Source organism: Nomascus leucogenys, chromosome 9 (assembly GCF_006542625.1).
Source record: "Nomascus leucogenys isolate Asia chromosome 9, Asia_NLE_v1, whole genome shotgun sequence".
Lineage (NCBI taxonomy): Eukaryota > Metazoa > Chordata > Mammalia > Primates > Hylobatidae > Nomascus > Nomascus leucogenys.
This window is the reverse complement of record NC_044389.1, coordinates 35359778-35502188: the sequence shown is the minus strand read 5'-3', so window position 1 is coordinate 35502188 and position 142411 is coordinate 35359778. Positions and strand designations below refer to the sequence as shown.

The 142411-nt window shown below is 49.6% G+C and overlaps 2 protein-coding genes and 1 long non-coding RNA gene across 4 annotated transcripts; 2 read left to right on the top strand and 1 right to left on the bottom strand.

Moving 5' to 3' along the window:
• The first annotated feature begins 41530 nt into the window (after window positions 1-41530).
• Window positions 41531-126546, top strand: LRP8 (LDL receptor related protein 8). 2 transcript variants are annotated; one of them, XM_030818838.1, is made up of 19 exons: window positions 41531-41800; window positions 42596-42715; window positions 79912-80034; window positions 88287-88415; window positions 91914-92309; window positions 93231-93353; window positions 97613-97732; window positions 97806-97931; window positions 102308-102482; window positions 104552-104779; window positions 106378-106496; window positions 106734-106873; window positions 108335-108476; window positions 110417-110569; window positions 111421-111645; window positions 113699-113767; window positions 118028-118200; window positions 119367-119543; window positions 121866-126546. In XM_030818838.1, the coding sequence occupies exons 1-19, from the start codon at window positions 41686-41688 to the stop codon at window positions 121902-121904; spliced, it is 2892 nt and encodes a 963-aa protein (XP_030674698.1). In that variant the 5' UTR covers window positions 41531-41685; the 3' UTR covers window positions 121905-126546. The 2 variants fall into 2 exon arrangements, with proteins under 2 accessions (XP_030674698.1, XP_030674699.1); XM_030818839.1 differs by lacking the exon at window positions 119367-119543 and having other exon boundaries at window positions 121866-123372.
• On the bottom strand, window positions 126125-130280 carry LOC105738786. Its single transcript, XR_001114638.2, has 3 exons — window positions 129544-130280; window positions 126962-127060; window positions 126125-126470 (listed from the first exon to the last, which is right to left on the bottom strand). It is a non-coding gene; the product is annotated as an uncharacterized LOC105738786 (long non-coding RNA).
• On the top strand, window positions 130280-142206 carry MAGOH (mago homolog, exon junction complex subunit). The gene is made up of 5 exons (XM_003264407.1): window positions 130280-130529; window positions 133264-133322; window positions 135232-135342; window positions 140139-140221; window positions 141946-142206. Exons 1-5 carry the CDS (start codon window positions 130442-130444, stop codon window positions 142043-142045), a joined length of 441 nt encoding a protein of 146 aa, XP_003264455.1. The 5' UTR covers window positions 130280-130441; the 3' UTR covers window positions 142046-142206.
• Window positions 142207-142411: the final 205 nt, after the last annotated feature.

The following is a 142411-nucleotide window of genomic DNA, read 5'->3' as shown; positions in this document are numbered from 1 at the left end:
GAAAACTTCTGCTGGGGGCCCTGCCACAGCCCCCCAAGTCAGGAGAATAGAGCCCCTGCTTCAAAGAGGAAGAGAAGAGGAGAAATACAGCCCCCAAAAAACAACCCAAATCAGTATCCCAAATTCTGTTCCTGCCCCTCTGTAATCATCGGTAGTGGCAGCACTCTTGGAGGATACCAAGACTTATTCTATCTTTTACTAAAGTGGGTGACAGGGTGGCCTGGTGGCTATGAGGGCCAAGGCAGGGCCTAGGGGCTGAGGTCAGGAGTCATGGTGGGAGGGGCCTTCTCAGTGGGGAACAGGCACCTGAGCCTTGGGTTTCTTTCTAAAAGTCCCAAGGTAAGTGGGTGGCCAGCTGGTGGGCTGTGTTTTGGGTGTCCTTGAGACATTTATGTTTGGGAACTAGTGTGGGGCAAACGGCTTAAGCCAGGCAGGTTGAAGACCTGGCTGCCGTGTGTAGGCTCTGTGACCTTGGCTGAATGTCCTGGTCTCTCCTGGGCTCAATTGATCCTCCTGCCCCAGCCTCCCGAGTAGCTAGGACTACAGGCAAGCACCACCACACCCAGCTAATTTTTTTTTATTGTTTTTAGAGACGGGGTCTTGCTACGTTGCCCAGGCTGGCCTCAAACTCCTGGCCTCAAGAGATCCTCTTGTCTTGGTTTCCCAGAGTACTGGGATTACAAGTGTGAGCCACCGCACCCAGCTGTGGCTTTACTGTAAACCACCTGCATGCAGTGAAGCCTAAGCTCTCCTCCTGTGGCCTTAGAGCTGTCCAGTCTGACCTGGTGCCAGACCCTCTAGCGCTCAGCACACAGGAGGTGCTCATGAACCCCAGAGGACCTTAAGTTAGAGAGCTGGTGTGGTGGACGCTGTGGTAGCCTAGGAAATGAAGAGGCCAGGGGTGAGGCCCAGCCACAGTTGTGGGCCCTTTCTGGGCCTCAGTTGCCTTACTGCCAGTGGGGACCATAGTTGCTGCCCTCGCCACACGCAGAACACAGGTGAAATAATAATGGCTAATCCTCATGACGTGCTTCCCAGGGGCTCTGTTGTCCTGAGAGTCACCTGTGTATTACCTCATTTAGTCCACGCACCAGCCCTGCAGGGTAGACACTGTTACTCCACTTAACAGACGAAGACGCACGGAGGATTAGATAACTTGCCCAGAGACACAGCGGATTGTGGTGAAGGCTGGCTTCAGAGTCACTGCTCGGGCCCTTCACACTGCAGGTGGCAGGCTCAGGAAGGTGTATTTGTGCTCCAGCTTCTTGGGTTGTCAGAACTGGTCCTGGTCACCTCCTAGACACTGGCAGGACTTGCCAGGGCCACAGAGCCTGATGGTGCCTGGGCTTCCTGGACTGGGGAGCTCTGCTTAGCCCCGTCAGAGTGGATCTGAGCAGCCTGAACCCCAGGGCTCAGGCTGTGGGTCGGACTGTGGGAGGAGGAAGAGAGGGGTTCTGCCGCCAGCAGACTGGGCAGCAGGATAGACTGTCAGCAGGCAGCAGCAGCCTTGGCGTCATTCCTAGTCGAGGGCAGAGCTGCGTCCCTAGAGCCGCCTCCCGCCCCTGCCAGGACCCCACAGTTTCTCCTAGGGGTGAAGAGTGGCTGCGGCCCTGGGAGGAATGGCTGAGGCCGATGCCCCATGGTGAGCCTAGGCACCCGGGCCCAGCTGGCTCCCAGCCCATCCATTGCCGGGATGGAAAGGGCAGGCAGGTGGAAGGGCAAAAGAAGGAAGCAACATGCCCACAAAGCCTCTGCTGGGCTAATCCTCTTCTAGCCCCCACACGGTCCGCTGCGTGGAATGGTTAGGACAGCCTATTTAACAGAAGGGCAACTGAGGACTGGGAGTGTGGAGGAAACAGCCAATTAAAAGCAAAGGAACAGCTGGGCAGGGAGTGTTTGCAGCCCTGGAGGCAGACACAAAGTTGCACCTGGGCTAAAGGCTGAGAGACAGCATTTACTGAGCACCTTTTTTGTGCCTGGCAATGTGCTCTGTTAGCTGCATTTTACAGACAAGCAATCTAAGGTTCAGAAAAGAGGAAGTGGCCAGCGCTGGGCCATGCAGCTGGCTGAGTGAGAGCTCCTAACTTGTACTTTCTCCCCTCCTGGAAGCTTTGGTTTGTTGGGGGAAGCAGATTCATATCAGACCCAAGGCAACTCAGCCATGATTGAGATAGACATCGAGTCTTTTGGGAGACAGAAGGGAGGGAGAGTGCCAATCAAAAGGGTTTCGTGAAGAAGGTCGCATCTGACTGCGACAGCTAGGCCTCTGTGTACCACTTTAAAAGGTAAGACAAGGGGAAAGAGGGCATGGGGAAAAAGGATGTGGGGACAGAGGGCGTGGGGACAGAGGGCATGGGGGCAGGCAGGTGAGGGCCGTGCTTGGAGAATTGTGAGGGGGTCCTGGGAGGCTGGATCACTGGTTGTGGGGAAGGGAGGGAGGCCAGGAGACCCCTGATGGGGTCCCCTGGGGAGAGAGCCCTGGGGCTTGGAGCATGGGGATGGGAAGTGACTGGGAGGATGCTGCACAGGGCATGGGGTGTGGGGAAGTGAGCACCAGGGAGCTGGGTGTGGAGCCAGGCACCTGCCGGGCTTCTGGGTTCCCCCAGCAGCTCTCAGGGACTCAGGCTCTGCATCAGGCCCACCTCAGTTTAAATCCTGGCTCTGCCATTACTAGCTGGGTGGCCTTGGGAAGTTGCTTGTCATCTCTGAGGCTGGCTTTTCCCCTCTGTAAGGGGAAGATAACCATAGAACTCCCTCCAGGGGTGGCTGTGGATGGCAACTGTGAGTGCCCAGGGCATTTCACTTAACCCTTCTGACCTAGGAGTTAGGAGCTATCATTGCCCTCATTTCTTGAAGGGCTGACCAGTGACTGATCATGGCTAGGATGTAAAGGTGCAGACATTTTGACCTCCCATGGGACAATTTAGATGGGCCACATGGGCTCCAGGGATGGCTGAAACTCAGTTGGACCTGCGTCACTGTTCACCTTCTCTCTACCAAATCCTGCTTTTGCCCTATCTCTTCCCCAGGTGTTGACTTTTCTAGTAAATATCCTCCATGTCAAAGTCTATCTCAAGATCTGTTCCAGGACAGCCCCGCCTGCAACAGGGCCCATTTATGTTCCAGCCAGCACGGCCATCCTGAGTCTGGGAGGGTGCCCACAGACTGCTTTTGTGAGCAGCATGCCTTCAGTGGCCAGTCCCCAAGCCCTCCAACTCCATGTGGAGCAAGGACCAACCACCCCATGGAGAAGAGGAACCCGCCTGCAAGGTGAGCCAAAAAGGGACCTTTGGAACCAGCCACACTGAACTCTGTAAGGGGCTGGATGGCTGGCCCCAAAAGGATAGGTCCATGTCCTAAGCCCCAGAACCCATAAATATTGCCTTATTTAGAAAGAAATTCTTTGTAGATGTCATTAGGGATTTTGAGATGAAGAGATCATCCTGTATTATGCAAGTGGGCCCTCAATCCAATGGCAAGTGTCCTTACAAGAGTAAGGCAGGTCTGGGTGCGGTGTCTCGCACCTGTCATCCCAGCACTTTGGGAGGCCAAGGCAGGAGAATAGCTCGAGGCCAGGAGTTCAAGACCGGCCTGGGCAACATAGTGAGACCCTCCATCTCTACAAAGCAAAACAAAACAAAACAAAAAAAACAAAGAACTAGCCAGACGTGGTGGCACATGCCTATAGTCCTAGCTACTCAGGAGGCTGAAGTGGGAGGATGGCTTGAGTCTGGGAGGCAGAGGTTGCAGTGAGCAGTGTTGCGCCACTGCACTGCAGCCTGGACAACAGAGCAAGACCCTGTTTCAAAAAAAAAAAAAAAGTGGGGGGAGTGAGGCTGAAGGAGAGATACACACCTAGAGAAGAAGGCAATGTAAAGATGCAAAAATGGGGCCAGGTGCAGTGGCTCACGTCTGTAATCCCAGCACTTTGGGAGGCCAAGGTGGGCGGATCACGAGGTCAAGAGATCGAGACCATCCTGGTCAACATGGTGAAACTCTCTCTCTACTAAAAATACAAAAATTAGCTGGGTGTGGTGGCAGGCGCCTGTAGTCCCAGCTACTCGGGAGGCTGAAGCAGGAGAATCTGTTGAACCCAGGAGGCAAAGGTTGCAGTGAGCCAAGATTGCACCACTGCACTCCAGCCTGGGCAACAGAGTGAGACTCCGTCTCAAAAAAAAAAAAAAAAAAAGAAGTAAAAATGGGAGTGACGTGGTTACAGCCAAGGAAGCCGAAGAGGCAAGAGGAGGGCCTCCCTCAGAGCCTCCAGAGGCAGCACGGCCCTGCCAATGCCTTGTTTCTGCTTCAGGCCTCCAACGCTGGGAGAATAGAGTTCCGCCACTTTTGAAGCCACTCTGTGAGAATTCCATACAGCAGTCACAGGAAACTAAGACAGCTCCCACACCCAGTTTCCACTTCACAACCTTGAGAAGCTGGGGAAGCAGTTCTGGAGGTGCCAGGGACTGGGCACAGAGCCAGCCTGGGCTGGGGTCAGAGGCGAGGAGAGCTATCTAGAGGAAGCCTTTATCTTGGAGTTTGATCTTGAGTAGGAAGTGTTCACGGGGCAGATGGCGGTGTTGGGGCGGTGTGTGCCTAATTTTCAACAGCCCAGAGAACTGAATATTGTGGGGCTTTCTAGAAATTTTGACTTGCAGATATGGCAGGAATAGGAGGTACCTAGAAGGGAGAGAAGGGAGACACGACTCAACAGGAGGCCAGGGCTCGGTCGCAGAGGCCACGGCGTGCCTGTGGGAGGCTTGCTCTAGATGTGAGATTTTTCTTCTAACTTTATATTTTAGAACAGATTTAAAGTTTCAGAAATGAATTCCAAGTTTGTATAGAGTTTGTGTATACTGTTTCCCCTAATATTAGCATCTTACCTGAGTGTGGGTATATTTGTTATAATTATTGAACCTATGTCAGCCCGTTATCATGAACTGAAGTCCATAGATGATTCACATTTCCTTTGTTTTTCCGAACGTCCTTTTCTGGGCCGGGACCCCATCTAGGACCCCACGTTGCATTCAGTCGGCGTGTCTCCCTAGGCTCCTCTTGGTTGTGACAGTTTCTCAGACTTTCCTTGTCTTTGATGACCTTGACAGTTTTGAGGAGACTGTCCTTCAATTTGGATTTGTCCTGTGCTTTTCTCACAATTAGACTGCGGTTATGGGTTTTGGGGAAGAAGACCACAGAAGCAAAGGGTGATTTTTACGCCATCATAACAAAGGTGTGCGGCCGGGCAAGGTGTCTCATGCCTGTAATCCCAGCACTTTGGGAGGCCGGGGTGGGTGGATCACAAGGTCAGGAGATTGAGACCATCCTGGCTAACACGGTGAAACCCCGTCTCTATTAAAAATACAAAACATTAGCCAGGCGTGGTGGCAGGCGCCTGTAGTCCCAGCTACTCGGGAGGCTGAGGCAGGAGAATGGCGTGAACCTGGGAGGTGGAGCTTGCAGTGAGCTGAGATCACGCCACTGCACTCCAGCCTGGGCGACAGAGCGAGACTCCACCTCAAAAAAAAAAAAAAAACAAAAAGGTGTGCACTGTCACCATGACTTACCTCTGTTACCGTTGAGTTCAGTCACCTGGCTGAGGTAGTGTTGTCAGGCTTCTCCACTGTAACCCTCAAGTTACCCTTTTCCCTCCCTTTCCACGCTGCACTCTTTGGAAGAAGGTCATTTTGCACAGCCCACACTTAAGGGTGGAAGGTTATGCTACAACTCTTTTTTTTTTTTTTTGAGACGGAGTCTCACTCTGTCACCAGGCTGGAGTGCAGTGGCGCAATCTTGGCTCACTGCAAGCTCTGCCTCCTGGGTTCAAGCGATTATCCTGTCTCAGCCTCCCGAGTAGCTGGGACTATAGGTGCCTCCCACCACGCCCAGCTAATTTTTGTATTTTTAGTAGAGATGGGGTTTCACTATGTTGGCCAGGATGGTCTCGATCTCTTGACCTCGTGATCTGCCCACCTTGGCCTCCCAAAGTGCTGGGATTACAGGTGTGAGCCACTGCACCCAGCCACTATCCTCCAACTCCTTGAGGTGTGACGGGCTTTAAGCAGGAAATTTGCATGGTAAGATTATCTTCTTAAAACCCAGTGTTGACAAAGATGTGGGGAAATAGACACCCTTATATTCTGTTGGTGCAAGTGTAGATTGGAGCAGTGTTTTAGGGGGACAATTTGACACATCCTTCAAATGTTACATGTATATACCCTTTGACCCAGCAAGTCAATCCTGCAGAAATGTCCACCCACAAGCAGAGCAATACCTGGACAGAATTCCAGTGGTGGCACTGTTGGTAGCCAACTAAACTGTGAAAAGAACTGAATGGTCATTTATAGGGCAATGGATGGGAAAACTGGGAGATCTGTATCATGAAATACTAAGCAGCCATCAAAGAGGAGTTAAATCTACGAGTGTGGACATGTGAAGTTCTCCAAGATAGGTTACAAGTGCAAAAGTCATCGCAGGCGTATTATATGTGTGATCCGAATCCATTGCATGAATAAAAAGAGCTGCACATTGGTATGTCCACATATGGATGGAAGGTGCATGGCGGGACCCACAAGGAACCAGAACCTAGTGGCTCTGTGGAGAGGGACCCTGGGAGTAAGGGTGGAGACTGGGGAGGAGGGCATTTCTGCTTCTCATTTTATACCTCTCTGTAGTGTTTGACATTTTGCACAATAAGCAAGTATTGCTTTCATGATAAAATGTCTTTAATATTAAAAATATTTCTTTGAAGTTTTGCATTTGAAGAAACCTTCCGTGGCTGCTTGTGAAGGGTGAGGTGGGGGATCCAGGGTGGAGTGGAGAGACCCATTAGGAGCATCCAGGGTGTTTATATGGCACCTGGGACACAGCAGAAGGTGAGTTGGGGAGTTACTTAGGAAGCAGAATTGAGAGGACTGGGTATTTCTTGGTGGGGATGGGGTGGGGGCAGAGGGTGTTTCCCACAGGGCCCTGGCAGGAAGCAGACGGTGCACTCCAGATGGGGAATGGAGAAGAGTAACCAAGGTACTGATGACTAAATCCAGGACACGTTAAGGGAAACTAACAAGGGATGGTGCAGCACCTAGGCTGTCCACATGTGGGAGATGTCACCACCCCCAGGCAGAGGGAGGGCAAGCCCGCCGGAACCAGACAGGGTGGCTGTGGGAAAAGGTGCTTGACAGGAGGGACCGGCCTACCCATGGCCTGGTAGACACCCCAACCTCACTCCTGCCTCCCCATCTCCTGTTGGAGATGGTACCTCCCGTTGGCCAAACCCAACTGGAAACCACAGAACTTGCCCATGCAAGGCAGCCTCCTGGGTGACAGCCAGGTAGGGAACAGTAGAGGGGACTCAGCACCCAGAGGGGGGGGTCTAGGTTGATATCCAGATTCCTGGCTTGGGTGCCTGAGGGATGGAGGGTCCCTTGGAGATGGGGACAGAGGAGAAGCAGGTTTGTGGGAGGATGAGAGTACCACTGGGGTCTATTTCAGGTGGAGTAGGCTACCTGCTTCACAAACAGCCCTGCAATCTGTTGGTGGTGGTGGGGTTGAGATATTGGGCTGGAGCTTAGATCCCAAATGGCCTAGTTTCCCATGCCAGACCCTTTACCTACAGTGACCCTTTGAGTTCACCCACCCCACTCAGGCACACAGGCTTCTATCTGAGTGTAAAATGGGCCCTAGATGGCTTTTGTTGGGGGCACACATCAGTTGTGCTGGGCCTCCCCCAGTTCTTCAGAGTTGTCAGGGTCACTGCTCTGGGACCCATGGACTTGTGTGTGTGTGGTCTGGCCCTGTAAGGCAGCCTAGGGACACAGGCTCTCAGGCTGGGTGAAGGAGAGTGGAGGGGGTGTCTTACCAAAGCTTACAGAGACTAGCCTCGGGACTGGAGGGCCTTGGGCCACAGCGTTGTACCCAGGCAGGAGCAGATCTTGAAAGAGCTTGATTTTCTATGAAAGGGTCAGCTGTGAGGGAGGCAGTGGGAGGGGGCACAGTCCCACCACCCTGTAGGGGACTGGAGTTCCTCCAGGATGGCCACCAGCTCCTCAGAGGAATGAAGACCCCAGAACAATGTGAATAGGGTGTTTGCAGGGAGAACAAGGAACCCACTGGCACCGTCAGCACATTCCACAGGATTCTATAATCAGATTAGCTCCCAGGAGGGCCCAGGAGGGACGGGACAATGGGGTGGAGCAGAAAAGGGGCCAGGAACCGCCTCTGTGCTGAATTTGCCTACTCTTCCCTTCCCTACCCTATTCTAATGCTTTTAAATCTCTCCATCTGATGGCCCCTCACTGATCCTAAGGGGAAGCAGCCTGTGTGAGGACAGGGACTTGTCTAGGGTCATACGCACTTGTCAAGGACTCACTCCTGACCTCGAACTCTGCCCTTTCTTTGTGGGAGGCTATTTTCCCAGCCCCTTTTGGTGACAGGCTCACCCCCACTCCCTACAAGGCTGGTACATAATTTATGAGATCCAGTGTAAAACGAAAATGTAGCACTCCTTGTTAAAAAATTATTAAACATTTCAGGATGATGCCTGCAGAGCATTAAACCCTTCTGAATGCAGAGTCTTGTGCAGTTGCACAGATCGCAGGCCCTGGCAGCCAGCCCCACCCTCAGTGCCGCTTAGTGCTGGCCTCCTCCTTCCTCCACCCCATGGCCCCAGTCACCCCCTAGAACCCAGCACCCCACCTGCCCTGGAAGAATAGCCCTCCTAGGCTTCAGGTTAGGCCAGGGGCTCCTGGGTGTCCTACAGACCCTGGGTGTCCCTAGATGGCACTGGGAGGCATCATCTCTAGCAGTCTGTGGGCTTCCTGAGGGACTCCCCCAGAGTCTGCAGCACCTGGCACAGGCCTGTGGGTATTTTATGAGTGACAGAGTGCATGTCTTCTGGCTAGGACATTTAGGACAGCTTGGAAGCCCCTCCCACTCTGACTCCCTGCGCACATCTTCCCCCAGACTCAGCACTTCCTTCTGGGTTCACCCAGGTCGAATCAGGACCCACAGCCAGGCCTTCCCATTTTCTGGTTCCTCACACCAGGATGGGATGGCCCCTCCCTTTATTGGAAAAAAAGTGAGGGCTAAGGCAGATTAAGGCGATAAGGGGATTTCTCAGAGAGCGGCTGTAAAGCTCTGTGGCAGGGTGAGAATTAATAGATTAATATCCGGGGCCAGGCTCTGGGCTCTGGGCTCTGGGCCCACATCTTTGCTGATAAGTGTTGGTTCCTGTTCAAGAAGTACAACTCCTTCCAGACAGAAGGAGTTGTACTTCTGGACCAGATAATTGACATTATTCCCATTGTACGGATGAGAAACTATAGCTCAGAGAGGTCAAACTGCTTGAAGACGGCTGATGTGCAATGTAAACCTAGTTCTGGCCCAAAGTGCCTCCCAGGTCCTTGGGCTGAGTCAGGTCCTGCCCCTACCCTCATGGCCCTCACTGTCTAGTCACTGAGATACACACGGAGTGAGACACACAGGGAACTCCGTGGAGGGAGAGGTCTTTGTGGGTAGAGCAGTGAGGGGAGACTTCCTGGAGGAGGTGGAGGAGAGAAGAGCATGAGCTGTCTTTCAAGGTCAAAGGTTATTCTCTTCAGGGTACCTATTGCAGGTGTGCAGAACAGCCTGAGCAAAGGGGTAGAGGAGGGCTGGACGTGGAGAGTCTGGGATCTCCATACAGGACCTAGGAGTCCAGAGGTCCTGACAGGGGTCCCTGGGTGGACAGCAACCAGGCTGAAGCCCTTGGCCTTTGTCCTCTGGGCCAGGGAGCTCTGGATGGGGGCAGGCTGGACACTCTGGGGCAGCTGTGAGCAGGAAGGGGCTCTATTCTGGGCTGCAAGGAGCAGAGAGGAGCTCAGCTGCAGGAAGGCCACAGGGTCAAACTTGGGTGGTCCAGAAGTGGCAGAAGGAGATAATCAAGGACCTGTCTCACAGAATTTGTCTTGCTGACTAACTCCTGGCCCAGCTTTGTCCAAGGATCTGCAGAAATCTCAGTTCCAGCAGGCAGCCTCCCACTGCACAGGGTGACAGCAGGCCCAGAAGCCCAAGGGTCTGCCATCTCTTGTTCGGGTGCTTACACTACCCAGGTCCCAGGACAGAGTTACAAGAGAGGAAGACAGTGATGATCAAGCTCCCAGAAACACTCATTTGGCAGATGGAAACACTGAGGCTGGCAATAGGAAATGACTTACCCCAGCCTATACCCCAGCTAATAGAGGGAGTGGCAGGCTGAGTACATTGATCTAGGATGAATCTTTTTGTTCTTTTTGGAAAGAGGAACAAACGTCGGTGAGCACGCACATGTCGGGGCCATTGGGGCAGGCATTATGGTTTGTCTTGAGTGTGTAATATGACATCAAGCTCAGAGATACTAAGTTCCCTGTCCAAGGACACACAGCTGAAAAGTGGGCAGGTGACTTCTTTACCAAGTCTCAGTTTTCTCATCTGTGCAAGGTGGGATCAGGCTGGGAGAGGCTCACAAGGAGCAAAAAAAGGGCTTGAGAACCTCTCCACACTTGTCCATGAGACTGGCTCCTGGCAACCAGGGTTAGATCTAGAGGCTTGAATGTATAGCAAAAATAATTCATAGACAGTATTGTGAACTTCTATCAGGAGGAATTAAATGTCTGGTTGTCCTCATTTTGTATTATTAGCTGTTATTTAAGAACATTGACTAGATCCATTTTCTCATTATTTCACTAGGGCTTGCAAAATGAAGATATTCTGATATTTCTTTATCATTTGTTACCTAGAATATCTCTATCAAGGGAAATTTCTCTTTATTAACCATTAGTTTACCACGAGGCATAGTCACTGCAGGTGTCACAGTCTAAGCAAGTATGTGATGGGATTAAATTTGTCTTTTCTGAAAGAAAATCTCAAAGGACCAAATAGTGTAATGTAAACAAAGAAAATTGTTAAGCAGACTATTGTTTACAAAGTTGTTTACCTCGTGGTAAACTAATAGTTGATAAAGAGAAATTTCCCTTGATAGAGATATTCTAGGTAACAAATGATAAAGGAATATAGAATGTCTTCATTTTGAAAGTCCCCAAAACCACTGTACTTTAAAGATTCAAAAGTAAATTCTTCAAAGCCTTTTAGAAATAGATATCTCCAATGCTACATAAGTGGTTCCAGAGCATAGAAGAGCTTCCAGTTATGTTTCATGAATGCCATTTAACATTGATAGCAAAATGCAAGAAAGCACAGAATAGAACACAATATGTCAGCTCACATTAATATTGAGGTTGCAACTATCCTAAGTAAAAAAATAGTTTTAGGAATACACTTTAAAATACAGACACACATTAAGGAAATAGCTTACTGTTGTAACAAACCTTTGGAGTTTATACCAGAAATGCAAGGACGGTTCAATTTTAGAAAATCAACTAATTTAGGTTAATATCAATAATGTAATATTAATATAAATGCCATGTAAATAGAGTACATCAAAAGAGGGGAAAATCATGTTATTTTCCCTATAGATATGAAAAAGGCATTTGATAAAATTCAACATCCATTCCTGATTTTTAAAAACTTCTTGATAAAATAGAAATAGGTGGATATTTCCTTAATGAGACAATATCAAAGCAAATGCCATCAATTTGCATAATGATGAACAATTTGAAGGATTCCCAACAAATTCGTGAGCAGGACAAGGATGTCCCCTTTCACCAGCCTTAGTTAACATTACTTTGGAGATATTAGCCACTATAATTTCACAAAAAATAGAGGTATAAGTATTGGGAAGAAATAAGAGACAAAAGTGCTGTGTTATTTGCATATGATATGATTATACACTTGAAAAACCTTAAAAAACTATTACAAATAAGATGATTTGGTGTAATATGGGTAAAAATTAAAATATAAAACTTAATAGCTTTCTTATATGACAATGAGTTAGAAAAGATAAAGAAAGATTCCATCTACAAAAGTAGCAAAAATTATAAAATATCTTGCAACACATTCAATAAGAAACATGCAAGATCTATATAAAAAAATTTTAATGCTACTGGACACCTAAAACACAATAAGAATAAATAGAAAGAGGTGTCCTATTTTGGAAAGGAGATAATATTTTAACAAAATCAATTCCCTAAATTAATGTATACATTTAGAATGATTCCAACAAAAATGAAAATAGTGTTCTTCCTCAATATATAATGGCTAGAATATGGTAGATATTTAGTTTTAGCTTATGTGAAGTTCAAAATAGATATTCTTGATTGGCAGGTTTTTCTCTCTCTATTTCTTTCTCTCTCTCCCTTTCTCTCTTTACTTCCCCTCTCCTATTCAGATTTCTTTAATCTTGTGTCTCTCTTATTTTCAACACATGGTTTCCAAGGTGACTGTGCTCATCTGCCTCTAGCTGGTAAAGGAACATGAATGACCAAACATTGAAGGTTTTTAAGGCCAGTCCTAGAAGTGACACACATCACTTCCACTCATATTCCATTGGCTAGAATTCAGTCAATCATATGACCACATTTAATTACAAGAAAGGCTAGGATATGTAGTCTATCTGGTTGCTTAAGCAATAGAGGAATTGATTTGAAGCACTTTTTGTCATGGGAAAATTGACAGATTCTAAAGGTCACATGAAAAACATTCAAGGATAGCTGGGGAATATTATAAATAATTTTATGCAAATTTTGACAACTTAGATGAAATGGACAATTCCTTAAAAATGCAACTCTAGCAAAACTCACAAAAGAAGAAATAGAGAATGCAAATAGCCCCATATCTATTAAAGAAACAAAATTTACAATAAAAACCCTTCCCACAAAGAAAACTGCAGGTCCAGATGGTCTTTGCTGGTGAATTCTATTAAACCTTTAAGGAAGGAAGAAATAATACTAATTCTACACAAACTATTTCAGAAAATAGAGCTTTTAAAAATCAGCAATAAATGTCAATTTTTGTCATCTATAGAGAAAATAATATGAACACTTCCTAACTCATTTTAGGAGACCAGTATAATCCTGATATTAAAACCCAGTAAAGATATTACAAGAAAAGGAAGTGCAGACAAATATTCCTCATGAATAGAGATGTGAAAACTTGTAACAAAATATTAGTAAATTGAATCCTGCAATATATTAAAGGAATAATACATCATAACCAAGTGAGATTTGCTCCAGAAGTGCAAGATTAGTTTAACATTCAGAAATGAATATAATTCACCATATTAACAAAATAAAGGAGAAAATTCACGTGATTATTTCTATAGGTGCAGAAAAATCATTTGGCAAAATTCTAAATCTATTCATTATAAAAAAACTGTCAGCAAACTAGAAGTAGATGGTAAATTACTCGAACTGATAAAGGCCATCTATAGCTAACATCATGCTTAATGGTGAAACATTTAATCTCTTTTTCCTAAGTTCAGCAATGAGGCAAGAATGTTTACTCTCACCACGTGTATTTGACATTGAGTTGGAAGTTTTAGTGCATTAAAGTAAGAAAAATAAAAGGGGCCAAGCATGGTGGCTCACACCTGTAATCTCAGTACTTTGAGAGGCCAAAGCAGGAGGATGACTTGAGGCCAGGAGTTCAAGACCAGCCTAGGCAACATAGTGAGACCTTGTTTCTACACACACACACACACACACACACACACTAGCCTGGCTAATGATAATTAGCTACTCGGATGGCTGAGGGGGGAGGATCACTTGAGCCAAGGAGGTTGAGGTTACAGTGAGCCATGATCATGCCATGGCACTGTAGCCTGGGTGACAGAGGGTGGCAGACCGAGACCCTGCCTCAAAAAAACCGAAATAAAAAACACAAATATTGGAAAGGAATGAGTTAAAATGTGGAATTTGCAGATGATATATTGTTCCATCAGAAAACTGGAATTTATGAAGAATTCCTAGAACTAGTAAATAAATTTAGCAAGTTTGCAGGATATGAGGTGAGTTTATAAAAATCAATTTTATTTCTATATACTAGAAAAAACAATTGAAATGAAATTTTAAAATATCATTTACATTGTCATCAGAAAATATCAAATACTAGAAACAGCAAATAAAATATATGTAAACATGTGTCTAAAAATATGGCTAAGAGAAGACTTCATATGGTTAAGATGTCCATTCTCCCCAAAATGACCTATAGATTCAATACAATCCCTATTACAGGTAAGAGTAGGCCCTTTTAAAGAAGTAGACAAGCTGATTTGAAAATTTACATGAGAATTTAAACACCCAGAATAGCTAAAACAATCTTGAAAATGAAGAACAAGTTTCAAGAACACTGCCTGACTTAACGACTTAACTATAAAGCTACAGTAATCAAGACAATGTGATATCAATGTAAGTATATGCAAATAGAACAAAGGAACAGAACGTAAAATTCAGAAATAGATCTCATGTATATGGTTGAGTTTCAACCAAGGGACCAAAACAATTCATCGGGGAAGGAACTTCTTTTTGAACAAATGGTGTTGGAACAACTGTATATCGATATGGGAAAATGTTAAAGTCCTTATCTCACTCCAAACACAAACATTTATTTATATGGATCATAGACATAAATGAAAAAGCCATAATCATAAAGTTTCTAGGAAAAAAATAGAATGTTTTTGGGACGCTGAGGTAAGCAAAGATTTCTTAGAGGTCAGGACATAAAATAACCATAAAAGAAAACAATTTATAAATTTTGAAATTAGACACTTCTGCCATCAAAAGACATCATTGAAAACATGACTTTGGGATGCTAAAGCGGTATTATCGCTTGAGCCCGGGAGTTCAAGACCAACCTAAGCAACATAGTGAGACCCCCATCTCTACAAAAAAAAAAAAAAAATAGCAGGATGTGGTGGCATGTGTCGGTGGTCTCAGCTACTCTGGAGGCTGAGGTAGGAAGATTGCTTAAGTCCAGGAGGTCAAAGCTGCAGTGAACCATGATCACACCACTGCACTCCAGCCTGGGTGACCCTATCTCAAAAAAAAAAAGAAAAAAGAGTGTGTGTGTGTGTGTGTGTGTGTGTGAGAGAGAGGTGAGAGAGAGAGAGAGAGAATGAACAGGTGAGTTACAGATTGGTAGAAAATATTCACAAAACATAAATATGTGTATGTCTATGTGTGTGTGTGAGACAAAGGACTATTATCCAGGATATATCAAGTACTCCTACAACTCAATAATTAAAAAGATAACCTAATTTTTAAGTTAGGCCAAAGATTTTAATGGACACTTCACAAAAGTTATGCAAATGGCCAATAAGCAAATGAAGAAATGCTCAACACCATTAGTCATCATGTAAATACAAATTAAACCACAATAAGATACAACCACCCAACCACCAGAATAGTTAAAATTGAAAAGATTGACAACCCTACAAATATAGCAAAGGTTGTGGATCAGTTGGAATTCTTATACACTGTTGGCAGGAATAGAAAATGGTACAACCATTTTTTTTAAGTCTGATAGCTTCTTACGTGACATTACTTTGGAGATATTAGCCACTATGATTTCACAAAAAAATAGAGGTATAAGTATTGGGAAGAAATAAAGAGACAAAAGTGCTGTGTTAACACCTACCCTCCACCAAGAGAAATGAAAAAATAGCAGTTCCACCAAGAGAAATGAAAAAATACTTCCACAAAAAGATTTGTATAAGAATGTTCATAACAGCTTTATTCATAGTTGTCCAAAATTGGAAACAGTCCAGGTATCTATTGGTAGGAAACTGGCTAAAGAGACTGTGGATTATGCATGTAATGAAACGTTGTAGAGCAATCAAAAGGAGCAAACTGTTGCTTCACAGAACAACCTGGATGAAATTTTAGAACAAGCAAAACAAATCTGTGATGAAAAACCTCAGTTGTTGCCTCTGGGATGGTGGGAGTGGAGACTGACCAGGAAGGAGCATGAGGGAATCTTCTGGAATGATGAAAATGTTCTATGTTTTATTTTAAATAGTTACACGTGTATACAACTGCCAAAACTTACCAAACCAAACACTTGAAAATCTATGCATTTTTTATATCTAAAATAGACCACAATAAAAACTAAAAGAATAGCTAGGAAAATGACACAAGAAATAAAGAATCCAGAATTAGACACAAACACATATGAGAATGTAGTTTTTCTAATGAGTGGGTAAAAATGGATTATTTAATAATGATATTTAGGTAACTGGAAAAAAGTAGGTTGAGACCGCATATCACTTCTTACACCAACATTAATTTTGAATGTATCAAAGATTGAAAGATAAATGAAACCATGAAAGTACTGAAGCAAACATGTTTCATTCTTTTGTTGTTCTTTGTCTGGAAAGGCGAAGGCCTTTCTCAAAATAATTCAAACCCAGAAGTTGTAAAAAAAAAAAAAAAAAAAAAGATAAATATGATCACACTAAAATTAACTACATCTGATTGGGGGGAAAATACCATAAATAAAATGGAAAGAAAATGAATAAACTATTATATAAAGAGAGACCACTCTTTTTTTAAAGATTAATAACCCAAGAAAAAAATGGGCACAGGGCATGGACAGATGGCTCACAGAAAGTATATGCAAATGGCTTCCAAATACATGAAAAGATGTCCCCCTAAATTACCATAAGAGAAGATGCCAACACAAATGACATGAAGTTACGATTTTCCCCAGCTAGATAACTCGGATAAAAATTTTTGATAATATCTTATGTTGGTAAGAGTGGAGGGCAGTAAGCTCTCTCCTGCCTTGTTAATGGGAATATAAATTAATAACTCTTGGGAGGACATTCTGGCGATATCTATCAAATACAAAATTGCACTCACCCTGTGACCCAGGCATTCAGCTTCCAGGAATTAATTCAACAGATACACTTCCACATGTCCAGAAAAATGAATGACAGAGATATCCATGGCATCCCTGTTCACAGTGGCAAATAATAGCCATCAGGAGGACACTGGTTAAATAAATGACTGTGTCTTGATATAATGGAATTCCTTGAGATTGCTTGAAGTACACCAGAGCAGCTGAATGTGATCCCTCAGAACACAGACTCTGGAGCTAGGATGCCTGGCTCCTAACCCCAGCTCTGCCATTTTCTGACTGTGTGACCTACAGCCAGTTTCCTCACCTAATCTCTCTGTGCCTCAGTGTTTGCTATCTCTGAAATGGGACTGGTAAGAATGATAATGATGATAGTAATAATAACAGCAGCAACAACAATAATAATAATGTCACTTACCTCAATACTGTGCTGAAAATTAAATAAGCAAATATACACAAAGCATTTAGATCAGCGGTATATGGTAAGGACCGTATGTGTAGGCTACAATTGTTACTGATCTAAAACAATTTCCAAAATATATTAAGTACAAAAAAACAAGATATGGTTTCAGTGATATAAAATTGGAGGCTTCAGGATAGTTCTACATACTTATGCTTGTATAGGCATGAAATATCTCTAGAAGGGTACATTTTAGAACAAGCAAAACAAATCTGTGATGAAAAGTCTCAGTTGTTGCCTCTGGGATGATGGGAGTGGAGACTGACCAGGAAGGAGCATGAGGGAATCTTCTGGAATGATGGAAATGTTCTGTTTTATTTTGAATAGTTACACATGTATACAATTGTCAAAACTAAAAACTACAAATTGCATCTGAGGAGTAACCAGCAGTGGGAGACACAGTTCTTACCGAGTAACTTTTATACTTTTACGTATTTTTTTTTACAAAGTATGTATGTTATCTGTTCCAAAATTTTAGTATTAAAAAAGACATATTTTGAAAAGAAAGTCCCTTGTGTTCTGATTATGGTGGTTACATACGTTTGTACATGAGCTAGAATTCATAGGATTGTATATCAAAAGAAAAAAATTTTACTACACAATTTTTTTAAAATTAAAAAAGAGAAAGTCCCTTTGGCCTCAATACATAATACAGCACAAGCCTGGGGGATGGGACACCAGCAAGGAAGTGACTGCATTTTGTGGAGGAAGAAAGTCTTGGAGCAGGGGAAGGAACCACAGCAACAGGAACAGAGAGAAGAGGGTCCGGAGCTGTGTGGGGAGGTGCCTGGGCTTGGTGCTTCTGTGAAACACACACTGTCTGCCAGGCACTGTCCCTGTGCTCTCTTCTCATCACAACTCCAAGAATGGCAGCTGCGGCCATTCCTAGTCTCTGTGAAGTTCAAATGACTGGCCCAGTGTGTAAGCAGCAGGACCTCTGAACCAGGCCTGTCTGACTCTAAAACCTGTGCTCTTTTTAGCACAGGAGGTTCCTTTTCCCCCAGTAAATTAGATCCGGAGGAGTCTGGGAAGACTTCACAGAGGAGGTGACATTTGAACTGGAGCCTGGCTGAGTTTATCTAGGACTTCCATCCTGCGCAATCCTAAGAAGTGCCATTCACAGTGTGTTCTCTGGGACTGGGTCTCCCTGCAGTTGTGCAGTGCACAACCTGCACAGTCATGGGCAGCAACTCCGAGTTCTTCACACAGAGATGGAGGTGTATGAGGAAGATTTTGCTGTATAACAAATCACTTTGCAAATGCAGTAGTTGCTTTAAAACAATTGGCATTTACAGGCCAGCAGGGCAGTTCTTGTGATCTCAGCAGGATTTATTCCTCTACCTGAGTCAGCAGGTGGGTCAGCTTAGGGTGATCAACCATCCTGGTTTTCCTAGGACTGTCCCAGTGATAGCCCTGAAAGACCCATGTCCCAGGAGAAACCTTAATCCTGGGCAAACTGAGACAATTCGGTGACCCTGGTTGACTAGGGGCTCTCAGGTCTGGGTGGGCCTGGGCTGCGGTGGCTGAGGCCTCCCTCCATGGGGTCTCTCATTCTCCAGCAGCCAAGCCCAGTCATTCTCTTGGCAGCAGTGATGGGCCAGGACAGTGAAAAGAAGCATGTAGGGCGTCTTTCTTACAGCTGAGGCTGAGAACTGGCCTGTCATCACTGCTGCCACATTCCGTTGGTCAAAGCAAATCATGAGGCCAGCCCAGATGGAGGGGTAGGAAATTGGCACACCCTGCCACCCGCTTGATGGGAGGAACTGTAAAGTCACACTGCAAGGGTCACAGATATGGGAGGAGGGTGGAGACCTGGGGCCAAGTGTGTAATCAACCTGTCACAGACAGGACATCCTGACTCAGGTGCAACAATAAACACAGTGACATCAACACAACTGCCCAGTGGAACCATAAATGCTTATTGTGTTAAACCAACAGGTGCAACCAGGAGGCAGTTTATTACACAACAAAATCCAACTGACGCACCTTCCCTAACTCATCTGATATATTTGGGGAGTGGCAGGAAGTTCAGTGTGGCTGGAGCATGGTGGGGCTGTTGGAAGGTGAGAAGAGACAGAGAGAGAAAGAAGAATGGCTGGGGACAGGTGTTTTCTCCTAGACTAGCGGGATGAGAATAGGAGAAGGACCATTATTCCTTTATACAGTTGGGAAAGACTGAAGCCCAGAGAGGGCAGTCATGCACTCAAGACCACACAGCCAGTCAGCACAGTCAGGGATTGGAGCCAGGACTTTCCCTGCTGGGCCAAGGGAGGACATGGGAGGAAGGAGGGGATTGGAAGTACTGTTGTAATTTCTTTACTCGAGGCCAAGAGGCCATCAGCTATTTGTAAAGAAATGGGGGTGGGGGCTACTGTTAGAGATGGGCGGGTATTGAAATCACTGGAACTCCCCAGGGCACTTGCACTCCTGCAAGCATGTGTTTATTTATTTCTTCAGTTTGAATGATTTTTTTCCTTCAAAAATTCCCTGGGGCTCCCTCTGTATTATTAGGTAGCAAATGGATCTGCAGGTGTTTAATGAGGTTGGAAAATAAAGGATCCAGAAGCCTTGAACAGGGTTCTCTTGCCTCCTGTGGAGGCCCCTCAGGCCAGGAACCAGGCCAGGTCTAGGGGAAGGGCCTCCCCGGCAATGTTCTGACCAAACCAGCCCCTGGCAGTCCCACTGACCGGCCACTAGCTTGTAGCAACTTTGGACTAGTCCCTTCCCTCCTGAGACCTTGGGCTCCTCCTCTGTACCTTGATGGGGTGACAAGGTGAGACTCAGTGTGTGTGGTAGGATTACAGACACCAAGGAGCATCCTGGCATTGCAGGCCAGAGGCCTGGTTTGAGCAAACTGGTGGTGACTGGACCAACAGGGACCTGTGCGGGGGACATTGCTGCCCCCAAAGTGGCTTAGAGGAAGTTGGTAGAGTGCGGCACCCCACCAGTGACTGTGAGGAGACAGGAGGGGCTCTGTCCTCCCTTGGAAAGGGCAGATGGTATTCTGTTTGACCAGCAAGCCTACTGTGTGTCCAGGGCTTACACATACCCTACATTGACCCATGGCGGCTTCTCTACACTCCTAGGGGGAGCCATCGGCTGCCCCAGTGGACAGATGAGGAAACCAAGGCTTGGGAGGAGAAGCAGCGCATCCTGTGGCACACAGTAGGTGTGACACAAGGCAGCTGACTCTGGCTTCCAGGCTCTTCCCACAGATCCGCCGAGCTTCTGCCCTCCCAGCCCCACCTGCCAGGACTGAGTCCTCTCTGCCGGCCCTGCAGCTGCGTTCTCTGCCTCTGCTCCGTGGACTGGCGCCTCACACGAGCTCCCTGGCCTCTGGCTTCTGGTGGGTTCACTCAGCAGGAAGGAGCAGCAGGAGCTCTGGGGGTGGGAAGGAGAGAGAGGCTGGCGGGTTCACTCCCTGGTGCCGTCCCTGCTGAGCCAGTTGTGTTCCTGTACGGAAGGCCACTGGCCCTCTTCCACTGCGTCGGCCCTCACGGGGCTCCAGGACTGCTGCCTGCTTTGCCCTGTGGGTCCAGGGGTAGTAACTGCTCCCCACTGTTGCTGTCTTGGGGAATTTAATCATCCCTTCACCTGTCATTAAACTCACTTCTGTCACACCTATGAGAGGGACCCTGGGAGACACCCTGCCCCCACTCCCAAAATGCTCTGGGCTTTGTCACCCACACTTCCTCCTCTCCCCTTTCCAGCTTCCCCAGGCCCTCTCCTGTGAACAGTCCATCAGGGCTGGGAGGAAAGCAGGCTGAAACCAGTTCCCAGCAAAGCAGCATTCGCCAGCATTTACTTCATACCTCCCTTTAATCAACTCACTTTTCTCTAAAAGCTTTTAAAAAAAATGAACCTGGGAATTTTTTTAAGTAACGATTTAGTTTAGGACAGTTTTAGATATACAGAAATATTGTGAAGGTAGTTCAGAGATCAACTCACTTCTTAAACTTTATTTTAAAAGGAAATGTTTCATTATTTCTGCAAATGGAAAACCAGTATGACTTGCCTCAAGTAGACTTTAATCTTAAAAATGAACAGTGAAAACAGTATAATGTTATTAAATTTAAAAATTAAAATAAAGAATTAACAGCCCTATACAAGCTGTAATAAATCTGACTGATTACAAAAATGCAGTCTGTGCAGAGTTGGCTGGGGTGTGTGTGTGTGTGTGTGTGTGTGTGTGTGTGTGTGTGTGTGTGTGTCTAGGAATAAGAGGAGGCAATTCAACCCCTTCACAGTGCTGGGCCATCCTCAGGTGCCACATGGCTATTCTCCACAGCCCATGTTAATGACCCTGCTGAGAGCTCTCCAAAGAATGGGCCAACCATGGCGCAGCCCACATTTATGGAGCACCCGCCTTGTGTGGGCTCCATTCCAACGACTTACATATATTCCCATCACAGCCTCCCAACTACCTGATGGGGTAGTATGTACATCATTATCTCTCTACTTTTTAGGTGAAGAAATGGAGTTAGGTTAAGTAACTGGTTCAAGGCCACAGCCAGGAGCCACATCAAGGTAGCTGGACCCCAAAGCCTGCACTTTTACCCGCTGTGTTCTGCTACCAAGAGCTGGAAAAGGGGGAACTGTCTTTAAATAGGAGTTCAACAGGGGTATCTCCTCAGTTTTATCTCCCCCAACGAACTTTGTACCCTGAAATTTCTCAGTGACACAGAAAAGTTGAAAATGTGCTCCTCCTTCACCTTCTGCCATGATTGTGAGGCCTCCCCAGCCATGTGGAACTGTGAGCCCATTAAACTTTCCTTTATAGGCCGGGCACAGTGGCTCATGCCTGTAATCTCAGCACTTTGGGAGGCTAAGGCGGGCGGATCACTTGAGGTCAGGAGTTCAAGACCACCCTGGCAATATGGCAAAACCTTCTCTACTAAAAATACAAAAAAAAAAAAAAAAAAAATTAGCCAGGCATGGTGGCACATGCCTGTAATCCCAGCTACTTGGGAGGCTGAGGCAGGAGAATCGCTTGAACGCAGGAGGCAGAGGTTGAGTGAGCTGAGATTGCACCACTGCACTCCAGCCTGGGCAACAGAGTGAGACTCCGTCTCAAAACAAAAACAAAAACAAACAACAGCAACAAAAAAACTCCTTTCTTTTATAAATTACCCAGTCTCCAGTATGTCCTTATAGCAGAGTGAGAACAGACTAATACACTCTCCCTCCCCCAGTTTGCTTCTGCCTTCACCCATCCCCACTGATGGGGAGCAGGCAACACCCTCTTCCTGGCTGGGAGGCCTGGCTGACAAAATCCCGAGCTGGACCAGATAGTGGCAAGTGCCAGCTGGGATGCAGCAGTCCCAGGGTCTCTGCCACAGACTCACCATGTCACCTTGGGCCTCGCCTTCCATACCTGCAAAATGGGGGCAATGAACTTGCTCTGGGCCCAGGGATAAGGAACGATTCTTGGTCAGGTTGGCACACTCCAGGGCCTTCCACAAATAGCAGCTGAACCACCCCATCCCCCGGGGCCTCGGGCACAAATCAGCAGCAGAGAAACACCTTGGGGCCCAGCTGGCCTAAGCACAGGCCGAATCAAGGAGGAGCCAGGCCAGGGCCCCTGCAGCCGCCTAATTCCGAGCTCTCAGCATGATGCACGGGACAAATTAAATCCATAAATGAAAGAAGAGTGGCCTGTGGCATCTTGGCCACAACTGCACTTCTTGGCAAACGTTGGCAGGGGATGGTAGGAGAGCCCCTAAGAAGGCCCAGCCCAGTGTCCTCTGTGTCTACCTGCCTGCCCCACAGGCCGCACAGAGTCTGGTCACCAGGAGTTCACTTGGCCTTGTTCCTGCCTCATGTGTGTTCTCCCTGACCAGCTCCAGACACAGCCACCTGCTGCCTCAGCCCCAGTAGTTCCTGATGCAGGAGAATGGGGCCTGGTGGGAGCCAAAGGGCTTCTGGTAATGAGGGGCTTGGGTCAATAGTCTGGGTTCAAGGCCCAGTCTTGGGGTGAGGGCTGTCCCCTACCCACTCTGCATGCTACCCAATAGATCAGGAGTGAATTAACTCCCAGCCTCCACTGGGAATCTCTCCTCAGGACCCTCATACCCTGCATAGTAACCACTCCCTTCTCATCCTCCAAGGCCATCACTGGACACCTCCTCCAGGAAGCCCTGCTGGAACGACCCAGATTCAGCCACTTGACTCCCAGGTGCATAGGCTTCTCCCAAAATGGGAAAGTCCTGGGCTGGGCCCAGCCCACCAAGATCTTCCCTGGCAGCCTTGTTTAAAATGCCAGCATTCTCCTTGCCTCAGCAGCCCTAGTCCCCATTCCCTGCTTTAGTTTTTGAGCATAGTCCTTATTGCCATCTATCATGATTTTAATGATTTCTTTATTTTCTGGCTCCCCCCTAGAATGTAAGTTCTCTGAGGGGAGGGTCTTTGTCCTTTCTGCTTGCTTTTGGATCTCTGTGTGTAGAGCAGCGCCCATGTACATGGCCTCAAATATTAGACAAAGGACAAATAAAAGGTAGGGTGCACAGCATATGCAAAGGCTCAGAGGTGTGATCGGGCTTGGTAAAGAAGAAGGTGTGACAGATGGTGGGCATCCCAGAGCAAGGTCCTCAAGAGGTGAGGTGAGGGGAGGAGAGCAAGGCCCAAACACAGAAGGATCTGGAATGCCAGGCCAGGGTTACAGGGTGATGAGGGCCATGGGAGGGTGTTAAACATTCATTCCATGAACAGGACACAGCCTGCACAGTAGCTCGCTTCTCTTTTTTGCTTGTTTGTTTGAGTCAGCATCTCACTCTCTTGCCCAGGCTTGAGTGCAGTGGTGCAGTTATAGCTCACTGCAGCCTGGATCTCCCAGACTCAACCTTCAGAGTAGCTAAGACTACGGGCGTGCATCACCATGTCTGGCTAATTTTTTATTTTTAGTAGAGATGAGGTGTCGCTATGTTGCCCAGGCTGGTCTCAAAGTCCAAGCAGTTCTCCCACCTCGGCCTCCCAAAGTGCTGGGATTACATGCGTGAGCCTCTGTGCCTGGCCATTTGTTTGTTTTTATCAAATTGGTTGCAAACATTTAAAAGGTAAAAGATCAGGATATTTTACACAAAAATCTATATCTATTTTCTTGAAAGCTTTTCTTGAAAAATCAGAAGAGCTGGTCTCACCGGGTTCCCATCCCTGCTAGACAACCACCCACTGGAGTGGGTCTCACTCCCCAGCCCCTGAAGGCCAGTGGGCTTTCTGCCCCTGAGCAAAGCTAGAAGCCCCTAGCCTCTTGTCAGGGTCTCCAGAGCACCTGGCTGGCCTAGGCCTGGTCCTTAGATGAATGCTGGATTGATGAATGAATGAGTGGAGAACTGATGAATGCAGCAAAAATGAGAGTAATAATGCCTGCTACCTGTGCCCCACTTTCCCAGAGAAGCATGGAGGTCCTGGTGTTTTGTAAACTTGAAAGTGCTGGAGCTGAGTGTGGTGGCTCACACCTGTAGCCCCAGCTACTCAAGAAGCTGAAGCAAGGGGATTGCTTGAGCCCAGAGTTTGAATCCAGCCTGAACAACATAGTGAGACCTCATCTCTAAAACAAAACAAAACAAAAACCAACTTGGAAGTCCTGGGAATAATAATAACAAGAAAATAAACACATACGTAGCATTTACCAGGTGCCCAGCCCCGTTCATAGCAATTTTCTTCCATTATCTAATTTGTCCCTCCCTAGGGTGCAGGACCTCATCCCCTCCTGGGAGCAGTATGCCACTTACAGGGCTGGTGGGAGGATTAACTTAATTAATGCAGGTAAAGTGCCTAGAAAAGAGCCTGGCACCCAGCAGGTGCCCAGCAAGTGCTAGTCATTGATACACAAGTCAGGCACTTCCACCCAGCAGTGAGCTTGTGTGGTGCCCAGATGAGGCCACCGAAGCTGGGGAAGGTTGGGAGACTCACCCAAGTTCACAGGATGATTGGTAGGGAACAGATGGTGAAATATGTGGCACTGGGGGCCCCCACCAGGGAGCCTGTTCTGGTGAGGGGCTGGGTGAAGGGGCAGATCTCTGGTAGAGCAGAAGCCTCTGGTCACGGGACCATAATTCTGGTCCTGGTTGGGGGTTTGGGCTTCCTCCACTGCCTTCCAGTCCTGCAGTCTGAACCCAGCACCCTCCCTCCTCGCTGACCCATCCAGCAGGCCCTCTCAGTGTAGCAACTTGCCTTACAGATGGGGACACCAAGACCCAGAGGAGAGGCAGCCTGGCAGGGGAGAGGCACCTGGGCCTCTGGTCAGACCCTCCACGTTCCAGTCCCTGCCCTGCTCCTTGCTGGCCCTGAGACCCTGGCCAAGCCGCTTAACCACGCTGGTTCTGGGTCCTCACCTTTTATGACCCATCAGAAGTGTGTACCCTGCCCCAGGCACCTGGCTCAGAGCCTTGTATGTATCATTCCATTCATTCCTGACAGCAACCTCATTCCATGCATGGGGACTCTGAAGCACAGAGAGGGGAAGCAGCTTCCCCAGGTTCACACAGCTAGGGGTGGATTCAGAGTCAGGATTCAGACCGAGGCCTGGGTGAGTCCAAAGCCTGTGTTCTTGAAGTGAAGGAAATAATGTGGGCCTCATATAGTGGTTGTGAGAATGTAGGGAAATAATAATACAATAGTAGCTAATGTTTCCATCACTTTTGGTTATTGGACCAGGTGCTATTATAAGCATTTTTAACGTATTACTAGTTTAATCTACACATCGATACTATTGACAGGCATCAATGCTATTATCATCCCCCGATTATAGATCAGGAAACTGAGGCACAGAGAAACTGAAAGCACAAGTTAGGTGATTTGCCCAAGGTCACAGACAAGCATGTGGTAGAGTCAGGGTTTAAATCCAAGCCTTTGGTTCCCAAGTCCTTGTTTTTTTAACCCAATACTCATGAGCGCAGAGCACCGGCCTGATGGGGCATGCTGGGCCCGAAATCCACATGAGCTCTTCTCCTACCTCCAGCATTACGATGTCAGCAGCAGAGCTGGCAATGAGGATGCAGGACACAGGGATTCCTGTCCCAGACAGCTCTCCATCCCCCTCACTCCAGCCCCACCATAGGATCTGGTTGGGTCTGGTTGGGGGCACAGGCCATCACCCCTGGGAAAGAGAAGTATCAGCCCAAGAACGATGTGGGAGCTATGCCATCCATCTCCCTAGAAACCTGGGGCAGGGCTGGTCCAGCTAATGCTGCCTGTTCTCCATCCTCACCAGGGCTGTCCCTTTCTCTCAGTTTCCAGAGCCTAGACCTGGGATCCCACAGCAGGCCCCAAGGAAGCCATGACCATACTGAACATACTCTTTGCCTTCTCCTGTCCTATATCCCGCCATTCCAGGTCTTCTTAAGTGAGGGGACATCTCCAGCCCTGCTTCAATACATGCTTTCCAACTTCTTACCTGTTCTCCTGCAGTTCCCTCCGCCTGAAAGCTCTCTCACTCTCCTCCAGAAAGACTTCCATCTCCCTGCAGGTAGGGTTCGTCCACCCTTTCTTGGAAACTCCATGGCCCCACAGCATCACACACCACTGTGATCATCTTGTTTGTCTCAACTTCTAGACTAGGCACCTAGTAATTTTACACAAACCCCTCCAAATGCACAGCAATACACTCAGAAGCACGCAATCACACAGATGTATAGCAAAGCTCTCTTCATCTAGGATACACCCAGAAACCCCAAGGGCCAGTTACACAAAGGCACAGGCACATACACATGACCCTCTAACGAGGACACCCGGGTACATGCTAATGGTGACACAAGCAACAAGTTGACATCCGGGAGCTTACACACACACACACACACACACACACACACATGCTCATAGCATACTTCCAAGCACATACAGACTCAGCTACCCATATAAGACCACATGAAGAAATAGCCCTCTCCACACATGGATATGCACACACATGTACAGTCATGCAGAAACACGCAACACCCCACAGTGGGCTCACACACAGAGGTGCCATCTGGTGTCTGTGCTAGAGTCAGTCCCAGGGTGGGCTGGGCGGGCTGTGGCCTGAGGCTGGGAAGGCATCTCCTCTGAGACAGGTTGGGGGTCCCAGGGGCAGGGCCTGGGAAACCAGGCCACCACCCCCTGCTGGAGCTCACTAATGGAGGGGAAGAGAAATGATGTGTCTATTGGGCTCCTGGGGAGTATGGGGTGAGGGGTGGGGAGAGGGTGGTCCTGAGTGGGAGGGGCCTCTTGGGCTGATTCCTGGCTCCAGTTTTCTTCTTGCCATTTGGGCTTCAGACCATCCCAGAATGAATGAATGAATGAATGAATGACAGGGCCCAGGAAGGTCCCGTCCCCAGGCCCGGCTGCAGGCCATTGCTCCAGGCACTCTTGACAGCCTTGCCCCTTATATAGTGAAAGGCAGCATTTACCAGCATTTGCCGAGCACAGGGCAAGACCCAGGGAGAATTTGCACCCCAGGTGCCTCACAGGTTCACCCTAGTCCCAGCCTGGCAATGCTGACACACAGACCACAGTGTGCCTCACTTCAGGGATGTCATCTCCCATGATGCTCTCCACACCTCTGACACCTAGGGATCATTCTGCCCATTTTCAAGAGGCTCAGGGAGGTGAAGGGAATTGCCTGAAGTGAACCAGCCCTCCCGAGGTGTCTCCTGGTCCCTGGGCCCCCAGGCTGGGGCTGAATGTCCCTCAGTCCTCACCCACTACCCAGGAAAGTGGCAAGAGCAGGGACAGCCCAGGGTAGGGGAGACAGCAGGATAGATGTTGCTGGACACAGCCCAGTGAGGAGCCATAAACTGTAAGGGCCGGAGATGGTGCGTCAGGGACTACACATTCCACTCACCGCAGCCACCCGAGCAAGGGCAGGGAAGAGACCTCAGGGCTTTATTCATAAGTGGGTGTATTAGTCTGTTCTCATGCTGCTATAAAGACACACCTGAGACTGGATAATTTATAAAGAAAAAGAGGTCCATTATAAAGGAAAAGAGTCCATTAAGGATTCACATTCCATATGGCTGAGGAGGCCTCACAATCATGGCGGAAGATGAAGGAGGAGCAAAGGCACATCTTACATGGTGGCAGGCAAGAAAGCATGTGTAGGGGGACTGCCCTTTATGAAACCATCAGATCTTGTGAGACTTAGTCACTATCACGAGAACAGCATGGGAAAGACCCACCCCCATGATTCATGTCCCTCCCACAACACCTGATTGTGGGAGCTACAATTCAAGATGAGATTTAGGTGGGGACACACTCAAACCACATCAGTGGGGTACCTGGAAGTCATGACATTTCATTCATTCATTCATTCAGCACATATTTATTGAGTCACCACCCTAGGAATGGAGGATGCAGCGGCAGACACACCAGAGGCCTTGCATCTGGACCTGTCTACTGGTGGGGACACATCCAGCCCTGTTCTGGGGACTGCTGTCTCGAGACTAGTCGCTGCCACCAAACCTTCCTGTCCTTTCTCCGGTTTCTTCTTCCTGGGGTATAGTCTCCTCTGTTTTGGAGGAGAGCAGGTGGTGTCACCCCAGTGACCATGACTGCTCACAGTGATTGAGAGCTTACTAGGTGCCAGGCCCCTGTGATTCAGTTAAGCTTCAGTGAGGTAAGTACTTCCATCATCCTCATTTTACAAGAAAACTGGACACATGGAGACATTGAGCCACCTGCCCGAAGTCACACAGGTAGGACATGTGGCAAGGCTGGGATGTGAACCCAGGAAGTCCCATAGCAGTACCTGCACACAAGACCACAGAGCTATCCCTCCCCTACCAGCTCTGCAGTGTGTGTATGGATAGGTGTGGGGGTGGTGGGTGAAGGACAGGGGGAGGAGGCTGTCAGGGAGTGGGTTTCCAGGACAAAGCAGAACAATAAAATGTCCCTGCTGCCTTGTCTCTTTCCGCTTCTCTATCCCAATTTTGCTCTCACCTCACTTGATATGACTCATCTGGCCTGAGAGTTCTCCTTGCTTCACTCTAATGCCTTCAGTGCCTCCTTGCTGCCTTCAGGATACAGTCCAAGACCCTGGGCTTGGCATTCATGGCTCCAGGAGGTGCCCTTTCCAGCCCCACTTCTGCCAGGCACTGCCCTGTGCTCTGTGCTCTGCTCACAGCAACCTGTGAGCTGCGTCCCCACCCTGTGCCTCCTTACCCTGCTGTTTGCCCCTTGTCTTGTCTGCCTGGAGCACTCTTCCCCCCACTTTCCCTACCCAGCTCACTCCCGTCAGACTTCAAAAGAGCTCCAGGCAGCCTTCCCTGGGCCCCAGGTTGGGCTAAGCCCTCTCCTCTGCAGTGTCACAGCCTGGTCTGTGCTACAGCCTTGATCCACTGGGTTGTCACAGTTTCCATCTCCAGCTGCCCCCAGGATGGGTCCCCAACATCACCCGGCATGGGGCCTGGCACAGGGGCCCTGGGTGGACCTGGATTGTGGGTGAGGTTTCAGGGCCCCTGGAAGATGGCTCCACAGGCAGTGAGAAGTGGAGGAGAGAACAGAGTGGGGCCCAGGACAGGTGAGGTGTGGGGTCCAGGGCACAGGGAGTCAGAGTGGCCAGAGGGGTCTGGGGACTGGGCGCTCCAGGGCTTGGTTCATTGAGGCCCCAAGGACAGCTACCCAGGCTGATTCACAAGGTTGTTAGGGTCAAACCACAAACATCCCATGAGACTGTGGCCAGGCTGTGGCCCCAGTATTAAAAACTATATCGATTATGGAGGCCAGGTGCAGTGATTTATGTCTATAATCTTAGCGTAATCCTAGCCTTGGGAGGCTGAGGTGGGCAGATCACTTGAGGCCAGGAGTTCGAGATCAGCCTGGGAAACGCGGCAAAACCCTGTCTCTACTAAATATACAAAAATTTATCCAGGTGTGGTGGTGGGCTCCTGTAGTCCCAGCTACTCGATAAGCTGAGGCACAAGAATTGCTTGAACCTGGAGGCAGAGGTTGCAGTGAGCTCAGATCGTGCCACTTCACTCTAGCTTGGGCAACAGACAGAGACTTGTCTCAAAAAAACCAACAAACGACAACAATGACAACAAAAACAAAAACAAAAAAACTAAAAACAAAAACAAAAAACACCTGTATAGATTATGCAGTAATAGATACATACAAAAGAGATGCATGTTGCATTTTATAAGAAATAAGTTGGCCAAAATCATTTATTATCTACATTAGGATCTTTCTGAGAAAGGAGAGGCTTGCACTGAATAATTATCTTGAGACAATAGATGTAAACCAAGATTGTCCTAGAAACACCAAATGTATGGCCATCATTATGAAGCATTGTAATAATGAATACCTTTGAAGTCAACTTCAACATGAGAGCATGACCAACGCTGTGGGCTTCTTCCTTGTCCCATTCCCCTGCCTTCCCTACAGAAGTAACTACTATCTTAAATTCTGTGGCTCATTTTCTCATTAAAAACAAACAAACACACTTTTATCACATATGTATGAAAACCTAAACAATATCATTTAATTTTCCTTGTTTTGGAGCCTTACAAGTGTCGAATCCTGTTGTATGTAGTCTTCTGCAACAGGCTTTTCTCCCTGTGCATTGTAATTCTGTGATTCCTTCTTATAGCCGGCCACAGCTATGTTAGACTCATTGCCACTGCTGTATAGGATTTCATTATATGGTGATGCCACAATTAATTCATTTTACTGTTAAGGACATTAGGGTGGTTTCCATGTTTTTACCATAATAAACAGCACTGCTATGAATATCCTTGCACCTGTCTCTGGGTGCTTTCATGCAAGTGTATCTCCAGGGTTTACACTTGGTAATAAAATCGCAATATTCTAAAGTGGTTGCAGCAATTTACACTGCATTAGGAGCATATAAGGATCCCTGTTGATTCCTGCCTCTCCATACTTGCCACTGTGGGACTCCTTTTCCATGGAAAATCTTCCTGTGGTCTTAATTTACATTTTCCTGATTTCTATAAGGCTAAGAATCTTTTCTTGTGGTTTATTTTTCATTCATATTTTTTCTGCTGTGAAATGCTCATTCATATCTTTTGCTCTTTTTTAATTGAGTTGTCTTCTTACTGATTTGTAAGAATTCTTTATGTATTCTGGAGAGTAATGCTTTGTGCGTTATTTGTGCTATAATATATCCTCCCAGTTTGCGGCTTGTCTTTTCAACAATCAGAAAAAAAATTAACTTGGACAAAGAAGAGATTAGGCATGGTGAAAAACACTTCAACAGAAACAGCAACAAAACATTACTAATATCCTCAAAGAAATAAGAGAAAATATTGCATCCATGAAAAAAGAACGAGATACTCTTAAAAAAAAGGAATAGTCAACGAACAAACAAAAAGGCCTTTGGAAATATGATAAGATAAATTTTTGAAAAATAACAAAAAACTGTTGAAGAGTTGAAGAAAATTTCCAGAATGAAGAGCAAAACGGGATGAAAAATAGGTGAAAAAAGATATAAGAAATATAGAGAACTGGTCCAAGAGGGCCAGTATTTGAAAAATTAAGGAGTTCCTGAAAGAAAAAATAAAATCATTATAGAGGTACTTCTTTTAAATTTTCTCCAAAATGAAGATGATTAGTTTGTCCGTGAGGACTCACTGGGTACCCAGCACAGTGAATGGAAATCGATTCACTTCAAGACACGCTAAGGCTGAGCAGGCATGGTAGTATGAGCCTGTAGTCCCAACTACTCAGGAGGCTGGGGCAGGAGGATCCTTGAGCCCAGGAGGTCAAGGCTGCAGTGAGCGATGATTGTGCCACTGAACTCCAGCCTAGGTGGCAATGAGATCCCTTCTCTTAAAAGACCCACTGAGGACACAGCTTCCAGAAAGAGAGAACAGAGTCTCTATAAAAGATTAGGAAAAAGAATGGCCTTGGACTTTTCAGCAGAAACTGGAAGACAATGGAGCAAGCCTTCAAAATTCAGAGGGAAAAATATTTCCAGTTTAGAAATTTATACCTGGTCAAACTATCTGATTAAATGTGAGGCACTTTTAGAAATGCAAGGTCTTAAGATTTCACCTCAAACACATCCTTTTAGAAAAGTATAGGTATATATCGGACCAGGCGCAGTGGCTCAGGCCTGTAATCCCAGCACTTCGGGAGGCCAAGGCGGTTGGATCACCTGAGGTCAGGAATTTGAGACTAGCCTGGCCAACATGGAGAAACCCCATCTCTACTAGAAATACAAAAATTAGCCAGACATGGTGGCATGCACCTGTAGTCCCAGCTACTTGGGAGGCTGAGGCAGGAGAATTGCTTGAACCTGGGAGGTGGAGGCTGCAGTGAGACGAGGTCACACCACTGCACTCCGGACTGGGTGACAGAGGGAGACTCCGTTTCAAAAAATAAAATAAGATAAATAAATAGGTAAACAAAAAATAAAACAGAAAGCTATGGGTATATGTTCCCCCAAATAAGGTAGTGAACCCAGAAGGGGAAGACATGGGATCTAGGAAGTGAGGGGTTCGATCCAGGAGAAAAGTGCAGAACAGTCTCCAGGTGACAACCAGGGCAGCTGGCCTTGCCGTCAACCAGTCCAGGACACGGCAGTCAGAAATCCGAAGGGAATTCTTCAAGAGGAATAAGTTGGTAGAATACAGTAGTCCCCCATTATCCTCGGGGATGCATTCCAATACCCCCAATGGAACCTGATTGCCGTCAATCAGAACACGTTTCTATTCGTGTCTTGCACCCACAAATTTAATGGCTTTTCCATCGTTACTAAGCACTCATCACACACAGGTGTTGTAACTTTTGCAGCTTGAGGTGCAACAGCAAAACTAGCACAAATTTCTTTCCTTCTTCACGATTTCATGAATAGAATCATTCTTACTGTAGACCTTAGCAACCACAGCATACAAATTTTGTTTTTTTAATTTTCTTATTAAGTCAAGTACTTTCACCTTTCTACTTAAAGGAAGTACTTTACAGCTTCCCTTTGGCATATCGGAATCACCAGCAACACTCCTCTTGCGCTTTGGGGCCCATAATGAAGTAAAATAAGGATTACTTGAACAGAAGCACTGCGATCCTGCGACAGTTGATCTGGTAACTGAGGCAGCTGCTGAGTGACTGATGGGAGAGTAGTGTCTATAGCGCAGATCCACTGGACAAAGGGATGATTCACATCCCAGGTGGGATGAAGCCGGACAGCACGAGGTTTCATCGTGCTACTCAGAATAGCATGCAACTGAAAACTTACAAATTGTTTATTTCTGGAATTTTCCATTTAATATCTTTGGACCGTGGTTGAGCTCGGGTAAATTAATCTGCGGAAAGTGAAACTTCGGATAAGTGGGGATTACTGTATTGAATGTGGGTGATTGTAGTAAGAGGAGATTTACACAAATGAGGGAGAGTTTAGGGAGGAAAGACAGATAAATATATAGAAAGCTGAGAAAGAAATAAAGCAATAAAGCAAAACATAACAATTACTAATTCCAGGGAAAACACTACAAATAGCATTTATTTTATTATGATCACATAGAAGTATGTTCAGAACATGCCACCAAACGCACAGACAACAAAAGAAAAAATAGATTGAACTACATCAAAATTGAAAAATCCTGTGTATCAAAGGACAGAATCAATAGAGTGAAAAGGCTGCCAATGGGATGGGAGAAAATATTTGCAAACTATATATCTGATAAGGGGTTAATAGCTAAAATATATAAGAATTCCTACAACTCAACAACAAAAAACTAAACAACCCAATTGAAAAATGGGCAAAGGACTTTAATAGACATTTCTCCAAAGAAGATATACAAATGGCCAATAAGTACATGAAAAGATGCTCAGTGTCACTAATTTTCAAGGAAATGCAAATGAAAACCTCAATGAGAAAAAAAACCTCACATTCATTAGGATCTGTGTTAAAGCAAACAAACAAACAACAACAACATCAACAAAAAGAAGCAGAAAATAACAAGTTTTGGCCAGGACGTGGAGAAACTGGAAATTTTACACATTGTTGGTAGGGACGTAAAATGATACAACTGCTGTGGAAAACACTATGGTGGTTCCTCAAAAAATAAAAACTAGAATCACAGTATGATCAGCAATTCCACTTCTGAGTATATTCAAAAGAACTGAAGGCAAGGACTGGAAGAGATATTTGTGCACTCATGTTTATAGCAGCATTATACACAGTAGCTAAAATGTGGAACCAACCCAACTGTCCCTTGATGGATGAATGAAGAAACAAAATGTGGATCAGACATACAATGGAGTATTCCCGATCCTTAAAAAGGAAGGACATTGTGACACGTGCTACAACATGGATGAACCTTGACGATGTTATGCGAAGTGAAATAAGCCACTCACAAAAGGGTAAATATTGTATGAGTCCACTTACATGAGGTGCCTAGAGTAGTGAAATTCATAAATACAGGAAGTAGAATGGTGGTTTCTGGGGCTGGCGGGGAGGAAGGGAGGGGATTTCGAGGTGTCTCACGCCCATACTTCCAGCACTTTGGGAGGCTGAGGCAGGTGGATAGCCTGAGCTCGGGAGCTCAAGACCAACCTGGGCAACATGGCGAAACACTGTCTCTTTAAAAAGACTTAAAAAAAAAATTAGCCGGGTGTGGTGGTGTGCGGCTGTAGTCCCAGCTACTCAGGAGGCTGAGGTGGGAGGATTGCTTGAGCCTGGGGCTGGTGGAGGGTGGAGGTGGGCAGAGGTTGCAGTGAGCTGAGGTGGCGCCACTGCACCCCAGCCTGGGTGACAGAGCGAGATCCTGTCTCAACCAACCAATCAATCAATCAGTCAATCAATTAAAAAATATAAAAAAAAATTTAAAAAATAAAAACTAACCCAAAATAAAAGCAAACAGAAAAGTACTGAGTCTGCCCCTGAAGGCCATGTGACTCAGAGGTGGGCACCCAGGGCCTGAGCCACCTGCAAGTCACCTTGAGGAATGCCTGTCATCATGGGCAGAGTGGTCAGGGCTCCTGCCCTCCATCCATCCTGGAATAAACAGGGAGCTCAGAGCTGATGGCCTTTAGAGAAAAGAGACACATCTGAGTGCACAGAGGCCCATTGTTTATGTGAATAGCCATACATTTAATTTAATATGTATTGGAAAAATATAATGAGCATATCAAGCCTGTGATTTCATGGAGATTATTGCTTAGGATGAAGCTAAATCTACTAAGTGAAAGGATTTAAGGGGAACCCTGGGATGACAGTAGCAGGTAAGGGGAAATAGGGAAAGTCACTCAAGCGGATGGGAATGGCTGCAGTTACGGGATATACTGACCTAGTTCAGCCCCTCAGGTTAGGGATGGACACCCCAGGCCTAGAGAGGGAGAAGGACCCACTCAGTCTCCTACATAAGACAGTGGTGGAGGAGGCAGCTGTGAGCCCACCCTCCTGAAAGCACACGGCCAAGAGGCAAGAAACCGAGGCTGGGTCTGTCCTGCTTTTCTACGAACCCCTGAACCACCTTCATCCTCTCCTTTCCTCTGCAAGATGAAGGGATTGTGCAGCTAATAGCAATAATGCAGCTAATATTAATGGTAACTGCAGATAATTCTTACGGAGTTCTTACTATGTGGCGGAAACAACCACAAAGGCAATAATAATAGCAATGGCTTATATAGTGTGTAATTAAGTTCTTAGAAGGGCTTTTAGTAGATAGTGCACACTATATAAGTGTATACATAGTTGGCCCTCTCTATACATGGGTTCCGAATCCTGGATTCAATCAACTGCAGATCAGAAATATTCAGGAAAAAATAATTGCATGTGTACTGAACATGTACAGGCTTTTTATCCTTGTCATTATTCCCTAAACAATACATTGTAACAACTATGTACGTAGCATTTACATTGTATAGGTATTATAAACAATCTAGAGATGATGTAAAGTATACGGGAGGATGTGTACAGATTATATGCAAATATTGTATCATTTTCTACCAAGCACTTGAGCATCTGAGGATTTTGATATCTGCAGGAGGCCCTGGAACCAGTCCCCCATGGATACAGAGGGAGGACTATATTAATTCATCCTCACAAATCCTACGACAGTGTGTGGCAGCCAGCCTCCAAGACAGCCCCTGGATAGACCTCCTGGGAGTCACACTCCTACGTAGTTCCCTTCCACATAGAATAGGGCTGATCTATGTAACCGACAGGATATGGAGGAGATGAGGGAACATGACTTCCATGGTCAGGTCTTACAAGACATTGTGACTTCATTGCTTTCTCTTTCTTCGATCTGTCTCCCTAGGGAAAGCCAGCTATGTCATGAGGACACTCCAGCAGTCCTCTGGAGTGAGCCACATGGTGAAAAATGGAGTCCTCCTGCCACCAGCCAAAAGGGACTTGCCAGCCTTGTGAGTGAGCCGGCCCGGACACTCCAGCCCCAGTTAAACCTTTGGAAGACTGTGGCCTCGCCAACATCTCAACTGCAACTTTGTGAAAGACCCAGAGCTAGACCCATGCAACTAAGCTGCTCCCCAATTCCTGGCCCACAGACACTGGGAGAGATAATAAATGTTTATTTCTGTTTGAAGCTGCTAAGTTTTGGGGTAATTTGTTTTGCAGCAATAGGTAATTGATAGCATTAGGAAACATTAGCTAATGCTAACAATGTTTTGCAGATGAGGGAACTGAGGCATAAAAGTAACTTGCCCCAGGTCACACAGGTAACAAGTGATTTAAACCATGGCAGTTTGGATCTATGTAAAGTTCAGTAACAAATGAGAATCTCTCTCTTACAGGAATCAGGACACTTTGCCTGCTCAGAGGGAGAGAGGGAAAGAGACAGAGACACAAACACGGAGAGACAGTGACACGGAGAAGTGCACCATGGGCTCACAGTACCACGTGAAGGACTAGGGCTGCCCTTGCGTAAAGTGAAGGCAGTGGAGAAGTGAAGTGAAGTGTAAGTGAAGCGGAAGGTGAAGGATGGTGGAGAGCACCCTTGCCCTTGCAGCTTGGCTGTGCTTGGCTTGGGTCTAGTGGTCTCTGACCCTAGCTGGGCTGGTGACTCAGCCTAAGGTACCTGGGGGTGGAATCTGATGCCCCTGAGCAGACCCCTCCCTGGCTCTTTTCCCCCTGTGCTGACACTGTCTGTCCCAGGATCTCTCTGCCTCCAGACCAGAGCTCCTCCAGGGAAAAGGTGGAGTCTTGTTCATCGGTGTCCCTCACCTAGCAAGGCCTTCCAGAGCAGGCTGGGCGAGGTGAGCACAGAAGGTCCTCTGGCCCTGGCCCTGGAGAGGCATCACCACTGGGGACAGAGTGAGAACCAGGATGATCCTGTTTGTGACTGGAGGATCCCATTGTATGGAGGAGCTAACAATGACAGTCCAATGTGATCAGGGAGATTGGGACACACAGTGCCGTGGAGCCCCAGAAGAGCAGGGAGGATCTCTGTGGAGGAGGCTAGAAGGCTTCCCAGAGGAGGAGGCATTTGAGGTGAGGCCCAAACGGTAAACAGAAGCCAACCCATGCAGGAGTGTTCTAGGCAGAGGGCACGGCCTAGCAGAGGGCACAGCCTGGCAAAGGTCTGAAGCTCCAGTTCCTGGGAGGCAGTGTGAAAGAGTAGGCTGCTGGGGCTCCCATGGCTCTGGAGACCAACACAGGACTTGGGAGTGGCAGGGCGCCATATTGACAGCAGGTGAAATATCACCTACATCTGTCTCATGGGGAATTCATTACGTTTCGGGTTGGGTTTGGGAGTTTTCTTTGGAAACTCAGGGTAGGCAGGGTCTGTAAGCTTGAGTCAGCCCAGGATGGAGAGGCAGGGTAGGGGAGGACCGGAAGTCACCTGGGTGGCAGAAGTTTTACCAGGACCTCAGTGTCCATTTGGTGTCTTGTGTGTTTCAACGACTGAGCTTTCTCCCTTTGCCCCTCACAGAAATTAACCAGTTTATGTGCCCTGAAAAATTCCCACTTCCACCCTCTGGGTTCGCACGCTGGCTCAGTCACTTACTAGCTGTGTGACCTCTCTGCTGCTTAGTTTACTCATCTGTAAAATGGGATAAACACAAAACCTGCCTGATGGAGATGTCGTAAGGATTAAAGAGGAAAAAGAATTTAAAACATTTAGAATGGTGCCTGACCCCCAGCAAGTATACAGTAAATATTGGCTATTGTTGTTATTTTATGTGGTTTTCTTTTAACTTTTTCAAGTAAATACAACTTACCTAATGCTTGTTATGTGTCAGGCCTTGTATTTATCCTCTGAAGACAGAGATGAGGAAGACATAGTCCTCCTAGGGGTACAAAAGCCTTCAATAAAGGCAGAAACAAGCATTGGTCAAATGTGCCCTGTGCCAAGAATCCAGGAATGCAGGAGAGCGGGCTCCTGTCCTCCGGCAGCTCGCAGTGACGAGGGAAACAGTTGCATAAACAGACTGTGGCAACACAGGGTGGTCAGGGCTGTGATAAAGGGAAGCCCAGGGACTGCGACAAAGGGAAGCCCAGGGACTGCAGGAGCCCGGGGAAGTGGCCCAAAGTGGGCGGAGGCTGAGAGGAGCCAGGAGGACCTCTGCTGAGGGGGCTGTTGAGAGACAAGGATTTGCCCACTTTGGCAACTGGCATCCTTCTCCCCTGGGGAGGTCGGGGGATGCCTGGGCTCAATCTTGATTCTGGGTATTGGAAAGCCATCAGGGTTTTGTGAACAGGAAATTATGTTTGAATAATAGTAACAATAACTAACATTTCTCATGCAGCTACAATATACTGTATGCTGTGCATACACAATCTCATCTCATATCCTCACCACAACCCTGTGAGGTGAGTACTGTCACCTTTCTCATTTTTCACATTTAGAGCCACAGAGATTGAGTTGCCCAAGTTCACATAACTAGAAAGGGAAGGAACAGACTCAGACCCAGGCAGTCTCACCCACAGGCCCATGCTCTCCATCTCTCTCTTTTCTCCTTCCTTCCTTTCTTTCTTTTCCTTCCTTTCTTTTTTTTTTTTTTTTTTTTTTTTTTTTGAGACAGAGTCTGGTCCTGTGGCCCAGGCTGGAGTGCAGTGGTGCGATCTCGGCTCACTGCAAGCTCCGCCTCCCGGGTTCACCCCAGTTCTCTTGCCTCAGCCTTCCGAGTAGCTGGGACTACAGGCGCCCGCCACCACGCCCGGCTAATTTTTTGTATTTTAGTAGACAGGGTTTCACTGTGTTAGCCAGGATGGTCCCAATCTCCTGACCTCATGATACGCCCGCCTCGGCCTCCCAAAGTGCTGGGATTACAGGTGTGAGCCACCACGCCCGGCCTCTTTTTCTTTCTTTTCTTTTCTTCATCTGCTGCCTCTAAACTTCAGCCCACGTACTAATCTTACAGTTGGAATGAACCTCAGAAATTCCTTATCTCTTCCATTTCCCAGATGAGAAAGTGAGACTTGGAGATAGGACTGACTTTCCTAAGACCACAGCGTGGATAGGTCAGTTTGGGCGGCAAGATGGGCTTCTATCTTTGTCCCACAGTCCCAGGCACCACTGTGCTTGACACAGAATCCAAACTCCCAGCTGTGGCCTACAAAGCTCTGGTGATCAGGGCCTTGCCAACTCCCTCCAGCCTCACCTGAGGCACCCACTCCTTCCCTGTCATCAGGCCCCGGCCCACCTTGAGGCCTCTGCATTGCCATTCCCTCTGCCAAGAATGCCCTTCCGCCTGACCTTCATGGGTCAGGATCCATCTTGCCATTCAGCGAAATGTCACCTCCTCCGTGAGGCCTTGCCTGATCACCTCTACAGTTACCCCCATTGCTCTCACCTGGGTCTGTTTTGTTTTTTCCATAGAAGTTATGATGACCTGAAATAATCTTTTGTTTTCCTGATTTTGTGTGTATCTCTTCCAACTAAGACATAACTGCAGGAGAGCAGGGAGGGACCTTATCTGTTTCCACTGTATCCTTGAGCCTTGAACGGCGTTTGGCACATATAGGTGAAAGTACGCCTGCATTTCATTGTCTGTGTGCTAATGGTCTGTCTCCCCACCGGTCAGGGACCTCTCTGGGGCTGGCACCATGCCTGATTCACCTTGGCACCGGCAGGCCCAGCACAGGGTTGGCACAGAACAGGGCCTGAAATGCTTGCTGAATGACTGAATGAACAATGGACAGAAGGGGTGATGATGGCAGGAGCACCGTGCCGGGCTCTCTGGGGGTCTAAGTCCCTTTCTGGTGGGGTGGCCACAGACATTGCCACTGGGCTGCCCTTTGGGGGACTAGGGCTCAGGAGGCTGCTGAGGAGACAGGGTGGTTTCCAGGCCAAGGGCTAACAGCACCTGTCCATCCGCGAGGGAGGTGAAAGGACAAGAGGGGAGGGAGGGTGGACCTAACACTGGCTCTTGGCACCTGCAGGCCGGTTGTTTTGAGTGGTCAGTGTCCTGGAATCTCATTCTCTAAAGAAGGTTGTGTGGGTTGGACCCGGCTCACAAGTCTGAGGCTGAAATCGAATCCCAGCTCTGCTCTCCGCACCCATTCTCCCCAGCGTGGGTGAGGGGGGCTGCAGCCCTCCAGAGGAGGAGGCGCCTTCTCCTTCCTGCAGAAGACAGCAGGTGCGGACAGCGCGGGCCTAGGTGCGCGGCCCCTAGCGGCAGGGATGGCATCCCTTCCGTGCCCTCCCCTTCGCCCCCCCCCCCCGCCCGGCCCGCCCCACAGACCTCCCCTTTCTCCATCACAGCGAGGATTCCTTGTCTTCCCTGCGGGCCCCCCTGGTTGCCCCTCTGCCTAGGCGCCTGGAGCGTACTTAACGACGATGAACAGTCTGTGCACCAGGCCCAATCCACCTGCCTCACGTCCCCATGATCACATGAGCGTGCAACATGCACAGATGCACATGGCACGGAAACCAAACCAGCCACAGGGATTTATAATATCCCAGCTGGAGCCCATGACAGGTGCAGGGGTCCAGCCCTGCGCCCCCAGCTTCTCCCTGCTCATCCACATCTTGGTACCTCACCCCCATCCCTCTCTTCCCCGCCCCACGCGCACACTGCACAGGCCTGTTCGTCCTGGAACATCATTTCCCCTCCCGCCCAGGCTCACTCCTAGACATCCCTCAGCCTCTGATCGGACTGTCACCTCCTCCAGGAAGCCTCTGCTGCTTCCTCTGGACCTGCTACCTCCGTGGTGAGGGGCTCGCCTGGTTCATCCCTGCGTCTGCAGAGCCCAGCATCCAGGCGAGCCCAGAGCAGGGCCATGGAGCACCCGCTGAGAGAAGAGTGGACGAAGGACAGGAGGGAGGAGGGCGAGGAGGCGGCGGCAGGGGGAGCGTGGGGCGGAGACGGCAGCGGGAGGGAGCGCGCGCGCTGGCGGCGGCCGCCCAGGGCCGGGGCCGCGCGCCCAGCCTGAGCCCGCCCCGCCGCCGAGCGTCACCGAACCTGCTTGAAATGCAGCCGAGGAGCCGGGGCGGGCGGCAGCGGCGGCGGCGGCGGCGGCGGCGGGGGCAGCGGCAGCCCCGGCGCCGCGGCAAGGACTCAGAGGACTGAGGAGCGGCGGCGGCGGCGCGGGGAGCGCGGGGCGCGGCGGCCGGAGCCCCGGGCCCGCCATGGGCCGCCCCGAGCCGGGCGCTCTCCGGCCCCTGGCGCTGCTGCTGCTGCTGCTGCTGCTGCGGCTCCAGCATCTCGCGGCGGCAGCGGCTGATCCGCTGCTCGGCGGCCAAGGTGCGTGTGGCCGGTCTCTGACTCGGCTCTGCTCCGCCCTAGCCACCAACAAAGCGTGGCCCGGAGGCCGGAGGAGGGAGGGGGGGGGTCCCGAACCCGGGGCTATCGGGGGCGCCGGGGCGGACAGGCTCCACGCGACGCGGCTATTCCTGAATTTGCCCTCGGCCCCCCGCCCCCGCGGGCCTCGGTGTTGAGGGCTCTGCCCTCTGGGCAGCGGCTCTTGGGGGAGGGGTGCAGGGGGGCTTGGCCAGCGGGGAACTTTGCCGGAGGGGCGGCCATTCATGGTTCCGGATGAGCTATGTGATTCTCGCCGTTGGGGTTTATTTGACACGCGCGCTCCGCGGCAGTAATGAGCAGAGCCGGGCGGCTTCTCCGCTTGACAATGCGTTTCCGCAGACCCCTGCGCGCGGCGGAGAGAGAGGGGGCTGCCTGCCAGGGTGATGTGCCTGCGGCTCCCACTGCGCGTGGCGCGCGGGCGCGGGGACTCCCTATGGGCTGTGTGTGCGCGGATCTCTGACTATGGGTCGCGTGTGCGGGTGAGTGTGTCTGAATGGAGGGTATGCCCAGGTCGTGTGACACTTTGGGTGCCTGGTCTCGCCGTGCCACCGAGCGGCCCGACATCCACGGAACCCCTGCCATTGTGCCCTCCCTTTGGATGGAGTGTGCCCGAAGCCCCCGGGGTCTCCATAATCGCCCCCTTTCCTCCTCCCCAGAGGGTCCTTCCGGGTGGCCCTGGCTGCATGGTGGGGAGCGGGGCCGAGTCCGCTGATCCAGCTCACGCTCCCTCCCCCGCAGGGCCGGCCAAGGAGTGCGAAAAGGACCAATTCCAGTGCCGGAACGAGCGCTGCATCCCCTCTGTGTGGAGATGCGACGAGGACGATGACTGCTCAGACCACAGCGACGAGGACGACTGCCGTGAGTGGCGGGCCAGGGAGCTCAGACCCGGGGAGAGAAAAGGAACGGTGGGGGGCACCATGCTTGGCGCGCACGTGGCCGCAGCCGCGGCGCTGCCACCTGCGCGGGACTTGCCGCCGGTGCCTGCGACCGGGAAACCGCCTGGGCACCGCCTCCCTCGGGGCCGGGTGGCTCTTAGCGACCCGGAGCGGGCAGGAAAGCTGGCGTGTCCTGGTGGGGCCGGGGCGGAGCCCCTGGCAGTGTGCCGGAGGAGGAAGGAGCACCATGCTGGGGAGGCTGAACCGGAGCTGTGGGCGGGGACGCGGCAGTCCCTGCAAAGGTCTAGCTTCCCGAAACACGGCCCTCTCGGACTCCTGCCTCGGCCCCGCGGGACGCGCGCGTGTTTCAAAGTTCCACGCAGCTCCGGGCCGCACTGCGCTCCTTTTCCTGCTCAGTTTTTGTGAATGAATGGGCTCCCCAGGGCCCGATTGGCTGGGCGAGGACCACCCCATAGGCCCCCGTGGCCGGAGCGGCCAATCGCGGAGCAGATGGATGTGTAGTATTCGGGTTCCCTGAGCGCGGGGGCACTGCCCTGCCCCGGCCCCGCCCCGGCCACACCCCCGCGCACATCCTCAGGGTGGTAGGTGCAGGCGGGGCTCGGGCGCCGCTTTTCTGCCGAGTCACAGTGAAGAGCTTTTTGAGCCACCCTGGTTAGCAGACCGCGCTTTTCTGCTAGCCCTGCTCGGCTCTGAGTCATGTGGCACACCAGGAAGGAGGGTACCAGGAGGAAGAGTTTGTTTCCTGGAAGGGGCCCGAGAAGCCCGAGGCCACGCGTGAAACGGCTGCCGGCTGCCTTTGCTGGGCGTGCGCGACTGATTTTGAAGTTTCTTCTCAGAGTGCACAGGGTTTCAGAGTGTCTGTGGGACCGGGAGCTAGTTAGCAGGCAGTTGCCACGATGGAAGAAATGTAGTTCCGGGAACAGAAAAACACGGCTCTCCTAGAGACATAGACCCAGGCAGTCATTCATTCATCATTCGGGAGCATCTGCTGTGTGCCAGGCGCTGGGGTGCCCTCCAAGACAGGCCAGCCCTGCCAGCCAGGGAACACTGACAGAGTCTGAGGGAGGAGAGCGACAGGTGGACAGGCCCACAACCCCACACTGCACAGAAAGGGTCGTGGGACACTTGGACAGGCACCCTCTCTGTTGAATCGTTTTGGTTTTTGACTGTTTGCCAGTCACCCTCCCATTCACTTTCAGACCTAACCCAAAGTTGGCTTTGTGTCTTGTGCGTGGCAGAACTAGACTGCCTGAGTCTATGTCTCTAGCACGTCTTTCCCTCCTGCCTCAGTTTCCTCACCTGACCACTTGGGTTCACATAATTCCTGCCCCAGCAACCTCACTGGACTGTTTTGAGGACCAGTTCTAGAAGTGAAATTGGAAGTAATGAGACTAACATGTGCTGACCATTAACTGTGCCAAGCACTGCAGTAAGTACTTATCTTGTATAAACTCCTTTAATCTTCATAACAGTCCTATTTTAGAGATTAAAAAACAAAACAAACAAACAAAAACTGAGGCACTGAACTGTTAAGTTACCTGCTTAGCAGCTACTGAGTTGTTAAGTAGGAGCCTGAACTTAAGCATCTGACTCTAGAGTTCTTAGTCTAATCATGACCCTGGACCATTTCCCAGTGCTGTTGAGGTTATGAAAATGGCTCTGCCTTGGTAAAATATTGCAGTGAGTTTCCTCACTGGGAGTTGTTCTGTGGTCTCCTTAGAGTGGGAGTACTGAGGATGAGGCAAGGAATAGAAACTGTGCGTTTCTGGGCTGGTTATGCCTTATCTCCCTGGCTCTTTATAACAACTGTCCTTGTGAGGATGGCTGTGAAAAGCAGAAATTTTCTTGTCATTCTACTTTCTAGATAAGGATGCCGCCTCAGAGAAGTTGAGTGACTTATGCAAGGTCACACAGCTCAGGATGACAGAACTTGGTCAGGATCTCTGCCTGCCTCGAGTTCAGGGCACTGTCTGCTGAGGTGGGGAGTGTGGTGTGGAAAGCACTAGGAGTGTGATCTAGGAGCTGGAAAGACAGGCTTTAAATGTTAGGCCTGGCGCGTTTCAGCTCCATGTTAGGCTTTGGACAAGATGGAGGAGTAAAGTAGCTGGGTGCTGAGTGACGCTCAGGTGGGCTAAGAGAGCTCCAATGGCCAAGCTGGGCTCCTGCATGGCTCTGAGATGCATGGGGTAGAGTCATAGGCAGGGAGTTATTAAACAAAAGTGAATGACGTTCAAGCTTGGAGTGGAAAGGGTGGTGGCGCTGCTGATAGTACCAAGTAGCAATCACACATGGCTTGGCTTTTCTGAGCTTGTTTCCTCATCTGCCAAACAGGGGCAGCTGTCCCTCCAACGCTGGCTGTGCACATAGACACACAGGGCTGGCAAGAAGGGAACGGATGGATGAGTGTTCCCACCTCCACGGCCTTTAGAAACGGACTCCTGGTAGCCATAAAGGGAAACTGAGGAAATGGAGTGGGGCTTACATTGGCTGTGTTGAGGCCAGGTGCTGGAAAATGTTCTTTCCTCAGCCCTTCCCCCATTCTAGGCCACCTGCCCAGACTGAATTTCTTTGAACTGTTCTCCCTGCAGGAGAGAGAGCTGTTGGCTCGTCCCTGAGGAGCTCTTTATTAAACCTGGGATGGAGGGGTGATAGGTGCTGGGATAACAAAAGCTGCTCCTCCGTGAGCAATCTCCGTGCCTCACCCCTGACCACCTCTTCGGCACACCACCCTGCAAGAGGGCTTCAGCTGCCCCACCTTTGTACATCTCTGGGCCTGCAAAATGGGGGGTGGAATTTGTAGACAGAGTCTGTGTGAGGCAAAATGAGACCAAGTTCCCAAAGGGGCCAGAATGCAGCCCCTGAATACCACGAGGCTGGAAGGAGGGAACTTTTAAGGAAGCCAAGGAAGGCTTCCTGGAGGAGGAGACAGCTGAACTAGGCCTTGAAAGATGGTAACTAATAGCATTCCCCCAGAGTTTACCATTTAAAAACAGGTGGTATGGTTCCTATATTATAGAGGACATAGGCTTGGAGGGGTGAAGTGACTCCCCCAAAGTCACAGAGCTCCTCAGGGTTAGAGCTGGAACTCAAACTGAGGCCTTCTAAGTCCCGAGCCTCATCCACAGTGGCTGGGACTTGGCTCTTTGGAGACACAGCTGGAGCTTGTGGGATGGAAGAGGGAAAAGCTCCTGGGGCTTTAGTTCCCAGCTCAAAGAACCTTCAAAGTGGAGGAAGGAGCTGGAAGCCAGAGAGCCAGGCCCAAGGAAGCCCAGCCAGGGGAAGTCGGGTGGGATTCCTGGCTGTGGGCCTGGGTCACGTAGGCCATTTGGCCCCTGGGCCTCAGTTTCCTGTTGCTCCCTAGTGTCTGGGGGCAGAGGCAGAGATTCTGGTCTGTGGCCCGGCCTTTACTCCCAGAGTCACAACTACAGTAACCATAGCACCGATGAACACTGACTGAGCACTTGCTGTGGACCGGGCGTCGTGCTGAGATTGTCCACGCATCGCCCCTCGTTCCTCTCTTCTACAAAATGGGGCAATACTATGAAGTATCTGAATTAGTCCTATCTCATCGAGGCACAGGCGGGTTATGTAACTGGCCCAAGGGTGTAGAACTGCTGGGGTGTGAATGTGGGTGACCAGCTATGGAACCTGTACTGTCTCAAGTACAGGCTGGTGACCTTAGGTAGGTCCTTCCCAGGCCTTCACTTCCCTGTCTTGAGATGACATCTTAAGGCTACTCCACCTCACTTCCTCCTCCAGGAAGTTCTGTGCTTCTCGCGGAAAGGCTGGCTGGACAGGTGGACCAGTTTTGTGCTCACTGACCTCGACTTTGTTCAGGCTTCTTTGGACTCTTTTGTTATCCCGGCACCCATCACCCCTCCATCCCAGGTTTAATAAAGAGTGGCCACAGGGAGGTCTCCCATGGCTGAGAGTTCATTAGCTGGGCAAGGCCAGGCTGCAGGAGTGCTGAGGCTTGCTGGGAAACAGCCTCATAAATAATCAAAGCTCAGCCACAGCTCCCAGCCTGTGCCGCAGCCTGCATCTGGCCCTCAGTGTGTGGCCTGGACGTGTGCTCCTGACACTGGACCCAGCCTCATCTCCTTCGTGGATGGAGCCATCTGACGACAGTGCGGCTCCTTTCTGAACCTCCCCGTCTTCATCTGACCAGGCAACTCCACCATCCAGAGTCCTCCTGGGGCTCCCAACTATCCGGAGGATAAAGTCAGTGTAGACTCCTCTGTATTTGGCCCTCTGTGACCTGCTCCTCTTACCCACTTCCCTGCAACCTCTTTCCGCCTCTTCCTGTGAGCCTGTGACACCAAACTAGCTTCTGCCACACTCTCACCTTCCTGCTGCTTCTCACCTCCAGGCCTTTGTGTGTGCCATTCCGTCTGCCAGACACCCTGCTCCGTCACTGGCTAGATTCATTTTATCTGGTGCAGATAAAATGGACACCTAGGAAATCTGGTGCAGGTGTCACCTCCTCTAGGAAGCCTTCCCTGACACCCCATTATGTCAAAGTCACAACTCAGACACACCTGGTTTTTACATCCCAGCTGTCGCCTCCTGGATGAATGGCCGTGAGGGTGATACTAGGCCTTCCTTTTCAGAGATTAAATGTGAGGATTAAATGAGGTCACGTGCCTGGTAAGCAGGAGGTGTTCAGTGAATGGCAGTGGGTGAGGCTGTTCTTGGTGGGAGGGGTTTCACTGAGGTCTCTAGGTACCTGACTCTGGTCTTTGCAGGCCACCCCGGACCCCCTGATTCCCCTGCTCCTGTCTGCTTAGCCAGATGTCTGAGGTTCCTGCAGCTGGTGCTCGCCTTAGCCAGGGAGTTGCCCAGCCACAGCAAAGGTGACAGAAAGCTGCTTGGAAAGGAGCTGGGGGAAGAAATGAGTCAAACAGGCCTAGGGCCCTAGGAGGGGCAGTGGATGGCTTCCCTCTGGCCGTGTGCTGGTCCTAGAGGCTGGCTTCTGTCCTGTCTGCTCCTTTCCTCTTGGCTGTGCCTGGGAAGGAGAGGAGGGCCTGCATCCCCCATGGCACTGCCCAGCAGGCCCTAGCAGGCCTTGGGAGTGTTTGCTGAAGACTTTCCCTTGGGCCCTCCCAGGTCAGCGTTCCCCTGTGTGAGTCCCTGGGGCCTCAGGGATGCTTGGCTTCTTCCTCCCCAATTGTCTGCTGGTGTCCGACTTGACAGCTTTCCTCCTTGGGGAAATGCTGGTAGCAGGTGAAGCCAGAGAGAGAGAGATCCCCAGGGGGCGGTGAGGAGCGAGAGCCCAGAGGGCGGCTGGAACAGGCACCCCCTCCAGGGAAGTAAATGCATGCACGCTCTCCCAGCACCAGGTTAGAGTGGTCTACTCCCAGGCCCATGCTGTCCCAGGGGGCCAGCACTGGGGTCTGTGGGAGGGTGTGGGGTTGTGTCCTTAGGGTTGTGGAGCCAGGCCTTGCAGCCCCAGGCCTAAGTAACGTTGGTAGCACCTGCCCCCAAAATGCCCACACATCCAGATCACCCAGGCTCTGAAGGCCTGGCAGGGATGCCACCTCCTGCAGAGATGCCTTTCTAGACCCCTGTCCTCCAGCCCCTCAGGCCCTGAGCTACCACAACTTGTCCTTGTTCTTCCCGCAGTTGCAGATCCTTCTCAACATCGTGCGCTCCGCCAGCCTTGTGCTGGGCAGTAGGAATTCCGAAGTCGTTTCCTCAAGGGAGTAGCTAATAACAGCTATATCCCATGCCTGGGACCACGTTGGACAATTCACATCCTTTAGCTTCACTACTCACAACCCTGGGAGGGCCAGTTTTTCATTATTCTCATTTCGAAGATGATGAAACTGAGGCTCAGAAAGGAGACGGGACTTGGCCAATGTCATGACCGTTAAGTGGTGGAGCCAGGATCTGACCCAGGTCTGTCTGGTCTGGAGCCCAGACTCTTCTTAAGCCATTCCCCGCTGAGCGCTGTCTACCCTGGTGGGGTCAGAGGCTGGTGCTTGGAGGGTATGGGAGGAAGTAGGGAGCAGCTGCAGGACTCAGCAGTGCCTCCCTGGGCTACCAGTTTCTGACCTGGGGAGTAGGACTGGGGAGGGACCCTGTTCTCTGGAGACCCCGCAGAGCCCTCACATAGGCCTCCCTTTTCCAGCTCCCATGGGGATGACATTCCAGTTTCCATAGACTTCTCTCAGCCTTTGCCTGTTAGATGCTGATTCTTCTTCTGACTGTATGGAAGGGGAAACTGAGGACCTGATGATAGTGATGCAGATGACCTCAGGGAGTGTCAGCCCAGGGTCATCTCTTTTACTCTCTGTACTAACACAGGGCCTGGCTGCCTCCTCGCACCCAGGTTTAGAAAGGTGAAACCAAGGGTCTGGTGATCAAATTGGCTCCATTGTCAGTAGGGACCCATTCTCAGAACTCAGGTGTCCTCAATTGTGGGCAGGACTGGAGTCACAACTGTATGTGCTTTCCCCTCCCACTCCCAACCTCTGGATCTGGGAACAGGGTGCTCTCAGGCTGAGGGGTGGACACAGGCCTTTTGCAGTACCGAAGGGCTTTGGGCTCCTGACTGGGGACCTCAGATGCACCACTGGCCCCACTGGGCCCTGCTTGCCCACCTCGGATTGCCAAGAAGTCATCTAAAATACTCACGTTAACACTAAGAAGAGTTAGGGAGCGAGCTAGTGAGGGGGCTTTCTCATGCAAGACCTCCTTCAGCCGGTGCCTTGAGGTATCATGACTGCATTTCACAGAGGAGAGAGCCGAGACTCTGGGAGATGAAGTCATTTGCCCTGGGTGGCCCCGCTGGTCAGTGGCAGGACTGGGCCATGCCTGTCTGGCTACAAGTCTAAGGCAGCTGAAAGGAGATATGCATTCACACATCCCAGTCACGATGACAGTAAAGTGTGGCTTGCGGGCTGTGCTGGGGCCTCTCTTCCTTTCCAGGCATCCCTCTTTGCCGGCACCTGCCAGTGGGTGTGCCAGCTCCCTCCTGAGCAGCCCGGCCCCTCGGGCGCCCTCCAGCATGAGCTGTGTCCCCCAGCAGTGGTTTTAATTATCAGCCCTGCTCACCCCAGCTCCGCTCACAAGCTGCCATATGTCATAGACTCCAGTAATCACCCCGCAGCCGGAGTGGCATGGGAGGGGCTGAGGGCCTTCAGGGGAATCCTGCTCAGTCTTGACCGAGTTCTTCACTGACTGCACCCGCTCTGACCTCTTTGTCTCTGGTGGGGCCCAGCCTAGGTATCCACAATGGGAGAGCCGGGCCTAGCTGCTTTGAGGGCATAGAATGTGGCGTACTCTCAGGCGCCATGGAGTGTCCTCGGTAACTGAGAGTCACCCAGCGAGCCCAGGGCTGTGGGGCTCGTGTGGTGCACACAGTTCCCATGACCCCTCATGGCCTCTACATGCCTGCCCCTTGGAACGTGGCACGTGGCAGGACAGACAGCCCAAAGCCGTCTGCCAGTCTGTCTAGGAGTCCACGGGAGTGGTCATGTGGCCCCCATCCTCCCCTGGTCACTGGCCTTGAGGTACCACAGGCGACTTCATCCCAGCCACTCTGGAGGGCATCTTAGTTTCCAGCCCTCTCAACCTGCCATAATCCTTGGATGGCTTTTCCAGTTGGTGCCTCACAGGCGTGCTCCTGGGAGGCAGGCGGTGCAGGAGTTCATTATGATCCCCATTCCCTGATGAGGAAAACGAGGCTCAGAGAGGATAAGAGACTCACCCAGTTATTGGTAGTTCTGGAGCTAAAACTCACTTCAACTGATTTTACTTATTTAGTTTTCAGGGTAAGTAACTTCTGGTTAGCTGAAAGTAATTTTATACTGGTAATGAAAAACACAGTTAATAAAGAACAGGAGATGAAGGTTGCAGTGAGCCAAGATCGCACCACTGCACTCCAGCTTGGACGAAGGTAGTCCTCACCCTTGCTAGTACCACTATGTAAGCAGCATAGCCTTCTAGAGATTTTTCTCTGCATGTGAGCTCTTGGGCTTGAATGTATGTGTTTTTTTTTTAACAAAAATGAGGCCATGTTATGCTGGTTGTTTTCACATATGGCTTTCTATGGCAATAACAGTAGTTCACATCCTTGTTTTAAAGGGCTAGATAGTATTCTGTTGTGTGGATCTTCCATAATTTATGACATTTTCTCCCGTTGACAGATGTGTGTTTGGTTGCTTCCATGTTTTTCCCTGCTGTATGCAATGCTAGGATGGACATCCTTGAACTCCATCCTTGTGCATTTGCTTGGTCCTTTCCTTAGAATAAGTTCTTAGGAAAGGAGCTGCTGAGTGTGTGCATTTTCATCATTGCCATTCTGCTCTCTAGAGGGGAGAATCTTTCCCATCTCAGAACTTTCTCCCTCTATGGCCCCACGGCTCTCCTTTCCAGCGAGGCAGGCCGCTGAAGGACTTCCCTCTTCTCTGAGCACAGGGCCACCTCATTCTGGTCCCACGGGACAAAGTATCCAGGCCACAGAAAGCAAAGCCAGGAGAGGACAATGGTGTTCTGGCCCCAAGGGCTTTCACCCCCACCAAAAAAAAAAAAAAAGCAGAAGAGTACAAAACTGTTCCGTCATTCTTCTCAGGGTACGGTAGAAGGCATCTTCTCCATAGCTTTCTAATTCTTCTATCTATGCCCCTAACTTGCTGTGTGACCTTGGGCGAATGGCTCTCCCTCTCTGAACTTCATTTTCCCTTCACTCATTGGTCCTTATTCCACCTGCACTGCCCCCAGCACTCGGAGCAGACTCCTGTGCCTGGAGCTGGGTTCAGGGCTGGAGCTGGCCAGTCCTGGCCTGGGGCGGGGATCTGTGCCTTACTACTTGGTGACAGTGCGGGGAGTATAGCTGGCTTAGTGGGCTGGATTCTGGGCAGGGAAACAGGGCAGCTGGACTCCTTAGCTCCACTTCCAGAGCTCCACCCTGAGGCCCAGGTTCCTTGGGTGACTTTCCCTTCTGCCTTCTTCCTGCACTCACACTTGGGCCGGATGCAGTGCAGTGATGGAGAAAAATGGAGTGAGGCCCACCAGCTTCATGAGACTTTCCGAAAGGGGGAAAATGAGCCCATATTCCAGAGGTGTGCGGGCTGAGGAAAGTACTTTGCCCAGAGCCTGGCCCTGAAAATGAGTGTTTCCCTTCCCTTCCTAAGCCTGTGATTCCTGCACAGGGAATGGCTGAGTAAAAGGAACCGTCCTCAGCTTTCCTCCTCCTCCACCAAGGACACAACAAGAGGGCAGTGGCAAAATAGCAGCAGGAGAGATTTAGGTCAACTGGCCAGTTGGGAGGACTTGGCTGCCTGAGAGAACAGCAGCTCCTCGGGCTGGGAGGGACTGTCGGAGCCATCTCATCCTACCCCATCTGCACTGGGGCCCCAGGGTGGCTGCTTCCTGAGTGGCCCAGAGGGGCCTGGTTAGCCAGCCGAGCCTGCCACGGTACTTAGCCACACGTGGGGCCTTGGTTCCCCAGTGGGTCCAGGCTAACATCAGAGACTTGGCAGCTGATGAGAGGCAGGAAGGTCCTATCAGGCCCAGGTTAAGCTGCCCGATTGAATAGCTAGAGGCCAAGGGTGGGCTTTCCTGGTGGCCTGAATCCAGGGACATTCAAGCCAGCACTCCTCCCCTCCCTCCCTCCCCCACTTCCTGGACCCTGAGCTGCCATCTGCTGCCCTACTCTCTCAGAGCCCTTTCTCGGCCATGGGCATGGGCACATGTGTGTGTGCTTGGGGTGTGTGCTTCAGAGGAGGGGTTGTGTACCAGGAGGGAGGTGACTATTCTAGACCTGTGGAGACTACGGGGCCAAGATGACACTTCTCCCATACCCGCTAAGTCTGCCCAAACCAAGCCAGAGCCCGCCCCCACCCCCGCCAGCTCCCCACTAGGCCATCGTGGTGGGGAATGATTTGTAGCTGGAGGGGTGCCAGCAGTCTCTCTTCCCAGCCTGCCCTCTGCCACAGCAGCCTCTCCTCCCCAGGCCGCGTGTGCTCTGGCCCCACCCGGAGGGCTGCTTGTTATAAACAGCAGCCTTTCTCCTCTGTTCCCACCTTGCCGAGTGGCTATTTGGCAGATGCTTGCCCCTCTTGGGGTCTCTGCCCCTTGGGAGCGGGGCATCTCCAGCCCCTCTCAGTCCCGTTCTGCGGAATTCTTTTGTTTTCCCCTAAGAGTCAGGGATTCACATGGTGGGAGTCTGCCATGGCCAGGCCCCAGGTACCGGGTGCTCCAAGGAGCTGACCCTGTTCTCTGAGGCCCAGGGCTGGAAGCAGGGGGGCAGGGGCTGTGAAATCCAACCCCATGGGGCCCCAACAGGAGACATGGCCTAAACCATACAACTGTTTATTAGCAGAGCCTACATCTACTGGAGGCTTTTTCCGCCTGCTTATTTTTGTGCTGAGCTCTGACAGGGCTGATTTTTTAATACCTATGAGCCAGTGAGAGCAGACTCTACATCAGCTGCCTATGCGACGCTCTTTTGTCTCCCTCCCCTCCCCATTCCCAGCCTGCCTCTACTGCCTGCTTCTCCACTGTAGGGGCCAAGTGGTACATCGGCCAACGTGGCCTCTCCAGCAGCAGCCAGACCTGGCTTCCAGCTGCAGCTCTGGCACTTCCTGGTTGGGAGGCCCTGGGGCAAGTCCTTTGAATGGAACCCCAGACTTCCGCTCTGTACAACGTGGGTAATAAATAATTCCTGGCCTATGTAAAGTACCAGAAACCTCCTTGGCCCTCAGTGTGCGAGTCCCATGAGCCAATCGGTTCTTCTTACACCACTGAATTGGACCAAACCAGGGCAGAGTGGTCTGGCAGCCCATGTGGCTTGAGCCCCTGTTCTCTCTGCCACCTCCCCCACCATGCCTTGCCCTCCCCTCTGGCCCTTGGTCTCTCCCACCCTTGAAGGTCCTGTGCTGATGTCTCCCCTCTGCGACAGAGGCCTGATCCCTTGTTGCTGCTGGCTAACTGACCTACCTGGCTGGCTGCCCTCCAGGCTGTCAGCCTCACCTTGTCCCCAACATGCCATGTGACCTGGGTATATTCCTGCTCTGGGGCTCTGAGAGACTGAGGATTAGATGAGTGGTTTGCGTCACTTGGGGCAGCTTTTGAAATTCTGCCCCAGCCCCTTCCAGGCCCACTTGGTGCAAAGCCAGCTGGGAGGTGTAGATGTGCAAGTCCCCGGGACGGGCCCCTACCTCATCCAGGAGAGGATCTATCATGACATGGATAACAGCAGGGCCCTACCAGGCCGCCTGGGGTCAAGTCCACACCTCACCACTTCCCAGATGTGGGGCCCCAAGCAAATGACTTCACCTCTCTGAGCACCTGCCTCATCTGGAGAATGGAGCCACCCCTCAAGGTGGTTGTGGGATTGACAGGTGAGTTAACTTCTGAGGCACACTAAGAGCAGTGTGTGGTGCACGTGCAGTGCTCAATTCAAGATTGCCTGGGCTTCTATAGACCTCCTTCTCTGAACCTCCCTCTCCCATCTGTCCTTCAGGAATCCCCATCCTTACTGGGCTGCTGCACTGCCGAGTGGAGTAGGAGGAGCCAGGGAGCCCCCAGAAAGACTCCTTTATCTTCCCTTCTCCCCTGCCGCTCCAGGCTGTCACTTGCTGGCCCACTTTAATTAGGGAGAGGCCTTCTAGGAACCTCATTAGGAAATGAGCCCAGAGCCTTAGGGACCTTCAGGAGGGGTGGGGTGCAGAAGGAGATTACATTATCATTGGCCCTGCCTGGCCCCTGGCCTTGTGCCCTAAATATGCCCAGGAAGTTATGGACACTTGGTCCTTTAGTGGCCAGGACACAGGCCTGTGACATGGTGCATAGTCAGCCAGGGCTGAAGGGACCCATGCTTCTATCTCCTACTCCCGCTGGGCTCTGGCCTCACCTCCTGGATCAGGGTGGAGAAGGGTGACAGAGGAGGTTTATCTGGTTCTGCTCCACCCAGCCCTGGTGCCCACTGTCACCAGCGTGGCTCAGAGCAGGCTCTGGTGAAGGTGTTGAGTGAATGGATGTGTGAGCTGTGGGCAGCATCTTCCTTAGGCCAGAGCGGCCTCCCCCTTCCATCCCAGTGCAGGAGTTTCCTCAGCAGCCTAGTGGGGTGGAGGTCAGGGGGTCCAATATGTCCGGGGACTGGGCGCTCACCCACTGACCAAGCAGCTCCCCGCCCCTGGACTGCTCTTCCTGTTAGAAAACCTGCTCTTCTGTCAATCCCAGATCTGTCCCCTGCAGCTCTCCTGCCCTCTCTGATCCCAGCTCTGTTAATGGGAACTCTGCTTACAGAGTCTGCCCCCACCTTCACTGCAAGCCTGCCACATGTCCCTTCCTACCTGCATTCTTGCCACAGCTCCCATGCTTAGGGAAGTCCAGCCTGTGACAGCTGACTTGTGGTGTGGGCTCGGATAAGGACCATCCTCTCTGGGGCCACTGCTTCTTTGGCTCCCCTAGCGTGGGGCCTGGTGGCATGCACATTCTCAGGCTCTATAAATGTTAGCTGCATCCCGTGACTTGCCTCCCAGGGCTTTGAGAAGTGGAGGGTGAGGACAGAAATGCCATGCCTGGAGGCAAAGGTATCGTTATGGACAGCTTGCTCTCCTGGGTAGCAGGGCAGCAGCGCCCAGATCCTGCAATGACTGTGGCACAGCACATAGCACTGGGGGGCTGTGGCTGAACCTCTTTTGCCTCTTGGACTAGTCCAGAGCGCAGGCATTGCCTGGGCCTTGGGCAGGAACCTGGGAGTCATCACAACCCCTCTCTTCCCCCCCTGAGCCCTCACGTCGAATAGGGGAAGGAGGAAAGTCCTGATACTCACCCTGCCTACCTGCCAGCCTGGGCCTCCCCTGCCCCCGCCACCCACTGCCATGCCCTTCCTGGATCTCAGCAGCAGCCCCTCCCTAGCTTCTGTTCTCTCCTCCAAACCCATCTTCACTCTGCAGCTGAGTGCTCTGAGAGATGCAAAGCTACACCCTTTCCTTGCTCAGCTTCTGCAGTGACGCCCACCCCTCATAGGACCAAGTCTTCTTAACTGACAGTCAGAGCCCTTCAAGACTGGACATGCACCTGTCTCCTCCCCAGGTCTCACCTGGCACTGACCCCAAGCCCCCAGGCATCTCCTGTTCAGCCACACCCCCAGGAGAAGCCTCAGGCCCTTTTGCATGCAGGCCCCTAGCCTGGAAGGCCCCACCTCTGCTTGTCCGGCCTCACCTGCAAGCCTGGAGTCACCATTTCCAGGGTGCTTCCTCCCCTGGGTGGGTCAGAGTCTCCTCTGGGCTCTCCCATCCTTCTGTTTCCCCACACTCTGTACCATGATGGCCTGGTTTAGAGTCTGTGGTTCACAATGCAGTCCACAAGCCTCAGGGGGACAGGGACCTTGCGGAGGATGGCGGAGGAAGGAGGGGTGGAGGGTGCCTCTGGGCTCTGAGTGTGCACTGTGCCCCTGACCCCTTGCTAGGTTTCCAGCCCCTCTTGCCACATATGACTCGGTGTGGTTTTCTGTGAGTCCCTGGGAAGCGCCTGCTGTGGACTGGAGCCTTTGGGTCCCAGCTCCAACATTCACTGAGGGTTTGTTCTGTGTCAGGTGCCCTGCCAGGACCTGGGGAGGATCTACAGCTGGGAAAGCAGGCCACGCCCTGGGAACACCAGCCCCTAACTTAATGTGTGACCATTTCTGAACCTCAGCTTCCTCTGCTGTGAAGGGGATGAGGACCCAAGACCCTTCCCTGTCACCTCGGGCACATCTGTGCTGTGACTGTGATCAGACATGGCCCCGCATGACCCTGAGGCTGCAGCTAGACCAGAACTTCCTCTCCACTGGGCCTCTGGAACCCTGGTCCAAGCTTCACAGGAGCAGGGGGTGAGCAGAGGTTTTGCTCTCTTTTCAGCGAAACCGCCCACTTCGTTTGCCCAGCATGTCAGCATTGCCATGTGCTTGCCATGCATAAATTGAACACGCCTCCTCGGCTGCTCAGAACTATCCCAGTTTTAAAACTCAACATCCTGCATCTCAGGAACCCCTTCAGTTGTGAGCAAACTGGGACACTTGACCAGTCTAGCTGAGCCCCCAAGCCCTGGCCACTGCCCTCTCTGGTCCCCAGGAGGCCCTCTCCATCCCTTGTGGAATCTGCTAGCTGGGCACGGCTCACTTAATTAAAAACAAAGAAAAAGCCCAGGCACAGTGGCTCACACCTGTAATCCCAGAATTTTTGGGAGGCTGAGATGGGAGGATCACTTAAGGCTGGGAGTTCAAGACCAGCCTGGGCAACATAGTGAGACTCTGTCTCTCAAAAAAAAAAAAAAAATTAGCCAGGTGTCGTGGTTCATGCCTATAGCTACTTGGGAGGCTGAAGCAGGAGCATTGCTTGAGCCCAGGAGTTTGAGGTTGCAGTGGGCTACAGTCATGCCACTGCACTCTGGCCTGGGTAAGGGAGCCAGACCCTGTTTCAACCCCTCCCTGCCAAAAGGAAAGACTGATTTCTTCCTCACCTTTTGGGAGAACTCAAGAAAGAAACAGGCTCTTGGAAGGTCTGGAAGAGCAGGGCCAAACATCCTGAGTGGGGAGCTGTGTGGATAGAGCCAGGAGGCCTGGCCGCTGTTACAGACTGCCTCTAGCCCAGCTGCGTGACTCCCCTCTCTGGCCTGTTTCCCCGTCTCTGCCCTGCTCACCTCGTATGACTGTGGTGAGAATCATAACATTCACGGGCCTGCCTGTGTTACCACCGCCATTTCTGTTCTTCCAGGCATGTGGCTGTCTGTCCATGTCCCGTGTTGGCCTCACTCCTCCCAAGTGGAGGGCAGCACTGAGATTGTTGTTCTCGTGATGAATAGAAAGAAGCTGGAGGTGCTGGCCACATGCCTTGTATGAGGCTCTGCAGTTGACAAGGCCCTTCCTACGTGTTGCCTCCAGGCTCATGGTAGCCTTTGGGAGGTGGGCCAGCAGGAATGACTCCACCCATTGTACAGATGGGGACACTGAGCTCATAGTCCCACAGCATCTGACTCCTTTATGGTGGGGAGAAGGGAAGCCACATGGGTGGCCGGGCTGTGGCCGTGGTGTGTGGCAGTTATGAGTGGGGTCACCGGTTGGCTGGTCCTCTTCCCCTCCCTATGCCTACTCTGTCGATGTCTTCATCAGTAGGGAGAGATGGAGACAGATGGAAGAGAAGGCAGAGACAGAGGAGTAGGGAGAGAGAGGTGGGGTGGGGTGGGGTGGGGAGCACACCGGGGAGGCTGGGGGCAGGGAGGGTCCACGCAGTGTCGCTCCTTCCTCTGTGGTTCTCACAGTCTGTCTGCACTGATTCCTGACAGATGGAGGGAGGAGAGAGCTAGTGCCAAGAGGCTGTCACCACAGGCAGGCAGAGCTGGGGGAGGGCGCTTTGTGGCCAGGGCTTATGTGGGGAGGGGAAGCAGCTGGTGGTCTGGCTGCTGGGCCTCCTTGGAGCCCACATCCCAGGAACTGCCAGGGGACAAGAAAGTCGGCAAAGGGTAAGCCTGCCACCTGCCTGGGACTGGCCGTGCCCATGCCCCTGTCCAGGCAGAGACAGCTACCCCTCCCTCCTCCTAACACCCTGCTGCCAGCAGGGCCCTCCCTGTAAACTACAGATTCCTCCTGCGCACCCCTCACTCGGTGTTGGGGGTGGGCAGGGGCCTGCGGACTGGCCCTGAGCTGTGATGGAGGTGGACCAGGGCAGGGAGGCCCCCGGGATACTGGAGGGCATGGCAGCTCAGAGCAGGCTGGGGCCTGGGTCTTGCATCTGCTGGCTGGAGCTCAGCCCTCACTGTGCTGCCCTGGGTGTTTCCCGAGCCCCTTTTCATGGCATAGGGCCTCCTGCATTTCCTCCGGGCTCTGAAGCATGTGCAGGGCTGGGCAGGCATGATCCGGGGTCGATTTGGCACCTTTGTCATCTCCTGTATCTTTATAGTATGGCTTTCTTCAGGCAGGACTGGCTTTCATGCGCTCTTTCCCAACCCCCAAGTGCCCATCACAGGGCCCAGCACAGAAGAGGGGCCCAGTGTATGCTTGTTGAATGAATGAATGGATCCCCCTGCTTGCATACCTCCTGGGATGGAGGCCCCACTCCTTTATACGGCAATTCTTTCCAAGATTTTCAAAAACAAAATTCTTTCTGGTTCTTCCCGAGAAGCTCCATGGCTCCCAGGCCTGCCACAGGGGCCACACAGAGACACTGGCTGATCCTGCTGCCTCAGAGCAGCGCGGAAAAGACCAGAGACCTCTGAGCCAGCCCAGCTCCTCACAGGCTTCTGCACGGCTGGGTCTCCACTGCACTAACCTCTGGGTTGTCAGTAATCATAGGTGTCACATATGGAGCCCCCACTGTGCCAGGCAGCATCTCATTCCATTCACATCAGCCTGTAAGGCCGGTAGTTCTCATCCCCCATTTACAGAGGAGAAAAATGACTTCCTCCCGGTCACACGGCTTAGCAGGAGACAGAACGTCTGAGTCAGGAGGGTTGGAGGTGGGCTGGGGTGGGCTGGAGGAAGACCTCCTGGAGCATGGGATTGTGGCAGGGCTTGGGGATACTGGGGGCTTGGCAGGAGGGGGCAAGGCTGAGGAGGGGCCCAAGGGCTTTTCTGGAGGGGGAATCTGCCCCTGCCCCAGCCCCTGTCTCTTCTCTCTCCCCATGCTGTCCCCAAATGGATCCCTGACACCAAGACTCCAACTGGGGTAGTCCCAGAGGTGAGACCTGTGGACCTGGGGCCCAGAGCCCTTCCTGTCCCCGTGGAGGCCAGGGTGTGGGTATGCTCCAGGGCAGAGCTCAAGGCCACTAAACTGACAGGGAAGGTCAGTCAGTGACCCGAGACATGCAGGGTTACGGCTGGGGGCGTGAGGACTCCCATCTCTGGTGAAGCGTTGGGGTAGGTGGGTGGGGCTGGGCTTCCTTTCTGCCGCTGCTCAAAGTTGGTTCTGCTCAGAAGCATCCTCCCATTCATATGAATAACGGCGATCACTGATGATAAATGAAGGTGTGCCTGCCCTGTGCCAGGGCTGGGCTGGGTGCCCTGGGGACAGCTGAGAGGAGTCGGAGGTGGAATCCATCCCAAGAGCAGGGGCACAGCTTTCACCACCTTTGTCTCATCCCCAGAGCCTGACACAGGCTGGGCCCTCAGGGGCAGCTTAGTAATGCCTTAGTCATTGAAAAACAGGGACCTGGCCTCTCTGCCAGGATGCCCACTTCCCAAGGGTACACTGGTCCCCAGCATGGCCCCGCAGCCTGACCTCTCCCCTCACCGTGGCTCTCTGAATCCTTCAAGGGGCTCCTGCCAGCAACTGTAGTGGGTGGCACACAGCATGTGGGCTGGATGAGCCACCTCCCCTCTCAGTGTCTTGGTTTCCTCTTCTGCACAGGGGCATCATGGCAGGCCCTACCTCAAAAGGCTGTTGGTTGGGAAGATTAAATGAGATGATGAGCCCCATGCACCGTCATCAGTGACGCTTATGCTTATGGGGAGCAGGGTGGGAATCACCTCTGCTCTCCATGCATGACTTCATGAATCCTTTTAAAAGATGGAGTCTCACTTTGTCGCCCAGCCTGGAGCGCAATGGCATGGTCTCTGCTCACTGCAACCTCTGCCTCCTGGGTTCAAGCGATTCTCTTGCCTTAGCCTCCCGAGTAGCTGGGATTACAGGCACCTGCGACCATACCCAGCTAATTTTTGTATTTTTAGTAGAGGTGGAGTTTCATCATGTTGGCCAGGCTGGTCTCGAACTCCTGACCTCAGGTGATCTGCCTATCTCAGCCTCCCAAAGTGCTGGGATTATGGGTGTGAGCCACGGCACCTGGCCCATAGATCCTTTAACAGCTCTGTGAAGGGGGATCTGTCCTGTCTCTTTACTGATAGAGACAGTGAGGCACAGAGAGGTGGGGAAACACCCAGGATCACATAGCATAGGAGTGGCAGCAGCAGGATTTAAACGCTGGTCTCTTGCACTCCAAGGTCCACGTGTTAGCCAGTGCACCAGGCAAGGGATAAAGGACTTAGTCTGAGAGCTCCTTTGGAATTGGAGTTGCAGAGGCTCTGGCTTCCTGTGCTGATCTCCTGCAAGCCTCCAGCCCCCAGTCACGTCTGTCAGCAGCTCTGAGAGCCCTCCTTGGGCCTCTCACCTCCCACATGAGCAGGGAATCAGCAGGCAAGGTCTGGGCGGTGAGGATGGGGGATTTCCCGACTCACTTGAGATCCGTCACAACATTAATGTTAATTAAGCCTTGTTAATTCAGCCCTCTGCTTACAGACGGCTCCTGACAGCAAATTGCTCATAAGTGAGGCAGTAAATTTATTGCTTTTTCCAAACATTTAGCAGCAAAGACGGTGCCCCGGGAAAGGCAGAGACCTGGAGGGCCAGTGATGCTTAGTTCCTGCTAGCCTGAACCCCCCAGGATCTTCATGGCCTAGAGAACAAGGCGGGGCTCCCCGGGAGACCTGGGTGAGAATGAACTCTGGCCCACTCGGAGCATACTGCCTGGAGATGCGGTGAGCACTGTCTCAGCACTGACTGTCTGGTAGCTCTGTGCTCTGTGAACATCCCGTTCCCTGCGCTGTCCTCCCACAGTGCCTTGAAGCGTGCCCTGCACACAGTAGGGCTCAGCAAAGTTGTGTTTGGATTTGGATGTGCAGCCCTGAGCCCACCTCCATGTCAAGAAAGCCTCACTGCAGTGCAGTCTGATAGGAGAGCCAGCAGCCTCCACGGGGACTGAGCGCCCTGCATCCTGAGGTGTGCACCCAGGGCCAGACCACTCTGCCAGGGCTGCTGGGAAGGGATCTCTCCCTGTCCTGGGTCATAGGAGCACTGTTGGAACCAGGATCAGGCCCACATTCTGGGCCCGTGACCCCAGCCTCTTGCTAGGCTAGGTATCTACTCACTAGGTGAGGGCAAAGCCTCTCCTGAGTATAGTGGGACCCCCTCGTCCTAGGTCCTGCTTCCCGCCTTGGCCTCAGACTGGGTCGTGCCTGGACCAATTGAACAAAGCCAGGCTTTGGGTACCTAGAATTTTAAAAAATTAATTACAGCATTAAATGGCAGCCCTCTGGGAGAATCCCACCATCTGGCTGTCACAGGAGAGGCAGGAAAATCTATGCATATTTGTCTGCAGTGTGTGAGCATCATATGAAGCCAGCTGGGCATGTGTGGGTATGCGGTTTGTGTGCTGCAGTGTGTGCCCAGCATGACGTGTGTCTGAGTATGTTCAGTATGTGGTGCACACCTGAGTGTGCAAGTGGGCGGTGTGTGCCCTGCTGTATGCACGGGTGCCCATCTGCAAGTACATGCGCTGTGTGCATGTGCCTGAGTGTCTGCACATCTGTCTGAACACACCTATGCGTGTGTGGTCCATGCCCAGGCCTGCCTTTTTGGTGCAGTGAGCCAGGCTGGGCTGTGTGCAGATAGGAAAGGGGCTCGTGACTCCTCCTGGCTGAGGTGGTGGGCACAGACAGCTGTGCAGAAGGCGGGATGGGGTAAGTGTGGCAAGTGCACAGCTGGCCTTCAGTGGGTGAAGCAGGGCAGGCATCCTTGCCCTCATTTGACAGATGGGAAAACCCAAAACTGGAGCCTGGGCTCTGGGGCTCCCTGCGTGGTGCTCTTTGTTCCAGCAGGCTGCTGCCCTGGCTGGCACCTGTGCTTTTGGCATCTTTATGCTGTTAGATTTTCATGGTGGCTCAAAGTGGGTTCTGAGAGAGTACCACCCCCCCCTAACTCAGTATTGCTCAGGGGGCAAGGTCAGGATTCCCATTGCACATCCTATGTTCTCCTGTTTCATGGAGGAGATATCAGGGCTGCTGGAGAATGCTGGGCCTGATAGTCCTCTGACTGCTGTGTGACCTGGGCCCATCCTGTCCCTCTCTGAACCTCAGGGGTGATTGTAAGAACTAAACGAGGAGACATATACAAAGGGCTTCGTAAACCACGAAATGAGGTGAGGTGATGTAGACAGATGAGGGCCTGGCCCAGAGATGGCGTCACAATATGATCAGGGCCAAAGCTGAGGCTCAAGTTCACGTGTCCCAGGGTTTCCTGAGGAGCAGGCCAGGAGGTGGGACCCAGGACAGAGGCAGGTGCCCTCCCAGCCTTGCAGACTCTGAACCTGTCCTCAGAACCATCTGCCTGGTGCCAGTACTCTCCTCCAACTCCAGCCCCAGACACGTGGCTCATGGCAGTGAAAGTAGAGCAGGAACGGACCCAGAGAGCAGTGGGACCCAACCCCTCATCCAACTGGTGTTGACGCTGAGGCCCAGAGAGGGGGAGTGGCTTACTCAAAGCCACACAGCAGCTCGGGGGTAGAGCTGGGACCAAAACCCAGGCCTCCCGGCCCCTGGCTGTGTTCTCCTTGATACCATACCACTGTCTTTGGCAAGAGAAAGAGGACACAAGAGCTAGTTCACATGCCTGGAGAAAACGATGTGGGAGTGCCACCCAGCTAGAGAGCACTGGAACAGACCAGAGCCCCACTTCCTGCATGAATGGAGGATCTGAAGCAAGGCTTCAATGATTACTGCTTTTCCTAGGTATGCAGAATGCTGGAGGGTAAATAGGGTTTGTGTCCTGGGCTGTACATTCTGTATAGATGGAAAAGCCCCAGGCTTCCAGATTGCCTGCATGCGATGCCTTCAGCACACGCTCCCTCAGTGCCTGCCTCCACCGAGCTGCTAGTCTGGTAGAGAAAGAGGGAGGGTTGAGTGACACCAACACAGGATGATGAGGCTGTGGGTCAGAAGAGGTCTCTGATCCCACATGGGGTCATGGAAAGCTTCCCAATAGAATAGAGAAGGGGAGGAGGGTCCTCCACTCCCAACTCCTGGAGAGTGAGGAATGTGTGTGTCTCAGACACCCTGGCCCCCTGGCAGTCTGGGCCTCATAAGAGCTCATGCTTGGGCAGGCTCACCGTTCACCCTGGAATGGGTGGCTGGGTACCTTCCAGCTTCCTCCCCAGCGCCTCTCCTGTGCCAGGGCCCATGCACGTGGGTGGAAGAGAGGCCATTCTAGAGGCCCCTGGCTCCCTGTGGGGCTTAGGAGAGACTAGTGTGGGGGCAGGGGTGGAGGTGCAGGGAAGGTGGTGGCCAGACCTCCTGTGACCTCTACTCATTGCCTGTGTGTCCAGGTGGGACAGTCTTGGCTGCCCCGCTTGGCGTTACAACCATCGTGGTGTTAGTCGAGGACGAGGCTTCTGAAGTAGCCTGCACTGTGAGCCCAGCTGGCTGCCAGGTGATAATTCCACCCGCCTTGACCTTTTTCTCCAAGGAACAGGCCTTCTACTTTATACATGGAGAAAACAAGTCACAGAAGAACCAGGTGGCCCAGGATGACAGAGGCTAGGCCTCCGGATGCCCTTTAAAAATTGCAACAAAAACTTCTTAAGGACTCACTGTGTGCAAAGCCTGGTGGTGAGGCTGCCACAGTGGCTGAGAAAAAGGGAGGAGGAACTTCGGTCACTGAATATTTTCTGTGTGCCATCCCTTATGTCGGTAACTGATAGATGTGATCTAGCAACAAACTGCCCTCCGAGTCAGGATCTACCACATTTTTAAATGAGGACACTTGGGCTCAGAGCGGTCAAGTAGCCTACCTGAGGTCGCTTAGCTAGTAAGGGACAAAGGCGTGATATGAGTCCTGGGTTCCTTCACCTGTTTTGGTGGGAGACTGGCCATGTCAGGCAGCAGACTGGGATCTTCCAAACCTTAGTTCTGGGAGGAAGTTTCACTTGCAGGAAAGACCAAGGTGAGTGGAATCGTCTTCAGGCAGCCGGCAGTGCTCACTGGGCAGGCTGTTTAAAAGTGGCTTCCTCTTCAAGCTGTAGTGGGACCTGTCTTATTGGGGGAGCCATGCCAGCTCAGAACCCCTAGGCTGATGGGCACCCCTCTGTAAGGGGCTCTGAGAAGTTGCCGGTGTGGCTGAGGTCTGGGCCAGTATGCCAGTGGGCAGTGAGGGTTTCCTGGGCACATGACCCCACTCCTTTCCTCCTGCCTCCCACAGCCATGTCTGTCTCCTTCTGCCCAGCTCTGGCTGGAGGCGCTGAGCTGGGGCTTGTGGCCATGAACTATCCCCATACTGCTCGTCCTGTGGCTGGCCTCAGATGGTTGGGTGGTCCCGGCCCGAGCCCCGAGCCCCGGCCCTGCCAGAACCAACACCCGGAGACATGGCCACCTCCGAAGGTCTTACCTAACTGCAGGGCGTGCCAGCATCTAGCAGGGTCCCTCATGCACAGTAGGCCTGCTGCTTGATTATTTTGGCTTCCAGCAGCAGAGACCTGAGACTTTCCAGGTAGCACAGGAGTCAGCAGAAGCTTGGCTTTCCCAGAACATGGGACAGAGGAGGTGTCCTGGACAGGGCCGGATGAGGGGAGGCTGCTGGTGGCCCCTCACTGAGCCTTTCTGCAGTGGGCCTGGGGACCCCATCTGCCCTGAGCATTTGCCAAGCAGTCCACTGGCTGCGCGTGGGCCTGCCTTTCCTCCCCCACTTTGGCATGGCTGTCTCCCAGGAAACGGGGAATTTTCCCTCATTCCCATCATTAGGGTGCCAGGGCAAACAAACAGTCTAATCCAGATGAGCCCTGGGCCACAATCACACTCTCTTTGGGGGTTTTCTCTTCACTTGGAGCAATGCTGAGAAGGCTGGAGTAATTGGTATTCCACCCAGGTTAATAGAACTGCTGCCTCCCCGGTATTATGCCTTAATTTCCTTTATCACTCAGCAAGTTGGAATTCATCGCCCCTTTCTTTTTCCCACCGAAACCTATCAGAAGCCTGTCTGCTGGGTAAAGTCATTTCGTGGCAGCTCTTGGCTCCTTTCCACTTCCCTGGGAATCTTTCTGACCAGAGCCAAAGAACAAGGAGGGGTGAAAAATCCATTTGTACAAAGTGGGGATCTCCTGTTGAGAGCTTATTTCCCTCCCCGTTCAAGAGGAAGGAACGTGTTCAGCCTCCAGCCAGCACGGCTGACTGAGTCCCCTGTCGCTGAGAGCATTCAAGAGGGCGAATGGCCATATGTCAGCGGTGGGAACAGAGGATTCCTGCACTGGTGGGGGTGGGGGACAGAGGCAGGCCTTTGCCACTCCTGGCACCTGGATTAGAAGCTTCTAGGGTTTTGTTCTGTTTGTGAGTCTAAGATTTGTGATTTAAAACTGGAAAGATTCTGTGACTCCTTAGTCCTAACGTTCAGCGGAATGAGCCTAAGTACTTGTAAATTGTGTGTTTTACAATTCTCAGATCCTGAGACAGGGAGATTCTGTTCTGGATTCGAAGACTATCTTATGATTCCTTGAGTCTCTTCGGCGGCAGTTCTGTTCCTGACTGGGTCTTGGGAGGAGTGGAATTGCTTTGCTGAGGTTGCCGTGGGAGCGCAAGGCTGCCGTGGCCCCTCTTTCTCATGTATGAAATCCAAGGGCTGGGCCACATGGCCTCGGGGCCCAGGTGTGTTCTGCCTGCAGCCCCCTTGGCTCCACTGGAGCCTCCCACAGGCCCTGTGAGGACTGGCAGCTCCCCAGCACCTCACTGGACCCAGATGCTTTTCCAGCTGAGCCATGCCCCTTGCCTGTCTGCCCCCGGCCCTCTCCCATTCCAACAGGGAGGCAACCCAGCTCTCCCCAAAGTCCCTGCAGGAAAGCTGGAGCAGTGGGGGAGTGGTGGTGGTAAGAAGCCGCATGATTGACAAGAGCTCTACCTGCTTCTGTGGGGATGTGCAATTTCACCATGAATTTCAACATTACAACCTCTCTTAATTCCCACCCCCTGAGGTGGTTAGCCCCATTTTATTGATGAGGCTCTGAGAGGTTAAGTCACTCACCTATAATCATACAGGTTGTTCCCAGGCCCTGACTCTGGATCACGTGCTGTAGTATGGCCCTAGGCCACCTGGGCAGTTATGACAAAACTCTGTCTCTACAACAAAAATCCAAAAAAAAAAAAAAAAAAAAAAAATTAGCTGGGTGTGGTGGTGCACACCTGTAGTCCCAGCTACTTGGGAAGCTGGGGTGCAAGGATGGCTTGAGCCTGCAAGGTTGAGGCTGCAGTGAGCTGAAATACCACTGCACTCCAGCCTGGCCAACAGAGGGAAACCCTGTCTCCAAAAAAAAAAAAAAAAAAGGGGGGGCATTGAATGGCCCAAGGTCATATGGCTTGAGGCAGGACAAGAATCCAGGTCATCTCATTCCTAATGCAGTGCAAGCAAAGGAAAAAGCGAGAGGTAGACATTCATCATAGAGTCTATAGCCAAACTGAGGAACAAGAACCCCGGGTGTAACAGCCACAACCCAGAACAAAAGGAGATGGGTCTTGGTTAAACTCCAGGGTGGTGACATCACTCATCTCCCCTCTCTGGGCCTCAGTGCCCCGGCTGTAAAACAAGGACGCCGACCTTGGTGGTCTCCAAGCCCACATCATGTTAGGTTCCAGCCTAAGATGAGCCCGAGGCCAGGAATCTGCTTGTTGGGTAGGGGTTGCGGACCACACGCTCACACCTCCCTGTTGGAACCAATCCTGGGGTGGTTAAAGAGCTTCAGAGAATGGACCCCATTTCCTTCCAAATACACTGAGAAGCCAGAAGCAGCCTTCTCCATCTGCTTTCAAAATCCACCTTTTCCTTCTGGATCAAACATAGTTCCTCGGGGGAGGCTTCCTCAGCCCCTACTACTGCCAGCCAAAATCACCCCCTTTCTTTGAGGACCAGCTTAAAATGTCTCTCTTCCAGGCAGTGAGCCCTCCCCAGGCCTGCCTCCTCTCCCTCCAGCAGACCTTACTCACAGGCAAGGGAGATGCGGGCTTGGAAACCACCAAGGTTAGCATCCTTGTTTTATAGCTGAGGCACTGGGGTCAAGAGAGGGGAGATGAGTGACATCACCACCCCAGAGTCTAACCAAGATGCATCTCCTTTTGTTCTGGGTTGTGGCTGTTACACTCGGAGTTCTCCTCTCCTCAGTTTGGCTATAGACTCTCTGAAGAAGGTCCACCTCTCACTTTTTCCTTCGCTTGCACAGCATTCAGGATGAAACAACCTGCGTTCTGGTCCTGCCTCAAGCTACATGACCTTGGGACAATCAATGCCTTCTTTTTTTTTTTTTTTTTTTTTTTTTTAAGACAGGTTTTCCATCTGTTGCCCAGGCTGGAGTGCAGTAGCATGATCATGGCTCACTGAAGCCTCAACCTCCCCAGCTCAAGCCACCCGACCTCCCAAGTAGCTGGGACTACAGGTGTGTACCACCATGCCCACCTAATTTGTTTTTGTATTTTTGTTGTTGTAGAGATGGGGTTTCACCATGTTGCCCAGGCTGGTATTGAACTCCTGGGCTCAAGTAATCTGCCTGCCTTGGCCTCCCAAAGTGCTGGCATTACAGGCATGCACCCACCACACCTGGCCAGTTCATGCCTTTTAAGGTCTTTGCTTCCTAATCTCTCAAAGTGGGTGGTGGCCTCTGCCTCACACCCACCTCACAGCTGCCCTGAGGAGCCAGGCTGAGGGACGGGGGATAGAGTCTCAAACCTGTCACTCAACTCCACACCCACTAAAGACCCAGGACCAGTCTACTAGATTTCTCTTGGGCTCAGGGAGTATCCCAGTCAGAAAATTTCCCTGTTCCCCAACGCTCCCATGATTCCCACCTCTGAGCCGAAGGTCCTCAGGAGCCCCTGGCTTCAGGGCCCTTCCACTCTCTCCATTGAGCACCTGCCCTAAGCCACGTGCTCTGCCGTCCGCATCACCCAGCAGCACACCTGTCTCCCCTCCCACAGCGGGTGCTGACTACAGTGGCCCACACCACTCCACCCCACCCCCCACACCTCAAGCACCCTCCTTCTGTCCCTTTCACTCTCACCTTGTGAGGTAACCCAGGCAGGCCTTTGAAAGGTACACATGAAAACCTGACTCCTCCAATGTCTAGGTGAGGAGGCTGAGGCACCAGAGGGTAAGGGGCGTGTCCAATGTCACCCCAGAAGTCAAGGGCAGCCTGGAGGGGTGCCCAGGGCTCCCGAGGCCCAGATTACTGAGAGGGTCTGGAACTCAGGCAGGGCTTTGTGGAACTCCCCAGAGAAGCCCTGCGAAGGGCTTTCTCACAGCCGAGGGCCCAGCATTTCACTAGGAGAGACTGGGAAGGGTTTGCATCTCCCTGAGCCCTGCTCTATGACAGTGGCCGAGCCATGTGTCACTGGCTTACTGAGCTGCTGGGATGACTTCTGAGCCTGGTCCGGTCTGGTGGACAGCTCCTGAGGTCTCCCCTGGCCAGTGGGGCCACAGATCTTCATCTCAGCACTGACGGCCAGGGTGGGCACAGCTTGGAAGGGGCTTCCCGTAGGCACTGCCTGGGTCTGTTTCCCAAAATACAGCAGCAAAATAAGCACCCCGTGGACACTCGAGCTTGCTAACGTCCTACCTTTGGTGTTGTGGGCCCTGGCTGGCCCTGGGCTGGGATCCACTCATTTCTGCTCTGTCAGAGGTGGGGGCATTTGGATGGGGGCATCGTCAGACACCGTGAACAGCTAATGCTTGAGCTGGCCATCAGGGGTGGGAGAGTTTTGCCCATGGAGGTGGAAGAGGGGCTTCCGGCCTGGTGGAGCTGCGTGAGCAAAAGCACCTGGTATGAAGGTCGATGGCTTGTCCATAACCACTGAGTGGTTACTGGAGGCAGGTGATGGCCAGGGATGGCCCAGAGCAGTAGCAGGGCAGCTTGAACTGTTCCCGAGTGCCCTGCTAAGGCAGTCGGTCATATTCAAGGGGAGATGGGAAGCCAACAGGCAAGGAAAGATGGCTCTTTGATTATGGAGAGGCCTTTGGGAGGACAGTGACTACTGGGTCTGGATTTGTAGCCCCTGGAGCCACAGGAGTGGACTGTGAGGGGCTGGGGACCAAGCCACAGTTCCCTCTGTCAGCCTCACTCTGGGCCTGGTGGTGGGTAAAACCACACCTAAAAAGGAGACGAACTTAGAGCTTATCTCATCCAACTCACCATGCCATGAAGGAAGAGAGCAAGGCACAGAGAAGGCCAGAGACTTACATCAAGGCCATGGAGCAGAGCCAGGCCCTCCAGGCCAGGAGTGGCAGATGGCCCATTGCTAACCCCATTCTCAGTGAGATATTCTTAACCTCTCTCCAGAAAAGCCAGCAGCCTCCCTGCACAGGCCTCAGCGATATCACAGAGTGATACTTTAACCTGCAGACCTTCTGCTGGGCACACAGGTGGGCACAGGTGGGCAGAGGCTCCCTGGATGACCAATGTGAGGCTGGGGGTGGCAGAGAGCTCACACCAGCCTCCTGGGCACAGCCTGCCCCACACTCCCTGGTGAGGAGCCCAGAGCCCAGCACAGAGGAGCACTCCAGAGAGGCAGCCGTCCCGCACCAGGAGCCGGATTTCCCAATAACAGGTGCTGCCCATTTATCACCAGGATGGGCCAGTGAGGCTCCTGTTAGGAAATGCTTCTCCTACCAGCCTAATTGGTGAAAGCATTTACGTTTTTCACTTAGCCAGGGCTGCTTCCTAGTGTGTGCAGTCTCTACCTGGTGGGCAGAGGAGAGGATGCTGCAGCGACCCACTGCTGACATCAGAGGCCCGAATGCCCTGCCTGCCTGTGGGTAGCAGCGAGGGACCCACCACCCCTCCCCACACAGGCAGGGGTCATCACTCAATCATTCACTCCACACAGGCAGGGGTCATCACTCAATCATTGGCTCCACACAGGCAGGGGTCATCACTCAATCATTGGCCCCACACAGGCAGGGGTCATCACTCAATCATTGGCTCCACACAGGCAGGGGTCATCACTCAATCATTCACTCCACCAGAGGAGTGTCCGCGCCTCGTGGGTTCTTGAGTCCCTTCGGCCTGGCCTCCTTGGCCCTGGCTGCAGAGTTCTGCTCTGGGAGCCCTGAGCTTCCCACTTGCAGTTAGTGGGGGCCGAGAGGCCTGCCCTGTGTCACACAGCGTGTTGGTGGCAGAGTAGGGCTGGAATGAGATCTAGAACCTTCTCAACTGCAAAAGAAGAAGCAGAAGAGCTGCCCCTCCTTCCCTCAGGGGGCTGGTGGCAAGAACAGGGCCTGGAATGCAGGGGTCCTTGGCAAGCTCCAAGGTCAGCCCGCCCAAGGGAGGCAAAGCCGTGGACCCATCAGCCCCAGGGGGCCTGGCTGGGGTTAGCCAGGAAGGTCGCCTGGTCAGAGGAGGCCACGTTTCCACTGGGGTAGGAGTGGAAGGGGAATGTGAGGCTGGGTGCCTGGCAATGACTGTGGCTGGAGGGCCTAAAGGGTCTCCTGGCCTTGCCTTCTGGCCTCTGGAAGCTTCTACTTTAAGAATGCCATGAGTTTTCTTCTAGCTGTTTCTCTGGAACCCACAATCCCAGTGCCAAAATCCAGGGTAGGGCTGGCTGGAGCCTGGGAGAGGGCAGAAATGTGGTCATCTTCTCAGCCTGCTGCCTGCTCTCAGCAGCACCCCTTGCGTAATGCTTGGTCCCTTTGTAGGCGCCAGCCACGGACCCCTGCTGATCCCATCCTGCTCACCTCTCCCCCATACCCACCTCCTCCCAGCCCCTCAGCTGTCACTCGTTCAATACCTCCTGCAACCACAAATCACTGGGACAGGAAGACGCCTTTGTCGGTCTGTCCCTCGGAGACGCTCTTCTTCCCTGTGGTGACAGGCCTACATACCCCAGCAAGGGCTTGGGCCTCCCTTGGTGACAGTGGGGCCAGGGTCCGGCAGTATCTGAGAGCAGCTGGGATGTACTGGGGCCTGGAGGAGGTGCTTGGCTGTGGGAAGCCCCAGATGACCTCTTTGAGGGCTTGGAACAGCACCAAGATCCACAACCCCTCCGTGTCATGGGGTCACAAATCCAGAAGGTCAGCCGGAGGGGGCCCTTAGAGATGTGTTCACCTGAGGAAACTGAGGCCCAGAATGGGAAGGGGTGACACTCCTTCCACCGCTGGGGGCCCTGCCGCTGCCTCCCATTTCGTCTTTCCTCGGGCCTCCTGATCCTTGCAACCTCGTTTTCATGCCTTGGTGTTTTGGGGCAAAGGTGGACCACTTGTTTCTTGTTTGGACCACTTGTTTCTTGGGAAATAAATAGATTTATGGTCTTAGGATCTGGCTTGGTTAGAATTGTGCAACTCCTTAGTGGAATGGGTTGGAGGAGAGAACCCAGAAAATTTTGAGGGAAACTTTTCCCGATTTGAAAGCAAAGCCGCCCTCACCAAAAAGTGCTCCTTCCTCTGCAGCCTCTTCATTCCAAATGGGGCGAATCCTTTGGCTCGAGCCCTTCACGTGTCTCCCTCCTCCTCAGCACCTGCAGCTTCTCAGTCTCCCCAGGTGGGATGGGAAGATGGGGGAAAGGGCAAATTTAGATGTCGCCTGCTGATGGATGATGGTGGCTTGAGCCCCAGAGCCCACTGGGCAGCACAAAGCCACGCACGGAGTCCCGCCCACCACACGCGGGTGCTGGCTCCTGCCCCCTACAGTCAGGACACTGTGGGAACCGTTCGCCTTCTGGGAACCGCTGAGCCTTGAGTAGTCAGAGACTGTCGGCATGTAGACTTCTGGACTCAGATAAACAGTTCCTTTCAGGGAAGGCATCAGAGGCTGCCATCCGCAGCTTATCGACATCTCGGACTCTGGCAGTAGCTGTCATGGAGTCTTGTCACAGGGGCTTAGGGTGCAAATCAGAGTGTTACGGCCTTAGAACCGTAGGTCCCTAGAGTGTCAGAAGCAGAGCCATGTGGAAGCTGTTTGCAATGTTATGATGGACCCACGGGATCTTTAAACTGAGGGCTTTAGGAACATCACATGTCCAGGGAGGGGTTAGGATTTGAATCCATTGCTGCTGGACCCCAGATCTGCTGGCGATGGAGGATTTGAATCCAGGGCTGCTGGACCCCAGATCTGCTGGCGATGGGCTCTGGGTGTCACCCCCACCCCCACTTCCAACCGTGCAGCTCCATTTTAATCTGTTTTATATGTTGGGGGTTCACTTGGGAAAAGGGTTCCTCTGCTTAAAAGTAGTTTGCCAGGCCCTGTGCTGAGCCCCAGCTCCATGCCAGGACCCGCCACAGCCTGAGAGGGTGGCTCTGGTAGTGGGACAGCCCTCAGGCCAGGGCCCCCGGGTGGGGTGCAGGTTGCTCTTGGCCATGGTCTCCTCCCCCTCATTACTGCTGTGTCGTTGCTGCAGCCAGAGAACACTCTGGGTCTGTCGTCCTGTTGACTGGGGTGACAGTTTAATAGTAGCTTCCTGGACTGTCATTTAAATCTGCCTGCCAGGTTAGTAGGCCAGGGGCGGGCTGGCACGTCCCCTGCCCCCACCCCGGATCTTCGTTCTGCTGGAAGCGGTCGTCTTGGCAACGCTGGGGCCTGGCGAGCTCTGTCGAAGGGTAACTGTCGGTGGGAGCAGCCCTTTCATCTCCCCGACCCGGGTACAAGTGGCTCAGCTGCCTTAGGGCTGGGCTGCAGGACCAGAGCCAGGCCACCCTGCGCTGGCCCAGGCCTGGGAGAGGAAGTGGGAACAGCCGAGTCCCTTCTGTGCACCCAGCTTTCTAAGGTGGGGGCTTTACCTTTGCTCTCCGCCTCTCAACTGCCCTAGGAGGGGAAAGAACCTGCCCCAGGTTGCTGAGCAACAATGTTGAGCTGGAATCCACCTTTCTTAGGGGTCGCTGCTCTGCCTTCAGAGAACATTCTCTAGAGCCCAAGACCTGTCCACAGAAACCGGAGATCAGTCAGAGCCTCTAAGGCTGACAGCTCCCTCATCTCCCTGTCCTAGGTGGCTGGGTATCAATTCTGTCCTTTCCTGGGCCCTCCTCTAGACATGTCCCTGCTCTGAGGATTGGGGTCTCCGGTGGGGTCCCTGCAGCTTCACTCTGGGCTCCATGCTCTGTGAACACTTTGTTCTATTTTTTATGGCCCAGTGGGGCTGCCCCAGAGACAGACGGCTAAGTACAAGTACCAGACTGCTGTGTGAACACGGGCCAGTCCCTCCCTTCTCTGTACCTCATCTAATCATCTGTAGGATGAGAGGCTTGTGCCCCAGCAGTGTTTTCCTAGGTGTGATTCATTGGACCGCTTGTTTCTTGGGAAATAAACAGATGTGGCATCTGAAAAAGGAGTTCCTTGGTTAAACAAGCTTGGGAGGCTGGAGGAAACAGTCAATCAGATATCTTTACTGCAGTCCTTCCCAGGGCCTTTATAAACCGGTGGGCATCATGCATCTCCAAGGGGGAAAATAATAAGTGTCTATCCCAAATATCCTGGTGCATGGCCACCCCTGGGCTCTGTCCTGCCCCCTACCCCTCTCCTCCTCTGCTAGGGGCCGATTTTCTGTCTTGCATGACCTCACGAAATCCCAAAGGAAGCTCTGGCAGCCTGGAGCCCTGGGGTTTTTTGGCTGCTGGAGAGCAGCCCTGTGTTTAGCAAAAGGCTGGATGGGTCCCTGGGTGAGCTCAAGGAAAGCCAGGCCCCTGTGCCGTGCCGGGCCTCTGCAGGGCAGCTTGGTGCACGACTTGGTGAACAACTCCACCAGGGCTAGTTGTTCCCTGGCCTGGTGGAGCTCCAGGTCCCTTGCCACTTGCCTTGTCCCCAGACCCTAATGGTCACTCTGCTCACTCCTCCATGCCCCCAAGCCCCATTATCCTTCCTCCTGGAATGCTCTTCCCCGCTCTCTTCACTCCCACAGCTTGGCTGACTCCTCTTCCTTGAACACAGTGCCCCTCCTCTGGGAAGCCTTCCCTGACCCCTGGGCCAGGTCAGGTGGCCCTCGCCTGGCTTGCTGGCTACAAAGTGGGATTGGGAGTCGTTACCTGGCTTCAAGTGCAGCCCTGCCACAGACATGTGCTGTGGCTTTGAGCAGTCACTTCTCACTAGGCCTTGGCTTCCAGGCATGTAACATGGGAGACCCACGTAGGGGAACTCAAGACCCTAGAGTCCAACACGGCAGGACATTCAGATTGCCAAGAGGAAGTCGCACGGAGCAGTGTCCCCGGGCAGCCTGGACTGATCTTTATTTTGGAGCCTTCTCTCTGCACCGGGGCTCCAGGATGCGTGTGGGTGGGGAGCAGCATGGGAAGGATGTCTCTGGAGGCGGGGAAAGCCAAGAAGTGCTGAGCGATTCTAATAATTTCATAGGATCACAGACACTGAGTGTGGAGAGGGCCTTAAGACTTAGCGCCACACCTTCATTTCCTGAGGAGGAGGAGGCAGGCTCAGAAGGTTTGACGGATGGGCCCAGTGTTACACACACGGCAGCTGGGGCCAGGGCTGCGACTTCACACACCTCTAACTTGCGCCTTTTTGCTTTTCAGTTCATAAAGCCCTGGGGCCATCCTTAGCTTATTTGCGTCTCACAACGACCCTGTGTCCCATGAAGCAGGGATGGTATCCTTGAGTGCAGACAAAGAAAGTGCGGCTCAGAGGAGTCGTGTAACTTGTGTAAGGTCACATAGCCTACAAGTGGCAGGGCACAGTTTGATAGACCATGGACTGTCTGGCACTTTCCTTGGCCCGTGTTCTTGTTATAAGTAGCATTTCCCACTTCCTTTGTCCTGGATTTCCCACTCTCCCCCACTCTACCCTGGGGTCAGCCCCTCCTCACTGCCCCTAGAATCCCCTAGTCCTTTGTGGCAGCCCATCTGTTGCCATGGCACCAGATTATGATGTCGCAGACCCTGGTTGACTACGTATCACTCCTGGGCTGAGGGACTCACAGAGGTGGGCATTGTCCAAGGGGCAGACTGGCATGGGGGGACATAAATCCCTGGAAACAGGGAGCCATGGCCTTGAGCCCAGCTGGGGAATCACCCTGGGAACCAGAGCCAAGGCCAGCAGAGTAGGGGTCTGGCATGGCTTGCTCTGACAGCCTTAGAATGGCGGCACAGCCCTCATCTCATGGCAGGGCTGATATGGTCTCTTCACAAGGGACTATTGGGCTCATTGCACTGAACGGCCTGACACTGGGTGTTCACTAGGATCCCCCAGAAGAGTCTTTTTGCCTTTTGTCCTTGTGACAAAGCTGCATGGGAAAGCCACATCCCCACTTGCCCAGGTTCACCCCGAGGTGGCTATGCCAGGAGTCAGTCTCCACTCTGACTCCAGATCCTTCCATATGGTCACACTTCCGATGGGGCCCTCCAGCATGCTTTAGTCTAGTCCCCACCCTGAAAGTGCCGTCCATTAGTGGAGCAAAAGCTGTCCCAGGCCCGGGTTTATTCTGCTGCACACTTCTGGGCACATTCCAGAAGACCTGAGAGGTGTGTCAGTACATTTGAGGACTCTCTGGGGTCCTCATTCTTAGCCTGGTAACACTGAAGTGGCTGAGGGTCTGAGTGGAAAGAGATCAAGCTTTGGCAGCTGCCACACAGAGTTGAAATCACACTTCTGCCACCTAACACCCTCACTTCTAAGCCTTAATTTCCTCTTCTGTACAATGGGATTAATAACAACAGCTACCAAGATAGCTGTGAGGAGTCACTGGGATATTGGGTGAAAGGTGCCAAGCCAGAACCAGAGTGGAAAATCTCCAAGCTGGTCCAGCCAGTGAACAAATCTGTTCCCAAAAACACCACCATAGGGCACTCTCCCTGCAGCTGCCATTTCCCGGGCGGGGCTGACCTCAAAGCTGCCCTTTGGGACAGCAGTGGTGTTTTTGGCTGCTCTGGCCTCCTTGCCCAGTGCCTGCCAGGGCTTGACACATGGAGGGAGGACAAGCTCACCCCCAGGCTTTCAGAATCCCAGGGAGGGCAGGGTTTTTTGGGGGTATCTGGTTGTCCTGTGCCCAGCGACAGAGCCCCATCATCACCTTCTTCTTCAAGCCTGCCCTGCTGTTTTGGGCACTGTCTGACCACACATCCTTGCCAGACTTGCCTACTTGCTCTTAATTCCCAGAGACTGGGCTGGGCTGATTCTGTGTTCTCAGTGCAGAACGTAGAACAGAAGCAAGGTTCATTGAATGTGGAACTGAAGCTTGCACAGGGCTTTCCCATCTGCTGTAAGGTTTTTCTTCCACATCTGGTATTGCTGAATGTTTGACTGGGGAGCCATGGTGGAGATGAGCAGGCATCTGACTGTGGGTTCAGATTGTGACCCTGCTCCCCCCAGCTGTGACCTTGGACATGTAACAACATCTCTGGGCCTGGATTTCCTCATATGTCAAATGAGTACATAGCAGGCCCCCTGCCATGAGGTTTCTTGGGTAAAAACACCTGGCAGAGACTGGCACAGAGGAAGCACCCAGTGAGTGTTAGAACGAGAAAAAGAGAAAACTAGGATATACGTTTCTTTTTTTGGATGCTGAGCTTCTTGTGGGGGGAAAACCACTGGTGTTCACATTAGGAAATTCCCCAGGTGCTGTGGTTCATCTTGGTACTTCCTTTAAGATGATTATGGACTATGATTTACCAATAGGTGGTATTCGCATCTATCACTGACGATGACCTCTCAGTGCAGGAAACAGGGAGGGCCTCTCCAGAGGCCTGGGCTGAGAGGCAGGAGAGCTGTTCTTATCCCTGCCGTGCTGTATTTCCCTAAGCCAGCCCCTTTCCCTTTCTGGGCCTCAATCCACCCATCTGAAGGTGGACTCTGATTCCTCAGGTTTCTTCTAGTTCTGCACATACAGAGGCATTCTTCTAAGCAAAGTGTGAAGAAAACTCATCTTAGAATGCAGATGTACTGCAAAGATTCCACTGAAAAGGACAGACATGGAACAGATTCAGAGACACAGTCTCTCTCACCAAATCCCTGCCAGGCTCCCCAGAGGAGGGGGAGCAGGCCTGCAGCCCCAGAAGCACCCAGAGGGCCTGTGGGTAGATTTGAATAAAGCTGGTCCATGGGAGTGGCTTCCCAGGGAGAAGGCAAGCCCCAGAGCTGCAAGTATGGAGCAGAGGCTGGGTGGCTATGCTCGCGTTTGACTCAGTGTCCCCCACTGAGACCTGCCCCAAGCTGGATTCTTGCTGAATTTGAGAGTCTCTGTGCTGCAGGGACAGGGAAGAAAGCAAAAACCATGCTGGACTCGCGATCAGTGATGATCTAGAGCAGAGGTCATCAAAATACAGGCCACAGGCCTGGCCTGTCACCAGTTTTTTGTAAATAAAGTTTTATTGAAACATAACCATGCTCACTCATTTATCTAATGTCTCTGACTGCTTCAGCCCCATAGTGGCAGGGTTGAGTAGTGTGACCAAGACCATTTGGCCCTCAAAGCCTAAATAGCTACTATCTGGCCCTTCACAGAAAAAGTTTGTCAACCTCTGCCCTAGAAGGACATTCAGGGGATTATAGGAGCTCAGGAGAGGCTACTGATCAAGACTGGCGGTGATACTTAAGCCCAGTGTGTAATGGAAAGAAGGCGGGAGGTGGGGGAAAGGGCTTTCAGACTAAAGACAGCTTGGGCAAGGTATGATGGTCTAAAAAGCATGGGGTATGTGAGGACCCACTGGCAGTTGAGGTGGGGCTAGACTGGGAAGTATGAGGAGGGGAAGATGAGGGAGCAGGGCAGGCTGGGGCCACGGGACTTCTAAGCCCCTGGGGAGAGGCCGCATCCTAATGGCCCCTGATGTTAAATCCATCCCAAGCTCATTCCAGGGGAGGACTTTGGTGATCTGAGCGCCCCAAGGCCTGGGGTAAGTCACTGCTGTGCTGAGGTATCCTCTTTTAGGCTGGAAAGAGACCCCCCTGCCGTCTTCATTTCTGAGCCTCCTGATCTCGAACTACCACACCTGAAAGCTTATCTCTCACCAGATCACCCTCTCTTTTCCTGATGAAGAAACTGTGGGCCAGAAAAGGGCCATGATGTGCTTGAGGATACAGAGCAAAATAGCACGGCAGTGACTCAAATCCAGACCTCCGGACTCCCTGCCCAGTGCTCTCTTCCTCACCTTGTTCTGTAGCGGGTCCTGGACGCTTGGTCCAGCAGGAAGAGGGCGTGTGTGAGTTCAATGCAGATTTGACGCAGATGAGCCCCCAATAATTCAGAGGCCTAGGGCTGCTATGGAGGGTGCAGGGTGTCAGGGGTGGAGCGCTCAAGGCCCCTTCCCGGTCTCCAACACCCCCCCACACCCCCACCACCTAGTGGGGGTAGCCAGGCAGACTCAGTTTCCCCATGGAAGTCCTGACAGGGCAACTGCTCTCCCCCGGGCCTGCTAGATGCGCCCAGTGCTGTGCTGCTGCCTGGGAAGAAGCTGGGGCACCTTATGACATGGGCAGCCATCTCTGTTTCCTCTCCTTGATCTGGAAACTCTAGTTCCTCGTAGGACAAGACACAGAAAGCAGTAAAGAACCGGGCTGGGGATGGTACCCACATTCTTATCTCAGCTCTGTTACCAGCTGTGAGCTCTCAGCCTGCTACATCCCCTGGGTGGACACAGAACCCCATTCCTTCAGCTTCTAATTAAGACTCAAACCCTGAAAACAACGGTAGCTGCCACTTCTTCAGCATCTGCCATGTGCCTGAGTCTGCTGCAGTTTCTTCATACATTATGACTTCTTGTTGCTCCTCCTCACCGCCTTTTGTCTTCTTCTCCCTATTATATAGATAAGAAAATGTAGGCTCAGAGATTAAGGAACATCCTCAAGGTCACACAGATAGGTGGAGGAGGAGGAGGAGGAAGTGGGATTGAAATCCCCAGAGCAGTGTGGAGGTCACCCTACAGGCTGTAGGCACCGGGGGCGGGGACTGATTTGGATGTCTTGCCCAGTAGATCCTTTTCCCACTGCTCCGAACACAAAATACTTCATTCATCTTGCCACAATGGAACCATCTATGTGTAGGATTCATGATCACAAACTCCCTGGCACCTGCAGAAGGGACTTTGACTTCCAGTCCAGTTGGGGAAAGTGGGACAGGCAGGTAAAGAGACTGAGAACTGGCTGAAGGAGCTAAGGCAGCTGCTGTAGGGTATCAGGGAAGGCTTCCTGGAGACAGTGGCAGTGGAACTAGACATTGAGGGGAAGCAGGAGTGTGACGGGATATGATAAATCTTGTCATGCTTGCTGGATTTGAGCCCTTGGACTTGGAAGGCAGAGCAGAATGTCACCTGTCTTCACGCAGGGTTCAGATGCCTAAGGAATGAAGAAGCTTGTCTCTCCTGTCTCTGCCCTTGGTCAGCAAGGCAGTCCATGGCCTGGTGGGGCCGTGGGAAGCCCTGTGGTCCGGCTTGCAGACCAAGCGCGTCCTGGTTGGCCCACCTCCCTCCTGACTGCTCCCAGGCTCACCACACTCTCTTCCTTGCCCTGCAGCCAAGAAGACCTGTGCAGACAGTGACTTCACCTGTGACAACGGCCACTGCATCCACGAGCGGTGGAAGTGTGACGGCGAGGAGGAGTGTCCTGATGGCTCCGATGAGTCCAAGGCCACTTGCAGTGAGTCCTGCCCCTCAGTCTGGGTGGGGGTGGGCCTCAGTTTCCTCCTCAGATCATCCTTGAGAGGCTGTGAGGCTCAGGAGAGGTGACCAGTTGAACACTCTGTGCCACACACTCAGGGTGCTCCTGGTAAACAGGTATGTTTAGTTGCTGGTTTCTACTGACCTGTTTCTGGACTTTCTTCACAGCCCTCTTGCAGGTTGGACCCTGTTTCTGTGGCAGCAGGAGCCAGAAACAGCCTTGTCAAGCCCTTCTGCCCAGAAGGAGCCCTAGCATGTCCTCCAGGCCTCCCTGCTGCTGTTCTTGAGGACCCCGACCATAATTCCAGGAGTGCCAGTGGCAGCTGGCGCTTCTTAAGTCTTTATCGTGTGCTAAGCTCTCTGTGTGCATTAACGCCTTTTATCCCCACAGCAGCCTCATGAAGCAGATACTGTCATTTTCTCAGTTTTGTAAAGGAGAACACTGAAGCTCAAAGAGGTTGAGTGACTTGCCCAAGGCTACCCAGCCGAGACTTTGAGGCCCTGGCCCGTTCCTCTACCCTGGGTGGGCCGAGCCTAGGAGCTCCTGCCTCCATGGCCAGCTGGGTGGTGGCAGAGGCAGGCAGGGGGAGGTGGAGGCCAGAGCTGAGCCCCAGGCCTGCCCCCTACACTCAGGGCTTTGTCTCTCCATGATTTATTTTCCAGGCCCTAATCCTCAAAGCAAACTTACACCCGGCAGGTCATTCCGTGACATTTGTTAAATTAAAAAGGAGATGAGAAGGGGGCGGGGAGGGACCTAGCAGTCCAGAGGCAGAGCTTCAGCAGCGTGAGCCCGAGACAAAAGGCTCAGGCGAAAGCATGTGGAGGATAGTGGGGCTGGCAGGGACCCAGGAGCCCCTCTTTAGGGATAACAGTCGCCCCAGAGGCAGAGGTGGGGACAATGGAGACCGGAGTCCCATCTAACGCCGTGGCTGGTGATAACTGGGTTTCCTTGTCTCCTAGCAACAGAGCTACCAGTCTCCACATAAGAGAAAGAGAAAGGGAGAGAGAGAGAACAGAGCGAGAGCAGCCCCCACCCGAGACAAGGAGCCCTCATTTCCTCATACAGCTGCTCCTGGCCTCCCCAGCCGTGCCGCAGGCCCCATCCTTCCCTCACCCACCATGTGGCCAAACTCCATGCTGTCCTGAAGGCTCCCAGGCAGGAGGGAAGCCCAGTGCTTTGTCCTGAGCTTCAGAAGGAACAAAGCCCTGCCACACCCACTTGTGACTTTCATCCTCTTGGCAACCTAAGGAAGGAGGAGGATCCCCTTGTAGAGAGAAAGAAACTGAGGCTGGAGTCGGTTCTCCCCCTTGCCCGAGGCTGCCCAGCTAACAAGAGGCAGAGTCGTGTGCAGCCTGGAGTGTGTGCTTGGGGAGGGGTTGTGGCCACAGGGAGGTTTTCCCTCACTGCAGTCAGCCAGCTCCTCCATCCGTACCTCACTCCAGCAGATACTCCGACACTGGGGGCGGAAAGGGAAGGGAGAGGAGCCTCATCGTGGTTATTAGAGGGGAGCTGCCTTGCTACCTGAGGGCTAGGCTCCCCTTCCTCCCCTGCCCCACCCCCAGCCCCATCTCTATCTCTGCGTGGATGTCCCTTTTCATCTTCCTTCCTGTCCCCTTCGGGGTCCCGCCCACCACTGCCCTCTTGGGCTGCCTCCCTTCCCTGCTCATCTCCTATCCTCACCCTCCCTCTCACCATCTCTCCCTACTGCCCTACCCATGTGTCCCTCTGTCTTTCTCCCTCTTGCCCATCCCAGCATCTGCTGCTTTCCCATCCCCTGGGCTGGGCAGGGGCCCTCCTGCCTCCCAGGCCCGCTTTTCACAGTTGAGGGACAACTGGAGGCCCAGAGAAGTTGATAGACTTCCTTCAGAGACACACAGCTTATCCACGGCAGGTCTCCCTTTTATGAAAAAGGCTCTTCGAGCTCTCTGAGGTTTCATAAGGTGCCTATGGGAGCAGTAGCCAAGGCAGCACCCCAGGAGACAGAAGCCCAGCTCTCCTGTGGGCTCTCCCAGCTATCACCGTGAAGCCCTGCATATCTTCCCACCTCCCTCTGGGCCCTGATCAGTAACATTCTGGAATTCCAGAATCTTCTCCATTCCTAGATTCCTAAACTCTTAGTATTCTGAGACCCCCTTTCTCCCTTGCTTGTGCTAGCTGGGGTGCAAGAGCCATGATACCCACTTCCTGTGTTACATTGGCCGGGTGTAGGCAAGGCGGAAGACTGCCTGCAGGAAGTTAGCTAGAGTGGAAGCTCTGGTCAGGGTCAGGCAGAACTTGGGGCATCAGGACCTGATAGCAGGCTTGCTCACTGCTTCCCAACTGAATGAGAACCTAGCAGCCAACCTGCTATCCATTTAATTGGTGTTGCTATAGCAACCTCCACGGCCCGCCAGGTTCCTGGGGCTGTGCCAGCTCCCAGGATGGAGCCCCGTTCCCCAGCCCTAAAAGAAAGATTATAGGCAGTAAAGTGTAGTGAGTTTGGAATTGGATATAGTTGGGTTCAGGTCTTTTAACCTGTTAGACCTCAGGCAAGCTGCGCAGTCATCCTGACCCTCAGTTTATTCATCTGTAAAATGTGGTAATGGTACCTGCCTTAGAGGGATTGTGAGAATCAAATGAAAGAATGCAAGTATCATCGCTGGAGTAAATGGCAGTGTTATTTTGTATTATTATATTTTGGCTGCAAGCCCTCTCTCCCCAACACAACAGTTTGTTAGATATTAAGATGTTAGATTCTTATAGTGTTAAAATAGTGGCCGGGCACGGTGGCTCACGCCTGTAATCCCAGCACTTTGGGAGGCCGAGGCGGGCGGATCACGAAGTCAGGAGATCGAGACCACGGTGAAACCCCGTCTCTACTAAAAATACAAAAAATTAGCCGGGCGCCTGTAGTCCCAGCCACTCGGAGAGGCTGAGGCAGGAGAATGGCGTGAACCCGGGAGGCGGAGCTTGCAGTGAGCTGAGATTGCGCCACTGCACTCCAGCCTGGGCGACAGAGCAAGACTCCGTCTCAAAAAAAAAAAAAAAATAGTGTCAGTGAAGGGAGTTGCACTGAGCGGGAAAGGGATTCGAGAGAAGGTCCCAATTCTTGTGTTTTCCCCGATTATGTTGACTGTCCCTAGCTGGCTGGTGTTTCTCCCAGCTCTGTTTCCCTCTGGTTCTGTGTTCTGTACCAATCAAATGTAGCCAGGAGTCACAATGGAAAAGCCCAGAACATTTGCCTAATGGCAATAGCATTTCAGCTCTAATTATAGCTCACTTGATTGGGGACGGCTTCTGACCCACCTTCAGGCTTCTGTTGGGAGGGGTGAGGGTGGGGGAGGGGAGGATGGTTCAAGGTGAGTTATAGTTCTGGATGCTATTTATTTGAACATGGAGGCTTTTTCATGCATCTTAGAACCTTTCCACCTGGAAGGGGGGCCTCTCTGATTAACCAGGCTCATCTTCCTATTATAGATCAGAAAATGGAGGCCCAGTGATTTTCTGAGCTCACTCAGTAAGTTAGGGACTGACCCAGCTAGCAGCATTTTGTCTGGCCTTGACTGAAGGAACTTGGTGTAACTCCCCCTTCTGCACCTTGGGTGGCCCCATGCTGTGCTTCCTGTGGCAGGAGGTGGATTGAGTGACGCTGGCATTTCTCACCACCTGAGCCTCTGGTCCCTTAGAGCTGGCAGTCCTCATTTGGAGGTTATCTGCCCCTAAAACTCATGTGGGTTGACACTGTAGATGTGCTCCCTCAATGAGCAGCCGCCAAGTACTTTCATTCTTTAATAGACATTTCCCTTTTTGTTAATTTGTGAATTTATGAATTGGAGAAAGTACCAATGGATTTGAATTTCTGGGGCAGGATTCTCTGGGAATTTAAATGCCTTTAAATGCCATGAGCCACTCCAGGATACAGAGTTTCATGAAAAGCCCCCTTGCCAGCTTTGGAGGGCTCCTGTTGTCTGAGAGACAGTGGGATTCTTCACTCCTGCCTCTCAGAACCTAGGGTACTTGGAGAGCAGGCCAAAGGCATATGGTCCCCTCCGGGGGCATCTGTCACAGAGGGAGTGGCTGTCCTGGGATGGGGTCTGCATAGCAGTGGACCATGTGGATTTATAATGTGCATTCCCCAGTGGTGACAACAGGCACGTCCCCAGCCATTGGCATTTGCACTTCATGAAATAAAACAAGGGCAAGTGTTTTCTGAGCTCCTAGTTTGTTCCAGGCTCTGAGTGTAGGGATTTCCATATGTTTCCTCTTTTAAGCCATCCACTAACCCTAGGAGATTATTCAACCCCATTTTCAGATGAGGAGAGCCAGAATGCAGAGAGGTTCAGTAGTTGCCTAAGGACCTTAGTTTTAGTAAATGAAATTTGGACCCAGGTCTGTCTGACTCTAAAACCCAGGCTCTTTCTCCTACATCATGCTGCTGGGGGCCCTTGGGCTTCAGTTATCCTGAGAATGGACATCAGATGGCCATCGTGCAGAACCTGCCCAAAGGCTCAGTGAGTCCCCTTCCTCCAGTGACCTCTCTCCAGGCAGGAGGTGCCAGGGAGACCAACAGGGTCTGCTTTTCTCCTGTGCAGTGGTTAGGTGCAGTAAGTTAAGCAGTGTGTTTGGACCTGGGATGGAAGTCCAGATCTGCCTCTCACCTCTAGCCTTTGAACAAACAACTTACTCTCTCTGGGCTTTACTTTCTTCATTCATAAAATGGAGGTAAGAATATCCACTTCACAGAGTGACACCATGTGTCAGTACTTACCCAGACCAACTTCCCAGGACTGTGGAGTGGAGAGGGCTGACCTGGGACCCTGCGAACTAGGCTCGAGTCCTACCTCCGGGGGAAAAGCCACATCACAGGAGAGACAGTGAGGTTCCAGGAGAGACAGGAATTGGAATACCCAACTGCCAGTAGCTGTGTGACCCTAGGCAGGTCCCTTCCCCTCTCTGGGCCTTGGTATCCTGCCACTCCAAGGGAGGTTCATCATTGTGACCTCTGAGATCTCTCAAGTCCTGGCATTCCAAGAGCCTTGGCTCTTTGAGGGTGGAGGGCTGTTATCAGGCACTGCTGAATCCTCGAGAGCCTATAATTAGAGCTGTCTATTTAGGGACACAGCAAATGTCTTATTAATTATAAAGAATGGAAGCAGACAGATTGTTTAATCATTGTCCTTGCTGAAAGGTTATGCAATTAACTATATAAATATTCATTAAAAGTTCAAGCAGCCGCTTGCTGCACTGGGGTCTGTAGAACCCAGGCTCCTGGAGGTGGAGCATACAGCCAAGGGCCCTTTCTGTCACCTGGGCTTTTGTGAGGAGAGTTTGGGGATGGTTCTGGGGCATGCAGGGTTTGATGGAAGGGCAAGGCTCTAGTCATAGGAACCCAGGCTCGGTCTCTCACCTGCTGTGCATCTTTGGGCCAGTTACTTGGTCTCTCTGAGCCTCAGTTTCCTCATCTATAAAATGGAGTGCTTACGTGCGGGACTGCTGCCCTGCTGCAGTGCAGTAAGTGGCCCAGGTATGCAGTAAGTAAGTGGCCCAGGTATGCCACTTATGTGGTGACCTTTGTGAATGGCACCCCTGGAATTTGCACTGGCAGCCCGCAGGGCCTGCTTACCTTACAACAGACATTTATTGCTCACAGTTCTGGAGGCTAGGAAGTCCAAGATCAAGGCACCGGCAGTTTCCGTGTCTGGTGAGGGCCCATTCCTCATAGACGGCGCCTCCTTGCTTCATCCTCACATGGTGGAAGGGACAAGGAGGCTCCCCCTGACCTCTTTTATAAGAGTACTAATCTCATTAATGAGAGCTGTACCATTATGGCTTAATCACCTCCTAGAGGCCTCACCTCTTAATGCTATCACATTGAGGATTAAGTTCCAACATGGATTTTCAGGGGATACCAACGTTCAGACCATGGCAGAATGAAATGAAAAAATATAAAATTTTCAGCACAGAGCAGCCCGATACAACGTAGGTGTTCAAAAACTGGGACTCCCCTCCTCTTCCCTTGAGAAGTTCTGTTTCCTGAGGCCTGGCTTAGGGATAAGTAGTTGCTTTGACCTTCCATCCCATTGCTCTCTTAGGGGCTTGCAAGTGTATGAACATCTGTATCGCTTTTATGGTAGTGAATTGAAAACAGATGAAACATCCCTTGTCTTATATGCTTGCAGAATGTTAACCAACCCAGGGGTTCCCAAATAGAGGTGCATGGGAATCACCTGGGTTTTGGTGGGGAGTTACTAAAATGCAGATCCCTAGGCTCTGCCCTAGAAGTCTAGATTCAGTTGGTATGAGCTGAGGCTCAGGAACCTGCACTTTGAGTAGCTCCCTCACCCCCCATCCTTTGATGAGAGGACCCCAGCGAAGCACTGGTCAGCTTCAGCTTCCTGTGTTCCAGTGGGGCCCAGAGGGGAGGTGCTTACCTGGGGTCCTGCAGTGTTGGTGATAGAGGTACCCTGGAAGGACCCCATCTCCCAACTCCCAGTTTCCCTTCACCATCCCGCACTGCAGCCCCAAGGTGGCCTTATATAAAAGGCCTTTGAGGGTTAGTACTTTCCAGAGCTCAACCTGACAGTTATTTGCTCATCCATCCCACAAGTCTGCCAATCCTCGAGCAACAGAAATTTCTGTGAAATGAATCCCAGGAATCCTGTATTCCCAAGGGATTGCCCTGTACTCATGAAATGCATTCCTAGGGATAACACTGGGGACCTCACTTTCAGGGGCCTAAGATGCTCTTCTCCCATGGCAGTAGTGGTGTCCGGGGGCCTTGACTTAGATACCTGCCCCCCTCCCCAACTCACCTGTGCCCTTTTCTGTATCCCTTGTGGTCTCTCATTCCAGCTATAGAAATGGGAAGAGGAGAAACTGGTCTGAGATCAGAGAGCAAAATGGAGGGCGAGGCATGAGTAGCCCACTGCCTCCGGGGGGAAGTGGATTATGCCGGGTCTCCAGCATCAGACACAGCTGACTTTCAGTCAATCCTAACGCTGCTCTTCACCAGCTCTGTGACCAGAACTTAGTGCTTACCACCATGTTTGTCACACAGCAGTGCTCAAGTACTCAGTGAATAAGCACAATTCAGAGTCATCTGGTATGAGTGGATAATCATAATAGGTAACATTTAGTGAGCACTGGGCTGGGTGTTCTAGGTGCTTGCTTTACAGACATTACCTTAGTCATCATAGCAATCCTATGAAAGATAGTATTATCCCCACTTTATTGGCACAGAGATAAGGATTGTTGGCCAAGGTCACATAGTCAGTGAGTGACTGAACTAGGATTTGAACCCAGGCAGCCAGGCTCCAGAGCCCATGTTCTCCGCCTCTATGCTGGAGGCCAGCACATAATCCTCTCACCCTGCTGGCTTATTGTGAAAATTAAATGGAAGTGTCTAGCACCATGCCTGGCACATCCTAGAGACCACGGAGATCGGGCCTCCTGCACACCCTGGAAGGCTGAAGGGAGCCAACCACGGAGGTCTGAGATGCGTCTGCCTTGGCTGAGCCTGTCACATGGGTCCAGCAGAAACTCATGATAAGAGCTGTCCCCAGCCTTGAATAGGGTTCTCATTCTTTCTTCCAAATTGAGATTTAACCCTGGGGCTTCAGGCCCCTGATTGAGTCAGCCTCTGATTGCGGCTGCAGTAATTATAGCTATGCAGTCCCGCTGGGCCCTGCCATGCAGCAGCTGCTCTCAGCAGCAGGATCAGCACCATCACTCGGGGAGGGGGCTTAGAGGCAGGCTGATTGGAGTCGTTGGGGCCTTGGTGAGCCCTCCAAATTTACAGGTTCCAATCACGGAGTCACTGATCTGGAAGGCAAACTGAGGCCCAGCTGGGGCATATCTCACCTAAGGGCACACAGCTGGGAAATGGCAAGGAAGAGTGCAGGGCATGGTGGCTCCATGTTGCCGGAACTTAAAGTGGAGGTTTGGAGGGATGGGAGGTGTGGCCAGGAGGGGCAGGCAGAAGTCAATGGATCAAAGAGGGTCTTGAGGGCCAGGGACTAGGGGGCCATGAAAGACGTTATGTAGAGAAGTGATGGGGTCGGATTTAGGATTTGGAAATTCCTGGGGCAGACAGAGGCTTTTTCTCAGCTGATGAAACTGAGACATGGGCCAGGAGAGCCCTGATGGACTCCTAGGGCCTTGGACCAGGTGGCTGGAACAGGGTGGTAGGACTGGTTGGCACCATGCCCTGTGTCCCCCTTGGCTAAGCTATGCATGGACGTCTGTCTCCACAGCCAAGCAGGTGTGTCCTGCAGAGAAGCTGAGCTGTGGACCCACCAGCCACAAGTGTGTACCTGCCTCGTGGCGCTGCGACGGGGAGAAGGACTGCGAGGGTGGAGCGGATGAGGCCGACTGTGCTACCTGTGAGTCTGGGGTCAGATCCCCAGGGTCTGCCAAGCATGGTCAGGCAGCCTCAGGGAGTGGCAGCCACTTCTGGGGAGGGGGCCCCAGTTCCCCGTGGGGCTTGGTAGGTGGAGAGGAAAGGATAATGATCAGGACATTAGTAATGGCTAGATTCTATGGAGACATTGTCTTCTTTCATCTTCACAAGCACCTCATGAGCAGCCATTATCATCCCCATTTTATAGGTGAGGAAACTGAGGCTCAGACAAGGGAGGAAAAGTACCCAAGTCTGAGGGATGAAACAAGATTCAGATTCAGGACTGGACAGCAAAGCCCATGAGCTTTTTTGACCATGTCTGACATCTGCTCATCCATCCCACAAGTCTGCCAATCTTCGAGCAAGGGCAGGGGGGCCAGGGAGGGTGCTGCATGGAGAAATGGTGGTGGTCTGAGCCAGGGCGCCGGCAGTGCTGGGGGGAGGCGGACGGATTCCTGAGGTGTCAAGGACGACTGTTGCTGAAATCTCAGATTCGAGCACAAACGTCACAGGGCAGAGAAGACATTCTCAGCAGCCTCGGCAGGGACAGATGGAAGTGGTCACTGGGACAGTTCCACATCACTGAGCTTCAAACACAGGATTATCTCCTTCCCAGGGAGCAGGCCAGCAGGGCCTGGGCCAGTGGGGAGCATGGCCAGGCCTCACTTTTTCAATTCGAGGGGCACCTACTGTGTGCCAGCCCTGAAGCCAGGCTCTGAAAGGGACAGTGAGGTGAATCCTACACAGTCTTCCCTCTGGGAACACATGATTAGTGGGGGAGACAGACTGGCTGTCGCTACTAGGCTGTGCGGCTGGGCTGAGATACGGGCGGTCACCCTGGAGGGCTTGCCAGGCACTTGCCCATCACTGCTGCCTACTCCCCTCTGCCAGCCTCTATATTTGCATCCTATCCATCTTTCCTGGCCCAGGGAAAATGCCATCTCCTCCAGAGGTGTCTGAGTCGTCACAATTTAAGATTCTAAGTCTGGAATTTGATGTGTCTGAAGCAGGAAGCATCTGGGTATGGAGGGAGATCCTGGCTGGGAATAGTAGTTTCAAAGTCCCAGTGATGGCACTGGCTCACTTCCTCAGCTGTGATAATTTTGCTGGGACTCACTGGCCAATGAGAATCCTCTTTCCTCTTTACCAACCCCCATAATCAGATGATTCCTCCAATATGAAGGCCGCTACTGCAAGGGATGGGAGTCTCTCCAACTAGGGCATGTTGGAAAGGAACATTCCCCATTAATTATGGGAGACAGAGGTGTCAGAAGGTCTTACTGGGCTTCTGTGCTACAGCTTCCACCCTCCTAGGCAGAGGAAAAGGAGTCCACCCACCCCTCATCTCTCAGAGCTTCTTCCATTTGTGAGTGCTAGGAGTAGGGTCTCTCGGCCTACGTAGGCCTGAGAATATGGATCTTAAAGTTACCGTTGGCTCCAAAACCTCAGAGAAAACTCAGTATGAAGAAGCACTTCCTTGCCATCCAAGTCTTCAAGTAAAATTAAAAATTAAGGCCGGGCACGGTGGCTAATGCCTGTAATCCCAGCACTTTGGGAGGCCAAGGCAGGTGGATCACGAGGTCAGGAGATTGAGACCATCGTGGCTAACATGGTGAAACCCCACCTCTACTAAAAATACAAAAAAAAAAAAAATTTAGCCGGGCATGGTGGCTATCGGGAGGCTGAGGCAGGAGAATCGCTTGAACGCAGGAGGCGGGGTTGCAGTGAGCTGAGAGCACACCACTGCACTCCAGCCTGGGTGACAGAGCAAGACTCCATCTCAAAAAAAGAAAATTAAAAAAAAAAAAGCACTTCCCATCAGAACTCCCAGAAAGCAGTGAGTCCACCCTCCCTGCACATGCACAAGCTGGGTGGGGACAGGCAGGAAGGGAGCTCATCTAGGTGTCAGCGTAATCTTGAGGGGCAGTGGCACTGGCAGCACGTGCTTTTTCCACCAATGCCCCAGTGTCTCAAAAGCCCAGGAGGGGAAAAAAATTCAACTGTCAGACACTTGGTAGAGCTGTCAGAAACGCATGACACGAGCTACCTACCTGGTGAAACTGAAGACATCACTCTATTTTATCTTCAATAACAATGAAAATTCACATTTTTCCATTAGAAAGTGAAAACACAGACTCTGGGCGCCCCCACGTGGAAAGATCTGGTGCTGCCACCACCACATCACCTTTGGCCACAGCCACTGCATCCATGCCCCACCGGGGCCTACCCCCTTCCCGGGGCCAGGTCTTGGCCTGTGTGTGGACACACAGGAGGGAGGGAAGTGAGGAGGTCACTGCCCTGAAAAACAGCTGGAAAAACTCCAGGAAGGGAGGAGAAAACCAGAAAAGCCAAGAGGAGGAGTCAGAGTAGGAAAGAAAAGCCCCAAACCTGAGTTCTGGTTCTCTTGCTGTCATGGACTGTGTGACCCTGGGCAAGCTGCTCCTCTCTCTGGGCCTCAGTTTCCCCATCTATAAACTGGCAATAGGGCTGGCTGGCCTCTAAGTTCCTCCCGGCCGCTGAGCTCAGACTAGCCTACCAGAGAGAAGCCCAGAGCCCCAGGCAGAGCCATAAGGTATGTCCTTAATTACCGCACATCCCATAATTACACCTCATACCTGGGCCAGACCAGTTCCATCCACTCCACACCCACTCACTACAGGGAGCTCTGTACCAGGCCCTCAGGACAAAGGAGGGACACCTCCAGGCAGTGTGGATTCTTGGGGCAGATTGAAAAGGACATGAAACTCAGACGCCTGCGCGACTGAGGGGCTCAGAAACGAGGGCAGAGGCAGAGATTTCCCAAGCGGGGAAACCACGGAAGAGGTGGAATTTGGGCCCTTGGAAGATGAGAGCTCATCATTGCAAAATGTAGAGACAGTGGTGGGCAAGAAGTACGTTCCCAGCAGATGGAGCAACTTGAGTAAAGGCTTGGAGGTGGGAGCCTGTGCACTGGACCCAGCAAATGGTCTAGCATGGCCGGAGCTGCGAACATTCAGGAGTGAGGTGATGGAGCCACAGGACTGACCCAAGAGACGCCTTTGATACCAGGCCAGGGGACTCAGGTGGAACAGTGCAGGTTATGCTATGCATCGCTATGCTATGAGGAGCCAACCCCAGACCCTGGTCCCTGGGAAGGGTCAGTGTCATTTAACAGATCATGTCCTGGGACCATAGCAGGGTCCTTCAAGACAGGCAGTGCTGTAAGGTTTCAGAATCCCCCTCCTAGTCCCACCATGCTCATGCTCATTTACCCAGTGAGGCCTGGGGGGCTCACAAAGGTCAGGTGTGTTGCCCGTCACCTAGCATGTCCGTGTTGGAAGCCCGCCTTCGCTATGCCTAACTGCACGTCCACCATTCAGCCCCCAAAGGGGACTTGTTCTGGCCCCCGGGTGAGGGTCGGAGCCCTTGTAGCCGGACCAGCGGGGCCCCAGGTCGGCCGGGGAGGGGGTCGGCGGGCCGACCGGCTCTCTGTCCCGCGCAGTGTGCGCCCCGCACGAGTTCCAGTGCGGCAACCGCTCGTGCCTGGCCGCCGTGTTCGTGTGCGACGGCGACGACGACTGTGGTGACGGCAGCGATGAGCGCGGCTGTGCAGACCCGGCCTGCGGGCCCCGCGAGTTCCGCTGCGGCGGCGATGGCGGCGGCGGCGGCGGCGCCTGCATCCCGGAGCGCTGGGTCTGCGACCGCCAGTTTGACTGCGAGGACCGCTCGGACGAGGCAGCCGAGCTCTGCGGCCGCGCGGGCCCCGGGGCCACGTCCGCGCCCGCCGCCTGCGCCACCGCCTCCCAGTTCGCCTGCCGCAGCGGCGAGTGCGTGCACCTGGGCTGGCGCTGCGACGGCGACCGCGACTGCAAAGACAAATCGGACGAGGCCGACTGCCGTAAGCCCCCTCCATACCGCCCAGCCCTGCCCAGGGATTGCGGATCCGCCAGGTGCAGGCTTCCTTTCATTGCCTTACCTGAATACATTACCCGGGTTTACTACAGAGGAGACCGAGGTTGGGAGAAGTGAAGTGACTTGTTTGAGTTCACGCAGCTGCCGGGCCGCGGAGCTCAGGTCTAACTCCAGAAGCCTCCACTGGTACCTGTGTCCCTGCTGTGAGCCCTCCCAGTCGTACTTCCCACCCCCATCCCCCCGAACCCCTCTACCCAGAAACCTGGCAGGCTCAGGAGCTCCCCCCATCTCTTCACCTGCTAGGCCTGCTCATTCCTCAAGGCCTGGCCTAGACTCCTCTGACCTTCCCAGCCGGGCTGGGTCCCTCTGCTGGGCAGGTCCCCAGCAACCTTCTCTTACAGCTCATCTCACACTGATGTCCCCATCTGAGCATTCCTCACCCCTGCTCTGCACCCTGAGCTCCTAGAGCATGAGGAGGCTCTTAGGAGGCTCTGGGCTCCCACCCTCACCTCCACCCCTCCCAGCACAGCACCTGGCACGGGAAGGTTTGCCAAATGGATGAGGTCATTAAGTAATGGGCACCAAGACTCAAAAGAAGGCCGTGTGTCTGTTCTGAGGAGTGGCCCTGGAGAGAGGCAGGGACAGGGAAACAGGAGATCTGGGTTTAGTCCTGAATCTGCCAGCCAGAGTGCTGTGTGACCCTGGGCAAGGCCTTCCCCCTCTCTGAGCTTCAGTCTCCCCATCTGTACACTGAGGTGCCTTGGCCAGGTGTCTGCTGAGGACTCCTAAGTCCAGCCACTGGTTCTGTTTTTGCTGGGGGTGGCTATGGCATGGGGATGGGGGTGGTGGGGAAACTGTCCTAGCACCACACTGACTCTGATCCTCTCCCCTTGCCCTCTCCTGGCAGCACTGGGCACCTGCCGTGGGGACGAGTTCCAGTGTGGGGATGGGACATGTGTCCTTGCAATCAAGCGCTGCAACCAGGAGCAGGACTGTCCAGATGGGAGTGATGAAGCTGGCTGCCTACAGGGTGCGTGTGATCAGGGCACAGAACACATCCTCTGTGAGGATGCCCTAGGCTCTGGTGACTCTCCAGAGGGCAGAGTTGGGAGGAGTTTCCACTTGGTCCCCAAGAAGCATTTTCCCCCAGAGCACCACTTGCCCCTAAATCACCTGGCTGCCTTTCCATGGGGTCCTAGTGGCACCAGAACTGGGTTTGTAAGGACTTTGCCAAAGCTGAAAGATGCCTAGGGGGACATGACAGAGCACTTGGGAAGTCCAGCCCCCACCACTTGTCCAGGTCCCAGCTGCTGAGTGGCTTCCCTCACTAGTTCCCAGGCTGAGCAGAGGCTGAGTCTTGCTCCCCAGGGAGCCCCTTTAATTCTCAGACGGTTCTTCTGGTCACCACCTGCCCTCTGCAGGAACAGGGACCCTCATTCACTAGTCATCTCGGGGAATGGATAACAGGCTGGGCAGTGTGGCAACTTCCCCTACCCGGGGTCCATGGGGCAAAGGTCCCCCCAGGAGACGGTCAGTCCAGCCTCTAAGGACCTGAGTCCTGCAAGATGAGACGCAGATCCCCATAGCCCTGCCCAGCTACATGAGGCTTAGCCTCCTAATCATCCCTGGGATCCTGTCCTGTGAGCAGAGCTTCCTCAGGTCCTGGATTTACCTGTCTGTCCTGGGCCACCCTCCAGGGACCTGTGAGGGACCGGAACTGGAGCTCTGCTTGCCTGCTGTGGGCCCCAGCCCAGCTCTTCTTGTCCAAGGTCTCACAAGCACTGTCCACTCTCTTGTCCGGCCCAACAGAGTCACCTTGTGAGGGTCCCCGCAGATTTCAGTGTAAGAGTGGCGAGCGCGTGGACGGCGGGAAAGTGTGTGATGTGCAGAGGGCCTGCCGGGACTGGTCGGATGAGCTTCTGAAAGTGTGGTGCGGTGCCTGTCTACACCCACCGGCTGGACTCAGTCTCCTACCATCCCCCTCCTGGTATCTGGGCTCGAGGCCCTCCAATGCCCCCTGCCCTGACACTTTCTGCTCTGACCCTCTCTTTGGACTCATGTGCCGTCCTATGGCTTCATATGGAGCTTTTTGCCCCCGGGCCTCTGATCTACATCTCTACAAAGTGCTAAGAGCTTGTCCATCCCAGGTACTAAAAACTTATGTTTTCTCTCACAAACTTGGCCTTTCCTCATTCCTTCCCTGTTCAGACCTCTGAGACCTTCTGGAACTTTCTCTCTTCCTCGGTGTTCCTGCCCTGCTGACCCAGCCAAGGCCCTGGGCTCTGAGGTCTTCTAGCCCATTGCAGAAGACCCAGCAGAGGGAGAGGTGGGCACAGCAGGCAGGCAGCCAGGTGAAGCACATCCCAGGGCCACTGCTCAGGCCATACCTGTGTGGGAGTAGGGCAGGCCTTGCAGCAGGAGGTGGCACCATCCTAAGCCCTGAGGAGTTCGGACCTGATGAGGAGACCAGACTTGCAGGCCAGACTAAAGCGAGACCTGGATGGAAGTGGCTGCCCTGATGTCAGCTACGGCTGTCAGGGTGGGTTCCAGGCTAGAAAGAACAGAGGCTCCAGGCTGTAGGTAGGGTGGGCATCCCAGAGAACATGCTAGAAACCCAGTGTGGACTCTAGGAAGGTTCATGAGTCTTTCTTTTTTTTTTTTTTTTTTTTTTTTTTACTGTTCCCAGGTCAGGGCTTGAGGGAGATTTGACAGAGAAGCCCTGGGAGGACAGAGCCTAGGTCAGTCCCTCCCTCTCCTGCCTCCTGGCAGACTGTTTCCCCAGCACCTCCCTCCTGGGCGCTTAGAGGAGGTTCATCCTCCTGAGCTTCCCAGGAAGAGCATATTTCCTCCCCCTTTTGAAGATTAAAAAACTGATTGTGAAAGGAAGAGTAGCTGAGTGAAAGTGACTCAGCTTCTACCTGAGCTGGCAGGAGACAGACACTCCCTCTGCCTCCAGGCCCTGCCAAGAGAAGTCCCAGAAGAAGGAACTTGTGGAAAAAGAGACAGGGAAGCCAGAGCTACTAAGCCTAGCTCCCCCCACACCCAGATTTGGAGTAGCCAGGGACTACCGTCCTACTAATCCCTCTCTTCTCTCTCGTCATTTGCATGACACACCAAAGAGGAGTATGTACACACGTGCTTGTGTCTGCGTGTGGCCTCTGTCTCTGTGTTGGTGAGAGGCCAGTGTCTGTATCCATGTCTTCTTCTCTGAGTAAAGCAGGGGAACTGCATTCATGCATCTATGTGTGTGACCCCATGTATGTGTGAATGTATCTATGGAGTCCATGGGACTGTTTGTGCTCTGCACATAAACTGGTATGTGTGCATGTAGTTGTGTGCATGCTGGTGTGTGCAGTGACACCACTTCTTCCTTCCATGGAAGGAAGCCGCAAATACTACTCTGGCCTCTCTGCACCACTCTACCCCATCCCCCTCCTCTCCTGGCTCCCCAGCGGAATCACACCCAGGCTAGGTAGAATTAAGAAGGACTGAAGACTTCCCTGCAGGCATTTGGGGAAAGGCTACAGGGACAGACAGATGCAGACCTGCTCTCCTTTCTCTTCCCCTCACCCACCTGAGCCCTGGAGGACTCTGTGCCTTCCTTCATCAGAAGCCAGTCACTTTGAGCTCTCTCCTTTCCCCTTCCCCCTTTCAGGGCCATCCCACCTACACATGCCACTTCATGAAGTGCTCAGTAAATAGAATTGTTGAGTTGCTGCTACCTGCAAAAGGAGAGGAAGGAGGCGAGTGGATGCATGATGGGGGCAGTGGGTGAGTGGGAGGACAGAAGAGTGAACGGTGCTCAGGGAATAACACAGGAAAGGAGAGGTCAGGGAGGGCTCCGAGCGACTGAAAGATTCCTGGAGGTGGGAGCTGCCATGGCTCAGCCCACCTCCAAGCGTCTGGGGCTTCCCAGGGCTGGGCCTGGCTGAGTCATCCCTGGGTCCCCCAGTCATGGGGTTGCTGTGGTCTTGTTCTTTCAGTTCCGCCAACATTCCTGGGAAACAAGAGGAGGCCCAGGGGTAAAGGGGTTATTCCCTAAGCATGGCTCAGGCTGGAAGTGGGGGCACCCCATAGCTGTGCATGGCCTGGGGTGGGCAGCTCAGACCAGCTACATGCATGGCCATGGCTGGCTCAGCTCAGCACTGCTTGGCTTGGCTGGAGTGGCGGTGCATGAGCCTGGGGGGCAGAAGGGGAGAGGGGCGTGGCACCTCCCCTTGGCTTGTGGAATTAACCTTCTGTGACTCTAAAGCTCAGGAGATGCTGTAGGAGCATTGGTCCTGGACTCCCTGACCTCCCCTAAGACCCTGCCAGAAGATAGTGAGGGAGTGGAGGATGGGGAACCAGAACCAGATGACCTCCGGGCATCCGTTCACCTCTTGCAGCAGGTGGTAATCCTGGGACCAGGCCCATGACAAGATGGAGGAACAGGGACAGGTGCTGAGAGGAGAGGAGTTAAAAAAAACCCATCATATTAGTTCATGATAGGAGAGAATTGATTTAGCAATGGCTCCATGTTAAAAAAGGCCCAGGAATCTTAAATAACCACAAGCACATTAGGGGGCATCCTGTGTTGTTCAGGTTCCTTCTGGGTGGCAAACTAGCTCTGGGCCCTGTCCAGAGAGGGACATGGACAGGCGGAGTGAGTCCAGAGAAAGGCACCCAAATGGCAGGAGACCAGATATCAGTGCTTTAAGGAGGCTCTGAGGGAGCCTGTGCACCCTGGCCAACCCCACACAGCAGAGCTGGGAGCACAAGCAGAAGCCTCAGCAGGCAGCGCTGGTCCACAGTGGAGCCGGCTGCCCCAGGAGGGAAGTGGGCTCCCTGAGGCTGGAGATATTTAAGCAGGGGCATTTTGGAAGGGATTCTTAGGGTATCCTGAGGGTTGGATGTGACACACGCAGGCCCCTTCAACTCTGAGGTCACGAGGAAGGAGGCGCTGCGAGAAACATGTTTGTGAAAGGAAAGACCTTGGGCCAACTGGGGAAGGCCTAGCTGCCTCCAGCTTGGTGGTGGACAGAGCCCCAGCCGGGAGGCCGGGACCTAAGTTCTGGTTCCACTCTACCCTGTCTCTGTGTCTGGCCTTGAGTAGGGACCTGCCCTCTCTGTGCCACCTCCTGCCCAGAACACCTGGTAGATGAGGCTGAGGCTCAGTGAGGTTGTGGAGCCCTCCTGCCTCTGTGGGAGTCCCACTGCCCTGAGGCTCTGCTTCTGCTCTAGGTCCCACCCCTGCCCTGTCCCCACTCCTCCTGGGCTCCTGGACCTTCAGGAGCCCATGTCTCTCCCCAGGGCTGAACGAGTGTCTGCACAACAATGGCGGCTGCTCACACATCTGCACTGACCTCAAGATTGGCTTTGAATGCACGTGCCCAGCAGGCTTCCAGCTCCTGGACCAGAAGACCTGTGGCGGTGAGACCTTCTCCCACACCCCCAAGCAGAAGCAGATCCTCCTGCCGGTTCTGACCCCTGCTCCTCCCCACAGACATTGATGAGTGCAAGGACCCAGATGCCTGCAGCCAGATCTGTGTCAATTACAAGGGCTATTTTAAGTGCGAGTGCTACCCTGGCTACGAGATGGACCTACTGACCAAGAACTGCAAGGCTGCTGGTACGGACACCCCAAGGGCAGAGGGGCAGCTCTGAAAGGGATACAGGAAGCAGTGTGCTTCCACATGTGAGGGGTGGATGTGTGCTTGTGTTACTGAGAGGTACAGGAATCCTTGGTCCCTTGTCTAGCTTGGGAGAAAGAATTCAGCCAAGAGACAATTAGTAACATAAGCCAAAGGTTTATTAAGGAGATAAGAGTACAGTCTAAGACAGGAGCAGGCTGACCCAGCTGGGAGCAGCAGCAGTAGCTGTGTTTCTTTAAAGGGACAGTGCACTCTGAAAGGTGAGGCAGAGCGGGGCAGGCTGCTAAAAGAAAATGAACCAGCCGCAGCCCCGAGAGTTCTGCACTGGGTTTTTTCTTGAAGTTCCTGTCTCTGTCCTAAATCTCTGCCTTTTTCTTTGTCTAGTTTTCCCATTCCTGCTTTAAGTCCCTGCCTGTTCCTCACCTAGTTCCCACCCAGGCTTGTGAGACCTCCCCTTACTATTAGCTCGCGCACATGCCCAGCTCTGGGCACAAATACTACCTAATGGTGGCATCACTCATTACCACCACCCTAGGAAGGTTGCATAGTGGTCAAATCTGATTGGGCCTGCATATTTCTTAGGGATTTCCCCTTTGCCCTCCCCCTCCTCCTCAGCATGCAGCTAGCTACATTCTGATGGGAGAACTGCAGAGTGAGCAGTTTCTGGGCATCTTAAGGGGCATTCCTTTCTGCACAGGTATTTCCCCTCCTCTCTGCTCACACCTAGCATGAATGTTTTGGGTGGTCTCTAGGTGTGAGATTTTCTAGATTTCCCTTTTCTCAGGGACTCCCCCTTCTGCTCATGTCCAGCTGTCTGCCTACTCTAACAGTTGCACACACAGTGCTCAAAAGTGTACATACACATCACACACAAAACGCACTGCACACTAACACCCACACAGACACTGTATAGAGCCACCCAATATAGCCCACAGAGATGACACTCATACAGCAGAATATATAGATACAAAATTGAACCACACAGAGACTACACACACAGCATAGGCAGTCCACACAAAGAGCACGACCTGGGCAGACCTACACATTGATCAATTCAGCCAGCAGAATTAATTCATTGTATTCAGTTGTTTATATTGAACACCTAACATTGTAGTAGACACTGGGGATTCAGCAATAAGCAAAACAGATGCGAATCCCTGTCTGCCCTCAAGAGACTTATATCCTAATGGATGAGCCAGGCTAGAAATCAGATAAATAAATAAAATATAGTGCATGGCAGATGGCGATAAGGGCTAAGGAGAAATAGAAAGTAGAGAATGGGAACAGGGAAGTCCAGGTGAGCAGGGGGTTCTAGTTTTAAATGGAATGGTCAGGGAAGCCCTCACTGAGAAGGTATTTGAGTAAAGAAGGTGAAGGGGGGTGGGTGTGGTAGCTCACGCTTGTAATCCCAACACTTTGGGAGGCCTAGGCAGGAAGATCACTTGAGGCCAGGAGTTCAAGACTAGTCTGGGCAATGTAGCAAGACCCTATATCTAAAAAAAATTTTAAAACTAGCCAGGTATAGTACACCATGCACCTATAGTCCCAAGCTACTCAGGAGGCTGAGGCAGGAAGATCCCTTGAGCCCAGGAGTTTGAGGTCACAGTGAGTTACGATGCCACTGCACTCCAGCCTGGGTGACAGAGTGAGACCTTTTCTAAAATAATAATAATAAATTTTTAAAAAGGGAGTGAGGGAGGTGAGACCGTGAGCTACCATGCAATTATCTGTAGGAACAAGCATTTCAGGCTGAAGAGACAGAAACCGCAAAAGCCCTAATGCAGGAGCATGCCTAGTATGTTCAAGGAATAGCAAGGAAGCTGGTACAGTTGGAGCGAGGAAACCCGGAAGAGACGAAGCCAGAGAGGTGGCTTGGGGCAGCCCAAAGGGCCTTCTAGACCATTGTAAGAGCCAGCTCTGGATTTCACTCTAACTAGGGGGAAACCATTGAGGGCTCGGAGTAGGGAAGGGACATGGTGTGACATTTTAAGAAGGTCCTTCTGACTGCAGTATTGAGAACAGACTGTAGAGGACAAGGGAGAAGGCAGGGAAACCACTTAAGAGGTCATTGCAATAATCCAGAAGCGAGGTGTGATGGTGGCTGAACCCTTATTCCCACATTATTACCGTGGGAATAATGAGAAGTGGACAGACTGCAGATATAATGCAAAGGCCAGCCAACAGGATTTGCTTATGAATTGAATGTGGAATGTGGAAAAAAAAAGAGTTACAGCAATGGAAAAAATAAGATTGCTACGTATGGGCTTGGGAAAGACGGTGAGGAAAGCAGGTTTGGAGGAATCTTAGGCTGTTTTGGACATGTTAAGTTTAAGAAAACTGGTTAGGTGTCCAAGTAGAGATATTGAGAAGGCAGTTGGATATATGAGTCTGGAGTTCATATGCAAGTTAAATACAATATACATCATATAAATTATAACAACACAGCAGCCATAATACTGACATGTAGCCCATAAACCCAAAAAGTATACCACCCAAACTGTACAATATGTAACTCATACATTAGTATATCACATATAACATGTAACCTGTTCTTGCCCCCATATAGAACACATGTAATACATGACACAGATTATGTACATGCACTGGAGACAACATGCAACTACCCATGCATATACAAAATCCACACACATGAATATTTCAAGTGCAATTACATAAAATCTCAAATCATAAACACAGGGGGTTCCTGTCACAGTCACAGCTGTCATTTAAAATCACTCCAACATGCCCCTTTAACCTGGCTCTTGCCTTCAGGGAGGTGAAATGTCATTACTGTCATTTTGGGGTGAGGGAAATCACAGCTTGTCAGTGGCAGAGCTGGCCTGGAACTCAGCTTTCATCCTTGCCCCTTCCTGCACCTTGAGCCCATTCTCCATGCTCTCTATTTGTACCACACTTCTGTCTCACTCCCACCCTGCTTTGAATTAGTCTCCATCACTACACACAGGTCACACACCCAGCCCCAGGCCCTACACGACTCTGTGCTGGTCCCATCCTCCAGGGAGCACATTCGCTTGGCAAAGATGCACAGTGACAGGGACTGGTGGCTGGCAGAAGCGTCAGCTGGAAAACAAGAGAAGGAGGCAGAGGGAGCTTGAGGGGCAGGTGTTACTAGCAGCAGCCCCTCAGACAGTGTTGGTGCCTGAGAGTGGCCCAATACATCTAGAAACAGCCTGTGGGAGCTGGTGCTAGGCCCTCAGAGGCCCGTGGGACAGTGATCTCCCATATGGAGTAGCCACAGGAAAGTCTAGGTCACTTATTTATCATCTTAAAATCTAACTCCAAATCTAAGAAGAAAACAGGTTTTTTGTATACATGAGCAGTTGTATGTTGTCTCTACTGCATATATATAATCCGTGTTGTATATCACATATGTCCCATCTCTGCCATTGGCTCAGGATAGAGAACAAACTCACCCAGCTCATAGGACCCTTTGTGATCTGGCCCCTGCCAATCTCTGAAGCTCGTCTCTTGCTATGTCCACAACACTTTCTATCCTGAATTATCTTTTTTTTTCCCTTTGAGACAGAGTCTCTGTCACTCAGGCTGGAGTGCAGTGGCACAATCATGGCTCACTGCAGCCTTGACCTCCTGGGCTCAAATGATTCTCCCACTTCAGCCTCCCGAGTAGCTGGGACTATAGGCATGTGCCACCATGCCCAGCTAATTTTTTTTTTTTTTTTAGAGATGGGATTTTGCCATATTGCCCAGGCTAGTCTCAAACTCCCGGCCTCAAGCAATGTGCCAGCCTCAGCCTCCCAAAGTGCTGGGATTACAGGTGTGAGCCACTGTGCCTGGCCCCTAGTTATCTTTCTAAGACACTTACTTGCTCAGGTAGTTCCTTCTTGAACCACAGCAGTAGGGCCCAAGTAGAGAAGGTGGTAGTTGCTGGAAAGAAATACATGGTAGGTGGAAGGGACAACCTGAGCAAAGGCCCTAAGGCAGGAAGCCCGTCCATGGCTAGGTAATGGTATCTGGTAACTGGAATCAAGCTATGTTGGAGGGGCGAGTAATAAGGCTGGACAGGGAACTTGGGGTCACACTGTGGAAGGCTTTCAGTGCAGGCCTAAGGAGAAAATGGGGAGCCATAAAAGATTTTGGAGAAGTTTATATCTAATAAAAAGAATAAGAATCCTCCTGCTATGCATGGTGCTCTGCATCTTCTGCTTTCTGTACTCATTATTTCATCTGCTCCTGCAACCTGTAAAGTAGGAATTGTTGCTACTATTTTAAGGAAAATGGATGTGTCAGCCAGCAAGCCAGTGGCAGAGTCTTGGTCTCCAGGCTCCCTCCCTCTTGCACTGACTCTTTCTCTTTCAACCTCCCTGCATGGCAGCTGGCAAGAGCCCTTCCCTAATCTTCACCAACCGGCACGAGGTGCGGAGGATCGACCTGGTGAAGCGGAACTATTCACGCCTCATCCCCATGCTCAAGAATGTCGTGGCACTAGATGTGGAAGTTGCCACCAATCGCATCTACTGGTGTGACCTCTCCTACCGTAAGATCTATAGGTGAGCGGCCACATCCTCTGCAGCAAGGCCTGAAGAGTGGGGGTGAGGGGTGGTGACAGGTGAGGAGGGGAGGAGTGGCCTCTGCCTCTAGAGCTCCTCAGGACATAGTTGGGACTTGGGAAGAGATGCAGGATCACAGTGGATATGGAACTTCTGGGACTTTACTGGGGCTGGAGTAGGCTGAGGGCTCCCTTGGGTTAGCAGCTTTGAGCCCCAAACACCTGGGATTTGTCTGACCTCTGGAGGCCTAATATGGAAGCACAAGACACAGGAACTGTTTGGCCAGGGCAGAAAGGAAGAAATCCTGGCTTTGGGGAGGACTTTCCAAGCAGCTCACATCCCTGTGTGTTGGAACCTGGGGACTTAGACCTGGTCCCTGCCCAGAGGATCCCTCTCATGACATCCATTTGTGATGATCATGAGAAAGTACAGAGGAGGCCTCCGAACTCACCTGGGCATCTGATCTGGCATGCCCTCCTGGATGGCATCACCCCAAGGCCAGCTTTTCACTGTCTTTGACGCCACATTCAGTGGACCTGGTACTTGGGAAGCTCCTCACACACTGGAGGAGGTTCTCTCCTAGGACTTTCTCAGATGCCAGCAGCCTGTCTCCCTGCATGTCTGGGCCCCCTTTAGGCAGTCATGTCCTTTCTTTGTCCTGAGATCCACTTGGCAGGAGTGCCGATGACCAGGCGCTGGGTAGACACTGAGTCACTGATGAAAGAATGATGGGATAGATGGGTGGAAGAGTGGATGGAAGCAAATATAGCAAGTGCCACTCACTGACAACTAGATTCCTGCCTCCCCGCAACATACAGACACTCAGTTCACACACACCCAAAAACATAACTAGAACTATGCCTGTCCAAGAGTTGTAACTGAAAGAGGCAGGATTTGGTGACAGACTAGATATGGGGCTGATGGAAGAAATTTACTCCTTCATAGTGAATTTTGGGAGTTTCAGGTTTTTGGCTTGGGAGGTTTCATGAATGGTGGTGCTGTTCTCTGATGTGCGAAGCAGTGGAGGAGGATCAGGGCTTGGGTTGGGCCGTCTGGTTGGCCGAGGGGAGGGGAATGGGGATGAACGGTTTTGGACATATTGAGTTCAAGGTGTCCATGGGACATCCAAGGGGAGCTAGTTGGCTTTGCAGTCTGGATCATAAGAGAGCTGTTGGGATTGGAGACTTAGTTATTGATGGCAGTGCACACTAAGGAACTAATCACCCAGAGAGAGGGCAAGAAGAAGAAAACCTCTGGGGAAACAGCATTTGCTGCTTTGCTAATGTTGCCTCCTGAGTGTCTACTGTATTCTTAGCCCTTCTCTCCATTCTCACTGGCACAGTCGTTCTTCAGACTCTCTTAATCTCCCACCCAGATGCTGTAATGTCCTCCTAACCAGTTTCCCTGCTTCATTCCCTCTCCTTCCGACCCATCCACTCCATAGATGCCACAGTGAACTAACATGCTTATTGGACTATGTCCTCTGGCCTGTCCAGTTACCACTGGGGATAAATCCTAATTCCTTGGCATGGTACTCAAAGCCCATCAGGATGGGGTTCCTACCTATACCTGCTTGCAGTCTGACACCCACATAAGCAGCTCCCCTAAGTATCTCACTGTTCAGAGCAGACTCACCTCTGGCCATTTGCACAAGCCTTTCTTGTTCCCTAACGGCTTTCTGTCCTGGTGAATTCGTGCTCCTGGTGAACTCTTCCTTCAGGACTCAACTATAAAGCCTTCTCCCACCCTCTGGGATGAGGTAGTCTCCATGCCTCTGCTGCCATAGCCTCTAATGCTTTCCATAATCACACTGTATTATATCTGGCTCACTCTAATGGGCAGAGCTGTGGGGCAGCCCCACCTTAGAAACCAGAGACTGTGGCCCATGTAAGCCTGTACCCCTACCCTGGTACCCCAGGGAATGTGTAGAGTGGAAATTATCCACGTTCCTCTAAAAATCTATTGCCATGGCCCAGATGGAAGAGAGAGAGGGGAAGGGTGCACAGGTGGCTCCAGATGGGCCCATGGGTGGAACATCTGCCCCATGGTCATCTCTGTTTTCTCTTAAGTGCCTACATGGACAAGGCCAGTGACCCGAAAGAGCAGGAGGTCCTCATTGACGAGCAGTTGCACTCTCCAGAGGGCCTGGCAGTGGACTGGGTCCACAAGCACATCTACTGGACTGACTCGGGCAATAAGACCATCTCAGTGGCCACAGTTGATGGTGGCCGCCGATGCACTCTCTTCAGCCGTAACCTCAGTGAACCCCGGGCCATCGCTGTTGACCCCCTGCGAGGGTGAGTGTCCTAACTGAACTTCCCATTCTCCCACCATAGGTGCTCAGTCCTCTTATGTCTGTCACAAGAGCTATCTTGAGGGCTCTAGAAAGCTCTGGACCACTCAGACACAGGCCATGGGGAAGTCTTGTTAATCCCCAACCAAGGTTCTCTGGGCATTGGTCACCAAAGTTCTCCCCGGACTCTCCCACCCACTCGTTATATCGTAGAATTGGAGCGTCTCAGAGCAGAGTAGGGCTCTAGAGATGGCCTGATAGAAGCTCCTGGGGGTGGAAGCCTTTCTTCAGGCTGCTGTAGGTGGGCATCTGGCAGCTGCTCACATACTTCCAAAGACAGGTAGCTCATTACCTCCCATAGGGCCTGTTTCACTGTGGGGCAGCTCTGCCCATTAGAAAGTGGGTCTTTTTCCCTCATAATCCCAAATCTGTCTCCCTACAACTTCCTCCATTGGCCTCTGGAGTTACATAAAACATGTCTATTCCCTGCCCTGTGGGAGAGCCAGCAAGATTTGAGGACCAAGATCACTGGTCTGTTCTGCTTCAGACTGCCTGCCTCCATCCCTACCCCTGTTGCCTATGGTCTCTGGGCCCTCACCACCTAGGCTGTCCTGCTCTGGCCACCCCTCAATTTTGGGAGTTAGGGATTCTGAACAGAACAGGACTCCCTCTCTCCCTCAGTGGGGATATCTTGAGATGGTTTTTTTAGCGTTGTATCACATTAAGTTTAACAGAATCAATAGCTGCTTCCTACTGCTATTTCCTTGTTAAACAGGGATAAGAAAACCTTCTTCTTCGAGCAAGGGCAGCTGGTGAGGGGAGTACCACATGGGAGGTTATGTGAGGCCTTGGGAAGTGACTGATAGCTGCCATTCACTAAGCATAGGTCAGGTGCTCCCAGCACAGAACTAGGCACTCTGACAGATACAGAGCCTCTCCTCTCACCCTCACTTCATCCCGGTTCTCTGTCTGTTCTCATGCAGACCTTGTGTTGCACCTGCCACATCCTGTCCCTCACATCATAGAGTTACACCCAGCCCAACCCCAATCCACTGGGGATCTGTCAGGGTCCCAGCAGGAAACCCACTGCATACTGAAGATAATTGGAGGAGGGTTTAATAAAGGGACTATTTACAAAGGAGTGGGTTAGGTCTAATTTACTACCTTGGATTAATTAACAGTGGGCTGCTACCAGCCCTAGTAGGCCTGAGGAGACAAAAGCAGGGAGGGTTACCTGAGTTAGGAAGCTCATCCACTTTCTCCTCTGAAACCAGAAAAGAGAGGGCTTATTAGGGCCTTCCCCACACTGACACCCTAAGGCTCTAGTTAGCACTGCCAGAAGTGGGAGAGATGGGGTCACAGGCTATGCAGCTGAGTCTGGATGCAATCTCGGAGAACAGTTTTCCTCAGGTTCTCAAAAGACGTGAAGGCTAAAGTGCCTGCTAATTCTAAGATTTGATGGTTCAAAAGAACTTTAGAGGTCTTCTCAGTCCCTACTAAACATAACCCACAACTAGTCAATGGGTTATTGAGCTCTTGTGACTCAGACTACCCTGGTCATGTCCCCAGCAAGAAGCCAAATTGGGTTATTTTGTCTTTTAGGTTCATGTATTGGTCTGACTGGGGGGACCAGGCCAAGATTGAGAAATCTGGGCTCAACGGTGTGGACCGGCAAACACTGGTGTCGGACAATATCGAATGGCCCAACGGAATCACCCTGGGTGAGCCCTGCCTTTCCTGGGTTGGGGGCCTATTCTAGTGCCTTGTCCTGATCACTGTCTGGAACTCCATGAGTCTTGTTTCTGGGTCCTCTCATGGTGCCAGTGACTTTGTTTCCTAATGGTTGCCCTAGGCTGGCCTCAGTGTGAGGCCTAGAAGTGTGGGCGGGGGGGGTACAAAGGAACAGAGCTCCAGATTGGGGTCCCAGGTTCATGACCTGATCCTGCTTCCTTCCCAAGATCTGCTGAGCCAGCGCTTGTACTGGGTAGACTCCAAGCTACACCAACTGTCCAGCATTGACTTCAGTGGAGGCAACAGAAAGACGCTGATCTCCTCCACTGACTTCCTGAGCCACCCTTTTGGGATAGCTGTGTTTGAGGTGAGTCCTGTAAGGAGAGGCATGGGCCCACTAGGAAGCCGAAGCCTAGAAAATGCTTGTTCAAATAGGATGAGTCCCTGAGACTTGTTCAAATGAAAACAGGAACAGGGAAACCAACTGATTTGTTTGTAAACAATCTGTGAGCTGCCTGCACACAAAGGCTCTGCAGCCCACTCTCCACCGGGCAGCCTTTCCCATGCTCTCCTCCCAAGAGCCCTCTCCCAGAGCACTTCTCACAGGTGAGTTGCTAGGCATGTATGTTTCCTCTCTATGCCCTCAGCACCCAGCACTGTAACCCATATACAAAAGGTACCCAGTAAAGGGAGGAAAGGAAGAAGAAACATACATATCCTTAGAATCATTTACTGGAGGAAATGGCCTGAGAGATGCTGTTCAATTCTGCACATTTTTATTGACTTCTGCCAGACCCTGGGGTCATAGAAGCGAATCAGACACTATCCTAGTCTCAAGAAGCTCCCAGGAAAGCAAGGAGCCAAGACCCTCTTGTGCCCTGACCCTAATGACTTTTCTTCTCCGGGAATGAAGAAGCCAGAACCAACCAAGGTCTCACACCTTCACCTCTTCCCCAAAACTAACTCCACCACCAAGGGGAGGGAAAGCAAGGGGATGATGGTCTGTGGTGGGCATTGGCAGGATTTGCTTGCAGCAAAGTTACTCAGCACTGCTCTGAAGTTGCGGGCAAAGCTCCACCTCTAAGTCCAGCCCCTGCTTTAAAGGACAGGTGTGTTGGTACACAAGTGTTTGTGCTTGTTTATATACATGGCATGTACATGTAAAGTATGTGTATGTGCATGGGTAAATATAAATGCATCAGAATAAAGGTGTGCATTCCTCTAAGTGCTGGTGCTTATGTGTGTACATACATATACCAAGATGTATTTAGACTGCATATTCAGGGGCAAATGCAGCTTTTTGTGTGTGGATGAAAATTTGGGTATGTGTTTAGATCTGTGTATGAGGATGCACAGTTGTACCTGTACGTGTGGATTTGCTGACAGATGCACATCTAGGCTTATATGGACTAACCAAGTGGACTCATATGGATACCCAGAGGCTATAGGAAGCCCAGCAGGGCATAATCTTCAGAGCTCACACATCCCTTCCAATCTTGGTCCCAGGCCCCAGTAACGATAATGCTATAGAGATTTAACCTTGGGTTTCTGCTGGGCTCTAGCAAGCAGGCTTAGTTCAGCATGAATGAGTAATGTTGTGGCTGTCAGTTCAAAGCACAGAATCAACGAATAATCCTCTAAGATAGAAGGGAACGAGGAGAGGTGCATCACAGATTAGAGGCTGAGAGCCCCGCCGTGAATCCATGGACAGGACAGATCAGGGGAGATTTCAGGGCAGTTCTTGTGACTATGGTTTGGGCCAACCCCTCAGACTGAGGTCATGGATTTAGACTCCAGGCCTCCCATCCTCTGCATCTATACCCCACAGGACAAGGTGTTCTGGACAGACCTGGAGAATGAGGCCATTTTCAGTGCAAATCGTCTCAATGGCCTGGAAATCTCCATCCTGGCTGAGAACCTCAACAACCCACATGACATTGTCATCTTCCATGAGCTGAAGCAGCCAAGAGGTGAGCTGTCTCTGGTCCTAGGTCCCAGGTCCCCTGACTGTGTCCTCTCCTTTCACCAGGCAGGCTGTGTTCACATTCAGGTCACAAGTCAGCAACCCCAGGAATAATAACAACAATCCCTCTTGTTGGTAGAGTACTTTTTCATCATATATTTTGTCTCATTTTACCTCAAGTTATTTGTGAAATAAGGCTGGGTGTAAATGAATACATAAATGTCCTATTTTTGCCAATCCTACAAAGTGTGGGTATTACTCTTCTAACAGTTGAGGAAACAGAAGCTCAGAGAGGTAAAATAATGTTAGCAGGTGGCAGAACTGAAACCTAAACCCAGGTCTATCTGGTTCCACAGCTGCTTTCACCATGACACACTGCATCTAACTTGCTATTTGTAGCCATTCTGCAGTAGTATAAGCTAATGTATCCGAGGGCCATATAATAAGTCAGCTTATTGGTTGGGAATAGAATCTAGGAATCCTACTACTAGGTTGTTCCCTCCTCTATCACTAGGATATACTAATTCTAACTGTAACTGAAGTGTTGGCTGGCAGGGTGAAAGTGGGAAAGCAAGGGAGTGTAAGGAGGTAAGATTGGTGCCTGATTCTAGACCTAGAAATTTAAATGAGAGACGTAGTATGTGGCACAGGGAAAAACAAAAACCACGGGCTTACGGGCTTTGGAGCCCAGCCGACCTCAATTTAAGTTCTATCTCTAGTCCAGACATGGTGGCTCATGCCTGTAATCCCAACACTGAGAGGCTGAGGCAGGAGGATCCCTTGAGCACAGGAGCTCCGGGCAGCAGTGGGCTATGATTGCATTACTGCACTCCAGCCTGGGTGACAGAGCAAGAACCCCACCTTTTAAAAAAAAAAAGTCCTAGAGTATAGCTTTGACGAATGAGCCTAGGTGTCTTTATCTGTCATTCTGGGATGTAACGTCCCCACCTCTCAGAATTGTTGCAAGGATTAAATGAGTGTGTAGGGATAAAACACTAGGTATGGTGCTGGAAAGTACCCAATAAAAGTAGTAGGGAGGCCGGGCATGGTGGCTCATACCTGCAATTCCAGCACTTTGGGAGGCCAAGGCAGGAGGATCACTTGAGCCCAGGAGTTTGGGACCAGCCTGGGCAAGAAGGCAAGACTCTGTCACTACAAAAACTATAAAAATGACCCTGGTATGGTGGCATGCGCCTATAGTTCCAGCTACTCGGGAGGCTGAGGTGGGAGGATTTCTTAAGCCCAGGAGTTTGAGGCTGCAGTGAGCTATGATTGCACTGCTGCACTTAGCCTAGGCAACAGAGTGAGACCCTGTCTCAAAACATTAAAAATAAAAAAAATTTTAAAAGTAGAGGGGCTTCACAATTGCAGAGATGTGGAACCAACCTGTCCATCGACTAATGAGTGAATAAAGAAAATGTGGCATATATACACCTTGGAATACTACTCAGCCATAAAAAGGAACAAAATAATGTATTTTGCAGCAACTTGGATGGAGCTGGAGGCCATTATTCTAAGTAAAGTATGATAGGAGTGGAAAACCAAAAACTAGATGCTCTCACTTATAAGCGGGAGCTAAGCTATGAGTACACAGGGGCATACAGAGTGATATAACGGACTTTAGAGACTAAAAATGGGGAAGGTAGTAGCGGGGCTAGAGATTAAAAAAAAAAACTACACATTAGGTACAGTGTACACTACACTTGGGTTACAGGTGCACTAAAGTACCAGAATTCACCACTATATAATTCATCCATGTAACAAAAAACAATGTGTATCCCAAAAGCTTTGGGGGAGAAAAAAAGAAAGGAAAAGAAAAAAAATATGAAAAAAAAGTAGTAGGGCAAGCTTTTTGAGCAAGCCAGGTTGGAGAGGCCTCATCCTCAGGAGGCAGGAAGACCTGGCATGTCCTGTCTGTGCCCTAGCTGTCTCCCTCTCTGCCATTAGCTCCAGATGCCTGTGAGCTGAGTGTCCAGCCTAATGGAGGCTGTGAGTACCTGTGCCTTCCTGCTCCTCAGATCTCCAGCCACTCTCCCAAGTACACGTGTGCCTGTCCTGACACAATGTGGCTGGGTCCAGACATGAAGAGGTGCTACCGAGGTAAGCAGACCTTCCAGGAGGGATGGCCCCTGGCAGTGTCAGACCCTACCCTGCTGAAACCTTGGCTTCTGGGACACAGTATGCTGCTGGTTTTCTTCTATCTTCCCTGGTTACTTGTTGCCTTTTGGGGGTTTCTCTTTTTTACCTTCCTTGAATGCTCATGCCCCCAGGATCCTTCCAAAGCTTTTTCTCACTCCCAAGGAAAAAATGCACATATACATAAAACATTTTAAATTCAGTTTCAGGGAGTTTCTGGAACCCTTTAAAAACCTCAGGTTAAGAACCCTTAATCTCCATGGCTTCAGGTACATGCAGATAACTATGTATTTGCCTGTTTCTCACCTAGAACTTAACAAACACTACACAGAAGCCCTTTTGCAATATAATTGGGACTAATAGTTAATACTTCAACCACATACACAGATGCATGTCCCAATCTTGATGTATAGCCAAGGCCTTTCATTTGAGCCTAAGTCTACTGCATTATTAATAATTTACAGGTTCAATTGTTTAAAGTGGAATAAGAACTTAAATCTATTGGTATAACAATATGAGTGTAAAATCCTTCTAGATTTATCTGATTTCCCCTCCCTACAGTCTTTTCATTGCTGGCCTTACTCACAACTAATTCCACAGCAATGTTTTAATGATTCATCTTTATTGAATCAAAGTGAAGTGCTTAGCATTCAGCTAAAGAAAAGATCATAGCCCACCAGGGAGATTAGGAAAGGCTTCACAGAAGTGGCATTTGAGCTACGCCATGAAGATAAGTTCCTAAGTATATCTCAGAGGCAATAACTTAGGCAACAAAATTATCTGTCCAAGTGACCTCCATGGTATTTCCCCTCCAGCACCTCAATCTACCTCAACTACGACGTTAGCCTCTACCAAGACGAGGACAGTACCTGCCACCACAAGAGCCCCTGGGACCACCGTCCACAGATCCACCTACCAGAACCACAGCACAGAGACACCAAGCCTGGCAGCTGCAGTCCCAAGCTCAGTTAGTGTCCCCAGGGCTCCCAGCGTCAGCCCATCTACCCTAAGCCCTGCAACCAGCAACCACTCCCAGCACTGTAAGGAAATGAGTTCTGCATTCTTTCATGACATGGGAGGGCTCCTAGGGAAGCCAGGATGGGGGTATGTGATAAGCGAGAACCTACCAGAGCTGAATACTGCGTATCTTTGAGGAGGTTACTGCATATCTGAGAGGGAGGTAGAGTACCAGCCTGCGATTTAGGACTCCTAGATGCCCCTACCTTACAGAGGGTCTGGTAGGAAGCTGAGACCCTGTGAGCCTCAGTTGTTTCTCTTAGAAAGTGGAAATAACCACCCTTCCACACCTGCTTCACAAGATTGCCATGATAGACAAAGGTGTAACCGGAAGTGCTCACGCACACAGCCGTTGCTGACTCTGCGAGGGTGTGTGTGTCTATGTTTCACAAAGTTTTGATGTGTATATGAGGAGGTGTCCCTTGTGTTTGGAAAGCTGTGATCTCAGTTCCCAGCAGGTCCCCAGATAGTAATATCTACAACCATGGTCTCCTTATACCTCTTTCCCACCCTGGGATGAAAATAATTAAGTTCACCACTTACTAAATCATTGGGAGCAGTAATTGTCACTGCTAGAAATGTTCTATCTCATTAATCAGCAAATACCTTTTTAATTGAGTTACCTGCCAGAGAGAGTTCACTTAAAAGGATAAACTATCTTTTTAATTTTTTCCCCTACATGGACAGCCCAGAAACCAAGCTGCTTGGCAGCATCTTCCTAATTGGTCCTATTTGCCAGCAGAAGCTGGCTTTTTGGAGTGGAGCACTTACTCCGAAGTTTGCAGAGGCAGACGGAGCATGTGTGAATTCCAGTTCCTCTCGTCTGAGGGCAGAGCCTCTCACCAGCTTCTCCTCACTGGCTTCCTCATGCTCTAGGTTTTAATATCACTGTCCAGTGTTCGCTGTGGCCCAGAGCGGGGAGGACAGCAGCATTTCTACAGTTAGCTCTGGAAGCAAGCAGTGCAGCTTTTTCTCCCCTTAACTGTTAGATTCTCTTGGAGTAACAAGGATAAACAGTCACATTGAGAGAGGATGGGCCTTGGGCCATTGCTGGGGCAGTCATCTCACCTGCAGCAAGTGTAGATGATAGCTCCTTTTCACACCACAGGGAGCTGTCAGGAGGATCTAAGGGAAAAATGCTTTCTGAACTATAAAGTGCTTCACAAATGTTACAATGAAGATGGTTATAAGAGTGAGAAAGATGGCATGGCATAGTTTTTCAAAAAGACAGTAAATTTTCCAAGCACTTTTCAGTTTAAAATGTGCTTTTACATATCTTTTTAAAATCTAGACCCTATTCAACAACCCCATCCCACTCTCCACCCTCTTAGAATTAGGCAAAGTTGTGCCAAGCATTTTATATTCATTTTAGATAAATTATTTCATTTAATCCTTACCATATCCTTAGGAGGTAGGTAATATCACCATTTTAAAGATATAAAAGTATAATACCATGTGCTGTATTTATAATATATAATAATTTGCCCAAGGTCACATGGGTAGTGAGTAGTAGAGCTGGGACTTGAACCCAGAAGTCTGACACAGAAGCCTATGCTCTTGATTCCTCTACACTACACTATGTCCCATTTTAATTACTTATGAAAAATAATCTGATAATGCAGATGGACAGACAGCTCACCAAAAACAATACTGGCAAAGCAACAGATACTGATGGAAAAAGGCAAATGACCTAGTCTGTCAGCAACATAAAGACCTAAGTGCTCACTTTGCCATGTGCAGCCCCCAGCTTCCTACCACCATGATGCTGTGGAAAGTGTATGGGACTTGGGACATGAGTCCTGGGTTCAAGTCCCAGCTCTGCCACTTTTCTGTGAGTCCCCAAACCCCTCAGTTAAGACTCAGTTTCCTTGCCTGTAAAATGGAGATAACCTCTGTCCTGCTTGCCTCACAGGAGTTGTGATAGGATCTGGAAAGACTGAATTATTAGGCAACAGCCAGGATCATCATTTTAGAATGAGGATGAGAAGCAGTTGGGTAGTTCTTACCACTTGAGGCCAGTAGGGGCTTGGACACACAGTGACAGAGCATCATTCTGCAAATGTTTGTGTTTTGCAGATGGGAATGAAGACAGTAAGATGGGCTCAACAGTCACTGCCGCTGTTATCGGGATCATCGTGCCCATAGGTGAGTGTGGCCCCCAGTCACTGAAGAGAAAAGAGAGACGCTGCTTAGGCCTAGGGAAAAGCGCTAGCAGGGTAGAGAACTTGGCCTGCCCTATTGACTTGTTCTGCCCTTGCAGCCTTCCTGCCCATCTCCCAGTCCTGATTTAATTTGGTTTTTTAGCCTAGCACACAAGGCTCTTCAGGACCTGGCCCCAGGTGACCTTCCAGGTACATCCCCCATCTCCCCATCCCTCGATTCAAACTCTACACTCCAGCCATGTGAAGTGCGACTGTATGATCCCTAGGAACAGGGCTGGTATCTCTTGCTCACTATTCTCCTCAGCTCCTAGCAATGTCTGGCACATGGTAGGAAATCAAGGATTTGCTGAATTAATGAATAGAGCTGCTTACCATTCCTTTAATAGGTCATACTGTCTTGTTTTCTTTCTGTTTGGTTTTCAACAAGTATTTATTAAGCAGCTACTATGTGCCAAACTCTGTGATAAGGGGAGGAAAGGCAGTTAAAGATGAATAAGACATGGTTCTGTCCTACAAAAGTTTATAGTCTTGTTGGAGAGACCCACATAACACAGGTAAGTTTGTTACGACCTGGTAGGTCCTAAGGTTAAGCTGCATGCACTGACTTCAGAGACAGTGCTGAGGATACACTTAACTTGGGCGGGGGGAGAGGGGAAGAGGGAAGAGGAGGTTTCCTAGAGGAAGTGATATTTGAGCTGGGTCAGCCAAGTGAAGGAGGATCAAGAGCAGTCCAAGCAGTGAAGACAGCATGAGTAAAGCCAGGAGTAGGAAATGGCCTGGAAGGGTCAGGGTGGGGTGGGTTTAGAGCTAGAAGGAGACCAGTATGGCCAGAGTATAACACTTTGTTAAGACCTCACAGAGAATCATGGGGGCTGATTCATTCTCTTCCACCCCAACATCCACACGGTATCCTGTACACCCCTCTCTTAGCAGTCTCATCTCTTAGCAGTATCTTTGCATTCTGATTGTCCATTCAGAGCTTTATCTCCCTTACTTGGCTATGAGTATTTCAAGGACAGGAACTTTGTCCTTTTATCCTGGGAATCTTCAGTATGCCGAGTTAGTCAGCAAATGTTTTAAAAACTTCTCCGCTGTGTGAGACACTGTGCCAAGTGCCAAGGATCCAGGGAAGAAAAAAAATAAAGACTTTAAGAGCTTTCAGTCTTTAATCAGGCAAAACTAAAGTCCTTTAAGGTAGATGTTAATACATGTCATAATGTGCTATGATAGGGGCATGTTGGATATAGATAGAGACAGAGAAACAATGTAATAGTGGCATGATACTCCTGTGAAGGGATGGTAGAAGGAAAGGTAATTCCAGAGTAAAAGTGGCGCTTCTGGAGAAGACAGCATTTGAATTGGCCTTGAAAGGCTTCACCAGGAAAGATGATGGTGAGGTTATTATTCCAGGATTATTTTGATTGGAGTGGAGAAAGAGAAATCTATCCCTTTCTTGCCATCCTTTGCCCTGTAGAAAGAGGCATCTGTTTTGCTGACATAACTCACTCTGAAATATTCAATATTTTTAATTTCTGCTAATCTGAGGACTGAAAGATGAGTATTATTTCCCTGACATTTCCCTGTGAGGTAGAGTATCTTTTCATAAGCTTATCAGCCCCTTTACTTATATTTTATCTGTTATGAATCGTCCACTCACAGTCTTTTCTTATTTTTCTATTGGCTTTTTCTTATTTATAGAAATATTTATACATGACAAATATTAAACCTTTAAAATATATGTTACAAATGTTTTCTTCCAATCTGACATTTGGTTTTAAAGTTTGTTTATGGTACCTTTTGCCATGCATAAATATGAAACTTTTAAGTATCAGATCTGTCAATCTTTTAAGATTTCTGGGTTTTGTGTCTTGCTTAAGAAGGCCGGCCTCACTCTAACTTATTGAAATATCTCCTGATGTTTTTCTTTTCTACTTTAAACTTTTTTTTAGTATTAGGATATTAATCTATTTGGAATTTAGAGTATGGTATGAGGTAGAGATTTAACTGTTTTTTCTCTATATACCTGTCTAGTTTCTCCAAAACCATCATTGAATAATCCATACTTCTCTCCTGATTTGCACTGTCATCTTTATTATAAACTACATCCCATATGTACTTTGATTTGCGTCTAAGCAGTTTATTTTCCTTCCCCAATTTATATATTCCTACATACTATTAGCACAACTTCATGATATGTTATGCTCACAACATCTTCTCAGCTATTTTTATTCAGTTTCTCTTCTAGGTGAACTTCAGAATAATCTTATCAATTCTATAAAAATTTTGGTGAAATTTTTATCAAGATTGCTTTAGATATATGAGTTTATGTGAAGAGAATATTATATTAAAGCTTCCCATCCAGAAATGTGGCCTATTTATTTCAGTCTTCTTTTATGTCCCTCAGCAGAATTTTATAGATCACATAGGACTTGCATATTTCTTCTCAGATTTTCCTAGGTATTTTATTTGATGGGCTACTATATTTATTTGATGGGCTACTATGAATGTATTGTTATTCCAGTACTTTTTCTTTTTCTTTTTTTTTTTAAGAGACAAGAAGATCTTGCACTCTTGCCCAGGCTGGAGTGCAGTGGTGCGATCACAGTTCATTGCATCCTCGAACTCCTGGGCTCAAGGGATTCTCCAGCCTCAGCATCCCAAGTAGCTGGGACTACAGGCATACACCACCACGCCTGGCTAGTTTTTTAAATTATTTTTTTTGTAAAGACCAGGGCTCACCATCTTGCCCAGGCTGGTCTTGAACTCCTGGGTTCAAGCAATCCTCCTGCCTCAGCCTCCCAAAATGTTGGTATTACATGTGTGAGCCACTGTGCCTGGCCTCCATTACATTTTCTAATTGGTTCTTGCTGATTAAAAAGACAGCTAATGATCTTTTATGTTGATTCTTGATTAACTAAAATTATTTCTGACAGTTTTTCACCAGCTTCTCTTAAGTGTTTCTAAAAATACAAATAGCTGTTAATAACAGCTTGGTTTCCTCCTTTCTCATATGTATTTATTTATTTATTTACTGGTTTTTTTTTTTTGTTTTTTTTTTGAGACAAGGTCTCACTCTGTTGCCCAGGCTGGAGTGCAGTGACACGATTGTGGCTCACTGCAGCCTTGACCTCCCAGGCTCAAGCAATCCTCCCACCTCAGCCTTCTGAGTAGCTGGGACTACAGGTGCCTGCCACCATGCCCAGCTACTTTGTATTTTTTGTAGAGATGGGTTTTTGCCATGTTGGCCAGGCTGGTCTCAAACTCCTGGCCTCAAGTAATCTGCCTGCCTTGGCCTCCCACAGTGTTGGGATTACAGGTGTGAGCCACCGCACCTGGCCTCCTTTCCCATATTTATAAACTTTTTTCTGGCCTTATTGCATAGCTAGATCTCTAAGACAATAAATATTAGCAGTGATAACTGCCTTGTTCCTGTCTTTAATGCATATCAATTATTGTAATCTTACTAAAACGGAAACCCCTTCCATAGCATCCTAGATAGGTGATCATTCAGCCTCCACTGGGATGCTCAGAGTGACTGCTAATCACCTTACAAAGCTACTTGCTCCATTTTTACCCAGCTGTGTTGGAGAGAGTGTCCTCCTTTAATCATTAACATAGTCATTTATTCTAAATCAGAGCTTGTGTTGCCCCCTGTGTCTTCTTCTAGAGATGTTCTTCTTCAGGTGGAGCCTCACCTTTGGAAATAAACACTCTGCCTGGCCCCATCCCACTCTCCATCCCCCAGTTTTGGGAGAGAATTGTTTTCTTAGAGAAATCTAGGGAAGCAGCAGCATTAGGGCAAAGGTGTGGTAAAATTCACTCATTCATTCAGCACATGTTACTAGGCACTTACTCAGTGTTAGGAACTGGTCGTAGAGAGTTAAAAAAAAAAAAAAAACAAAAAAAAAAGACACAGTCCCTGCCTTGAAAGAGCTATCTAGTTGGGAGTACAGATACATAAAGTAAGATACTGTGTGTGATCTGGGAGCACACATGAGAGAGCAACAGACTCTGCCCACAGTTGGGGAAGACTTCACATTTGAACAGGATCTTGAAGGATGAATAGTTAGTAAAGGAAAGAAGGGATGAGAGATGGGCTTTCAAACAGCAGAAAAAGAACATGCAGAAACAGAGCCTGAGGAGCAAAGGGCAGTAAAAGTGGAGTGGTGACAAGCCTTGCACTGATGTCTGAGCAGTGGGCTGGAGCCTGCTGGAGGTCCAGTGTCCTGTGTCCTTCCTCCAGTGGTGATAGCCCTGCTGTGCATGAGTGGATACCTGATCTGGAGAAACTGGAAGCGGAAGAACACCAAAAGCATGAATTTTGACAACCCAGTCTACAGGAAAACAACAGAAGAAGAAGATGAAGATGAACTCCATATAGGGAGGACTGCTCAGATTGGCCATGTCTATCCTGCAGTAAGTATTTCTCACTGGGAGAATTCCTACCTTCCGACCATCTTCCCTTCCATCCTTTCTTCCCCTCCCATCCTTTCTTCCTTCTCATCCTTTCTTCCTTCCCTTCCTTCCTTCCATCCTTCCCTCCCTCCCTTCCTTCCATCCTTCCCTCCCTCCCTTCCTTCCGTCCTTCCCTCCCTCCCTGTCTTTTTTCTTTCCTTATTTCCTTCCTTTCCTCCCTTTCCTCCCTCCTTCCCTTCCTCCTTCCTTCCTTCCTCAAACATTTATCAAAAACTTACCATGTATCAGGCACTGTTCTAGGCCCTGGGGAACACAGAAATGCTGGGGTAGGTGGTTAAGGTAAAAAGGTATCAGGACCACCTTATACCTAGAGGCTCTTCCAGGCAGTAAAAAAGCCAAATGTCTCTCTTTCTGCTCAGTAAATTTTTAGAACCTTTAGCCTGGAAGGCTTACTGGGGCCATTTAATTCAAATGTATTCATTTCAATACTGTATGCCAGTTATGTGCCAAGCACCACATTAGATATCAAGTATTCAAAAGTCAATAAGGAACGTGCTTGCTCCCAAGAAGCTGGTAGGGAGTTAGAGATACTAACATACAGTGGTATAATTGTGTGCTGAATGCCGTGGTGGAAGCTCAGGAGTCCCCTCTTCTAGAAAGCTATCCTTGGCTTGCTTTGTTCTCCCACAGTCCTCTGGGCCTCTCTACCTCACAGCCCCTGTCACACTGTAGTCCACTTGTCTTTTACTCAGTGGTCTCCTCACTAAACCATAAGATCCTTGAGGGCAGAACTGTCTGATTAATCTGTTTTCCTGATGCCTAGCACAGCATGGCTGACTCCCAACAAATATTGGTTGAACAGATGCCATGGCAACATCAACAAGGGAGCTATTAATTCTGTCTGGGGAATCAGGCAAGGAATGCCTTACAGAGAAGGTGACAGATGGACTATGTCCTTGAAAGATTAATAGCAGTTTTCCCAGGAGAGAAGGAGGGAAATGGCATTCCAGATAGAGGCATGTGCAAAGGCTTAAAGGTACAACACAGCATGGCTTTTTGGGGGAATGAGGACCACGAAGTGGCACAGCAGGTGTCACTGTTATACAGCACAGTCAGGGGGCTGAGTGTGACGTCAGAGGTCATCCACAGTGCCATCCCCCTGTCAGGCAATCAGCAGCTTTGATCGCCCACTGTGGGCAGAGCCCTGTCTTGGGGAGACCAGAGAACTGGAAGACCCAGCCCCTGCCCTCAAGGAGCTTTTTGTCTTGCCGGGGGAACCAAGGTCACAGCTGCACCAACTCCCGAAGAACCCTCTTTCCGAGCTGCCTGTCGTCAAGTCCAAGGTAGGGCAGTGCCACTCTAAGTCTGAGGGGCTGGTGAGTGAGGGCATGAACCAAGGCAGGCGCAGCCAATCCTAGAAGGCTTTCTGGTTTGGGAAGGCTGCAAATTGTAAGCTGGGTGTTGGGGCAAAGAAGAAAAATGGGTTAGTCACAGACCAATGAATGGCATGTGGAAGAGCGATCAAGTTTGGGGCAGGGCAGACAGAATTGCTGCTGAGGCAAACTGTTCATGAAGGGGAGACATGGGAAATGAGATGGAGCAAATGAGGAGGGTTAGCAGACGGCCTTGAGGATCCTTAACCTCGGCCAGTCCAAAAAAATAGTTGCTTGACCAGTTTTTGAAGATCAGAGGGGGCACAGTGGAAGAAGCACTGAACTTGGAATAAGAAAACTCCCAGTTCCATCCTTCCACCACCCTGTGATCTCAGTCACTTCTTTCTGCTCACTGTTATTTGTAAAATGAGAATAACAACCCCCATTCTACCTGCCTCCTGAGTTTATAAAGTACAAGTGAGATAGCACATGTGAGAGCACTTTGTGACTTACAAAGCACTCTGCACATGTAAAGTGACATTATTTCCAGAGAAAGAAATGACTCAGGGGGAGTTAATCCTGATGAGTCTAAGGACCAAGTAATAAGCTTCTGCCAGTTGCAGAGAAATAAGGAAATCAACATTTAGTGAGCACCTACTGTGTGTCAGACACTGTTCCCGGTGTTTTACATACATTTTCTCATTTAGTCTTCATAATAACCTTATCAAGCTGATATTATTAGCCCCATTTTGCAGATGAGGAAACTGAGACTCATAGAAATTGAATAACTTGCCTAAGGTCATAGCCAGGAAGTGGCAGAACCAGAATTCAAACTCCAGTCTGTATATACACAAAAGCCCATGCTCTTTCCTTTATATCATGAGGTAAATAGCCTTGAAGCTCTGGAAATCAATATTCTCAACAACCTGTCTCTCCTCTGTCCATTTCTCAGATAACTGTACCATCACTACTGGGGCCTATCTTTGGCCTAGAGGTCGTCTTGGAGAGAGTGGGAGGGTAACCTAGACTAGAATAAAATAGTCTTAAATATCTACACTGGTGGAAGATGGCCATTGCATTCATAAAAAAACTACAGATAACCCAAAGATGACTTGAAAGGCAGTAGAGTTACTTTTTATCATATGTAGAATGTCCAGAGATGGGAGATACTAGTCTGATTCTATTTTATGTTGGTTACATTGACCCAGGATACTCTGGGCCCTATGTGTTGTTAGGTACTATGTTAAACACTCTCTGTGCATTATCTCATTTGATTCCTCAACAACCCTGTGAGGTAGGTCCTATTACTATTCCCATTTGATAGATGATAAAACTAAGTCTCAGAGAAGTAAAGTGGCTGGCCCAAATTCACATAACTATGAGGAAAAGTACTGAAGCTGGGGAGGGTCTTTCCAAAGGAGGGTATCTGGGAAATGGAAAAGAGGCAAACAAGATTACATCAGGACTAGTTGGGGAAAGTTAGATGTGTATCCTGGAGAAGAAAACACTCAGAATGAAGGGAAGGGAATTCAAACACCATCTATAAATTTCAAGGGTTGTCCTATGTAGAACTGTCTCTGAGTCTGAGAGATGGAATCAGGGAATGTCAGAAGATATAAACAAACAAATTTCACATTAATATAGGAAAGAATTTAAATCTGTTGTCCACAATGGAATAGACTGGCTCAGGGGTTAGTGGGCTCACCATCTCATGGTCAGCCATTTTTGGCAGACAGGAGTCTAGCATCTACCTAATGACTGGAAAGCAGGCGTGAGGGAGAGAGGGATGGAATTTAATTAACGTGCATTGCCTCCCAACTCTGTTTAATCTGTTGGGAAGGTGCAGTATATTACCTTCCTAACTGTGATTAGCATGCAAGAGACAAGTAACCTCATAGCCTGAAATTTAACATTTGCCAAAGCTAACTCACTGAAATTGACCAAACCTAAAATCCTATAAGGGAGGATTGAGAAGATTTAGATCTGTGCAACTCTACTTTACAAAGATACAAAACAGAATGATGAAAAAATCTACAGCTTTGGATTCATACAGACCTTGGATCAAATTTTAGTTCAGCCACTTGCTATGTGATCCAGAACAAACCCTACTTAAGCTCATTGAGTTTTTTTTCTCATCTGTAAAATAAATAGGATAAATCCTGTCTCTAAGGATAGTTTGAAGATTATGTGAGCTAATACCTGTTAAAGTAATGTAAGTCTATAATTTGTCAATACTCAATAAATAGTAACTCTTATGGATCTAATGATGAATTCTTTGGTTTGTCCCCCCAGAGAGTGGCATTAAGCCTTGAAGATGATGGACTACCCTGAGGATGGGATCACCCCCTTCGTGCCTCATGGAATTCAGTCCCATGCACTACACTCTGGATGGTGTATGACTGGATGAATGGGTTTCTATATATGGGTCTGTGTGAGTGTATGTGTGTGTGTGATTTTTTTTTAAATTTATGTTGCGGAAAGGTAACCACAAAGTTATGATGAACTGCAAACATCCAAAGGATGTGAGAGTTTTTCTACGTATAATGTTTTATACACTTTTTAACTGGTTGCACTACCCATGAGGAATTCGTGGAATGGCTACTGCTGACTAACGTGATGCACATAACCAAATGGGGGCCAATGGCACAGTACCTTACTCATCATTTAAAAACTATATTTACAGAAGATGTTTGGTTGCTGGAGGGCTTTTTTAGGTTTTGGGGCATTTGTTTTTTGTAAATAAGATGATTATGCTTTGTGGCTATCCATCAACATAAGTAAAAAAAAAAAAACACTTCAACTCCCTCCCCCATTTAGATTATTTATTAACATATTTTAAAAATCAGATGAGTTCTATAAATAATTTAGAGAAGTGAGAGTATTTATTTTTGGCATGTTTGGCCCACCACGCAGACTCTGTGTGTGTATGTGTGTGTTTATATGTGTATGTGTGTGACAGAAAAATCTGTAGAGAAGAGGCACATCTACGGCTACTGTTCAAATACATAAAGATAAATTTATTTTCACACAGTCCACAAGGGGTATATCTTGTAGTTTTCAGAAAAGCCTTTGGAAATCTGGCTCAGAAAATAGATACCATGGTTTGTGCAATTATGTAGTAAAAAAGGCAAATCTTTTCACCTCTGGCTATTCCTGAGACCCCAGGAAGTCAGGAAAAGCCTTTCAGCTCACCCGTGGCCACTGTGACTCCTACCAGGGCTTTCTTGGCTTTGGCGAAGGTCAGTGTACAGACATTCCATGGTACCAGAGTGCTCAGAAACTCAAGATAGAATATGCCTCACCCTCAGCTACTCCTTGTTTTAAAGTTCAGCTCTTTGAGTAACTTCTTCAATTTCTTTCAGGACACTTGGGTTGAATTCAGTAAGTTTCCTCTGAAGCACCCTGAAGGGTGCCATCCTTACAGAGCTAAGTGCAGACATTTCCAGAACAGCCCAAGTTTACTATAGAGACAGACCCAGGCACTGAACGTCTAGGACATGCTGTGGATGAGGATGGTGGAATAGGTTTTATTACATCTCTTATTTCTCTTTTCCCCTTACTCTCTACCATTTCCTTTATGTGGGGAAACATTTTAAGGTAATAAATAGGTTACTTACCATCATATGTTCATATAGATGAAACTAATTTTTGGCTTAATTCAGAACAACTGGCCAAAATTGAAGTCATATTTGAGGGGGGAAATGACATACGCAATATTATAGTATATTGGATATTTATGTTCACACAGGAATTTGGTTTACTGCTTTGTAAATAAAAGGAAAAACTCTGGGTATATGTATAGATGTTCTTCATTATAGACACCTTCTTTGCTTTTCCTGGCCTTGGGGGAGAAAGGGAGAAGTGCTCTTTTCTATTTGTGGGGTCTCCCATTGGAAACATAATCCTGTAGTCCCAGAAGGATTCAGTCCCCAATGGCTTTCCCATCCAAAGAGAAAGAGTTTGAGTTTCTTAACTCTACTGTTCTACCACTTACTCCCACTAGACAACCAGGGATGCAACATGGAAGTGTTTTACTTAAGTAGGAGCAGCGGAGACGCATCTAATCTCATCATACCTGGAACTTGACACATTTAAGCAAATGCCTTCCCATCCCTACCTGCCAGATGCCCCCAACTCAATGAAGTTGAATGTCTCACCAGCTTGATAACCTTTGAATTTTCAGTCAGACATTCTGGAGTTGTAGCATCCTGTACCTAGGACCTTCCTCTGCGTCACTCTTGGCCTCCTAAACTCTAAGAAAATAACTATATTCTGGAGCTTGGGCACTGTGTTTTGCATAATCCAGCAATCTCCTCATGACATGCATGTGTTGATAGTCCTGAAACATTCATTGAGAGGGTAAATGCAGTTGACCTAGAATGATCAATACCAAACAGAATTTTAAGAACAGGTGGCCAACTCCTATGGAGCTTACTCACATATTACTATTCTTTTAAGAACGGAAAGTAAAATTATTTTTGACTGAAGAAAAATGATGACAGTGAAAAACATGGAAATGTACTCAAAACAAGTGACTTTTTCTGTAACCTTCTTCCAAAGAAACTGAATTTTCCAAGGAATTAAATGATAACAGTGGCTAAGGCATGGTTTCTAAACTTTCAGTCAGATCCTGGCATCACAGAAAAAAATAATGAATGGGGTCTGGACATACAGCCTGAGATCTCAAAATGATGATGAAATTCACAACTTTTCTCAGAGACATCCATGTTTCCTGCATATGCTACAACTGCAGTTTGAAAGAGGCAGCAATGGGAGCAACCCTTTACAAGAAACAAATTGTGAAATACTGTGTTGGACAGCAGTAAATAAGATGAAACCTGAGGAGTCAGATCCACCTTCCCCCATTTGTAGAGGATTTTCAGCCTCATTTTGAGGTGTAGTTACCTATCTTTTGCCTTTTGCCCCCTGTGCATAGGTATCTACAGCCAATCACAGATCACAGAATCACTGGACTATAGAGCTGGAAGGAAGCTCAGAGACAATGCCAAGAGGGCAGAAAATTTATCAGAAGCCAGTCCCAGTGCTTTTCCTCCATTTCCTTCTGCAGGAAGACTATTTTAGGCTGCCTAAACATTGTATCAAACCTGCTACCTATACTATGGTCTACCTTTCCTCCAGTGGAATGACAAAGGCACTAGCTGAAGTGCCTTCTAGAAACAGAGAAAACGAAACTGTACTTATTTACTCTTGATAGCACGGATTATTTATAAAACAGATTGAAGTAACCCGTTAACTGGCAAAAAGAGAATGAGATCGGATTTAAATGTATGGTAGTAAGTCCTATTGATCCCTCCAGTTATCTCAGTATGACTGCAGTATATTCATTCACTAAAACCACTCACTAGATACCAACTACAAACCTGGCACTGCAGATGTAAAGGACAGTCACACGTGTTCTGACTTTACAGAGTTCACAGTAGCAGTGGAGGAAGATATATGTGGAAACAAAAAAGGCATTGATTCTATTCAGAGCACTGTTAGGGCACAAAGGAGAGAGGGGTCTTTCCACCTAAGAAGATGAGGAATAGGGTCATCATAGAAGTGACCTTAAGTCTTAAAAATTAAGAAGGGCATTCCAAGCTGCTTCAGGCAGAGACACATCGAGCTAAAACACAGAGGTATGAAAGAGCATGGGGACTTTAGGAATTGCACAGTTCATTCTAACAGGAACAAAAGGCTCAAGGGGGGCAAGAAATGAGGCTGTATGGAAAGAGGTTCAATGTAAGCACTTTATAAAATAGATTAATTTCTGATTCAATGAAGCATTTCTTGATCATTGTGTACAAGGCACTAAATGCATCATGGAAAATTCATTAGGATGCATTGCCAGCACTTTGCAGACCTGGTATTATTCAGCCTCAAGCTTTCCAGTGGCCAAAGGGAAATGCTGACTGCTTTTCATACATTTGAGTCAAAGATTTTTTATATGGTCAATGAAGACTAATATAAGGACAGTGGGATTTTCACAGAAGCATGCCATGTTGTCGAGAGCCTCTTAGATTTTCTCAACTGTGAGAAAGAAAACCGAAAATTTTGAAGACGCTGAGTCTGGAGAGGGGATACCAATCACTGTCCAGTTGGACACTGGTGGGAATGGGGAAATGGCACAGGAATGCAAGCCTCTCCACCCTACCCCCCGAACTCCAGCCATACACTCATCATTTCACAAAATATAAATGAGTTAGCATTAAATGTTTCAGAGTAAATAATTCCTTTTCCCAAAATGCATGAAGATAGAGTAACAGACTTCTCACACTGTATTTTTAGGGTATGGATAATTTAGAAGGTTAAAGAATTACTGCTTCAATTTTTCAGTTAAAAAAAATCAGGAAGCTCTGTTCATTCAGGCTATGCACCATGTGCACAGTCAAGAATTAGCAGAAACCCTCTGCATTTACAAACACTTTGTGCTATAAAAAAGTAATTTTTAAAAAGCCACTTGTATATATATATATATATATATATATATATATATATATTTAAAGCCAAGCTTTTGATACTTTTTTACAAAAACTACAAGAGAAAACAAATACTTGTCCAAACCATATACTTTTAAAAGAGCATTTTTTTTTCCATACAAGCTGTTGTTAATTTGGGGGTAAAGTGCTGGTTTGCAAACTTCATCAAAGTGTTCCCAAGCGGATTTTCCTTGTTTGTTTCCCCCCACCAACCCCCAAGTTACCATATTCAATGTAAGAATCAGGCATGTTAGAATGTTGTGTCACACTAACTGGTTCTGCTCTTTTTGTCTTGTCATTCGAGTTCCGTTAGCTTCTGTACGCAGTGCCCTTTGCAGTCTGGTGTCTCTTCTAGAGGCAAGGGGGCTGAAGATGGCGTGTTGCATCTCACTAGCTATACTGGCATCATCTTGGTAAACTGAAAACCAAATGTGGACGTTTGTAAAATCAGTGCACTGTTTCTAGAGAGAGATTAAATTCATTTTTAAAAAATCTTTAAGTTTTGTTTCATTGTAATACTTTAATGAGGGGGAGTGAACTATCACTGAGTCCCTAATGTGTACCAGTATTCTACATAAATTATCCCAATCTTTGTCAACAATTCGGTGAGATAAATACTATCAATACTATCCACTCCCATTTTATAGATGAGAAAATGGGCAAAGTAACTGCCCAAAGTCACAAGGTTATTTTTAGTGCCCCCAAAGAGCAATTGTACATGTAGCATTCTCTGCCTAAATTTTCCTTCTCTGCCTCCATATGACTAACTCCTATTTGTCCTTGAGTACTCCACTTAGGTAATGCCTCCTCCAGGAAGCCTTCCCTTTTCTCTAAGACTAGGTTAGATAACTCACCTCTGTACTTCCATAACAATTTTTGCCTACTTGCATCCCAATACTTCTGCCCTACCATTGATTCCCATGCCATTGGGGTTGCTTTTGCCAAGGTCATCCAGGACCTCCTCGATTATAAATCTGGTAAACATTTTCAGTCTTGATCTTCCTTGACCTCAAAGCAGTAGTTAACACTGTTAGCCACGCTTTTCTTGGAATACTCTTATTTTGGCTTCCATGATACCATTTCATGGTTTTTCTCCTATCTCTCTGGCCACATCTTAGTCTCCTTTGCCTACCCCTTAAATTATGGTATTCCATCTCAAATCCATCCACTTTTCTATCTCCATTACTTTACTTTTTTTTTTTAAGAGACAGGGTCATACGCTGTTACCCACGCTGGAGTACAGTGGTAGGATCATAGCTCACTGCAACCTCTGCCTCCTGGGCTCAAGCAATTCTCCTGTCTCAGCCTCCCGAGTAGCTGGGGCTACAGGCGCATGCCACCCTGCCCAGCTAATATTTTAACTACTTATCTGAATGTCATACTTCTAGTCTTTTCATTTTCCAATCTAACCTACAACACTGCAGCCAAAGTGTCTTTCTAAAGTGCCATAGATGTATCACCACCTCTTCTTTCCACTTTCCTGCTTAAAGCCCTTCAACTGCTTTGCTGGCACTAAAATCCAATATTCTTGGGTTTGCCCAAACTCTTTTAATATGGCTTATAAAGCCCTTCATGATTCGGCTTCTGCCCCATCACCAGCCTCATCGCTCACTACTCTATATTCTAATCACACAGTTCTGGGCCTCCGTCTGGAACATTTCCTTCAGGAACATTTCCCTGAGGACCCTACACTGGATTAGGAGTCACCTCAGGTGCTTCCAGAGTACTCTGCGCTTCCTCTATTGGTAATCTTATCCTTACATGGTAATTGCTTGTATGCTCCTTAACTGCCTCCTACAAGCTCTGTAAAGAACTGTCTTGCTCAACATTGTATCCTCTCTGCACATAACACTCAGTGGATGCTCAATAAATGACGCTGAATGCAGGCACCGCAGACACACCGACCATGCTCTTTTAGTTACACCATGTCTCATATCCAGAAACCTGGATTACTTCACAGCCTGACTGGAGTTGTGAGTCCTTTGAATTTCTCAACACTTTTGTTATTTGCCACATCTGAAGATCCCCAAATTCACTTATGATTTTTATAATTTTACTCCTGGAAAATAACCTTGTAGCAATTGTTTAATCCCTCTACGTACTTAACTCTAATTACCACCTCAAGATTGTTGGGATGATTCAAAGAACAAGCACAGGTAATCCCACTGACCCTAGGGGCTGACATTTATTAGGTGCTTAATACCTGGTGGTTCCCTTTTTTTCTTTTTCTTGAGATAGGGTCTTGCTTTGTCACCCAGGCTGGAGTGTACTGGCGTGATCATGGTTCCCTGCAGCCTCGACTTCCCAGGCTCAAATTATCCTCCTACTTCAGCCTCCCAAGTAGCTGCGACTACAGGTGTGCACCACCACAGCTACCTATTTTTTAAATTTTTTGTAGAGACAAAGTCGCCTATGTTGCCCAGGCTGGTCTCAAACTCCTGGGCTCAAGTGATCCTCCTGCCTCAGCCTCCCAAAGTGCTGGGATTACAGGTATGAGCCACCGTGACTAGCCCCCTTCTCTTTTATACAATTCCCTTGTTACCACCCATATCCAGTGTTCTGTAATAAAAATGTCTTACGGTTTTACAGCAATTTACAGTTTCCGAGACATTGCTTCTTCTAACAGTTCTGCTAGGTGTGCATTATTATGCTCATTTTAAAGAGAAGGAAACTGAAGTCTAAAAAGTTGAGTCAGTTCACCTTTGGTTACAATGAGTCATTGTTACACAAGGGATTATTTTAACCTGTGTCCAGTGATTCCCCCACACACACCTACTCTACACTCTGCTGCTAATGCTTTTTCAGGGAGAAAAGGACTCAGTGTTAAGACTGGGGGCCGGGCACGGTGGCTCATGCCTGTAATCCCAGCACTTTGGGAGGCTGAAGCAGACGGATCACCTGCGGTCGGGAGTTCGAGACCAGCCTGGCCAACACGGTGAAACCCCGTCTCTACTAAAAATACAAAATTGCAAAAATTAGCTGGACATGGTGGTGCATGCCTGTAATCCAAGCTACTTGGGAGGCTAAGGCAGGAGAATCACTTGAACCCAGGAGTTTGAGACCAACCTGGGCAACATAGAGAGACTTTGTCTCTACAAAAAACTTAAAAATTAGGTAGGCGAGGTTGCGGTGAACTGAGATCACTCCATTGCACTCCAGCCTGGGCAACAAGAGCGAAACTCCGTCTCAAAAAAAAAAAAACAGACTGCAAATAGGAATCAAAGACTGCTGTCCCAACTTACAAAATCGTATACAGTTCTAGTTGCCTGGACCCAAGAATGATGTCATCTCAGCACTATCTCTAGAACCATTCATTCTTTCTAAGCCTAGAACTTAGACGAGTGAAAGCAGGTTCCTATTACATAATTATGATCTTGATTGCCCTGGGCCTACTCAAATGTAAATTTTTTCCAGAGCCACAAAGGCTTCACAGAGGACAACTTTGCCCTGAAAAGAGCCTCTTTGGTCATTGGTCCTCAACTCTGACTCACCTGAAAGCTTTACAAAAAGTACCAATGCCCAGGTCCAGCGCTGGAGGTTTTAACTGGCTTGGGGTAGAGCCCTGGCATCAGTATTTTTAGAGGCTCCCCAAGTGATTCCAATGTGCAGCCAGGCAGAGAATCACTGCTTGGTAAGTAGGATGACTGGAGAGTGGGAGATCAAATACTCTAACTTCTCACAGCACCTATTCTAGAGATCAGTGGGGGCAGAAAGGTAGAAATAAAAGGTGGAAAGGGATGAAATGGGTAAATGTGGGTGAATTAGTTCCAGGGAAACGGCAATCTCCACTGTGGATTCAGGGAAGGCGTCACTGAGGAGGGCTTTCTTAACAGTTCAGGTCAGTGGAAGCCAACTTGAGGCACACATCGTGCGCGGCATCCTCCGGGGAGGTCGGGTCATTTCACCCCATTTTACTGCCGAGATGACCTAGGTCCAGAGACAGTAAGGAGCGGTGTACGACTCACACAAGTCGGGGGTCCTGTGAACCGAGGTTGAGCCTGGCGGGCCTTCGGCCCGAGGTCTTTAAGCGAAGTCACCAGACCCGGCGTTGAAAGCCCAGAGGTAGGCAGGCGGCTGGCTCTCGGCCTCAGGCCTGGAGAGAACCCACGGATAGGAACCTCAACCTCGCTCCCGCGTCCAGCTGGAGGGGCGGAGCTGGCTGGCCCCGCCTCCGGGTTAAACAAAGTTCGTTGCAGACTAGGCGTGAAGGGGCGTGGCAGTCTTGTTGCCACTTCCGGGCGAAGAGGTTAGCGAGAAGGAACCCCTCCACGACGCGACGACAGGACCTGACGTCACTTCCGCGCGCCGCCACAAACGTCAGTGTCGGGCGCAGAACGCGGCGGTGCGGCTTGCTCTTGGAAGTTCAGGCTCGGTTGTCTTTTGGGAGCCATGGAGAGTGACTTTTATCTGCGTTACTACGTGGGACACAAGGGCAAGTTCGGCCACGAGTTCCTGGAGTTTGAGTTCCGACCGGACGGTAAAAGCAGCCTGCCGCCCGCCGGGAGCGGGGACCAGGCCTGGGGGCCGGCGAGTGGGGAGGCCCAGGGTGGGAAATCTGTGGGTAACTAGAGGAGGGAGGGACTGAGACCTGTGCAGTGCAGATCTGAAAGGAACGCCACTGTATCTGCTCCACGGGGTCTTCCTATCCATTCAACAAACGTTGACTGAACGCCCACTGTGTGCCAGGCTCTGTTCCACTCTTTGGGGATACGGCAGCGAAGGTAGACAAACTTCCTTTCTCGTGGAACTTATGTTTTACTGCCGGGAGAGAGATCATAAACAAAAAGATGATTCCAGATAGCAGTGAGTGGTCAAAAAATAACATGGTAGAATAATTGCTGGATGGGCTGCTTTTAGATAGGTTGGCCATTAGAGAGCTCTCTAAAGGGTATATTGCAGCCGAGTCCTAATTAACAAGAAGGGCTCAGCCTTGTGAAGCTCAGAAGGAAGACCATTCTACCCAAAGGGAATACCAGATGTCAAGGCTGCAGGCCGGGAATGAGCTAGGCGTGTCTCAGGTGGTCAGTGTGGTTGAAGAGTGGTGAGCTGGGAGATAGCAGGAGATGATGTCGGATAGGTAGGTAGGAGCGGCACCTTGTAGGTCTTTATAGACCACGGTAAAGAGTTTGGACTTGGAAGACTTTTTTTTTTTTTTTTTTTTTTTTTTTTTTGAGACAGCTTTCGCTCTTTTTGCCCAGGCTGGAGCGCAATGGCGCGATCTCGGCTCATTGCAACCTCCGCCTCCCGGGTTCAAGCGATTCTCCTGCCTCAGCCTCCCGAGTAGCTGGAATTACAGGCGCCCACCACCACGCCCAGCTAATTTTGTATTTTTAGTAGAGACGGAGTTTCACCATGTTGGCCAGGCTGGTCTCGAACTCCTGACCTCAGGCGATCCGCCCGCCTCGGCGTCCCAAAGCGCTGGGATTACAGGTGTGAGCCACCGCGCCTGGCCGGGCTTGGAAGGTTTTAAGCAGAGAAGAAATATGATCTGTTCTTGAAAAAGCATTCTGGTTATCGGTTGCAGAATGGGCAAGAGTGGAAACAGGGCTATTGATTAGGAGACTGTTGCAGTTGTCAAGACAAGAAAGATGTTGGGGGCCGGGCGCGGTGGCTCACGCATGTAATCCCAGCCCTTTGGGAGGCCGAGGTATGCGGATCACTTGAGGTCAGGAGTTTGAGACCAGCCTGGCCAACATGGTGAAACCCCGCCTCTACTAAAAATACAAAAAGTAGCCGGGTGTGGTGGTAGACGCCTGTAATCCCAGCTGCTCGGGAGGCTGAGACAGGAGAATCGCTTGAACCTGGGGCAGAGGTTGCAGTGAGCTGAGATAGTGCCACTGTACTCCAGCCTGGGTGACAGAGCAAGACTCTGTCTCAAAAAAAAAAAAGATATTGGTTGGGACTACAGAGATAGTAGAAATGGAGAGAAAGATTTAGGAAACTGTTGGAGGCAGAACCAACTGGACTTTGATCGTTGATAGGATTTTGTTGGCAGAGGCACTGTGGTGAAGGAAAGAGGAATCAAAGATGACAGAAGACATCCACTCAGTGGGGCACAAAGATGAATCTGACAGGCCCCGACTGTGAGGGAGATAGATTTGTAAGCAGTGATAAAACAGCGTATTAGGTGTTGTGGTAAAAAGAAACAGAGGAGGCTCGCAGCAGAGAAGCGTGCACCTAACCAAGCCTGAGGGTCAGAGGAGGCTTCCTACATAAAATGATGGGAGGAGGGGATGTGAGGAATTGGTTAGGAGACCAAGAAGAGTCAAGAAGGCATTTTAGACAGCATGCAAATAGGTTGAAAACCAAAAAGTGCTTGGGATGTCTCAGGCAGAAACCAAGTAGTTTGACTCCAGCTGTGTGAGGGAAGAATATTGCAGGAATGAGGCTGGAAAAGCAGGCAGGGGCTTAGCTTAGCTGTATGCCATGTTGAGGAGTTTGGATTTTACCAGGAAGGTAGTGGAAAGCCATTGACTTTATCAAAGTATTAGAGTAACCTAATCTGATAGATCTGTTACCACATCACCTTGTCCACTGTATGGACAGTGAACTGAATGTGAAGAAACTTGAGGCAGAGAGACAGCACAGAGGCTGTTGGAATAAATTCATGGGGCTCATCTCACATGTATGTCTTCCAGTCTACATGTCTTCTATTTCTTTCTGTCTTCTCCTCATCCCCACCGTATACTCACATTAATCTGTCAGATGCACACATGGGCAAAGGGTCTTGTGTACCAGATGTGCTCAGTGATAAAAGCAGCAGCTTTTCCATCACAGAAATAGAGTGTGGCACAGTCACATGATAATATATGTAAACAGCATCCTACAGTTTTCAAAATGTTTTCACAGCTCATTTGAGCCTCAGGAGGTCCTATGTGCCGGTAAGTTATCAATTACTGTGCCTGTTTTCAGGATGTTCACCTGCAAAAATGTGATTCGACAAAGTCAGAAAAGAGCCTGTCTGTGTTTATACCTCACCTGAGCTGCTTTTTGCAGTAGTTGAGTGTCAGCTGTATATTTGGCTGTTTAAGCCTGAAGTGAAGAACTGAAAAGACTAGTATTGTTGAAATACCTTAAGAGTAAATAATAAATCTGTTAGACACTTTGAGCAAGTTAGATACATTTTGGGCAACTGCTGATGCCTTGGTATGGTATTGATGCTTTATTCATACGTTTTTATTATACATTGAAATTGTTTTTTGCCCCCACAGGGAAGTTAAGATATGCCAACAACAGCAATTACAAGAATGATGTCATGATCAGAAAAGAGGTATGAGCCTTCTGCCTTCTGAGAGTCCTTCATTTGCTACATTTCAGCTTTTTGTCTTGCATTGTTTTTATTGTTTCTAGTAGTATTGAAAGATAAAGAACAGGGAGAGAGACACATGTCTATAGACAGCTTCTGGATTATTTCCCAAATCATCTTTTAGTTGGGATTTTTTAATTTTACAATGTGGAATCAATTACTGGTAACCTTTGACATACCTTGGTTTGAACCCTGAGTCTGCTGCTTACTACCCCATGTAGCCTTGGGCAAGTTCCTGGCTGAACTTGATAAATCTGTTTCTTCACCTGTAAAAACAGGAATAATAAAAGCTACCTCCCACTCCCAAGTGCTGTCATAAAATTAAATATGTTATATTTAAAGTGCTCTGTATATTTCCTGGCACATAGTACACAATGGAGAGCTATTTAATTTGCATCCGAGTGAGAAAGGGAGCATGGGAAAGCAGTTGACATCATTGAATGCATGTTAGATGTCAGACATGGCATCTTATTTAACCCTGATTGTAAGCCCATGTGATGGGGGAGGGTATTATAGCCCCCTTACAAATAAGAAAATAAAGGCCCAGATATTAATTATGAGGCTTGTTCAGAGTTACCCCTGCTAGAAAGAGATACAGCAGGAATTCCCAATCCTGCCCCAGTAAAGTTCATATTCTCTGTTCTGTGATTTCTACTATATCATTAAGGCTTCATCAAAGCTACTCTTTCCTTTTAACCACTTTGCCACCTTTGAAAATGTCTTAGCATATATTTTCATACTGTTATTTTAGCTATTGATTTTATGCTTATTCACACATGTCAATATCCTCACTATTTTTTTACACAGGCATATCTTTTAAAATCCTCAAGAGTGTATTACCTAGTTAAGAATAACTGGCCGGGCGCGGTGGCTCACGCCTGTAATCCCAGCACTTTGGGAGGCCGAGGCGGGTGGATCATGAGGTCAGGAGATCGAGACCATCCTGGCTAACACGGTGAAGCTCTGTCTGTACTGAAAATACAAAAAAATTAGTTGGGCATGGTGGCGGGTGCCTGTAGTCCCAGCTACTTGGGAGGCTGAGGCAGGAGAATGGCATGAACCCAGGAGGCAGAGCTCGCAATGAGCCGAGATCGCACCACTGCACTCCAGCCTGGGTGACAGAGCGAGACTCCATTTCAAAAAAAAAAAAAAGAATAACCAGGGCATGTGGGTGTTGCAGTCTCTTTTTTGCTACAACAAAATGCCTGAGACTGGGTAATTTGTAAGCAGTAAAAATATATTTCTCACAATTTTGGAGGCTGGAAAGTCCAAGATCAAGGCGCTGGCAGGTTCAGTGTCTAGTGAGGGCCCAGTCTCTGCTTCCACAACTGTGCCTAGTTTTTGCATCCTCCAGAAGGGATGAATGCTGTGTCCTCATTTGGTGAAAGAACAAGAAAGGGGCCAGCTAGTTCCCTTAAGCTCTCTTCTAAGGCACTAATCTATGCCTTGGGCCTCTGCCCTCAAGGCCTGATCACCTCCTAAAGGCCCTATCTCTTAACACTGTGGCATTGGGGATTAATTTCAATATGAATTTTTTGGAGGAGACACAAACATTGAAACCATGGCAGGGGGCACTCACAGATCTGTTTTGGGTTTCGTTGTGAGTTGGCTCAGTGGGCAGGCAGAAGGGCCATGTGAACAGGATGTACCAGGAGGTAGTAACAGCTAGATAGGGGACCGAGGTGCAGTTATTGGATACTTCTGACCCTGTCTCTCACCTGCACCATGCCGAGGTTGAGCATGAATGTCTTCCCACTTAAGGAGATGCCAGAAATAAGTCTGCAGGAATAGTTATTTTTATCTTCCATCACTATCTGAGTCAAAGCACTGCTTAAGGATACAACATACATTTTGTTTTTTAACTTGCTTTCAGGCTTATGTACATAAAAGCGTGATGGAGGAACTGAAGAGAATAATTGATGACAGTGAAATTACCAAAGAGGATGATGCACTGTGGCCTCCTCCTGACCGAGTGGGCCGGCAGGTGTGTTTTATTGATTATCCTGTAGTGCAGAAATCTTACAAATAAGATGAGGTTTAGTAATCTGCATATGATAGTGAAACTGTGTGTGTGTGTGTGTGTGTGTGTGTGTGTTGGTGGTGGTGGTGGTGGTGGTCCCAGCCCTGCAGAAAGCAGATTGCCAGCGCCTTGGTCTAAGGAAGCATTAATCCCATGGGAAGGAACAGGGAGAACAAGTGCTGCTGGCCACCAAGAACCCAGCCTTGAATTTCTTCTTAGGACCCCCCACACTCCCTCCTCCACATAAAGTTTTTGCTGCCTATCTCACTTACTAACTACTATGGACAAAGCATTGTGGAGATACAAAGAGAAATAGAACGTAATTATTTCAACAATCTAATGAAAGGAAAATCATACAAATAATTCAGTGTATGTATTTAAATTCATGTATATTTATATACATTAATGTATATATTCATTCTGAGCACCATTTTGGTAACTAAAAAATAAAAGCCACTGTCATATTGAACTTAATTAACAGAAAAGGTATTTTCACTCTGACTGCTACCATCCTAATCCAGACTTCTAATAGATTTCCTTGTTTTTCCTCTTGTTCCATACCATCCATTTTTCCATCCTGAAAGCCAGTGTGATTTGATTTTTTTTTTTTTTTGAGATGGAGTCTCACTCTGTCACCCAGGCTGGAGTGCAGTGGCATGATCTTGGCTCACTGCAGCCTCCGCCTCCTGGGTTCAAGCGATTCTCCTGCCTCAGCCTCCAGAGTAGCTGGGATTACAGGCACACACCACCATGCCCAGCTAATTTTTAGTAGAGATGGCGTTTCACCATGTCGGCCAGGCTAGTCTCAAACTCCTGACCTCAGGTGATCCGCCCGCCTTACCCTCCCAAAGTGCTGGGGTTACAAGCGTGAGCTGCCACATTCTACCAGTCTGATCTTTAAAAATGTAAATTTGCTTATGTATTCCACTGATTTAAACTCCAATGGCTTCCCACTGTACTTAAAATTCAAACTCCCACCTTATCTTTTACCATGCTTCCAATCTGTCATGGTGTTCAAACCTTACTAGTTTCATTTCTGTTCCTCAGACATACCTGGGTGGTTCTTACTTCAGGGCCTTTGCACTTGCCACATTCCGCCTAAAATATTCTTCCTTTAACTCTATACAAGACTGTCTCTATTATTGAGGTCTTCAAAAGTCACTTCCTCAGCGATGTCTTGCCTGTCCATCCAATCTAAGAAGTCTCTTCCCATCATTAAGAAAAAGATCTGTTGTGTTGTCTTTTTGTGTGTGTTTTTTTTGCTTTTTACTTTCAGTTTCATCACAATATGTGTTGTCTTTGTAACACTTATTATTGTCTAAAACTGTCTTACTTGCTTTTCAGTTTTTTTCACTGCTATATCTCTAGTGACTAAAATAGTACCTATCTATAGTAAAAGCTCAATAATAATGTATTTGTTAAATTAATATGAAAACCCATATAAACTCATTCCTAATAATCTCAAAATGATGGAGCAACCCTTGAAGAAGAGTTTTTTTAAAAAATCCACTCTCAGTACTTACTAAAGTTAACTTTAATTTATGTTTGAGGGATCTCAGTAATATCATATATATGTATTTTGCTTTACCATTTATAAAATTTTTATTTCTGTTAACTTGTTCTGCCATCACAACAATTCTGTAAAGAGGGAAGGGCATATTCCTTTGTACCAGCAATAAGCCATTGGATACTGTAATTAAAATCAATCCCGTTAATAATTGCAAGAAAAGTTATAAAGAACTTGGGAATGCATTTAACAAGATGTACAAAACTTGAAAGGGCTTTATAGAAGGACAAAACTATGTATCGTTTTTGTGGACGGCAAGATTCAGTATCATAAAAATGTTGGTTTTCAACAAAGTAATTTATAAATTCACTCTTAATTCAAATAAAAATCGCAGTAGGCTTTTTTTCCCTTTAGAATCGAATAGAATGAGCATTAAATTCATGGAAAATCAGAGGCAAGAGTAGCCAAAATAATACTGGAGATTTCTTACAAAGCTATGGTCATTTGTAGTATGATATTGCCTCTGGAATTGACAGCTAAACAAATGGAACAGAATAGAGAGCCCAGAAACCAACCTATGAATATATGGAAACTTGGAAAAGTGTACTACAGAGGTGGACTTTCACATTAATGGGAAAAGAACGAATTATTTAATAAATTGTACCAGGACAGCTGACAATATATTTATGGAATATTTTTTAAATTAGGCCATAGAAATCAAAAATTTTAAACAGAATATAGACTTTTATTATTTCTGGGTAGAGAAGGAGTTTTTAAAACTCCTTAAGGGGTAAGATTGGTAAATTTGACTTCTTTACAACTTAGGTTTGACAAAAGATGGCAAGATAAAGTTGAAAGATAAGCCATAGACCGGAAGAAGATATCTGCAAAACATAAAACTGGCAAGAGTTCTCTATCCAGAATATATAAAGAATTACAAATTAATAAAAAGACACTCCTGTGGCAGAATGTGCAAAGGTTATGAATAGATAACTTACAAGATCAAACTAGTGGCTAATATGAAAAGATTTACGGCTTCATTTGTAAAACGAAAGGACAACAGTGAGATACCATTTCAGACCCATTAGAATAACAACAGAAAAAATCTGCCAAATTTAAAAAATGATAGGAGAAAAGAGTGAGAATAAAATTAGTATAACCGCGTTAGGGAGTAATTTTGTGGTATCTGGCAACATTTAAAATACTAGGAATTATGTGGAGACATTTTCACATGTACAAGGAGATGTATAGAAGAATATTCTTGCTACATTGTTTATAGGAATAAAAATTCAGAACTTAAGTTTATTTCAGTAGGGAAATGGAATACCATAAGCATTTAAAACTAATGAGCTAGATCTGTGTAACTCAACATTGATAAATCTCTAAAACAATGTGGAATGAAAAATGTAAAAAGTATGTATAATACGACCATTTTTGTAAAAATTTTAAAGCACACTACCACGTCTAGGCCAGGTGCAGTGACTCATGCCTGCATTCCCAGCACTTTTTTTCTTAATTGGGAGGCCAAGGTGGGAGGATGACTTGAGGCCAGGAGCTCAAGACCAGCCTGAGCACAGTGAGACCGTTTTTCTACAAAAGACAAACAAACAAACAAAAACCCTAAAAATTAACTGGTGGCGCATACGTGTAGTCCTAGCTATTCGAGAGGCTAATTTAGGTGCAGTATAGCATGAGCCCAGGCGCTCAGGGTTACAGTGAGCTCTGATCCTACCACTGCACTTCAGCTTCAGTGACAAGGTGAGACCCTGTATCTAAAAAGAAATAAGTAAAAACATACTACCAAATCTGAAACGAGTGGAACAAGTCAGGGGATACAGGAAGGAGAACAGAATGGGAGATGGACATAAACTTTGTAGTATTTTACTTCTTTTTAAAAAAAAAATCTGACACAAGTATGGCAATAATTTATAAATCTGAGCATTGGAAACATCTCAGTTTTTTCTATTTTCTGATTGAATTATAACAAAAAGTATATATGAATCAAAAAGAAGAAAAAGTAAATAGGGCTCACAAGAATATAAATTCCACAGGGCAGAGATCTTTGGTTTGCTTGGTTTTACTTATCTGTCCAAAGCACTGAGAACAATACCCAGCACCCAGTAGGCTACACATAGATACTTTTTGAAGGTTTATGGTACTCATGTCACTGTTTGGAAATTGAGATCCAACATCATACAGGTAGGGAGTGACAAAGTGGGGATCAAACCTAAGGTCTGGAAGTTGCCTAGATAGATTAGATTCTTTGGTTTTTGTTTTTGTCTGTTATTGTTGGAGACAGGGTCTCACTCTGTTGCCCAAGCTGGAGTACAGTGATGAGATCATGGCTCACTGCAGCCTTGACCTCCTGGGGTGAAGGGATCCTCCCACCTCAGCCTCTCTAGTAGCTGGGACCACAGATGCACGCCACCACACCCAGCTAGTTTTCGTATTTTTTGTAGAGATGAGGTTTTGCCAAGTTGTCCAGACTGCTCTTAAACTCCTGGGCTCAAGCGATTCTCCTGCATTGGCCTCCCAAACTGCTGGGATTACAGGTGTGAGTCACCACACCCAGTCCAATTGTTTGGTATTTTTAAAACATAGATGTATTCATGTTACTCCACATTGTTGACAATGAAAACTCATACAAAATACTACATAGGCTGGGTGCAGTAGCTTGTGCCTATAATCCCAGCACTTGAGAGGCCGAGGCAGGCGGATCACCTGAGGTCAGGAGTTCGAGACCAGCCTGGCCAACATGGCGAAACCCTGTCTCTATTAAAAATAAAAAAATCCATCCTGGCTAACATGGTGAAACCCCGTCTCTACTAAAAATACAAAAAAATTAGCCAGGCATGGTGGTGGGCACCTGTAGTCCCAGCTACTCAGGAGGCTGAGGCAGGAGAATTGCTTGAACCTGGGAGGCGGAGGTTGCAGAGAGCCAAGATCATGCCAGTGCACTCCAGCCTGGGCAACAGAACGAGACTCTGTCTCAGGAAAAAAAAAAAAAAAACCTACATAGATTTTTCCAAATCTGAGAAATGGTAGAGCCTTAAGGGTACAACTTCTTCTAAATATGAGCTGTATTTATCTCTTGTTTCTAGTGCCCAGCACAGTTTAGTGCTCAGAGTGAACTGCCCTTGTTTTTGTGGCCATCTGTAGTCAAGTTTGTGTGATTTGGCAAATGACTAATCCTTCTGTGTGCTTGATGAATAATCCAATTCTACTTGACTTAGATTTTCTAAAATGTTTCTAGGAGCTTGAAATCGTCATTGGAGATGAACACATTTCTTTTACCACATCAAAAATTGGTTCCCTTATTGATGTCAATCAATCCAAGTAAGTGTGTGTGATCCTTATATCCAGTTGTGTCTGTTTTGGAGCAGATTGATAAGAAACCTTAACCAAATTGGGACCATTATGGGAAGATCTGGGGCAAATGCAAAATGCAGGTGGGCAGTTTTGTCCTCCTTGTTAGGGAGGGACCCCAAATTATTTTTGAGGACTTGCTCCTATTACTTTTGGTGTTTCATTCAGCCATTGCTACTGTGAGCTTCTTGTTGACACACACATACAGATTAATGCATAGGAGCAGCCAGAACAAAAAATGGAATATGCCAAAAAAGTACTCACGATAAACCGTAGAGTCACCAAGTCTGAATAGCTTTCTCAGTGTGACTGTTGAGACTGGCACATCTTAAAATCTGACTTCGATGAAACTTGACATTTTTTAGGATCTAAATTTTATTTTATTTTAAATTTATTATTATTATTATTATTTTGAGATGGAGTGTCACACTGTCACCCGGGCTGGAGTGCAGTGGCACAATCTCAGCTCACTGCAACCTCTGCCTCCTGGGTTCAAGCGATTCTCCTGCCTCAGCCTCCTGAGTAGCTGGGACTACAGGCACCTGCCACCACACCCGGCTAATTTTTTTGTATTTTTAGTAGAGACAGGGTTTCACCATGTTGGCCAGGCTGGTCTCGAACTCCTGACCTCATGATCCGCCTGCCTCAGCCTCCCAAAGTTGTGGAATTACAGGCGTGAGCCACCGTGCCCTGCCTTAAATTTATTGTTTTTTACAAAAGCATTGGTTTGGTGAAAAGGGATCAAGATTTTAAAATTCATGTTGTCAGTGGGGCAGATTATCAAGTTGAGGCATGAACCTATGTGCTACAAAGAATCCTTAGAATTTGGCAACTTCTTTGGCTCTTATGTTTTGAGGGTTCAGGATTAGGTACGGCTCACTTTTGGCAAATGTTGGGCATAATTGTCTTCCTTTGGACACTCTTCTTAGCCAGTGATGCCACAGTAATCTTCAACCTCTTGGTCCTGCTTAGTACTACTACTTTTTAAAAAAGTTTTCCTAACTCAGGCCGGGTGTGGTGGCTCACGCCTGTAATCCCATCACTTTGGGAGGCCAAGGCGGGTGGATCACCTGAAGTTGGGAGTTCAAGACCAGCCTAACCAACATGGAGAAACCCCGTCTCTACTAAAAATACAAAAAATTAGCCAGGCGTAGTGGTGCATGCCTGTAATCCTAGCTACTCAGGAGGCTGAGGCAGGAGAATCTCTTGAACCTGGGAGGCAGAGGTTACAGTGAGCCGAGATCACGCCATTGCACTCCAGCCTGGGCAACAAGAGCAAAACTCCGTCTCAAAAAAAAAAAAAAAACAAAACAAAGTTTTCCTAACTCTGAAAGTAATACATGCTCATTGTAGAAAATACAGGAAATGTAGAAAAGTAGAAAGGGGAAAATCATCCACAACCTTATCAATCAGACAACCGTTATTAATATCTTGCAGTATTTCTTTTTAATCTTTTTTCTGTGCATTAATAGAATATATACTTTTTAAAAAAAGAAGCATAAAAAATAGTTGAGATTAATAATTGTTATTTTAATTATTTTTTTTCACTTAATGTAAGCATTTCCCTATATTAAAAACTCAGCATATTTAAATTACCTCATAATATACCATTTTAATATATAGTCTTTTCCTTTTTAGGGACACTTGATGGGTCAAAGTTTTAATGCCTAAACATTTTTCCTTTTGCATTTTAGGGATCCAGAAGGCTTACGAGTATTTTATTATCTTGTCCAGGACCTGAAGTGTTTGGTCTTCAGTCTTATTGGATTACACTTCAAGATTAAACCAATCTAGATTGAATATTGGTGTGGACATGGGGGTGGGGGTGGGGGGTGGGAGTAGAAAATTTTGTGTATATCAGGGCAGTATTTTTTTATAAACTATAAATGATTGTCTTTAATAAATATGTGATAAAATCCAATTTCTATTATTTTATAAAGACCTGAACATGTGAACTCTTCTCAATTACTTTGTAGAACACTGACATTCTATGTGAAGTATTGCCCAAAAATCAAGTCTAATTATACCTACCATTTTACAGGAAATAAGAGAATACAGAAACATGTTTTAAAAATACGGCGGGACTTCAATCAGCCATATTGAGAGGAAATTCCAAGGCAAATGACCTGGTTTCTTCAATAAATTACAAGGGAAACAGAT

Bases quoted from the DNA above. Each gene is read 5' to 3' on its own strand.
- MAGOH (XM_003264407.1), top strand. From the start codon at position 130,442: ATGGAGAGTGACTTTTATCTGCGTTACTACGTGGGACACAAGGGCAAG. The intron at 135,343-140,138 runs GTGTGTTTTATT...AAATGTTTCTAG, and splicing joins CTGACCGAGTGGGCCGGCAG to GAGCTTGAAATCGTCATTGG. The intron at 140,222-141,945 runs GTAAGTGTGTGT...TTTGCATTTTAG, and splicing joins ATTGATGTCAATCAATCCAA to GGATCCAGAAGGCTTACGAG.
- LRP8 (XM_030818838.1), top strand. From the start codon at position 41,686: ATGGGCCGCCCCGAGCCGGGCGCTCTCCGGCCCCTGGCGCTGCTGCTG. The intron at 97,932-102,307 runs GTACGGACACCC...CCTGCATGGCAG, and splicing joins CAAGAACTGCAAGGCTGCTG to CTGGCAAGAGCCCTTCCCTA. The intron at 106,874-108,334 runs GTGAGTCCTGTA...TATACCCCACAG, and splicing joins TTGGGATAGCTGTGTTTGAG to GACAAGGTGTTCTGGACAGA.